This window comes from Neocloeon triangulifer, unplaced genomic scaffold (assembly GCF_031216515.1).
Source record: "Neocloeon triangulifer isolate White Clay Creek 2 clone unplaced genomic scaffold, ASM3121651v1 ptg000009l, whole genome shotgun sequence".
Lineage (NCBI taxonomy): Eukaryota > Metazoa > Arthropoda > Insecta > Ephemeroptera > Baetidae > Neocloeon > Neocloeon triangulifer.
In genome coordinates, this window is record NW_026775551.1 from 5836319 (window position 1) to 5973726 (window position 137408).

The following is a 137408-nucleotide window of genomic DNA, read 5'->3' on the forward strand; positions in this document are numbered from 1 at the left end:
TACGGTTTGATTGACGGGTGCATTAGCGCGCGCCTTGGTGGTCCATATGACACGGATCATGCCTTTTACTATGAAGTTACTGTGTAAAGGGGGCTGCTAGATGCTAATTATACACAAATCCATCTGTGCCGCCAAAGTTCTCAACTTTCACAATCGCACTTTGCAAAATTATGCACAAGAGGCGAGGCTTGAGGTGTGGATTTTATTCTTATCGAATAATAATCGTCTTGAGTCTGAAATTTCCCACACTCTCAATTTGGGGGCACGTTTTTGATATCATATCAATGAGATATTATTTGAATTTGAACTTTCCTAAGCACCACTCTCATAGTCAATCAAGTTTCAAGTGCGATTTTTGAGATTATTTATTGGATTTTAAGTGTTTCATCGTCTTGTAATTTAAAGAATGAAGGAGGAAAAATAATTAACAACAAATAATAATAATTTAAACCAAATAGGTTGACCAAGGAAATTTTTTAGGGCAATTAATCAAAAATAATTAAAAAAAAAAATACAAAGTGAAATGAAATATATTTTTTATTTTATTTTTTCAAGTCAATATCAGTCAATCTAATATACATTTCTACAGCTTTTCCATTGTACTATTGGAGGCTCGTGTCGGTCAAACTAATCAGAAAAGCTAAAGATTGATTGCATTGATTATTGTTTTTTTTTTTTAAAAAAGAAGTTGCCACCTGTACCTGTTCCAATCTATCAGAGTGACCAATCATGAGTGAAGTCATCTATTGAGTTGATAATCCTTTGGAGATAATGAAATCTTTGATTAAAAATTAGGTATAAAAGAAGAGTGCTAAATCATAGAACGATAATCACGTACTCAAAATGATTCAGGTATAATACTTTTCAAATTAAATTTGGAAGCTTCAATAACTAATTAAACCATTATTAGAAAATACTGCTTTTGCTTTTTGTGACGAGCTCCGCATTTGGGAGCTTGAATGGGCCATTTAGCCCGAAAAGTAGACTTTTGCCCGCTGCAGGTACAACCGATGCAGAGCAATTGTGGCATACTCAAATTGTGGATCACTCCAGACCACTGGACACTAGAACATTTAGCCAGGTACTGTTCCAGCGCCACAATATTGGTGTCCTAATAATTAATCAAACAATTTTTTTTAACGATAGAGATACTTCATGACGAAAGATCATTACGTCCAAGGCGGTCCTATTTTTCTCTTTCTCGACGGAGAATGGGATGCAACTGGAAATTACATTTCAAACACATCCTTTGTCGGTCAGATGGCGGCAAGATTAAATGGCGCATTGTTTGAACTTGAGCACCGCTATTACGGCCTAAGCCAGCCAATTGGGCAAGTGCTTAAAAAAAGAAAACAAATTATATATATTATTTTTATACTTTCAATATTTAGCGATTTGGAAACTGAAAGCTTGCTTTATCTGAGTATTGACCAGGCACTGGCTGATGCTGCCGATTTCGCTTTAAAAATGAACGAAATCCACAATTTCACCGGTCCGTGGATCGTTTGCGGAACCTCTTATTCCGGAATGATCGCAGGATTTGCAAGGCAGAAATACTCGCACGTTTTCCACGCAGCGTATTCATCAAGTGGCCAACAGGAGGCTAAAGTTGACTTTTTTGGTAAAATTAAAATAAAAGTTAAAACAATTCAAAAAACATTTAAAAAAAATTCAGAATATCATGAGATGACTGGAGTTGGATTGGCCAAGGTAAATCCTCTGTGCCCAGGTTATTTGTCAGCGGCTATGGATGAAATGGTGGCGTTGATTTCTAGCCAACAACCTGCAAGCCTTCAATACGTTTCAACTGCTTTCAAGTATAATTAATCAACTTATTTGAATTATTAATCCACGCAGTAAATTTCGATATAAAGTTTGTGTCCGGAATCGGACCTCACTCTTCTGACAGATGCAAGATACCTTTATGCGCTCGTCGCCAATCTCTACGGGGCAGTTGTTCAATTCGCTTTCCCAGGAATGATTTCCGCCGAATGTGATAAGCTGATGGATGGGACCGGAACACCTTTGCTTAATTTGGCCGAAGTTGTCAAGCAAGCTTATCCTAATATCTGCCTCAACGTCCACTACGACGATCTTATGGAATTTTATCGAAATTCTACCGCAGTTGCTCCCGGAAATAATTGTGTGTATTTTTTTTACTTAATTTTTTTAACTAATTTTTTAATAATGCAGATCGCCAGTACATTTATCAGACTTGCACTGAGCTTGGCTGGTTCTTTACATTGTCTGGAAATTCGCCTTTTGGAAATGTGGTGCCAGTTGAATATTTTATCGACTCTTGCGCCGACGTACTTGGCGAGCAGTAAGAAAATAGTTAATTGTTTAAAATGATTAAAAATTTAATTTAAACCTGCAAAGATTTTCTCAAGCCATTTTGGAAGCTGGAGTGGCAAGAACAAATTTAGAATACGGAGGTAAAATTCCCGACGTCACCAGGGCCATTTTCACCCACGGAAGTTTTGATGGCTGGACGAAGGTGGCTGCTGAAGCAGATATTAATGCCGACGCTCCTGTTATCGTGATTCAAGGTTTGAAATTTTATTAATTATGTCTGCTGAAATTATGTTAAAACACGAATGTGAATTTTAAGACGTTGGACACGCTGCCGAACAGTTTTTCTTCGAGAACGATCCTCCTCAACTCATCGCGGCCAGGGAACGCGTAGAATTAACGATTGCGCAATGGATTTCACAGTTCAATCAATCTTTTTAAAGTGATATGATATGACTTAATTGTGCATCGGAAATGATGAGAAGGAAATTAATTATAATGTAAAACATAAAAAAACAGTATTTTATTGATTAAACGATTAAATAGTGAAAGGATAAATGCAACAAAATTAAACTCTAATTTTTTTCAGTTTCAAATAAAGAATATTATTTCGTAAAATTGCGTAAAAGCTAGAACCAAGCTTTTTTCATTAATTTAAAATTTTGCGTCACTGCATTCTAGAAGCAAACTTCAAAATAGTGATTTTTATTAGCATTTTACTAATTGTTGTTTATTAGTCTATTGTACAATCTAATTTGTTTTAAAGAAAATGTATATTTAAAGGAAACGACAAGAATTTTGATTCTGAGGTCAAAAAGACCGCAGTGAGTCCGATACGACTTTGGAACGTCTTTTGACAAGAAGAATGTGCCAGAATTCACATGATCGACAGGTGTGCTTAAAAGGTCGAAAATGGATAATCAATCACTTGTTATATTCTGGGTATTTTGATAAGATTATGGCCGGTAGTGATATTAAAAACTGTACGATTAAGTGCGGAAGATAAATTTTCACTTATAAAACTTGCGAAATGTACCATAGTTCGAAAATAGTAGGTAATTTTCATACAATAGACTTCTCAAAAACCACTGTAATTATATCATACTCCCATCCCACTATGTACACGGTTATATCTCACGAAAATTAGTTTAAAAAAAAATCAAAATTTTTTGATCGTAGAGCAGGATATTGTTTTTTCTGAAACAATAAACAACTCACAAAAACCCATCGAGTGAAAGCCGATTTTAAATTCAAATCACCATGAATCAACCCCCGATTGTGAAATTCTACCACAAAAAAGGTTTTTTTATACCTCATTTTAACTAATTATTTTTTAAAACGCTCAATAATTTTTGATTCACTGTAAAAAATTCTAACATGATTGCTCTGCACAAATAATTTTGTTACAATATTTTAATATTCATTTGTTTTCCGCATCCGCAACTTCCTTCTGAAACTTAAAACTAGTAATAATTATAGTCTTATTACTGGTAATGGCACATGGCACGTGACCCTGATACGTCGCGCCATTATTTCGCGCCACCACAAGCGAGTCGCCCTGCTTGTTGGTGGCAACGTCGGTGGCAGCACTGAGCTCTGAGCTGATTTCTTCCCCCTTCCCCCTTTGCCCCTTTCCGTTCGCGGCATGTTTATTGTTGATGAATAGCGAAAGCCGGCAAATTGTCAATTTTCGGAGGAAATTCTTCTAAAGAGGCTGCAATCATGGTGATTGTGGACCCAAAAAGTCGCGGTTCGGGCCCGACGGAAGACCTGTGGACGCCTTACAAGGAACTGCACAGCACGATCTCCAGTTTTCTTGCTGCACCGTCCGAGTACCCCTCTATGATCCTTGAAGAAAATCTCAAAAACTTCAAACAGACGTTTTTAAATTTGCTTAGAAATACAGTGAGTCCAAAATACGAGGAAAATAATTTTTAATTACCCTTCATTAATCTAATTTCCAGGGCCCAGACCCTAAAAGTCGCCAAGAACTTCAGCGATGTGTTCAGGAAAACACTGGCTTGCCTCTTCGGCAACCTCTGCACATCTCCAGAGAGCTCTTGGAGGAGGCGATCATCATCTCTGACATGTTTTCCATAAATGAATATGTAGCATTGGACCTTCTTTGCGTCGGTAAATGAAACCTTAGACTTAAGAAATAACTCTTGAAGCTTTGAACTTTTAAATAAAAATGATCCTAATTTTTGTAATCCTTATTCCATCAGCTGAGCAACAAATGCAGCACTACCCAGAATTGACCCGAGGCTTGGTGGCCGTGATGCTCTTTTACGACGGTCGTAAAGCCATCTGCGACACTCTGTGCCTTTTGGCTCAAGCCAGGCGAGGTGTCAGTTGGGAATTTGCGGGCGCCTGCGACAACAGATTGATCGCTGCCTATATGGACCAACTGGTGTCCAACAACCTTGTCAGCAACATTCTAGACCTCTTGAGTGAAATTGACGTGAACAAGGAGATGGAAAAGCTTCAACGGAATCGAGGCCTCGGAGGGCCGAAGCACCAGCGACTTATCTACGATTTGATCACAGGCACAAGGCAAACTCTAGCCGACATTGTGTTCTGCCTTTCTGCTCAAGCTGGACTGCCCCAGACGGCACTGCTCCCTCTCATCAAATATATTTCAGAAATAAAGTAATTATTCATTAAAATTTTTACTGAAACTGTTTACTAATTAATTAAAATTATTTATTCAATAGAATGGACCAAGATACGGCTGGATCTGCTATTGACGGTGTCAATTTGGCACTTGTTATGGCATTGCTCTATGCACTTGATGTCAGTATTTTGCAAAGGAAAGAGGAGCAAGATGGTTAAAATTTAATTCCCCTTAAATCAACATATTTTTTATAACAAATATTTGAACTTGTAGAGTTGGTTCAACGGCTTCCATTGGTTTCCGAGCACAGCCTCATTCCAAGTTTGATGAGGGACTTGTCTCCAATGACAACAAACAATTGGGGCTGCAAAGGTCTGCAAGGATTGGCCCAAATGGCTTGGGGACTTGCGCTGTGCTCCCTTCGGATGGCTCCAGCAAGCATCAGGAACAAACTCAATTTGAGAGATGATGACGAACTTCTGATCGGAGCTGCTTTAGATGATAACCTGGTGTTTGAATTCCTTTACAGCCGCATGCTCTCTCATTCAGCATTTGCTAAAGAAGTAAACTCACTCGACGAGTTTAGAGAACAATCAATTGAACAACTTGTTGTTTCAGGAATTCTACGTTCGACGTATGCACACTCTCTTCACTGACTTGCTGATTCTGATGCCTATGAAAGTGAAAGAAATGAGGAATTTTGCAGACGAGGCGGCAAAAGTAAAATCACTGTTTTTTTAGATTGCGTTTTACAGTTTGATATTTCTAAGGTGATGAGTGCTTATATCCATGAAGGATTGCAGCCTCCAAAGACTTTGCCTCACCATTTTGAGCACTTGATGCTAAGTATGGCCCTCCTTTACGAGAATGACAAACACGGACTGGGACTTGAGTTTTGGGGGCTGCCTCCGATGGACGGTAGCGCTATCTACACAAGGACACCTGTTGCTCAGGTTGGCTTTAATTAAAAATTCATGAATGGTAATTTAAATTCAATATTATTTTTTTAGAATATCTTGAGCAAGTTTGCCAATTTGACCAAAGAGTCTCTTCCATCCTCACTCTATGTGCCGTACCTGAAATTCCTTGCCTCGTTGGCAAAGCAACCCCGAGGTGCTCAGCACATCTTTCAATTGCTGAATGCAAACAATGACAGCAAGTGCACAATTTCCTGGAGCCACTTCTACAGAGCAATGCATAGGTAAATTGATTCAGGTGTGCAATTAAAATAACAAAAATTAAAAAATCATCTAGATATGCAAGCAATTTGAGTCAAGAAACACAAGTCTCGGCAACTGACTCGGTGTACAGACCCAGAGGGATGCCCAGGGGCATCAACCCTCAAGAATTAATGGGCTTGCACGGCGTTCTGGCTTTGATCAGAGCAGTGGCTGGTGATTATTTATATTTTGCAAACTATCACACTGGGAATTAATTTTAACACATCACAGATAATGATCCTATGGGAAGGCAAACTTTGGCTCAGAATCCAAGCTGGTCTCCTGTGCAGACCTTCCTGGCTTTGATTCGCTGCGCAGTTCCCATTCCATTGAAGGCAGAAATTTTGTTGACGGTGGCCTCTTTGGCAAAGTCTTCGGAAGTTGCTAATGAGGTGTGGCAGCAAATGGAATCTACCAACATCATCTGCACAGCGCCTTCCTCTACAAGCTACCAGCCCAAGGGTCTGCAGGTAAATTTTCGCTCATTTTCTAGAAGGGGATGTGTTACCACTTTATTATTATAGACTGAGCTGGAGGAAGTCGAGACCCGTAACGAGGAGTACCCACTGTCTCGAGCCACTCTCAAGCTATTAAATTTGCTAGTGCAGAATGCAGAACTGCCATTGCTGCTTGGAGTTGGCAAACGGCCTCCTGGGCTATCCCCTCACATGTACTATGCCCTCGATTGCGTCTTTCTGCCATTTTTGCACCGCACATACCGAAAGCCAGAAGAAAGGGTATTTATCTTTTCAACATAAGTATTTTTAATTAAAATGTACTTTATTATCAGTGGCAAGTTGCTGAAAATTGTTTGGAGCTTCTCCATTCTCTCCTATCCATATACGAACCAAATGTTCAAGACATAGCAGGGAGAAAAGTTGAAGTAACACCAGGACAAACTCCAACCGATGTTGCTCCTCATCCAGGATTTAGCATCTTGGTTTCCCTAAACTCGCCATCTCCACTGATCAAACTGGTTTGGCTAATTAAATCCTTTTTTTTTTTTCAAATATCCTAAAGCAAAATTTTATAATTTCAGGTGCTCCAAATTTTGGACGAAGCATGCTTGCAGTTGGAAAAGTTTTCAGAATTTCCTGGAAAGAGCAGCCTTGAAAAAAGTGCTCGCTTTTGTTTATCCCTTCTGCATCTGGCATTGTCAAAATTGCCTAAACTAACCAAGGCCATTGCTGCCACAACAGCTGCCAACACCACACAGACGTTGGTTGGCCTCGATAAGTTGATCTTCAATATCAACCCCCGCACTGGACATCAAGACCACCCTATTAATATCATCAAGTAATTATACAAATAGAATTTATTTATTTATCAAATTTTAAATTTTTGTAATGCAGGTTCTTGACGTATGCCCAGTGGTTGCCTGGACACGCATCACTGGCCATTAAGTTCCTCACACTTTTGGCCTCAAATCCTGGAAGCCACCACAAACTTCTTCAAGTGCTGGCATTTGCCACTCAATCTAAACAATCGAAACATGCATTTGTTGATGTTCTGGACTTTGCTAGCTCCATACAAGACCCCTACGAGCCAGAACTAGATGGAGAGACATTAAGCATGCAGCTTAAAGAAGACGTTTTGGACTTTTTGGCCCAGAGCCTGGCATTTCCACCTCCAACAGTGGCACACTTGCTGCTGGGCTATGAAATAAAACGGGAGATGAGGCACACTGTTCTTCAACACGCTGGTGATTATTCTCACAACTATTATTTATTGCTAGATTTTAAAATGCAAATTTTAGGTGTTTTGGGATTCCCGAGAACTTGTCTTCATTCGATCATCCAAAATTTAGACTCGCTAACAAATGCTCCTGTTGGTTATCAAAAGCCAAATTGTCTGCACGAGAGAGGCTTTGCAATTCTTCACGTCTTGTGTTCAAACCCTGAAAGTGCCAGGCCAACTTTGAAGTATCTCAGACTCTGCTCCGACTTCCTATCGAGACACCTAATCAAGATACGAAGTGCAGTCATTGCCAAGACGCGTAATTTTAAAAATCAATCTTTGAAGAATGTGTAAAATGTTGTATTTTGCAGCCAATGGATTGCACTGCGCCTCGTGGCTCCTGCGCTGCATTGCGATTGACTTGAAACTCAGTTCATCCGACAAACAGAAATCTTCAATTCAAGGCCTACTCAGATCACTCTTGTCTTTGCCTGTTGAAGACATAATGAAATCAGTCGATGCAACTCATCTCAGCTACAGTGGCTATCAAGGTATTTTAATAATCTTTGGAAGGCCAATACCTTGTCAACTTAAATAATTTTCTAGAAAAACAGAGGCACGGTGCTGAATTGATTGCCATGATCTTGCAAGATGTAGATTTCACAATTCAGGAAGTGGAAGCAGTTCAGTGGCGATTTTTCGACCATTCTCAAATTGAACTGGTTTGTTTGTGTAATACCTTTTAAATATTATTAAACTTTGTTTTAGGCCTTGAAAAAGTGCGAGTTTCCAAGTGGCAGTCCATCAGAGGGTTTGGTTGATATATCCAAATTGAGTCTTCTTTTCCGCACAGAGCTCAGCAAATCATCTGCATATACAAGCCAGAGAGACCTGGTCAATGCAGAGCTAAAAGTACGCAAATTTAAAATATATTTTTATTTTTAATCAATGTTTATCGCTGTAGGAAGTTCTGAATTTTGCTGCCAAAGTGAACAAGGCACGCGGTATAACTTTGGGAGGAATAAAAGTTGTCGGAGCTTGGCGTCATGTTGTTGGTGTGCTGTTCAATGTCATTCCCATGGAATTCATGCCCGTTGGACAGAGACATCGCATACTCTTGGCCATCATCAAACTCCTCCTCACTAAGGTTAGTTATTTTTAGTAAATATTAGAGCTACTAATAATTAAACTTCTTAGATCCAGCTTGCCGCAGACATTTTGTCTCCAGAGGTTGCGTCTCTCGGCTCGTCAGCTTTGCTTTTGTTGCTGGCCAGCCTTCGTCAATGTCATTTAGTAGTACTCGAGGCAAGAGAGAGGACAGTGGATCCTTCCCAGCCTTTGCTTGACAACTTGGGAAATGTCATTGCAGACCCTTACATGCTAACCATTGACACTCCAACTGTTGGCGCAGTTCTTTCAGGCATTGCTCATTGGCTGAACCAACCAAGTAAATATTTTTACTTTTTGATCAACTTAAATATTAGAATTTTCTATTTAGTAAGCAACGTTCAAATGCTCCGAGCCAATTTATATGGATCTCTGCTGGTTTTCCTACATCTGGCTTGCTTTGACGCCACTGCTGAAGAACTACGAGACCTTGGACAGGGACTAGGAGGCTCCTCTCTCTATTTCAGACGTCTGGCCCAGAATCCAATTGCTAGTGAGTTTCACATAGTTTGCCTTGTTTTTAGGGACTAATTTTAAAACTTTTCAGCCAACTTGAACACCATTACTACTCTAAACCAACGACGCATGGCTGCATTAGAAGCTCTCTCAAAGCTGAATGAAAACTGGATTAATAGCATTTTTGTTGATGCGATTCGTGGCCATGAAGTTTGCAGGATGCTTGCTTTGTCTATGATTGCTGCTTTGGTAATTTTAAATGATCTAAGAAGTAGCCCAAGTTTTAACTTAACTCCTCTAGTTCCGTCTTAGCCCGCAAGCCAGTTGGACTGTCCTGATGATCAACAAGGGCTACTTGCAGTCTCTGATTGAGTCCATCACCAAAAGCGATCCTGAGCTTTTGGAAATGCTGCGCCCTTCTCCAACAAATCTGAAGCCACTCTATGTTTATGAGGCAAAAATGGTATGTTTACTGTTTTCTTCTTCCGTTTTTGCTAAATTGGCTAACAATTCTAGGCACTGCTTTGTCGATTGGTCCAAGAACGTCCCGAGGCAGAGGCTTGTCTACGACTTCGCCTTCTCTCGTCTCTGAGCGAGCTTTCCGCACTGGACTGCAGACCATTCAACAATGAGGAAATGTCACAAGTGGACATAGGGATACCTGGCACTTTGACGAGATACCACCAAATTCTGATGCCAGCCCTCAAGCTATGTTCGTCGGTGCTGAACACAATGGGCAATGATAACATGTCATGTGTTCACGAGGTAAATTGGAAATCATGTTGTGATTTTATTGTTTTAAGCAAATCTAAATAAAATTAGGTGACCCACTTCATGATCAGCCATGGCGACGTCTTCCAACTAATTCTGCGAGGTGGTTCTCCCAACCTACCTATGGAGGCACTGCAAGAGCTGAACCTGGTTGTTAAGCTCTTGTCAATTTGTTCCCATCCCAGCACTTTCGACTCCAACTCGCCACCCCTGGCTACGTCTGTGTGTATGCAGCGGTTGAAGCAGTTTGCAATGGCGCTTTTGCCAAAATTCTACATCAACCAGCATTTGGCTATGCAGCTAAGGTATGACTAGTTCACAGAGATTTTCAAATTTTGCATAACACATTCAAATTTTTAGCACTGATGACCCTCAGAAGGAGGATGATGACAAATGCTATTTGCTTGTGTTGCAAATTGCGCTCAACCTTCTGACATTTGCACGTCGCTCTGCCATTGACCATCACCGAATGACTGTCTTGAGACCTGTTTTCAAGCCTGCCGTCAGTGATTCTGCAAGCCACACTGGTTTGTTGCCTAAATTATTTTGACGCCGATGTAAATAAAAATATTTTTAACCAGGTACTCTACACTTGCAAGCGCCTGATTTAGGATTGCTCTTGAGCCAAGTGAATGACTTGTCCTTGCTAGTTGGCAAAGCAAAGAAGCAGATAGATTTGGAATTGGCCCGTTTGAATTCTATCAATGTTACTCATCACATGCAGGTGTGCAACTAGGCCGACTTGACTTATAAACTTTTTTTTAATTTTCGTAACTTAATTTAATCATATTTGCAGTCAAGCATGTCAACTATTGAGCCAATCACTCAGTCCCGTCAGATTTGTGAAGATCGGATTACCAGAAGAAAAGCGGAAATGAGAACTTTGTGCTTGTTAACAGAGGAGTGCCTTCACCTCCTCTGGGCCCATTTGGACCTCTATCTAAGGCGTAATTTGCCTCGACTTGGACAAGCTCTAAATGGTAGTGTAAAAATGTAATGAAAGAATTTAAATAACATTCCTTAAAATTTGCCAGACTCCCTCTTTGAGCCTGGATTTACACCAACTGTCCAGGATTTGAGCATGTTGAAGCAAGGTGTGTTGGTGGGAATCAGTGACCGTGTTGAGGCCCAAATACTTGAAGCAACAAAGGTATTTTTCCTAATTTTATGCAATGCAACCAAATAATAATTTTGTTTTAAAAGGATCAGCCAGAGGGAAGTAAGAACTTCTTACGAATGCTATTGAGGCGCATCAAGCGACTTGTTCAGTTTGCTCCAGTTTAATTTTGAATGCATGTTAAATAATAAATATAATTTTGGCATCTTAAAATTTTTGTGATTTTTATCTTGCTTCCTTGTGACTACCAAACCTTTTTTATTCTAGTGCTACGTAAAATTCAAGGAAGAAAAACCATAAAAAAAGCCAAAATGAAAGTTCTCCCTTGATCTTTCTCTGTAAATCTAAGAAGTTCCAATTTGAAAATAAATATTTGCGCTTAATCCTACGACAACTTATCTTGTCAGCGCATTACCATTAGAGTATAAATTCTGAATAGATCTCTAATCCCGCCAATTGAAGAAAATGTCAAATACAGTTATTGGATCACTTATGCGCACACAATTTCCGCAGTGAGGCAATGAATGTGAAGTAATGAAAAGAAGCGTGTTCTTGCAAGGCGGCTTTAATATATAATAGACCCTAAAAGTAAGCCAAAATAATATAATTTTTTTTCTTCAACAAATATTCAAATTCTCTTCTGTCTGGTTGCATTTCCTTTCTCATCCAACACAATCCAACAGATATTACAATTATTATATTATCACAAGTTATCATCCAAATTTTAGACTCGGTTTCATTGAAGAGAAAAAAATGTAAGCAACTTTTGGTGAAATAAATGCTTACTTTGCATTCTTCGCAAGGAAAAGCTTTTGAAGCAGCATGTTAATCATACTTTCCAGGAATGTGTGGGTATGTTTTTATAAGTCACAAGTTTGGAATAATTTCATATAATTTAGTGCAATGATATCACAACCCAATTTTTTAAAATAAGGGGGTAGGCGCGGGTGTATCGCATTTCCGCTCTCATATGATACCAAATTCTGCTTAATCGTAAAAACCCTTAATTATGTTTAGTATATAACGGAAGAATAAAAAGAAATTGCAATGCAAAAAACTTTTATATCTTTGTCCTTGTGCACTGAAATGAAGTTGTCTGCTTACTACGTAATATTCGCTCGTTTCATCTGGGTATGTAGGCTTTTTTGCTACCGTATTGCTAACAGCTAAGTTTAGTATTAATTTAATTTCTGCCTAGCAAAACATTACGATTTTCTTCTTCTAAAAATTAAACAAAATTACATAATGTGTTTTCCGCTGGCAGGCCATAAAAGGGTCTGGGACACCTTGGGATCCTGAAACTGTGAAAGAACTCTATGTTACGTTTCCAAAGTTTGACAGAGCAGAATCTCCCTCTGATTATGACACGGTCAGCGAAAATTACAACAGCCTATTACAGCCAGTTGCAGATATAGAAGGAGCAGAAATTATGCAACGTAAAAAATATTAAAAATTAATTATTATTCTTAATTTGATCTCACTGGCGATGTTTTAATCACAGCTATAGGTGCGGGGAAATGGACAAAGAGAATCATAAATGACCAAATAATTGGCGGCAAAGAGGCAACAAAAGGTCAATTTCCGTGGCAAGCGTTCCTCATAATGGACAAATCATTTTTGTGCGGTGGGTCTCTCATTCTCACAGATTGGATCCTGACGGCGGCGCACTGTGCTTTCGGGTAAACATTTAAAAAAAAAAAATTAATTCAAATTATTATTTATATATTATTGCTTTCAAGAAATACTGATTTTGAGGTACATCTTGGATTAATAAGCCGAGAGCAAAACAATGCCTCCCTTTCAACTACACTGACAACTTCTACAAAATTCATCCACGAATACTACAACCCTGAAACACTACAAAACGATATCGCCCTTGTTAAATTACCTATAGTCGTTAAGTTGTCTGGTCTGAAAATTTAATAATTATAATATGAAAAAATTTTTAATTGATTTATTTCTGTGAATAGATTTTATCAAACTTGTGAAGCTGCCAGCAGCTTCAGCGTCTAGCACAACTTTTGAAGGCCTCTTTGCGACAGTAAGCGGATTTGGAAAAACTAATGATGGTATTCTTTTTTAATAATTTGTTATTTTTTTCGTTGTACACTTTTCATTTTTCAAACTGCATTGGCTTTCTCAGTCGGTGGTGCTAGCGTGAAGTTAAATTATGCAACCCTGAAAGTGATATCTAATGCAGAGTGCCTTCAATTTTATGGAAGCAATATTATCTCCTCAAGCAATTTGTGCACCAGCTCTGATGATGGCAAAGCAACATGCCAAGTAACCAAAACTCCAAGACAAAACAAAAAATAAAATATGTTTAAAAGGGTGATAGCGGAGGCCCTTTGGTTTATCAAGCTGGCAGCAACTCTTGGGTGCAAATTGGAATCGTATCATTCGGGTCGGCCGAGGGGTGTTTATTTGGCCCAACTGGATTTGTGAGGGTTTCCTCATACCTTGGTTGGATATTGTCCTACGTTGGACCAGGCTAGTGTTTAATTTTATATAATTTTTTTTTTTAAATTTATTGAATTTGTCATTTTTTCACAGACGTGAGTGGGGACATAACGTCAATTAACACGAATGCGGCGCCTAAAGTCACTTCAGCAAAGCCGCCGAAAAAGTCCGATAAAATGTTGAAAAACTGTAGAAGATCGGACTTCAAGGTTGCAAAATTTAGTTACTCTTATTTAATGTGCGTTAAAAATATTTATTATGCATTGTAGAGAATGCAAAGCTGTTGCGAAAATCCTCCCAAAGAACTGGTTCCATTCAATCGGCAAGAGAAAATTTGCTCTAATAGCAAAGCAAAAATGTCAATATTCAATGAGTACACTTTGAACAAGGGACAACACTCCAAAGTGAATTACAGTGTATTCTTTTATGATGTCGAAACGCAAGACTACATGAGACACCAGGCTGTACTACAATTAGATTTAAATCATAATATATAGCAATGCTAATATTTAATTTTTAGTGTTTCGTGAACTGCTACTTATCAAAGAAGCATGTGGTAAGTTTTAAATTGCATAATTTTTATTTTAATTACACCTATAAAACAGATAGTTGATGAAGAAAGAGGCACTTTAAATTCAACAGCCTTTGTTGAGCTGCTGATGAAAAATCAGGTTGATGAAAATTGGGCTTCGAAAATTGCAACTTCGTTCAATGAGTGTGAAAGCCTCTTGCAGGGTAATGAAAATCGACGAGAATTGAGTTAAGTGATAAAAAAATATATTTGATATTTATCTGCAGAATATCAAATACCTTATGTTGAATCTTTTGGAAAATGGTGCAATGCAACAGCAGCCGCTATAGTTCAATGCACTCAGTTTCAATTACTCCAGGTAACAAAAATATTCAATAGTTAATAAATGCCTTCGTTTTATTTTTCGTTTAGTTACAGTTTTAATATTTTAATTTGATACATGAATTTTCTTGAAACGTTTTGTTGCATTATTAATTTATATTTTCTGTAGGATAAATAAATAAAATTATCAATTAATAAGAATTTTGCTCTTTGCAGCTATGCGACAGCTATAGTAAGTTGTTTTTAAATCAGTTAAATCCTCTCATTAATTGTAAAAAATAACGAAATTTTAGAAACTAACAAGAATTGTGGAGCCAAAAGGAGCGCCTTTAATTCATGTGCAGTGACTGCGTTCAAAGGGCAGTTAATCAAGAATTTCAAATAATTGAATGCTAATTTTCCCCTTGATTGAAATATATTATGCAATGAAAATTGGTAAAATATTTGATACACCAAAGATGATTTTGAACTAGTTTAAAATTATTGTAGCAAAATTACAAAATAAATATACGGTCCTTTTACATGTTGTTTATTTTTTCTGGGAAGTAACGCGGTGCGTTCGTGAGTTACCCTAACCTTGTGTTTTGACGGCTGGTTTGCTGATAGTATAAGGGGGAACTTATAAAAAAAATTATTTATTTTTTGTTTTTATATCATGTAAACGAAAAAAATTAACTTTAGAGTTTTAGAAAAATTTTAGAGCTGCATTTCTTTATAATAATTATTCTATTTCAAATGTTAATGCGTGGAACAACAAGCCTCTCCTCAATAATCATCAAGAAATAATTATGTCAAAAGCAGGAAGTTAATTTGAGTGGACGTGTTTGCGTCAGCACTTTTCGTTTTGAGGTAAGGAAAATTAGTGCAGTGAATTTTAGAAAATGCACGTAGCAGCTTTTCTTCTTCAGTGCGGCGTTTTTGCTCTGGTGAGACTCGGAGAAATCAAAATTTAATAGCATAAATATTTTTTTTCTAATTTTCTGCGTGTATTTTTTTTTTTTAATTGATGATCATTTAATAATTACATTTTTCAATTCGGTTAGGTGGTCGCAAGTGAAGAAAATGATTTCGTTTTAATCCAAAGAAGCCTTCCAAAGACGTCGCAAAATTTTTTTAACAAAACCGAGCTGCATATCATAGCCCAATCTCTGATCCCAAAAGAAGATCCAAATGCAAAACCAATTCACCAGCGTATTATTTAATTCCCTACGTTTTTCCATATTTTTTTTTTTTAATTTTGGCAAATATTTCAGCATCTGGAGCTGGAAAAGTAAGCAATTTAACCATATTCAGCTACATCATTGGAGGAATAAAAGCCGTCGAGGGCCAGTTTCCGTGGCAAGCTTACATTATCATCGACAACAGTTTCTTGTGCGGTGGATCATTAATAATGCCGAGCTGGATAATGACCGCTGCTCACTGTTTACATGGGCATTTATTAAATGACAATAACAAATGAGCATTTATTAAAATTCAAATTAATCACTATAGAACTGCATATGAAGTCACGCTTGGTTCCATAGACAGGTCTAAAAATCCCACGGGCTCGGTTACGTTGCAAACGACACAAAAAATCGTCCATGAAAATTACCACGACTACAACTTGAATAACGATATTGGACTTTTGAAACTGCCATCTAGTATAGAATTATCAGGTAGGCAAATAATTAAACGTGATTTTATGGCTCGCTCATAGTAATAAATTTCGAAAAATATTTTTCAGATGTCATTAATGTGGTGAAGCTACCGTCTCTCTCCGATGGCAGTAAAACATTCGAGGGAGCGACAATAACTGTCAGCGGATTCGGAAAGTTCACTGAAAGTAATGAAGTGCATTTTCTGATATATTGCATGTGGATTGAAAAATCAAAATATTCAACAGCCTCAGCGCCCAGTAAGAGCTTAAACTATGTCGAATTGCCTATCATATCGAGCGAGACATGCGTTGGGTATTACGGAAGCGATATTGTGACCAGTGCGACCATCTGCACTCTAATAACCCCAAAATCGACTTGCTCGGTTCAAAAATTAAAATGTAATTTATCTTTGTTTTTAAATTTGACGTATTTGAAGGGAGATAGCGGAGGACCCATGGTCTACAAGGATGGCTCGAACACATTCAAGCAAATTGGAATTGTTTCTTTTGGTTCTTCGGACGGGTGCCTACAAGGCCCATCTGGTTTTACTCGAGTTACCTCATACTTAGGATGGCTATCTGAAAAAATTGGCCAGGGTATTTTTTTAAAAATTTGGCACGCACAATTGAACACAATTCAATTAAAAAAAAAAAATGAAGATGTTTCAGGCAGTAATGAAACTGAAAGCGCAACAACAGCAGTTCCTCTTGCAGGAACAGCATCGACTACAACCATAACAACCACAAAAACACCTGCAACAAAGCCATCAAATTGCGCAAAAGCGAATTTTTCAGTAAGCCTTGTATTTTGTATTTTTGAAGTTTTCCAAAACAGGATATTAATTTCAGAAATTGAGATTGACGTGCTGCATGACGCAACCAGTAAAAGAGGCGGTGGTTATGACAAAAGGCGAGAAATTTTGCAAAGTAAATGCGAACGCGTTAAAAGCATTCAATGAATTCACGCTCAACAAATATCAAAATATTAAAAATAATAACAACATCGATTTCAACGATCCTAAAGTTCAACGCAGTCTTGCTAAGAGTGCTGTAATGACACACACAAAATTATAAAGAAATCGAAATACTTGATTAAATTTTCCAGTGCTTTGTAAATTGCTACTTGGGAGCTCAGCAAGTGGTGTGTTGCAAAATTGAATTCATTCAAACAAAATTAAAAAAGATTTAAAACGTTTTAAATAATATAATTGACACATTCCAGTTCACCTCGGGTAATATTGAGGCTATGAAACTCAAGAGTTTCCTGACAAAAAACCAAGTTCTTGATTCATGGATAACATTAACTGAGAGTGCTGTTGACTATTGTCTTGAAAAATTTTACAGTGGTATAATTTGAAAGAATTATTATTGGGGTCTCATTTTACCAACTTTATTAATTTTCAGGCGCATCCATAATATTCAAAAGTGGCAACTTTAATTGTGATGGCAGAATGCTAATTGTCGTTCAATGCGTTCAGCAAAAACTGGCTCAGGTAATATGCTTTAAATTTGATAAAGAATTAATTTTTTTTAAATGAGATTCTGTTAACAGGATTGCCCTCAGAGATGTAAGATGTGCATACAAATCAAGCAATGAAAAGCTTACTATAATTTTTCCTGAAAAAAAAATAGATCCTGGAGGAAAGTGTCCTGCAAATTACATGCTATTTGACAGTTGCGGACATATATTTTAGACACGGGCATACTAACTAAACAAAGAGGAATGGAAACTAGGCAAATTAAGTTTTAAGATACTTCGTCATTTAAAGAAAAGAAAAAATTGAAAATGAACATTGATATTAAACATAAAAAATCGGCTAAAAAATTATCGCAGTTCTTTATTTTTCCTGTTATTCTTAAATTTTATACCTCCAGCCTGGCTTTAAAATGCAAAATGGTAATGTATGTAGGAACGAAGGGAAAAGGAAGAAGGGGAACGCTTTCTCTTGTCAAAAGTAAGCTTCGGCGAGTTTTCATATCGTGCGCATGCAAGCCACGCAGAAAAAAATGAGAATAAATTTAAGAGTTCTTAAATTTGCAGCGCATTGTTGGAATGACCATGCAAAAGACTGTTACAACAATGAAGTTTTTGACCATTGCTTTCATCTTTCTTTTCCAGGTATGAAACAAAAAACATCAACCATCATTTGGAACAGAATGCACTCTGATGAATTAAAAAAAAAAAATAGTTACACAAATTTATTATTTTACAAAACAGTCTCTCTAGTTTTTTAATGATAGCATAATATAAACAAATTTTTTCAATTTAAAAAAAGGATAACTCACTTTAATGCAATCGGATGCATGTATTTTCAGATTTTTTGTGTTGCAACGTCAAGCAGTTCGAAATTGAATAGATATAAATCTATGTCAAAAACCTTTCCACGGGGTTATTCTAGCAACAAGAACTACACCAAAGTGCAGTGGAAAAGAGTTGAAAAGAGGATGAAGCTGAAAATAGACGAAGGAGCGAAAAACATCACACAACGTGAATTTAACCCTTACTCGATGGTAGACATCTTTTTTTAAATTGAATAATTTTCTTCAATAAAGCTCACAACGCTGGGAAATTGGGTAGCCATGTATCTGGCCAAATAATCGGCGGCAGTGCAGCGTTTCGTGGCCAGTTCCCCTGGCAAGTGTACATAGTAATTGACAATAATTATTTGTGCGGCGGCTCATTGATTTTGACTGAATGGATTTTAACTGCCGCTCACTGTGTCTACAACAGGTATTCAATTTTTTCTTAATATTTAATTCGTAATTGTATGATTAGACGATAAAAAAGTAAATTAAAATATTTTACTTGTTATTAGGAATAATTTTGTCGTTACTCTCGGCGCAATAGATCGTAAAGTCAACTTGGCAGGCTCAATAACCATGTCCACAAATTCTAAGTTTGTCCACGAAAATTACAAAACTTCCAACTTGAACAATGACATTGCCATGCTCAAGTTGCCCTCGGCAGTTACAACAAATGGTAGGAATATCGCACATTTTTCGGGAAAAGAGGTCAGCCTTAACGACCAATTTATGCAATCAGTTTAAAATAAAGTTATGCTTTGAACAGCAAGGAGCATTCTTAAATTGCATAAGATAAGATACGCGTCCTTCTGTGTCATGGCAACGCGGGCTAAAATTTGGGGAGCATGTTTTTTTTTAAATGTGCTTTCTTTTTTTTATATATATTCAACAAATAATTTTCTTTTTTTTAAATGAAAAAAAAATTCTAGACTTTATCCAAGTGGCAAAATTGCCAGAGACAACCGACGGCATCAAAACCTTTGAAGGAGTAACTGTCACTACCAGTGGCTTTGGCAAAACTGCTGACGGTGAAAGAAAACAAGAAAAAACACATTTATTTTTCAACTGGTTTCCCTCAATCAATTAATAGGTTCTTCAAGTAGTCAATATTTGAACTACGTGGACTTGGAAGTTATTTCCAACGTAGCTTGTTTGCAGTATTACAGATCGGATATTGTAATAAGTTCCACTCTTTGCACAAAGTCGGGAACATCAAAATCTACTTGCAGCGTAATAGTTTTTTTTAATTATAATTTTTTTATAATCGAATTTTCATATCCAGGGTGATAGTGGAGGGCCTCTTGTCTACAAAGAAAATGACGTTTACAAATTAATCGGCATTGTTTCATTCGGTCCGTCTTCTGGTTGTCTATCTGGACCTTCTGGCTTTGTACGAGTGGCCTCTTTTTTACAATGGATGTCTAGTAAAATTGGAAAAGGTGAAATTTTCACATCTAATTTATTTAAAAAAAAAATTAAAATTTACTTTGTCCTGTTTTTTTTTTTTAGATATCAGTGCAGAAGTGACAGTAACCATGCCTATCACTTTTTCTGACACTGTGATGTCCACAACTTTAATGGCAGAGATGAATAGCACAGAGTCTGTCACATTCCCTGATTTAAGCTCCTCGTCAACGCCAATTCTTTCAAGCATATCAACACCTTTCACAACAACACCTTTAACTTCGGCAACGCCAACATCTTCCAGCTCCGAAACACATTTGAGCTCATCAACACCCACACCTTTGGACTCATCAACATCAACATCAACACCCTTAGGATCCGCAACGCCAACATCTTCAAGCACCGAAACACAAAAAACGTTGAGCTCTTCACTACCAACACCTTCAAGCTCTGAAACATCTTCAATTTCATCAACACCATTGCCCCTGAGCACCTCAACGTCAACACCTTTGAGCTCCTCAACAACTAGTGCTATTACTCAAAACACACCTTCAACCAGTTTAGACACATCATTAGCACCTACAGAACTACCCAACTGTGCATCGGAAAATTTTGCTGTAAGAACAACAGTCTCAAATAAATACAGTGATCCAAAGCAATTAATATAATAATAAATTTTACAGGATATGAGATCATCTTGTTGTTTGTTGGAACCGGTTAAAAACTTAGTAAACATCGCAAAAGGTGAAAGGACTTGCAATTGGAACTCGAGCCTTTTAGGTTCCTTCAATAATTACACTTTAAATAAGCTTCAAAACAAGACATTGAACAACTTGGTTATTTTTTCTTCAAATCAAGTCCAGCGCACTTTAGTCGATAATGCAGTGAGTCAGTTTTTTTTAAAAATAAAATTCAATTGCCTTGAACGCATGTAACTAATAACAAATAAATTTTTTTGCAGTGTTTTGTGAATTGCTTCTTGAAATCAAAATCTGTGGTTTGTTGGAAGGAAGACGTAGACTCTTTGTAAACAAATTTTTTTTTCTCTAGATGAACAAAAAAGGCACTGTCGCCCTTAATGATTTGAAGCGCTTCTTGAGCAACCAGCAAAGCAGCAATTGGAAAACAATCATAGAACTGGCAACTAACGAATGCTATTCCAAATTTTACACTGTAGGCAAGTGCAATAATTATTACAGAATGAGCGATTCATGAATGGGAAAGAGACGCTTATTTGTTGATAATAATACATTCTTGCTGTATAAATGAGCCTCAGAAAATTTTCAAATGTTCAATACCTAAATAATTGCTGCTTTTACCAGACTCTTCACAAATACCATACTTTAAAGTCGGATCGAATAATTGCGATGGTAGGCTGATGATATTAATGCAATGCGTCCAGAAAAAATTATTAGAGGTAAACTGACGAAGATGCAAGTGCCTGATCAATTTAATGTTTTTTATCACTTAAAAATTAATAGGGCTGCACCGTAAAAGGTACAAAATTTAGTTAAATGCATTTAATGGAGAAAATATCCATATATTTAAAATTATTTTTTAGCTTCCAGCAGTTCATGCACGGAAAAATACACAATGCTTGGCAAGTGTCCGCTTGTGACGGGGTTCAACCAACGATTTTGAATAATTGCGTTTTATTGCACACACATATATTGAATAATTATTTAGTGACCCCCATCGGTAAGAATTATAGGGGCTCCTTTTTTTAAGTCTATTAATTTTTAAAACCAGAAAGAAAAAACAACTGCAAGGAAATCAATTTAATATTCTTTTTTAAAATGGATTTTAATTAAATTTTATCATGATTTTGAAATTTTATGTTCCTGTCAAAACGTGATCATCTTCAAATCATAAAATTAAATCCCCTTGAAATGAATCTGTAACAATACTTGTACTCACCAATTTATCCGTTCACATTTCAGCCCCAAAGCAGCACCTTTTTCTGTCCTCTTTGTCGATGATATGCACATCTGTTCACAAATAAATAATACTTATGATATGTTTCAATAAAAAAATTAAGTTTAACTCACATTTCAATCTGCATTGTTGGTCGGCTCGGCGAAGAAGCCACACAATCTCTTCACGTTCACTGATAAACTGAAAAATATAGGTGATCAATCTCCGATTCGATCACAGATGACTGCGGCAAAACAAACTGGAGTCTGGTCTGGAGACATCCCGGCCTCTTTTTCTGATGCTCCCCCCACCCCTAGTCGTGTTTTCGTTTATCCTCCCTTGCTCTTGCTTGCACCAGCAGCACAAAACATGTTTTAGCAGGTCGAAGATACAAATAATGGTGATTCAATTTGACGCGGTTTGGTGCGTTTTTTTTAATCGAGTGTGTGATGTTTTGCTGAGGTGCGTGTGTGTGTGTTTAGTGTCTGCGTAATTTTTTTCCGGTGTTCGCGTGTATCGTCGAAATCTAGATAAACATTTTAACTTTTCAATCAAGAACTGGTAAAACTGGTTGAGGATTAATTAACTCGGAGATTGACAACGATTCCCTGAAAAGGCGTTTAATGACGGAGGGGTGACGGGACAATAATTGCGGATTACAAGTTTTTTGTTCCTGTGGGCCATGTGGTAAGTACCAAGCATGCCGAATTTTCAGAATCCGTACGTTTTTAATCTGGCGAAACTGCTTTTTGAGTTGTCACTGTTGTCAGTTGATGCTTAATGTGTACTTTACAGCTTTTCACGCTACAGTAATAATTAGGCCACTTTAATTTTTGGATAAATTTATATGCACCAAATTTTGGTGCAAGATTTCTGCCCAAAAGCTTATTTGCTCCAAATTATTTTCACGCCTTGGTTACTACAATTTTAATTATTGTAAGTAATGCATAATTTTTAAAAAAAATTCAATTGTTACTTTTAAATTCTATTTTTCCCTCCAAGGAAATACAAATAGTCAAAATTGGAATCACCCAGATTTGTTTTTGTTCCCAATATTTGCTACAAGCAAGCTGGATTTTTTTAACCATTAAGCGCAAATCAAATTTGTAAACTGACTACGAGAGAATTGCTTATTCCTGTGTTTAAACCAAAATTAAGGAAACTTTCTATACATATTGCATGATTTTAAATCAGTTGTTTTGATAATTGCACTTTATGTAAAAGTATTGCTATTTATTTCCGTGAATTACACAATTACAGCCAGCTTTTTCTTAATAGATTTTTTGTGTGTGCAACATAAATTAAAGCAGTGCAGCAATAAAAAGTTAAATAAAAACTTGACTTTGGAATGGGAAATTGTATTGTACATTTTTTTAATAGGTGCTACTTTATTTATAAATTAATATTATTGTTTATTTTACTCAAGTTGATTAATTTGATAATTTTGAATGGGAAAATTAGCAGAAAGGGTAACTAGCAGAGGTGTGCTAAATTTTGATTTGGTTTAATGAAAGTTTATTTAGCTCGGAAACTAATAAGATTACATACATTTCATAGAAGATTCAAATCACTTATAAATCACTTAAAAAAAATATGCATTTTTAATATTTTTCACTACAGTTCCACATATTTGTTTTCTCTTTGGAGTTATTATTAGCAAGATATATTTTTCGTATCTTCTTAAAAGAACATTTTACAATTTTTTTCAGTTCATCAGGCACAATCGTGATGCAGCTGAAAGCCGCTTTGCGATTGATTTTTTTTGCATTTTTTTTTTTTAATTTTATATTCACATTTTAACTGTTATAATGTTTAATGTTCTTGACATTTCACATACGGAATTTCATTTGAAAAATAATGGAGCAACTCAATATTAATAATTTTAATAATAATCACCAAAATATTTGACTCCAGCTTTTGTTTCATGTTCAGCAAATCAAGTTTTTTAAGTTTTAAATTTTATTGGAGCCTCATTATATAAACTGGACGCAATTTAACTAACTAATTATCAAGTTACAATTATTTTGTAATGTGAAAAAACATTGTACGTCACTACTGTCGCGGCCTCGCCGAATTCCGTTTGTCGTCAAAGGATGCCGGAAAACTTCGACACAGGAAAAGCGGACGTGATGCATCGTCCTCTCGTTTCCCAGCTGAAATCCGGTGAAAACAGGGCTTTGGTAAAACCACGTATCATTAGCGAATCACGATGCGAACTGCAACTTTTGCATCAGCGAGCATAATTATCCAAGTAAGTCCGACACAAAACAGCCAAAATAGGCGATGACACATTTTAAATTAGTCTTCTTCTTTATCCTTTGTGTTTGATCACAAATCCACATCATTAGTTGGCTGCCCTCGTTATTGCCGGCGATGCTTTGACCTTCAAATATCGCTCCTTTCCCAAAACCCAGATCCAGAAATCATCATGGCCGGCCAGTATGCCAAAAATTCCCGCTGGCACCAAAACCAAAACTGTGCCCCAGCGTAAGTCGTAAAAAAGATAAAACAATCAATTTTATTTTGGAATAATTAGCTGCTGGCTCGGGGCTGCTTTCAAAACGCTTTATTGAAAAGCAAATTGTGGGAGGCAGTAGCGCGTCCTTGGGTCAATTTCCTTGGCAAGCCTTCTTGGGCATTGAGAGCAGTTATCTTTGCGGCGCGTCTCTCATCACAACTATGTGGGTCCTCAGCGCTGCTCATTGCCACGGGTAAAATTAAAAAAACTATATAACCTGGATTTAAAATTTGATTTAAAGTTCGTACTATGTGGTGACCCTTGGCTCAATTTCACGGTCGACGCCATCATCCGGAGCCGTCAGTTTGAACACCGCCATCAGTTATGTTCACGAGGGATACGACGATAACAATTTAAACAATGACATTATGCTCATCAGACTCCCTTCAAATGTTACCTTGACAGGTTTTTTTATTATTAATTTAAATACGCAAGTAAATGAAATATTATCAAAGACACGATCAGGACGGTGTCTTTACCACCAAATACTGCTGGGTCGTTTGCCGGAGAATTGGCCACAATTAGCGGTTTTGGAAAAACGAGTGATGCAGGTGACCAAAGCTGCTCATAAATATAAATCGCTTTTTATCACCTAAAAAACGCAGCGGGCCCAAGCGCAACGTTGAATTTTGTGGACATGACGATTTTAAATAACACACAAAGTGCAGTTTATTATGGGGACTACATCATTGGTACAACTATTTGCGCCCAACAACCCACTAAATCCACTTGCCAGGTATATTGTAAAAGTTATTTTCCCCACGTTTAGCATGGAATTTAAAAAAACTAAACAAAAGATCATTTAAAAAAAATCACATTTCCTTCACATTACATAATTAATTTTTGAGATATTGTAATATAAATTATATTTTTTTCCAACTTCTCGAGTCCAAGTTTTGCTACATATTTACCTAAACCGCGGCTGGCTTACGAGCTTAGTACTGACGTGGCTACGATCCATGCCATGACCTAATTTACTAAACTGACATAAACGACCTAAATAATGGTTTTATTGTTAGAAAATTTTGAAAGATTTAAAAACCACATATTTTTATAATTTTTCAAAGCAGAGATACTCAATTTCTCATAATAAATTTTTATTTGTATCTCTAATAGTTAAAAAGCTTTTGCGACCATTATTTAGGGAGATAGCGGTGGGCCTCTGGTTTTGAAAAATAGCGACGGCGTTTGGATGCAAATCGGAATTGTTTCGTTCGGATCGTCCTCTGGATGTTTAGCGGCCCCATCATGTTTTTCAAGGGTTTCTTCATATATTGACTGGATATCACAAAAAATCAGCAGCGACAGCGACGGTAGTCGTTCTATTTACTAATTCTGAAATTTAAATTGAAATATTACAAAATTTAGGCTCCTCTACTAGTACAACTAGTGCGGTTGGCACAGATTCAACGTCAAGCAGCACAATAACCACCAAAACCACCAAAACTTCAACAAAGAAAACCACCACCACGCAAGCGCCTAAACTGCTTAATTGCGCCGACAAAGATTTCTCTGTGCGTTTAACTTTAACTTGTGCCAAAAATTTTAATTATTAAAACTTTTTACAAAATATATTAAATAATTAAATTATTTTTGGTTTAAATCTAGGATATGGGCAAGTGTTGCAATCCACGCACTAAAGAATTTGCGCAAGTGAAGGGAGACTCGGCTTTGAAGGCCTGTAAAGGAAACGCTGCATCACTGAACATAATAAACAAATATGTTTTGAACAAGTTCCAACGCCCAAAGTTCAGCAACGCTATTAATTTCAGCGACCCGAAACTGCAACAGGCATTCGGGCAGGAAGCTGTAATTGATTGAAAAATTAATCATATTGAATTCATTTACAAAGACCAATGGTTATAGTGCTTTTTGAATTGCTATCTGGGAAATAAGAGCATAGTATGACGCATCAGAAAATCTCGCGACAAAACGTTTTCTTGTGATATTATGAAAATTCAACAGATTCAAAATAACGTGCTTGATCGTAATGCCTTCCTGCAAGATTTAATACTAAAAGGTCAAGATAATCAGGATTGGATTTCAATTTTAAACGCAACTAGTTCTAACTGCTTTGATATTGTTGACGGTATATTTGTCATTTTACTTTAAACGAAACTTTGAAGAAAAAAAAATCTTAGGACTTGGAGCGCTCACTTTCAAGCAGGGCAAAAAAACTTGCGATGGAACCGCCGTGGTAGCTTTGCAGTGCATCCAATATTTCATAATTGACGTACTGATTTTTAATAAAATTAAATTTGTTCTCATTAATTTTTAATCTTAATTCTTCACAGCTGTGTCCTGATTTTGGTATTTTAAATTTCTCCTTTATGAATTTTATGACTGTCTCTAATTTAGGTAATGCTTGTTCCAAGAAGTACACATTCTTCGATACTTGTGCGCAAAACAATATTTTCGGCACGTCCGCTTCCACGCAAAAAATGAGGCAAAATATCATAGCGGCAGCTTCTTCACTACACAACTCCCATTTTGGGAATTCCAGAACATCGGGCCGATAGGAACCAAAATGCTTTCATAATTTTGCTTTATTCCAACTATGATTGGCTCAGAAAGGAGTTTAAACTTTTAATATTATATAAATTTAAACTAATTGGCACTCAAACGAACAACAAAAATATTATTAATTGAACCTCAAAAAATAAAAAATTCTCTTCCATTAGAAATGATTTTATGAGTTTTTCAGCAATATTTCAAGTAGGACTTTATTTAATTATTGATTTTTAATTAATTAAATTGTTTTATTTTCTTCATTGACCAAAATGTGAACAACTACAAATTTAATTTACCTGTACTATTGAAACTTAGAGTTCTTGAAACTGTGGGGGGATTCAAATAATGTATCAATATTTTATATTTATTATGTACGTCCTTTTGCAGTTTCACACTTTTTAAAAAAGGTTGCCTGAACAATAATGTTTAGACAACCTGGGCGACAGTCGTGTTATGCGAGTTGCATATCACCAACTCTAAACAACGCAGCCCGTACACATTTAATGAAAGCAGCATTAAAAATTGTTGAAACTTCAATTCATATTTAAGAAAATTAACAGATACTTTAATTTAGGCATAGGTAATTCATATAAATTATCAAATTTTTTAGCTTTCAGTGAAATAGAAGAACCGGTTCAATTTTCTCAAATAATTTAATTGCAACTTTAATTGACTTTACCGACCACATTTAAATAATTTGAATTTCACTTTGCATCTCTGCAAAAGTATTCTAGTTTAATTGTTTTTTTCTATTTTTTTTTTTTTTTTTGCTATTAAAGTTCAAGCTCAATTAAAAAATACTTAAATTAAATGAGCCAAGGCTATTGCGCATTTTTTTTGTTTTCTTAAAACTGAATTGCCTTCCAATTTTCTCGACAATTAACTCCTCGCTCGTAAATTATGTCGGCAAGTTAATTACCCTCAGAAAGTTTTCTTTCCTCATTTAAATGATAAAAGGTAGTGTTTCCTCTTAAAAATGATAAGAAACACCTCTTTTTTTTAAATGTTTTCTGTAAATAATGACATGGTTTGCTGGAAAGGTTCGTTGTACTCTTGAAAAGTAGACACGTGTATCCTTATTTTTCCTTCAAAGTTCTCCTCAGAAGCGTTTTGTTATTTTTTATGTTTTAAATTTTAATCACAGCGAGTTTTGGAATTGAATTTTTCTCAAATTAGATACTGATTTTTATTAAACATTGCAAATAGTGTGCTATTGTTTTTTTTACGTGAAATGAAATTAAATTTACAAAATAAAATAGAAAATGATTATACAATATAAATTAGTTATCTCCAATCATCCCATCATCACGGCTGGCAACTTCTTCTCCGGTTCAAGTTCCCACGAGCCTCCTCTCTGGCCAATAAAACCAAACCTCCGCCGCTTCTGGCCTGGCCTAGCATTTGAAAGGCCCATCATATTCCCAATGTGTTGACGTATGAAATCGGGAAACTTTCCTTCAATCGCCTCGGTGGTGAGTGTAAATGGGTCGCATTTTGCCAAGAATTCTCTATTCTTTTCACACGTTCCATCTACAAGAAAACCTGTTGTTTTTTTTTTTTATTTAAATCAGCATTTAATTTCCGCACCTTTGTTGCTCCCCTTTGCTGACTCTGGACATTCCTATAAAAACAGAAAATTATATTTAAAGATTTAAGCAAAAAAAAATGTACCAAAATAAAGTATCTTCTCAAACACGACATAGTGACGGTTGCATCAGCTTTGCAGACGTTTTCTTTGTTTCCAGAGGCTGCAGTCGAATATATTCTTTTTCCTTTTATTTCTCCCATATTTTATTTTTTTTTTTTAATTATAAAGAGTCATAACACCTTGAAGTTCTGATGAACAATTCTCGACTGCTGTCTCAACAATTTTCTTCCAGTCGTCACTTGAATTTTTAAGTAGTTTCTCTTTGATTGCTTCAAAATCCAAATCTCCGTTCAAGTTAATCTTTGAAAAATTAGATTGTAAAAAATGATTGTGATAATTAAAGTAATAAATTTACATAGCCTTGACTTCTCAAAATGCATTCAGAGGCGCACTGGAAATGAGAAAAAAAATCTTTTTGCTTGCCAGTATTCTAAAAAAACTAAACATTTTCACACCAGTGGGCCTTTTTCCATTGCTAATTTCACTGCTTCTCCGCCAACGTTTTCCCTAACAGACGTTTGCAGCTTTCCAAAGCTTTGCAGAGCCTTTGGTGCTATTTATGCAGTAGAAATTTTATTTATTGTCAAAAGTTATTTTTCTTTTTTAAATATTTGTTTGTATAAAATGGAGTCATAAAAAGACAGTAGCTTACATAATCCTCCTCCCATGCCAGCCCCAAATCCTCCAACACAACTTCGCAGCGTTTCTTTTTCAATCAGCCTGGGTACTTTGCAGCAGCTATCTGGATCCTTTTTTTCAAAAGTAAATTTAATAAATTCATCTCGCAACCATGAGAACAAACTGTCAACATTTGAGGACCGCACGGTTTCGCCTTGCTTTGGGAAGTAATTTCCTTTTTACTCTCGGCATCTCGGTCTCTTTCGCTGGAATCCTGTTTTACCAAATAAATTAGCATTTTCGTAACAATTTCCTTAATCCTACCTCGGATTTGGTTTTGGTGGTTTCTAGGGAAAGAACTAAAATAAATAGCAATATTTTCAAAAACTGTATAAATCGCGACATGGCGCCTAAACAGCTGTTTCAAAACACTAAAAGCGAATATTATGGCGAGCAACAATAAATCAGAGTCGTTGGATGTGAAAACGAAAACGCTTTTTCCTGATTGAGGTTTTTAGGTCAGACTATATTGTGCTGCCATTTAATTAATTTCCAAGCAACTGACAATACACTTTAAATTTGAAACTACCATTAACCATAATTATATTTTTATGTATAAGCAAAATAAAGCTTAGAGAATCATTTGAAATAAAATATTGATTGTAATAATAATAAAATCAATGTTTCCAAAAAAAAAAACACATTATTTTTTAGCAAACTCTAAATAAAGATGCAAAAAATTATTCTACGACATCATTTTTTATTTCCTATAAAGACAAAAAAATTAAAAAAAAAACTGGGAATCAAATTATCATGAAGGATAAATGGTCATCAAAAGTAACAAAATTTGTTGAATTAAAACTAATCGAGCAGATTTCAATAAGAAAATATCATTTATATAGTTTTGCAAATTTATTTTGTATTTATTTGCATATTTTATAATTATTATAGCGTAAATATTTCACAACTACAAAGTTTTAGTTATATCGCCCGCGGCGGCGTTTTCCTTTAGAAAAAGAGGCCACGTTTTTTGGTGCCACGTTTAATTGCGCCGATTCTGGTGCCTTCTCTTCGTCAACCTCGGCTGCGCCCCAATATTTCCCAGCACGTCCAGCGCTGCCTCGCACTTTAAAGGGGTCACAAGTTTTGAGCAAATCGATCTTTTCTTTGCAAGTATTATCTAGATAAAAATGCGAAATGAAGTGCATTTTTTATTGAAATAAGTGAGCTGCGAACCTATCGATAATATTGAGGATTGGGGGCAGTTCTGAAAATTAAATTATAATTTATTGTCTTTAGAATGATTGCTTATAATTTAATTTACAATATGATTTCACATTGGGAAAATTCAAATTGAAACACGTACCAAAGTAAAATAACGTCTGAGGCAAGACATGTACAAAGCAGGTCCAAAGCGACACGTTCTGCCAGAAGAGGAAGTTTTTGGCGCAGGCAAAGAAGACTGCTTCACTTCTAATGCTCTTTGTCAATGGATTTTCACAAATTTTTTCAAGAATTTTGCCTACTTCTGTATAATCCAGAGCACTCACTGAAAGCATCTTTGATTATTTGCTTCCATTCCGACGGCGCGGAATCAGTGAAACTCTTTTCCATTTTGGTGGTGTCGATTTCACCATCACTTTGAATCTTCATTTGTAAGCTCACTTTTAATTATAAGTTTTCATAACCGACTATATTTACCAAGGACTGATTTCGAAGAACGCAATCGTAAATGCACTTTGATGAAAATATAAAGTTAGTATTTTTTTGCCATAAGTAATTATTTCATATCTTATACCATGGCTTGCCCTTGGCTCTTTCTGCCGCCCCTGTAGGTTCCCAATGACCTTCCACCACCCCAACCGACTTTGTCTACAAATTATTTATTTTAAGGTAATCCAAGGATATTATATTAAATTGCAAATAATTACATGTAGCGTCTCGCGTACCGCGCTTCTTTGCAGATGCAGAGTATTTTTTAAGGCGTTTTCCTGATTGCTCAGTAGAAATTTCCAGTCCTCCTTGTTGAGGTTGCTCATTGATTTTTAACTCCTCATGGCAGGAGACGAACACGTCATTGGCAATGAGTTCAGGAAAAGCGCAGCAGTTTTCTAGTCTCTTTAAGTTGAATTTTACATTCATTATTTAAAAGATGGAATAAAAAAGGGCAAATCCACATTATTTTAAAAATAATATAATATTTATCATTATCTTTTGCATAAATTTTCAAGTTTTTTTCTTAATATGGAATAATACCTTAATTATGCGGTATCCACACGGTGATGTGTCGGTTTTCCTTTTCGCCCCAGAAGACTAATAAAGAATGTTATGAAATCTGCTAAAATCTAGGAAATCATCATACTTCTTGTAAGGATAATATGATTATCATCAGGGTTAACTTAAAAAGCTTAAAAATGTTCAACATCGTGATAAGTCTTTTGAATTCAACATAGCATGCATGTGGCTAAATAATTTGTATGGAAGCGAATCTGCGCGTTCCAGCCAATTGAATATCGGCCAAAAGGTCGTCATCACATGCGCGGCCATTATTGTGGCCCTGAAACGGCGAAGCGCGATCTACTTTTGAATACACAGGACGTTGTGTGCGTCATCGTCCGTGACTTTAATTCGGTCACTCACTCGTTGTGTGGACAAAAACGCAGGCTTCGGAACCAAAATGATTTATTTTATTAATTTGAGACACTGAATAAAGATTGCGCAGAGACTCGCAGAATCATTTCAAATTTAAGCAGTTGTTGGTTTTGAAGCTTGATTATTTTTTGACCCCTTGTTGGAATTCTTCTTGCTTTGACCGTTTTGGCGTTTCGAGTTTCTTCTAGCGTTTGGTTTTACTTCCACTTTCGATTTTTTCTTTGTCCAACCACTCAGGATGCTGAAAGGGCTGCATTTTTTTAGATTTGCCATTTTACCAGGACATTCGTCTGTGGACAAAATAATGTTTTTTCTCCTTTTTTGCTAAAAAATAGGCAAATTAATAACCTTTTTCATCTACGAGACTCACACCTCGCGATTGGGAAGGGCAATCCTATTAGATAAAAGTAAAATTTATTGCAAATAATTTTGTTTTTCTGATATTACGGAAGCAAGAAAACCGTTGATGCAAGACAAATAGAGAAATGGCCCAGGGTTGCACATTTTTCCATCTTGGTCTAGTTGGTGAGCAACGCCACTCAAATCAAGATCTATAAGTTGATAAATAAACCGAGTCATTCAGTTCTCTTTTCTTTTTTTAATAATTAAAAAATATACTATTAAACTCTGCACTGCAGTTTTCAACGGCGTCTATTATATAAGAGTTCCAGTGACTTAGAGAAACTTTCAGTAGCCTCTTATAAACCGAGTCAGCGTTGACATTGTTGCCACTGTCCAGCTTATGAAAAATTTGTTCCTAAACATTTTTTGAAGTTTCTATTTAAATTACCAAATTCAAGTCATTCATTGCGCATTGGACCAAACACTGGAAAATTTAGTTTTCAATTATGCATCGCAGTGTGAATAAATATTTTTTTAATACCATTTGATCACCTTCCAGCGCTTTATTTGATTTTTTAAGATTCTTGCCATTTTTCTGTGAAGCATCTAAAGGAATTTAAATTTATAAAAATATACATAAACTAATTGTTAATTCTGGATTCGACCTTCCTGCTTTGCTGTGTTTACTGGTGGAAAGCATTTGTTGAAGGACTCAAAAGGGATCAATTTGGGCAATAAACAGCATTTGTCCATCCCCTGGAAAAAAATTGCCTGACATGAGTTTGTAAATAATTAGTTCCCAGCACCTACTGCAAACATAGCAGGGCCGCATGTTCCACCACTCTCAGCAGAGAGAACCTTTAAGCATTTTTCTTGTTTAAAATATATTTGATTTTTTCATCAATCTGATTGCTCACGTAAGGAACGGAGAAGAAAAGTATTGAAAGCAAAACTTGAATCATTTCAAAGCTGCTGTGGAAACTTCATCAGGTAACACAACTAATAAACATACTGCAGCACGCAGAGCATCCGTTGCTGTTTCAAAAATGTTCCGGGTGACGTCAAATTTCCTGTCAAAAATGCTGCGCTTGTAAATGAAGCAAATTTTGCAAATAATGATAATAATTATTATTACAAGGACCGTTTTATGAATCCAAAAGTGAATTAAAAAAAAAGACAATATATTAAAAGAGCAAAATCTTATAATTCAATAAAGATGGGAGCACAAATCTCTAGCTAAAAAGTGGCGTAGCCAAATATTCATCAAAATAAAGACGGAGAAAACAAATGGAATAAGGTCCTGGACCTCTTGATTGCCGCGCGGGTCAATTGTGTTTAATTGAAAAGACACCAGAGAGAGATTTTCATTTGGTCAGATGGATTAGTCATGGAGGAAGCGTTCACGTCGCACTGGTGGCTCTTGGGAGCGATCATTTGCACCATTTTATTTGCATTCGGAGTGATAGGAAATGCGCTTACAATTATTATTTTGGCTAAAAACAAAAGTCTGCGATGTTCATCAGCTTACTTCATTTCAAGGCAAGATATTTTTTTTTACAAGTAGAGAAAATTGATTTTTTAATTATTTTAATGTTCAATATTTCAGCCTTTCCGCTAGCAACTTGCTTGTGTGCTTGATTTTGGTGCCGGTAATGATATTTGACTTTTTAAATCAGTCAAACTGGGCACTGAGTGAGGAATTGTGCGCAGTTAGTTCACTAATTGGATACGGAAATGGGCCCACATCGATCATAATGATTGCACTGCTTTCTTTTGCAAGGTTGTCAAGTAAATTTTTGAAATAAATTTCATTTTAACAGCTTGAATTGTTTTCAGCTACGTAAAAATAACTTGTTCAAAAGCTACAGCGTCTTCGATCTTCCGACCGTTGTGGATTTCCATAATGATCACACTAGGCTGGATCTGTGGTTATGGTTTTACAGCGTTGGCCCTTTTCGGGATTTGGGGTAAAATCATAAAAAAATTTAAGCACAGAAAAATATAATTTGTGTCAAAACTGTGGAGATCATTACAATAAAATTATTTTTGTAGGAGATATCCACGTTGATTCGACAACTGGCTACTGCATCAACAATGGCACTATTGCTGGACAGAACAGTGAAGTGTTTGTTGCTATTGTCATATTCATGATTGCGCTCCTGGTAATTTCCTTCACAAGGTATGCTCCCGAGATGACACACCCCGATTTCAATGAAAATTGGTGCACAACTTCTAATACCCATTGGTACCCCAGAACGGTCATTAATTTTTGCCCAATTTTCCTTGTTTAATTTTTGCCATTTAAACTCCATGTAATTTGAATTACATTGGAGAAATCAGATGTAGGCAACTTATATACACAGAGGACGCTTTTGTTGCCTACATTTGATCGTTTTTAACATGCGTTTTAATGGAAACTACCCTCCCTTGTGAAATTGGGCAAGTTTTAATAGCCATTCCAGAACACCCAAGGGTAGTGCAAGTTGCATACCAACTTTCAACAAAATCGGCGTGTGTCATCTCGGGAGCATACCTTGTCAGCTTCATTCGAATCAAAAACGCCACTTGCATGTAAGTGTCTCTCATTGGCAGTTACATTTCCGAAAAACTAAATTTATGATTTTTTAATTTATGCATACAGAGCTAAATTTGGAAGAGGAGGCGATGAATTGGACTATGCAAAAATGATTTTTACCATTTTTTCTGTGTACGTTCTTTGTTATCTCATCCCGTCCATTTTATTGTGGGCTAAAAAAGATTACAGAGCGACTGGAGGTATTTTCGATTAATATTATTTTAGCGCGGGTTTATTATTTTTTTATCGCAGGTCTCTACGTCACCTACCGCATACCACCCTTATTATCAACCATAATCAACCCACTGATTTACTATAAAATGAACTCCAAGTACAGAGCAGCGTACAAAAGCTTAAGAGGTTGCAAAGCCATGGAAGAAGTGGATTTTGATAGAGATGAGGGAAACTTGCCGATTTAATCATTGTTTGGTGCAAATTTTGAAATCTGACATAATTTTGTGGTTTATTAGCAAAACATTTAAAAAGTTGTGTTTGTAAATAAACGAAGAAGTACCAGACAAATCTATAGAAATGTGCATATGAAAAAATTCGACTAAATCTTAAAAATAATTTTTATACTTGCTTTTCCAGCCCTGCTAGTTTAGAAATTCTTGTAAGATACAGAAACTCTTCTTACTTTTAATAAGTTCTGACTAAAGAAAGTTAATTTGTGTTGTTATCTTGGCCTGCATATTAATGGGAAATTTACTTCTTCTCAGACATAAATCAAGTGCATATGCTGGGTGTCTTTTGTGACATTTGTCATTTTTTGACGTGTCGTTGCTTAATTATGGTGCTGGTACCTACTTACGATAATTTTAATTTTTGTAATTAACTACTGGACAAGACTGTCTATATAACAGAGGGACGTTTCAAAACCGTTGGTGTGTGAAGTCCACGCTTACTTGATAGAAATGAAGTGCGCACTCTCTCTTTTTGTTGTAGCAATTTTTGTCGTAAGTATATAGAAAAGGTCTTATTGGAATTTTTTAAATCAATTATTAAGTAAGCGCTATTTATTATTATTTAAAACGATTTAATTCAGAATTTAGTATACAATATTTTCTTAATCAATGTGTAGCTACTAAGCCCTTGCATGTCGGCAAGGAACAATAACCGGCCATGGCTGCAAGTTGTTGGATTGCCTAATAAAAATAAGCGAACAACGGCGCCACCAGACGCTCCAGACTCGTGTAAGTTTTTACCTTCTTTTGGAAAATAGGATTTTCTGACTCAAAAATAAATAATTCTAGTCGTTGGTGGCACGGCCACAACGGTTTTCACTGCCAAAAGGTATCAGTTCCCAGAGATGGTAGTTGTGCAAACCGCATCAGCAAATTGTCACGGTGCCTTGATCTCGACAAAGGCTATTCTAACGGCAGCTTCTTGCTTTTGGACGTGGGTTTATTACAAATGCTTGGATATTTAAATGAAATAAAACCAAAGTAAAATTTAGTCTAGAAACAGGCCTGTCAACGGACGAAGTGATGATCGGCGTAGGCGCTCTGTCGGGAACTTCAGTTAACGCTTCCATTACCGTTTTCAACGTCACGATCCATCCCCAATATCGTTACTACCCCTTGTCTGGCGTTCACGAAAATAACATTGCCATCATCCTTCTCCAGAGAAATCTTGTTGTTGATGGTAATTTTTATTTTATATAAAGAATAATGCTTCGTAAATTGATTTTTTATTTTTGATGAAATAATTTGTAAAAATTTTTTATTTTTGATGAAATAATTTGTAAAAATTTTTTATTAATTCTTAGGTAGATTAGTTGCTCCGATTAACCTGACAGCATCTTCAACCGCCAAGCCCGACTCGTATCTTAAAATTCCCGATCTGAGGTTGGCGGGCTGGGGCCAAACTCGTAAATTTTAGACTTAAAAATCTAAGTTATCTTAAAAATGTAATAATCATTTATCAGAGAACAATGCAAACGTCAGTGACCCATTGAACATCGATTCACTCCTATTTGCGACCGTCTACATGGCGCCTCAAAAGTCTTGTGCAGCCGCGTATGCTAGTCTCAATTCCAGTAAAGTCTACTTGCTGTCTGACACCATGATATGCACTAATGTAACTACCAGTCTTGCTTCCACTTGCAAGGTATACGCATTTTAATTTTTATAATAACTAACGCAATGATAGAAATAAAAGCTGAAAATTTACAAATATGACATTTCTTAAGTACTTGATTTTTTTTAATAAAATATGAAGCTTCTTCAAATAATGCTCAAATAATTTCCAGGGGGACACCGGAGCTCCTTTGCGATACATTAATAGTGCCGGTGCATTTCCTTACACAGTTATGGTTGGAATCGCTACAGAGCCGATCGAAACTCGGTGCCCAACCAGTTTGCCAAGCTTGTACACCAACATTGCTCCGTTTATTAAATGGATTGCCTCAGTGACTGGCCTGTCACTTAAATAAAATGGTGCTTTTTTTTATCTTAGTTTGTGGTTGATTTTAATAAAAAAAAGTATCTTTTTAAATTACTTATCCCCCAAAATTGTACTTTTTTTTATTCCATTTTACAAATTATATTCCCAAAATGGATATAATTTATGGCAATCTATGAACCTAACATTTAAATCAAACCTTAGTGTGTGCGACTTTACTGTTATTTGAACTATAAAATTACAATCATGACCAACTGAAGCAAAAATAAAAAATTCATGCATAAAATTTCTTATTTTTTGTCGTGTATGTTTTTCAATAACTTGCTTAAATTACAGATTATAGGATTGAATATTCTTAAATAATTTTAAGTTATTTATCAGGACTTAAGTACTAACAATTCATTAAATATTAATTTTAAGTTAACATTAAATGAATTGTTTGTACTACTTAAGTTCTAATCTTTAAATTAATAATTAACAGCCTAACATATATTTTTCCTTTTGATAAAATATTATTTACTATCAAAATTTCTTATCGTTTGTTTGTTTGTTATATTGTTACTCTTGTAAACTAGGAATGTGTAAAAGTAGCGTTGCTTTTATTTATTAAGGATTTTCAACTCTATTAAAACAAATTGGATGCAGATATGCTGCAATTTTACTGTCATAATTATGCATTCTCAATTATGGTCACGTAAAAATAGTTTAATGCTCCTTCCATTAAATAACTTATGAATATCAAGTTTACTAGTGACCTATGAGAATTTTTAATTTTCGCAGCGAAGTGTATCAATTGATTTAAAAAATTACAGTATATCTTTTAAATTATATTGTCATTGTTTTACTCACGTTAAAATGGCAATTAAAAGGAATCTGTACGACCCTTTGCCTCAATTGTGCTTTGCGTTTAAATTTATATCATCCATGCAGTTTTTAAAGCTCGATTTCTTTACATCGTAAACAATAATTATTATTAAAGAATGACATTATGAAAATGTATGCAACTGGTGCAACGTACATGTTATGCAGGTTGCATTATGAGAATATTTGAACGTATCATGGAATTATATGAAAACATAAGTGTTGAAATGTAATATTTAATGAGGTATTTGTGCTGCTTTGAGATTTTTCAGTAACAAATTAAATCCTCAGGTGTCATTTTTGATTGAAATTTAATATCCCCGGAGCACCTTCAGTCAAATTAAAACAATATTTGGCCAAAGTGATCTTTGTGGAATGGGCCGTCAAATGCTTATGCTTTTTGCCACATAAGATGGAAACTAAACAGTTCAAAATTAGAAATAAAATTATCCATCATCATTCCAAATCAATAGTTTAGGCCAAATTGACAGCTGTAATTTTAAAGCAACATTATATTGGAATATGAAATAAAATTTACTTTATATGATTTCATTTAATTAATTGCTTATAAATATTTTAAAGTAAACATTACACACAAATTTAATGTATTACCTATTTGGTGTAAATATGCCCCTATTAACCTCATGAAACTACTGCAAATAATTTTTCCTACAAAATATGAACACTCTGGAAAAAATTATATGTTTCTACGAGCTCTTCATGCTATCAAAAAGTAAAAAGACGTCATTTCTTCACCTTGCTTGACCTCTTTTACTGGGCATTTTAAAAGCGCTATCAAGAAAAGTAATGGCGTGGTAAACTTCACGCTCTGTGTTGATAAATAAAAGTCGTTTGGGAAGACGTTTCTACTTGGGGAGAGGAAGTACGCTGCTGTTATATTTTACATTTTTCGTCCAAGTAAAATAAAAATATTAACCACTGGCTGTTTTGTCGAGTTATAAATTTATTGTTTAAAAGTAATCCTTTTAAATGAGACGAAAATAAATTTTTATATCATCCTAGTTTGTATTTTTTATAATACATAAATATGTTATTCCAAATTATTCATTTCCTTCTTTAGAAAATAGCCCATAATTTTAGTGACTAAGGACAAAATTTATAATTTTTTTTAGTTCAAAATTAGTCTCTCTAGGAGCTTGACTTCTATAATGAAATGCGGCCTCTTTTTCTCACTGAAATATTTCCCAGAATAAATAAATAGTTAAAATAATTCTCGGTTCCGCCTTATTTTTCAAACAATAGCAAATAACTATTTTATTATTTAAAAAAATTACAAGTTTATAATAAATTTAACGCTCTTTATCATGAAGTAGAATTTTTATATTTTGTATGTTTTGTAAGCATTGAAGTGATATTTAATTAAACCAGGGTTCACATTTTCATTTTCGCTTTTCTTTTCCTTTAAGTATGTCACTTGCGCTCACCTGTATTTTTATTTTATTTAATGTAGAACGAGTTTATCAAGAGAGTGGGCTTTTTCTTTGAGCGGAAAAAGGTATTCAAGCCTTCAAAGTTTGGTTTGATAGCATTCCATTGGCCCTTGTAAGGTACGTGTCCTTAAGGCGCCTCCCACGCAAGTCCTGCGATGTCATATAAAAAGGCGCGGAAGTGGGAAAGCAGTGTCATTTTCGTTAACGTCAGACTTCGTTGAGAAACTAACATGTTAAGATTACTTTGGGTCTTGATGATGCTGAGCACTTTTGCTCTAGCAAAAGACGCAATGGAGGAAATGATAGACGCATCCATTGACGGTAGGGAAAATTATTCATTGGCTGAAATTTGAGTCTGACATGTACCATCGAAAAAAGGTCGTTTCACCGGTGGCGCCGATGCCACTGCGGTCAAGCCTTATGTGGCCACGATCGTGCCCCTGGGCTTGTATCAAGAGGCCAGCGTGTTTTGTGGTGGAGCCATGATCAACGCCACTTTGATTCTTACAACGGCCTCTTGCATGTTTGGGTAAGATGAAACTTCTTAATTGTGTTCAGCGAAAAATACTGACCCTCGGTTAACAGCGGAAACGCTGCAATCGTTACTGCTGGAGCCTTGTCTGCAAATTTGACAGCAGAGCTTGAGGCCCAAGTAACCTACATGCAGGAGATCTGGTATCATCCGTTGTGGGCCAGAAACACTCATATTTATGATATGGCAATCATTCGTGTCTACCCACCTTTCAACATGACCAGTAATTCTGATAGCTTGATTCTAAGCAATATTTATAATGAATCACGAACTTTCAGATTATGTCTACCCGATCAAACTGGCGAAGAGTTCTTTGATCAAGGGCGATGCTCTAGTTAAAGCAACATCGCTGATGTGGTACAGTTTTGGAAACTACAACGACTCGCACTCGCCTGATATGATGAAGGAAACTGCCGTGAAACAATTACCAACAAAGACCTGCGCTACTTATTACATTAAGCCCCCATTCTGGTACAAATTGCAGCCGACATCTTTCTGCGTCGTGCCTTCGGCCACTGTTGGAATCTGCCCTGTGAGTATTTTCATGATATTTATATTTCCCCGTGACACATTTTTCGCACAAATAGGGTGATCCTGGCAGCCCCCTCATTGTTCAGGATCCCAAGAGCAAGCAGTTCTATCTGGCTGGCCTTGCCGCCATGGATACAGATCAACTTTGTCCACTCAATGCCACCCTGACGAATCTCCACACACCTGATTTGTTCACCAGAATCGATCCGTTCTACAAGTGGATCCTTGCAATGGGTGGCCCGAAAGCATCGTAATTCAAATGCATTAATTTGAAAGCAGATTTTTGCTCCTTTAATAAAACAAGGATTTTGAGGAAAAAAATTATGACGCATTATTTAAAAATCTATTTTCCCTGCAAAATTTGAAATAATTCGTGTTCAAAAAATAAAGTATTTCCAGACTTTATTTTTTTTCATAAAAAAAAACAGATTAGATTGGATTGAAAAAATATGTGAAACTAGAAATTATAAAGTGAATAAAAAAAATATTGAATATTTAACCACCACTAAATAGGCTCCACAAGTTATGCATATTTATACAAGATATAAATCCCAGTTTGATGTACGATAAAAAAATTCTCGTTCTTATCTAGCACTTCTTTCTATTTAACCCTTGTATAGCACCTCACACAGCACCTGTATTTTAATTAAAAATATTTTTCTGTTGAGACTTTTGAGCGAAAATTTTAAATCCCATGTATAAAAAAAAAAAATAAATCTATAAATTTGAAGTGAGGGTAGTAACTATTAACTTACTTGTTAGTATAATTAAATTTTAATCCCGCATTTCTCATGAGTCATGACCCATTTTTCATTTATTTAATTTTAAAGTTAAGTGGCATACTAGTTATTTCACAGCGCAACTTAAAACTTCTGCAGATACAGTGCGCAGTTGGCTCTGGAGCTAAAATAATTTTTAATTTGAAATATTTTGCATTTGAAACCAATTATTCCTTAAAAGCTAAAAAGGATTATTTTTTTTGTCACAATTTTTTATGCATGAATTTGGAGATTGTTAATTAATTGCACAAATTTTCGCTCAAATTTTGGATAATTTATTATTAAAACTTTAATATTTTGTTTTCTCAATGCATTAATAATCAGCAAATAATGAATCTGAAAACTAGCATCATAATATTAATTAATTTTCGTTTTTATTAAAAATGTACAAGAAAATTAAAAAAATACAAAATCAAAATATTGGCTCCTGACAATGAGTCAAATATAAGAATGCGGCTCCAATGCCCTTAAAAAAACTTGAATTTTATTACATACCTACTTTTTATATTGTTTAAGGTTTATCTCATCAACCCTGATTTATAATTTCAGAATTTAAGTCCATGAACAGCTAATTTGTTAAATATTTTTTTAGTAAACCTTATATTATTAAGAAAATTATTTGAAAAAAAATGAGAAGAAACGTGGGCATAAAAAAATCCAGGAGTCTATGAAAACGCCCACCATCAATAGAGATACAACGTCCTGCCGTTTTGGTGTACAACTATTAAAATTCACAATTAGTATTAATTTTTTGAAAGAAATTAAAATAATTGAATAAAAATATGCTAAAGCAGAAAAAAACCAGATCTCATGAACAAGAGAAAAATAAAAAATAAAATATAGCAAATTAAAAAAGTCAATCGCAGTTTTGGTTGGCTCATTATAGTTTTTATTCCTTATGAACCCAGTTAGCTATTAAAGCTATTGAGTAGGTCTCTTGATCAGTATTGTAAGTCGCAGTGAAGTGCAAAGCTCATGGCAAGTTTAATTTTTCTCGGTTCCGAGGTTTTTCTCTTTTGTTTAAATCGTACTAAACAAACCATGTGGTTTTCCAAAGATTTCTGATTTTTTTCGTTACACTTTTGTTCAAGTGAGATACTCGTCTCAAACCTTGGCCAAAACTAGTAAAGCTATTTGTTAAAAAAAATCATAATATAAATAATATAATACAGGATTTTTTTTAACGAGAACGTTGAAGTCATGCCCTTTTTTCACTTCATAAGAACATTTCCTTTTTTCTCAACTATCTTTGTTAGAGACATGCAATTTAAAAATATTTATCCTCGTGGATAAAACACTTAAAAAATTTAATATAACGTATTTTCATTTTGAAGGCAGTCAGTGGAAGGTTTTGAAAAAAAAAAGATTTGCTAAAAAACACGTAGTTCCAATTTTTAATTCCGTTACGTGGAAAAGTCTGCTGTATTTTTTATATTAAATTTTTAATGACTAGAATTAAAATGGAAAATTTCCTGCTTTTTTCGTAAAACGGCACGCAGGGGAAAATTAAAATTTTCGTCTGAATATTATCGATGACATTACATAGATAAACTTTCAAATATTTTAAAAATTAAAATACAGAGCTGAAAACCACAAAATTTGGCATTTCGGTTTTTATACTTATCAATCATTTTCTCAACTAAATGAATTTTTTATTTTGGTATCAAAAATTGATGCCATTATTTAAACTCTAATTCAATATTATGTGCCCTAGCTAGCCCGATTTATGATCAAATATTAACAATTTGTTTAAAAAAATTCTTTCAAAACATTTAGTGTATGCAAAGAAATTTAATAAAGAATTGACAATGAGCGTACGTGTTTTAATATAAGAAAAAAATTGCCGCTTGCATGCACGCGCGCTCCTTAAGTTTCAAAATTTTTTGTTGAAACGTGGAATATATTAATTAGGGTACAATTAGTCGTTTTCTTTTCCAACGTCATTTAAGTGCATCCGGGTGTTGATAAAAAAGCAATTTACCTGAGGAGTTGATAAAAAATAAAAGGAAAAGTGGGGAGATGTCCTCATTTTAGGGGTGAACACGCACGAAACACGTCAAGTGTTCCGATTCGCCGGGAAAAATAAAGTGGTGGGTCGGGCTTGATATTTAAGAGCCGCGTTCCACCGTGCACTGAATCATTTTTATTTTGACGGTCAAGACGAAAATGATTCTCGACAAGAAAATTTGGGTGATATTAACACTCTCAGTCGCCACTCTAGTGGTAATGCAACCGATAAATGAGGTTCTCTTGAACGCGCTCTATTTATTTTAATATTCTCAGGTGGCTGAGATGTCCCCCGACGATGAGTTTCTCACACCATTTGAAATGCGTAAGATTTATTTCACTGAATCGATCGAATGCAGAACTTTCTTGTTATCAAACAGACAAGAAGCGGGCCTACAAAGTTTCAAAGGTCGACATCAACCAGCCCGAATTCATGGGCAGGAAAGGAGGGCCCACAGAACAAGTCTATGGCGGGTCCGAAGGAAACGAGACGTTGCCCTTCATGGTCTACCTTGAGAGCTTGAACGCCCAAAACGTTACCGTCCACCAGTGCAGTGGCACCATCGTGAACGAGTCCTGGATCATCACAGCCGCTCAGTGTTTCGAAAGGTAGGCAACCTGCTTGGCATTTGCGAGTTTCATTTGCATAATCTAACGTTTCCCAGGGCCAACTGGACAATATTGACTTTGGGTAGCATTGATCGAACCTCTGCTGATGCTATCAACATAATAACCTATCCAAGCCAATGGGTCATCCATGAAAAGTTCATTTACAACGGCCGCGAATACGACATCGCCCTAGTCAATCTCACCGACACTCCCCTCACCCTGAGCGCCACTATTGCAGTCATGCCCTTGTGCTGCCCCTCCTTGTACAAGCAGAAGCTTTTCCTCTACAACGAGACGGTCACAGTCTTTGGCTTTGGATCAACACGTAGCTATACACAATTTTATTCCCAAACCAATTAAATATCAAACACACCAAAAACTTTTGCAGTTGAACCCTCCGACCCAGACTGCCCCGTTGAATTCCCTGCCTCCGTCTTCCATGCCGCTGAAGTTAAGATGGCCAACAACACGGCGTTTTGCTCTGCTCAACTTTGGGAGCACTACATTGATATGGCATCCACCCAATTTTGTTCCTCCTCGTGGTATAACAGGACAGCTGGAGCTTGTGACGTAAATTTTTTCTATTTTTTTTTTTGTTCATTTAGTACAAACTGAAATTTCGATTTAATAAACAGGTTGATAGCGGCGGCCCAGTTGCTTATACTCAGTCTGGAGGCTTGGGCTATTGCATCGCCGGCGTGAACAGCATGCATGGCTACGAAAATTGCCCGAATTCCTATCCCTTCACCGTTACTGACATGCAGTTGCAATATAAGTGGGTGTTGTCAAAGATGAAAGCCAAGCCGGCTAAGTGTTAAGCTGTCTTGTCTGCTTGCAGTGAAATTTTTTCAATAAAGATTTTATTGAGCTTATGAAACGCCTTTCTTATTAAATAAAAAATCTCATTAATTACAAAAAATTGCAGCTTAATTTAAATTCTAAGTAAATATGAACATTTATGAGAGAATATTAAATTTTGAAACTCGATATATAAAAAAATTGAAAAAAAAATGTAAGAATAAAATACATCTGTGTATATGAGAAAATTTATTTTAAGAGCGTGCTGTCTTCGTACAGTGTATATATTATCTTTGGCAATCCTTTGTGCGCCCCGAGGAATACCCAGGCGCAGCGCAGACGCATTGAGGCAAAATGCGCCTTAATCAATTCGAGTGGTACAGCAGCAGCTGAATTCTGTGTTTTCAAAACAAGATGAACTCTTGAAACACGCAGATTTTTCACGCAAGCTGCTTTACTCTTCAAAAAATGAAAATATTTTGCCTGATGTTCCCTGTAGGTGGGCTATTTCTCCTCGCTCTGATCTCTGGTAAATACTTGTCAGGTGTTTTTTGCACGTGAGACACTGATCGTGGGTTATCTTTGCAGTATTCGGACTGACTGTTGTGGCCAGCGCACTTGAGGCAAACAGCGCCAGAAGTGCTTTTATGGTAATTTTTCAAACGACAAGCTTTGCAAAATAATATGTCGAATCTTTTCTGTTATGCAGCGGTCACACTCATCAACCGGAGGCCAAAAATGGGCTAAATTTAGTGAGTATATAATTCAAAAAAAGGATGATCGTTAGTTAAAAAAAAAATCAGTTTATTTTTCATTTATTGCTCAGACCAAAACTGGTAGATATTTGAAATAATCTTCGTTGCAGCTAGCGTTAGCCTGCGGTGCACAAGGGAAGACGGCAACATCTACAAGTGGTGCACCACCGTCTTTTATGGCCGATTACCCACGCATTGTGAGCTCGTGAGATTAGGCTGCAACTAGTAGAATTTTTGCACCGTCACAAAATAACATGGCATTTGTATTTTTAATCACTCAAATATCACAAATTCATGGCTGAAAATCGCATTTTAAATCAATGTTGGAAAATATGTACTGAGAATATAGTTTTAAATTAAAATTAATAATAATTATCACTCAAAGTTAATTAAATTAGTATTTAAATGAACTTAATATAGCTGTTCTATCACTAATATAGTCATTTTTAATGGAATTATTATAAAAATGTTGAAGAATGAAAAATTGCGACACCCCTTATAAACTGATTGTGTTATAAAAAAAGGTTCTCAATATAGCGCCACACTGGTGAATTAAATAAATTGAAAACTGCATTTTGATCATGTCATTATGGTTGATTTTTTTTAACTTCTTTTGCTTATGTAATTTTCTACATTAATTTTTACATAACTAATTTTAAATAAAATTTTGTCTTCTCACAATGGTTTTTAATTCTAATTCCTGTTAAAATATAGTTTTTTTTTATTTAATAAAATATTAAATTTAAATCTTCACTATCGCTGCAGATTACACAACTCGAAAATAAAGCAAACAAATTGTACAACACCTTAAAATAATTTTTTATTCTATTAAACTACACCAAATAACAGCAAACACGAATCACGCAACAATATGTGGAGCAAAATTAATGAACACAATTCTCTGGAAAAACAAAACAGAGCAATAGTGCATAATGACTTTGTTAATTTATAAAAAGAAATGACTAGATGAAAAATTAATCCAAAAGCCACTTTCACAATATCGGCCAATCACGCGATTTCAAAGCTTTATAATATATTGGTCATGGAGTGAATAAATATAGTTGTATACATTTTTAAATAATTTCGTTCAAGAGAATTCAATGACACTTCACGTAATTACGTCCCTAATTTAAAGAGGGAAGGGCGTTTTTAACCGAGAGTTACTCCTTGAGGAGATATGCCTTTGCGGAAGCACTCGACAGCTCCGAAATGAGGTCAGCGACCGCTTTTGTTGTGCCTAAAGCGGCCACCTTGAGCGAGGAGGCCACGTCGTACGCTGTCTGAAGAAGAGACGATTGGGGTCCGTGGCTCTCTACCGGGAAGTCGTGGTAATTGTATGGTGTGCCGTGCTGCAAGAATTTCCATATTAAGAATAATTTATATTTAATAATAGGTCAAGAAGAATATTAAATAAAATAAAAGAAGATTTAAAATGTCCCATTCCATAAATTTGACCTGTATTTTTACTTACATAAGATGGGGAGTAGTTTGGAGAAGCTACCGCTTTGGCAGCAACTGTCCGTCCAAAGTCGGACACCACTGGCCCCGCGCTCGCGATCAACTTGCCCTTAGCTTCCAGCAGAGCACCCCCTCCTTTTGCAATGTGGCCTCCAATAGTCAGGGCACCGCCTGTGATGGCCTGGAAGGCTCTCCACAGGGCGTCAAGCACCGATCTTTTCGTGGCTTGGTCCTCCTGTCGCACAAAATTTCGCATGTTAATCTACATTTTTACTTCAAAATTTGACAAAATTTCAAGGATTCTTGTAAATAAAATGCCCTCTTCCTTTTTTTTTAAATTATATAAAAAAATGTAAAGCAAATTTTGTTCATTATTTCACATTGCTTCTTAAAATACAATATTTCATAAACATTAAACGTTTTATACATTGAAACATAAAATACTTTTATCCACTTATTTAATTAAAAATTGTACTTATAAAAGATGGCGTTTAATAACTGGTCAAGAAAAATAATTTTGAATTAAATAATTTTGAATTACTTTTTGAATTAATAAATATAAAAATATTACGTAAATCATTTTTGTTTTGTTTTTCCCTATTCCTATTGACTCATTAAATTTTGCATAATAGACTTACAGTTTCTATTTGGTGAGCGGGGTAAAAGTCAGGATAAGCTTCGGGGGCAGGCTCAGACTCGTATTTGGGTGGATGTTCGGGCGTGTATTTTTGAGGTGGGTATTCAGAGAACGATTGCGACCCAGAAGAGGTGAAAGACCCTGAGGATGAGGAGTAATGACCTCTCTTGTGCTTCTTTTGCCCTGTAGGTGCCCCGTTGGGCAATTTTTCCTTAGCGAAGAACTTTTTGAAGTCCTCAGGCGTCAGAGTTTTTATTTTGCCGGGCTTGCCTTTGCCACTTTTCAAGAGCTCCTGTTGACGGGCGTCTTGTGCTTGCAAGACATAATCCTGGAACTCTTCAGGACTCAAGTGACGCTGATCCTGTAGCAATTTAAAATATAAAAAATGTTTTTAATTTATTTTAAAGTTAAAAATAAATATACCTTATGCTTTTTTCCTTGGTCAGCGGCAAGTTTCAAATACTTTTGAAATTCGCCCTGCGTCAAATATTCTTCCTCGGTGTTGCCCTTTGAAGCTGTGGCCGCCTTAAGATACTGCTGGAATTCTTTTTGGGTCAAGTGCTGCCCAGAAGGAGGCGAACCGACTTGAGGGGCCGCTTGAGGCAAGGCGGGTATTTGCTGGGGCAAGAATGGATAACCAGGTCCAGGGGGTGCTATTTGCGGCGCCAAAGGGTTTCCAGGGTAGTTGCGGAAGCCCACCTGGGCACCAGGTGGCAACAGATGACCTCCAGGTGGTGTGAGGTAGTTGGGGATGTCCAATCTTTTCGAGAACATCCCTTGAACCAATTTGTTCGAGGCCGAGCTTATGAGGCTTTGCAGATAAAGAGGATTTTTCAGGGGTGACATTTGGAAGGGCGCTGCGTTGGGGGCCATGTCAAGACGGGACCTGGGGACACTCTTCAAGAATGCTGCAGGCGGGCTGAAATAAAATTAAAATATTTCAATGTCATTTTTTTAAATTTATAAACTATTTCAACAAAAAATGCTCCAATATGATGATTTTAAATGTGAATTTTTTTATTAAACGATAAATTTGCCGCGTGTAAAATCTTTTTCTAACAGTTTCATGTGCTGTGCTTTATTTTTGTTGTTTATTTTTATATGTGAACATGTAGAAGTCACAAATACGTGCCGTGCAAATTTGTGACGGGCGTTAATTTTTTGTGTCTTACTGAAAGCTGAGCACAACGTCATCATAGTATGGAAGACGTCTCGACATCGGCAAATAATACCTGAAGTGGTGCTCCACATTTCCTCCTTGAGGCGCCGCGTTGCTCGAGAATAATATCCAGAAAAGGCTGCAGATAACACCAATTGTTCGGGACAACTGTAGGGAATAAAAGTAAACAATAATTAATTCCAACCATTTCTTTTGCTATTCCTGATTATTAAAAAGGAAATGTAATAAGCCTCCAATAATTTCATCGTTCTTATAACAAAAATATAGAATATTAGAGTATTTTAGTTTAAAATTGATCACTGATCAAATGATGCGTATTAAAAAAAATCAAACTTTGAAAAGGTAAAGTTATATGTGTCGTAAATACAGTTTTTCTCTGATTAATTATTTTTATAAAATATTCCTTTTCTTATACTTTTTAATGACTTTCGTTTTTCTGTCGCAGCTTGCATGCGCCGTTGCCTGTGGCTGCTCAAGCCACTTAAGATCTCATAATTTGAGGGAACATTCAACCAATTGGGAAAATGTGTGCCACCAAATTTCTAACCAGTTTTCGCTGATTCAATATTGATAAACGAACTATTCAACCTTTTAGGGACTCATGCACTACCTTAATAAATATAGTTTCATAAAAACAGATTCCCCAAAGGAATTTGTTGGTTTAATTTTTTATTTTTTATTATGAATAATATTTGTTTTTTAAGCAGCTGACAGATGCATTTTTGTTGTAATAAAATTTACGCATTATTATTTTCATTGACAAAAGTATTAATTTATTTATTGGGCAATAGATTGACAAATATTTTAATTCATTTTTTATTTATAAAATTTTTAAACTTGAAGATTTAGTCCAATTTGATATTCAAAAACTATTTTTTGTTAATATCTTTACTCCTTTTTAATGAATTACTAATCTAAAGAGTCTCAATTGGTTTTGAAGAAAACAGCTTTGCTTTCTAACACTTAATGTGCATCTCCGTCTGGCTAATCTACACACTTTCGCGTCTGCTCACGACTCGTCCCATTTGAAATTATCCACAGTCATTTTCATGCTTTGTTATAAATTTGACTATCTAGCCGACCTCGCATTAATATTCAAATTATTCACATCTAAAAGTAATGCCCGAAGTGCGTGAAGTGAAACACGCGTAAAATCCAGAATCGTGGACCCACTGAACCATTTTAATAGTCTGGCTAAAAGCGACTCCAAATGATTCTCGCAAATAAAACAAGAGAAAACCTCAAATTTTTGTGCTCATTTCATTAAGTAAATTGATTTAAAAAAACATTCATAATTTTTTTTTATTGTCAAAATTAGGGGAACACAAAAGGGAAGAGAGAGGATGCGACAAACGAGCTTTGTGCTCTCAATCTGTGAATCCCGTCGTTTCCTTCGCTTTGTGTTTGCACTTTCTTTGCGGCGTGTGTAATTAGCAAGACGCGCGCGCGAGGCGGATTGAGAGCGGCAAACAGCTGAAGCGTGATCAATAAATTACTTTCGCCGTTTTGCACCGCCGCAAAAGTTTAGTTGTATTACTTTTAAACCGAATGCATAATAGCGCGTGTTATTTCATATTACGCCGCGATTTAAGTGGAATAAACGTTTATTTGCTTCGCACGCAACAACAACTGGTCACTTTTACTTCGGAACTTGCACTAATTTTATAGTATTAACATCGAGTCATCGCAGCTTATTATTTCCTGTAGTATACGATTATTTTTTGCTTATTACAAGATTTGTATCAAACGAAAGCTCCGCATTTGATTTCACGCCTCTCTCATTGAAAATCTGCGTCCAGCTGTAATTTATTTAACGACACACACTCGACTTTCTCAGAGAGCACAATAATGCCGGAAGATCAGCTGAAATCTCTGCGTTACAATCGTATTGAATGGGGTAGTGAAAGGGTCGAGATCATTGGCTTTTTCACTCTCTTCACTTAAACAGGTTTTACTTCTTGTTGTGCAGCGAGTGCAGCAAGTAAAAGTGCAAGCTGTATGTAATATTGAAATTGAATTTCGAAGCTCTAAAAAAGTCATGAAATGAAAGTGTTTCTTTCGTTCTACGTTTAAAAGCAGAGGAATGTTTTTTCCTCTATATTAATTTCACGGTAGTTGTCACCATAGCTGCTCTCTTTAGTGATAAGAATTATATGCCGGCAATTATTTTAAGCGTTTTTTCAAGAAAAAGGAAAAAAACGTGCTCTGCTTTGGTTGGTCAAGAAAAGTGTGCGTTGGTCACGCCTGATTGGACTGACGAGCAGTTAATTGTAACTTTGATAATAAAGTTCACCCAAACCACAGGCAATCCACGGTGGCATTCAGTAAAAAAAATGAAATGTATCAATAAATAGAAAAATATAAATATATGTACTGTTGCCATCATACCAAAACTAAGCTTATTTTTATGACTAATTGTAAGGAAGAAATTTTTTACATGATAAATTTAAATTTATTTTAATTACTCAGCTTTAAAATAAAATTGACCCACTCTGCATGAAATAAGAATTTTTTTTGTTACATGTGATGGAGTAAAATGAGATGCTGAGAGCAGCAGAGAATAGCGCCTTTTAGCACCAATATTTAATATTTTCAAACATTTATTTTCTTTCTAAAACTTTCGAATTTTAATGACAATATTTACAATGTATAAACAACAACATGCGTAAATCAACAATTGGAAGTAATAAGCTGGTATCTTTTTTCCATTGGTTCAAATTTTACTCCAAAAATTGGATCTTTTTTAATTTCAACTTTTTAAAGACTCTTTCGACTCCAAGTGCATAAAAGTTAAATAATGTTGGGAATTTTCAAGTTAAAAGTATGATTAAAAGGTGGATTGAAATTTTATAACATTCCTATTGTTGAGGAATGAATACTTAAAAATAAAATGTTTCTGTCATTTCAATTTAGAGTACTATTTTTTCATTTCTATTCTTTAAATCATGCAATTTCAAGATAATTGGACAACTGTCATCATAAATCACGTCAGTGATAAGACTTTTTAAATGCCGGCAATTATTTTAAGTGCTTTCTCAAGAAAATGGAAAAAAAACGTGCTCTTCTTTGGTTGGTTGAGGAAAGCGTGCGTTGGTCACGCCGGATTGGACTGACGAGCAGTTAATTGTAACTTTGATAATAAAGTTCACCCAGAAAACCAAACACAGGCAAGCCACGTTGGCATTTAATAATAATAATAACAATTAAAAAAAAAACGAAATATCAATTGATGGAAAAGTACTTTTTTAACTGAATGTCAGTAAATTTGTTTTTAAGGGGGAATTAGTGTGGTAGATTAGTTCATAAGTCTCGCCGCGCGTGGCGCTGTAGCTCGTGTTTTAAAATCAGGCGCGAAAACGGCACGCGATCGAGTCCATCAATTTGCTTTTTCTGAGCTCTGGGAATGCACTAATCACGTAAAACATACTGCAGAATCGGCTGGTGACATTTATTTTGCGTTTTAGTGCGCCGCCGACACGTACGCGGCCGAAACGACACTTGCCGCTGGCCCGTTTCATTTGGTGGCAACCAGCGACGCCCCCGTCGGGCGAGAGCCGCTCGTTTTGATAGACTTTTGAGCACATGCAATATTTTTTCAGAACGCGTTAAATTTAAGTATTCAAAATTTCAGCGTTGAGAGATAATTGAATCATGTATTTTTTGATATGCTTGTTTTAAATTAATTTTGACTAGGAGCGGAGTTATTAACGTTTCCGCGAGACTTTTGTTTTTTTAATTTAAAAATTAGAAAAAAAATTTTAAACATAAAAACCCTTAATAAAAAATGTTGCCAATTAAATTTCCTACAATTTCTTTCACAGGCTTGATGACGTCAGAATTTTTATTACATATGTACGGAAGGCTCAAAGTCAAAATATAATTTTTTAACATAGAAAAAAAATTTTTAGAATTTTTTTGAGATAGCCAATCGATTGGAAATTTAATTTTAACTCTGGTATTCAAATTTCATGAAAAAATATTGAGCCGTTTTTAAGCTGCAGCTTGCTTTCTCATGAGCGCTTTGATGCCGCCTTCGTCTTCAAAAGCAGTTTGAGGTGCCATCAAATATAACTTTCTCATTTTGAAACGGCTGAATATTTTTTGATGAAATTTGAATTCCAGGGTTAAAATTAAATTTCCAATCGATTGGCTATCTCAAAAAAATTCTAAAAAATTTTTTTCTATGTTAAAAAATTATATTTTGACTTTGAGCCTTCCGTACATATGTAATAAAAATTCTGACGTCATCAAGCCTGTGAAAGAAATTGTAGGAAATTTAATTGGCAACATTTTTCATCAAGGGTTTTTATGTTTAAAATTTTTTTTCTAATTTTTAAATTAAAAAAACAAAAATCTCGCGGAAACGTTAATAACTCCGCTCCTAGTCAAAATTAATTTAAAACAAGCATATCAAAATATACATGATTCAATTTTCTTTCAACGCTGAAATTTTGAATACTTAAATATAACGCGTTATAAAAGAATATTGCATTCGCGCAAAAGTCTATCAAAACGAGCGGCTCTTGCCCGACGGCAGGCCTCCCCTCCACAAAATGAAACGGGGCGGCCGGCAAGAAGAGCAAGCGAGAAAACGAATGCGGTGTTGCCAAGTGGATGTTTATTCCGATTTTTCACCGCACTTTCACTAAAAGAAAACCGATTATTTCCTACTTAGGACACGCAAAAGGAATATTTCTGGGTACGAAAAATCAGTTGAGAGTATAGGCTACCGGTTAAAACATTAAAATATAACCGCTTTCAATTTATTCACTGAGAAAACTCAATATTGTTCGATCACACGGCAAAATAAATATAGTTTTTGAACTCCTGGCTAATTACTATCGACGAATATGTGCTACTATGAACATTTTCTGTTACCAAAATCATTAATCTTTCGATTGATGCCACTAAAAACGGATTGAAGGGCGTATAGAAAGATTTATTAGCCAAAACTCCAGATCGCAGAGTTGCATGCTCAGAGCAGCGCGCCGCGCAGTTCGCGAGGCCAGAGGAGATGATTCATTTGAAAAAAAGTTCACAAATTTTTTAATATTTGGGAAAGCAGATATGAAAAGAAGGGTTTCCAATAACTCTAACCACACTAATTCCCCCTTAAAAATGAACAATTGAAAGATATATGTATATTTAAAAAATTAGTACATATTTTAAAGTTTAATCTAAAAGAAATGTGTCAAAATCATGTTCCACTTTTATATGGAAAATAAGTAAGTTACTAAAGCCTGCATCTGAAAAGCTGAGATCAGCTCTTATTTGCGCTAAAATTGATGGCCACCGCATAATAAAAAAAAAAAATTGAAAGTGCAGCACTTTGTTAAAAACTTCACAATATTGAAACGAAAAAATTAACAATTGCAAAAAGGTTTGATCATAGTTTACTAGTTTTTCACTATTTACAATTTTACTTTTAAACTTAACACTTTTTACAATTTAAATAATGCTCTCTTGAAAAGAAGTGCAAAAATTTAAAACTTTTGTGCAATATGACGAAAACAAATGAATTGAAATCCATATTTTATTGTTGAAAACAATTATTTGAATGTTTCGGTTCATACTAAATTTTGCACTTAAATAATTTAATGACAATTTTCACCATAAATCACATCCTTAATAAGGCTTAAATTGTGGCACTTATAAGTGTTTTGAAAAAAAAAACAGTGTTCTGCTTCAGTTGGTTGAGGAGAGCGTGCGTTGGTCACGCCTGATTGGACTGACGAGCAGTTATAATTGTTATTTTGATAATGAAAAGTTCACCCAAACCACTAGCAAGCCACTCATTTATAAAAAAAGTAGCAATATTTTAATATTAGTACTAATAATAATATAATAAACAATTTTATTTGATTGTTACTAGAACAAAAATTTGCTGAAATAGTTTTGCTAAAAAATTATTATGCATGTAATAATAAAAATCAGTGGTTGGAATTTATAACCTGTGTTTAAAGTTTTTAGGAAAAATAATTTAATGTGTTCACAGATAACAAAAATTATTTTTTGTGTAGTTTAAGTAGCAGAACTTTATATGAATTGTATAATATAATTTTTGTCTCTTTCTGCAAAATAGATTGAATTTCATATTGCTGGTGAGTGCAAAAGAATGATTCTCTCAGAGGATAGAAAGCATAATTATTATAAGCTCACCACGGTGAATCTCTCTTTTCCTTTGCGAATGCATTTCTTTTTCCGCGTCACATGAGACGCGCATATTATATTGTCGTTCCAATGACCCGTCTTAATTTTAACAAACAAGTCATGCTCGCCGTTTCAGATTCCCACGAATTAACAAAGAGAGAAAAGTCGAGTCCAACAATTTTAAAGCTGCCTGCGTTTTTTTTTTTTTTATAAAACGCTGTAGCAAAAACCTGATGAAGCAGCGGCATTCGCGGCGCCCTTGACATTGCTCCATGAGAGAAAGTGAGCAGCGCCGGATACTTTCTTGACCGCCTCGGGTCGGATCATCGGGCAAATCACTCTCGTAAATGCGCCGGAGTTATCGTGCATTTACAAACAAGATCTCTCGCTAGCGAAGCTGCAAAACCTGTCTTTCCATTTCACGTGCATTCCGCCGCAAAGTGTGTTTGTGCACCATGCGAGGCAATTTTTCCTATTGATTAATTATATACGGACGAGCCTAGAAACCGGCTTCCTCTTTTTCCTAGCCAAGAGAGGATTTTGCTCCGAATCGCTAAATAAAGATGCTAGGACTGGATCTCGTTTTTCTGCTTGGGCTAGTGACACACATTTTGAACTCCCCTTTTTCTGACTTAATTGCAATTAACAATTCCTAATCTCCATGTTTTTTATTCATCAATGTCAACTGTAATGGAAATATCTGCTCTGCACCGGCACTTTCTCGCTGACGTTGAAATGTTTGCGGAATGAAATTGAAGAAAGTAAAAACCCCAATTATCTGAAAACCGCTCTTTGATGAACTCCACTTTCGCCTATTTGTCAAAAAGTGTCCAGGACCTGCGTTTTTCTTTATCTATGAAAGTGTTTAATTTCACTCTATGACGGTACAATAATTTAATGTATTGCTGTAATCAATTTCATCATAAAATCAAAATGAGTAAAGTATAAAAAAAATTAAAATAGTAGAGTTACAATCAAGCTGGGCTGAAGTGACTTAAAATTATAGTGTATTTCACGCAGAAATTCTGTGAAAAAAGAATAAATTCACTTCATTTTTTTCCTGTTAATTAAACATATTTGATAATTAATTATAAACTAACTAAATTTACATTATTTTACAGCTACTTTTATCTTGTAAAAATTGAGCTTGTTTTCCTCTAAGAAATAAAATTTTAATTTAAAAACAAAACTGCTCTATCAGTTATAGTCCTAGTGTGCAACCAAATTTAATGAACAAGAAAAAAAAATACTTATTGTTATATTTAGATGTAATATTTAATGAGGCAGTCAATAAGATCAATTCAAAAACAAGCGCTGCTCTAAAAATATTTCCTTTTTATTTCGGTAATTTTAATGAAAAAATTTGAGACTTTCCGTTATTATTTTGATTTATAATATTTCATTATGCCTTTTCTTTTTAAGTATTAGCATTTAATCCATTTTTTTTCCTGAATACACCAAAAAATTAAGAAAGTGTTTCTATTTGGATAGTAAATAAAATACCCTGGCTCGTATTCAAGACGCTATTGAAAATCACATTCTTATTCAGCTCGGGGGCCGACACACTTTTTCTCCTGCGAGCTTATGTACTCAGCGGCAGTCCCTTTCTTTTGAAGATATCTTAACTCTTAACTTTTTTCCCACAAGTGCAACAATATATTACAAGCTTTAAAGTTCTTGTACAAGAAAAATATTTTATATAATTTTATTTGCAACTAACGTCAAGTGATCTCCTTTTTTCCTGAAACAGCTTAGCTATGAAATAATTTAGTTTTGAGTAATTTACGCCGCTTTTTAAACAGAATATAATTAATTTTTTTAACCACGTAAGCGTCCTCGGTTTGCTAGTTAATTGCTTTTTTATCGCAACAAAATTTCCGGCCGCTCTCATTTTCCAGAGCGGAAAACGCCACACAAAAATTATCACCTAATTGCGTTGAAATTTCCGAGGAGAACGAAAAACGATAAGAAATTGTCCTTGGAAAATAAAAAGCGAGGTCAATTACCTGGTGCATGTTGGAAAGGAAGAAAGACGTGTACGGTCGGGTGATTGTTTCAGGGCGCAGGTGAGGTGTCGACTGCAGAGGCCTCAATCCTCGGACCACATCTTTCCTTTTTTGCGCTTCTTGCTCTCTTCTCTCTCTCTCAAGGGCCCCTCCACGCAGAGAAAGCTACTGGCACGCGGTTCTCTGCACAGAGCACGGCAAAGGTGCATGCGCGAGTGCGAAACTTCGCTAAATAGTGTATCGAATTGCCGCCGCGAGAACCTTGTGTGATTTAATCTCTCATTGCAAATTACAATTTTAAAGCGTCTTGAAGATTTTTTTTTTTTTAATTTATTTTTCACGGTGCAAAATAATTTCAAAATATGTTTATGCGCAGTTTTTTTTTTAAATTAGTTTTGAAATTCCTTGTCAGTCGTCATTATAGTATAGATCCTGACCGCCATCACGACCCCGGTACCAACAAGGAAAAGTTCCAGGATGCATTCTTCCTGTTGATGCGTATAATAAAAAGAAAAATCAGCTGAATCATGATGAATTCAAATAAAATTAGTCGTTCATTAACACGTCATAATAAAAGCATCGGTGTATTTGACACATATTTTTCGGTTTATTACAAAGGATACATTCTTTAATTCCTTTGTGACTGCGAGGCGCGGCCTAGATAAAAATCTTTGCATGCGTACTTTGCAATAGCCTATTTAACACATGCACTTTGTATGGAGTCGTTTGAACTGTTATGTGTGCAGTGAGCAGCATAAAAACATATAAAAAGCAAATGAAAGAAATACTCTCATAATAATAATGAAAACTATAAGTTACTTCGATAATAGTCTTCTTTGATTTAAACAAAAAATCTGCAAAAAATGATATATGATTTATTGTATTTTTCGTTTCTGAAACATAATTATTTATTTAATATAATTAATTTTTGAATCGAATGGTAACTCTCGATGTGGATTTCATGAAATAGATTTCATTTCAATTGAATATATTTTTTTTATTATTTGTTTTAATCCAAATCAGAACTCACTCATTGACAAAAGCGGGATAAACGATGCAATAGCAAAATCATTACTTTTGAGAAATTGCTGAAGTGCAATGAGTTATTAAAAATAAATATTCATTTACTACGCTTAATGCGCTGGGTTATTGGAAAGGGCATTGACATATTATTCTTTGTTTTGACGTTGCTGTACAATTGCACGCACTTCCCGAGACGTTCGATACAAAATTTTAGAAGCATGAATGTGTGGTCTATTTGTGCGTCTTATCGGCCTTTTGTGTAGGATGATTGAATTAACTACTAGAACGCATTCTCCGTGTAAAGCCCGCCGCGCGTCGTTGACGATCCGCTCCAATCATGAAAGAAAAATTGCTGTTTTTAATTTTTGTGGTAATTCTCAACTTTGGTCTTTTTGCAAACTCCTCGGTCTTGGTGAGTTTAAATGGCAATTCTAAAATTAAAAATAATAACACGAAATTATTAAAAGATTTCCTATTTATACAGGAAATCGGATTTCTACCTTTCAATATTAATATATTATTATATTTAAGCACCACATTGTACGTAATAAGTGAATGTCTGAACGCGTATCCTTAATTCCTTAATAATTATTAACAAGTCTTACACTGCGAACGTATACATATTACTTTACTTTTTAGAGAGCTGAAGCTGAAAGTGCAGTTGCCGACGATGAGCTCAGCATCAGCACTACTTCCGAGTTTCCCCCTGACGAAACAAGTAATAATGCACAATAAATTATAAATCCTTCTCGTCATATTTAATCTGCACCCAGCATGCAATCAGAATTTAATTCCTTTTTTAGCAGATAATGCTGTTCAGATATCAAGAAAAAGTTTCGCAAAACAGGGTCAATTTCCTGAGGCAGCAGCCGTGTTTCTTGACGGCCAGTTTATGTGCTCTGCCTCAATTATTGCCGAGGATGCAGTAATTACTGCGGCAATCTGTTTGGGAGCGTAATTAATTTAAAAATTTAACCAAATAAATAATTCCCTATGACAATGAAAATAAAGGATACCTGAATTAAAACCCGAGGAAGTGAGCGTTGTGGCTGGAAACATTGACAGGATGCAGGGTGCATCCGTGAAAGCGAAGACCATTAAGATTCACCCATTGTTCAGATATTACCCACTGCAAACCGTCTTGGAGCACGATATTGCTATAATTTTACTGTCGGAGCCTTTTAAAGTAGATGGTAATTCAAAAAATATTATTAAGAAATTCCAAATTTAAATTTTATATTATAGGACAAAATATTTCAAAAATCAAGCTGATTGAAAAGAGTAAAGCAAAAACTGACTTGACCAACAAGGAAGGAGTGGTAGCTGGATGGGGCGCAGTAGGTAAAGGTTGATCTCGTTATTCTAGATATAGTCATATTTACATTTTATGTTGATTTTTCAGCGATGCAAAACAAACTGCTTCAATACGTGAATGTGACCATTTCTAATCAAACCGCGTGCAAAAATTATTATAAACAGCTTTTGCCTGTGCCGTACAATTTGGATCACTACCAAATGTGTTCTGAAGCAACTGAAGATTTATGCATTGTAGGTCTTGAGCCTTCCATTTGAAAACTCTTAATTCCTTTTACAGCCTCGTTAATTATAAGTAATGTTGCAGGGGGAAAGTGGAGCTGGTTTGAGAGTCATCTTAGACGCAGATGACGCGCCGACACTGGTCGGAGTGGCGGAGCCATCGGCCGACTGTCCTCATCCCAAGAGGCCAGAAATTTACACAAGAATTTCCGAATATCTGGACTGGATAAATCAGTCTCTGGCAAATCCTTAGTTGTGGCAGATTTTAATAGTAAAACAAAATGCAGAGGATTTAATTTCAAAAATTAATATTTTTATAATCGACAAACAAATAAATAATATTGTAATTCGACATAACTCTAGGAACAATGTTTTAGTTCACCTCATCATTAATAATGCCAGAGTAAGCTTGGTGATTACAAGAAACAAATGCAGTTCTCCAAAAGATCAACAAAATATGTCAAGTTGCCATATTGATAGTAGATATATTGTATATTTATAATATTATGAACAAAGGGGGAACAAAGATAAATTTTGACAGATTTACTGCATGGTTGGGAAGTGGAAAATCAAAACTTGTCTTTGTCCTCCAGCCAGCATGATTGTGTTTTTTGGCAGGTTGTCCTGCAGGTTAATGGCATCGATATCCGTGAATCTGAGATGCTTCTCCAGCACTTTCGGCAAATTCATGTGCTTGATTCTCATCGGCAAGTGAATTCCAACGATTCGCTGGATCGCAATCCTCGCAGTCTCCTTCAAAGACAACGGCTGCTTTCGTACTTGTTCGACGTCTTCCAAAATATCGAACATATTCAAGGCTCTCAAGTCTGTCAGTAAACTCTCGGTTTCCTCTGACCAGAAGTTGAAACCCAAAACTCTGAACATTTTTAGAAAAGTGTTTACGTTGTGTCTTGTGAAAGTGGCAGGCGCGTTCTCGTGGGCTTTGATCATTTGCTGAAAAACTTTTTCGGGGCCACCTTTGTCATCGTGGGTGAAGTGCTTGTGCAGATTGAGGAAGGCGTCGTGTTTGACCAGACACTTGAACGTGTCCATGTCCCTTCGTTTAATTGCTGAGACCATGTAGTTGTATGGCTTTGTAACGCGGGCTCCGTGCTCCACTAGCATTTTGAAAATACTTCTGCGGCCCGTCTGCAGCGCCAGCTCAACAAATGAGCATCCGTATTGGCTCTCGGGATGTCTGAAAAATTTTTAATTACTCTTTAAATTGAAAATAAAGTACACGTTTAATTTTACACACAATTTTTAACATTTTTCAATATTTTAATTTGAACTTAAAATCATTAAAATAAATATTGTAAATAATTGTTACAAATTAGCATACAAATTAATTAAAATGTTTAAAAAAAATTCATTATTCATTGATATAATTTAATTTTAAAAATTTAGAAGACCCTTTAAAGATAATCCAAAAATTTAGAGCAATCATGATTATGGAAAACCAAAAAGTGAGAAATTTGACCTACTTATTTGGATCGGCGCCAAGTTCGAGGAGAAGAGCCACCATTTCTGTGTTGTCCCTGTTCAGAGCGTGGAAAAGAGGGTATCTGAACAATGAGTCTTCGATGTCGTCCTTCTGCAAAGGGTTAACCAGGGCCCCTCGAGAGACCAACAGTTTGACTATGTTGAGTCGTCCCTTGTGGATCGCTGTGATCAATGACGTTTTCGGAAAGCTGAACTGGTGAGGGTGGTGAGATGAATTCCTCTCAGAACAACAGTACTCGTCGTTGACGTCGATTCCAGCGTCGAGTAACGATTCGATGCAGTTGAAATGTCCTGCTTTCACAGCTGCTGGCAGGAGTTGGCAACTCCCTAAAAAATTAAGATATTATTTTTTGACCAACCAATAATTTTCAGGGCAAACCTAAACTGGCTTTGTTTTCATTAGGACTCTCTAAATAATTCTTCGCCAGAGCATCTGCCTCTTCTATTGTCCCTCGGCATTCTGGTGTGTGCGCCACAAAGACAGAGCTAGAAGAAGACGATCCTGAAGATTCTGCAGACGATTCCTCGCCGGACTCCAAGCACGGCCTTTTTGCTGGAGTGGCCATTGTCTAAAATATTTAAATGATAATGATATATAATTTAATTTTAAGACTAAAAATTAAAAAATAATTATTTACACAACTTAATAATGTTGAAGGCAATTTTCTTTTGTGTTTTGTAATTTACCGGAAGGTTAAAATTCACGCCGTGGAAGATCTCCGAACTTGTGGCAGTTTTTCCTATTTAAAAAAAAGTTATGTAGAAATTTAAATCCTCAGATATTTTGAGGACATAAAGTTTAAGTTTGTGTTCAACGAATAAATAGATCGATTGTCGAGCCGAACTTTGTCTTCACACACAAAACATAGCAATTTTAGAGAAGCGACAGCACGAGCGAGAGAATGCAACGCCTAGTTTTAATGGAGGGGATGAGAAATACGTCTCTTTCCCCTCTCTTATTACAAACACCACGAGTTTCGCCTTTCGCGCGATTCCCCTCCACCCCCCACCCTTACAGTAAACAAACAGCTACATCAAGTGAACGTCGCTGTAACAAGTTTTGCGTTTGCGTAAAAAAAATACGCAAACAGCTGTTTTAGCCCTGCTAGTAACAAGAGAGAGAGGAGATAATGCAGAAATTATTATGGGCCTGAAATCAACGCTCGATTTTCCAAATTTCCCCTCGGTGAGTTCAAAAGTAAACCCTCTTTAGATTCAATGATAAGCCAAAGAAAATGTTTCCCTCGTCAGAGTGAATTTAAAGTTTTTGCAAAATCGATTTCGCACCTGCAGAAACACTTGCAAAACCTTGGCACTCCTTTTACTGTGCGTTGTGTTCTGTGATGAAATATCGTGCAAGGTGAAAACAAATATTGCTGAGCGTGCCATTAGAGTATGTGCGATATTAACTGCACATGCAGCTGCGTATTAAACTTTTGAAACGAAGAAAATAATGCGCGATAAGGCAAAAAAACTCTTTGGTCGAACAAGCAACAGAAAAGAAGGTTTTGCGTCGTAGTCTCACAGTCGTGTATTTTTTGCAGAGCTGCCCATCATCAGATCGCAAGTGGATGATGGCTGACTCGACCGGAGTCGACCCCAGCAACTATATCTGGTGAAAAGTCGCACAAATAAGCCGCCAAAATGTTGTACGTGTTTCACGTCGACACGGGCACTATGATGACCTTCGACATGAATCTAGCCCTGGAGAGGTATGATTTAAAAAATGAATTAAAAAGAAAATTCTCATGATTGGTAACATTTTAGTGTCGGGCAGTTGAAGGAGGTCATCGCCCGAATGTGCAAAATTCCAGCTGACAAACAAGTCCTTCTTGTCAGTGGCGGCGAGAGCCTGGAGGGCAACGTCAGGGTGTGTCAATATTCAGCAGCAGGCACTGACACGAATCCAATTTTCCTGTTCAGCAAAACAACCATCGAGAGCCAAACACCACCTTCCCCCAGTGTTAACTACGGCTCAGGTCCGATCTTTTTCCAATTAATTTCAAAACTTCACTGATTTAAAATTTTTCTCCAAATTCAGATGTTGATATGAATGACGAAGTGAAGTTTTCCTTGGCGATGCCAGCCACTTACGACACAGTGGTCAAGCGTACAAAGTTGGCTCAAAGGTTTTTTGACCTTGCTGTCGACCAGACCAAAATCTGTGAGCAACTGGTGCACGATCAGCATCTCCAGCAGCAAGGTGGTTTTTGCAACAAGCGGTATAATTTATTTACTCATGCTCTTTGCTAACAGGCTGGGCGGCAGTCGTTGCAAATCTCGAAGACATCACCTCTGCGTTCCGCACCAAAGCAGACATATTCGAGCAAAGCTTTAACCAGTACCTAGTGAACCGAGAGAGTTTCTTCAACCTTATTAAAAAGTGAATATTTATTTTACGAATTTTATCAATAGTCTGATCACGTTTTGTGCAGCTTCAAAAGTGACCTTGACATCCTGAGCAAAATCCCAGTCATACCTGCTCTTTTGCTGGGCGATGAAAATGAGGAGAATTCGGACAGTGAGGGGACCTCGCTTTTGCAGTGGATTGCCTCTAAAGATAATCAGTATAACTTAGAGCGAGTTGCTGAGCAGTGCTCCTGTAGACTAGATCAAGTAATTTTAATTTAGAAGTTTTTTAATGAACAAGAATTTTATTTCTTTTTTATCCTGCAGTTTGACGTTGCTGCCTTGGACACTTTGAAAGCTGATATTGAAGCAGCTGTACAGGCGGCCACGAACACCGACATGAAGGAAATAAGGGGCCTCGAGGAACGACTTTCTGGCCTGGAAAGTTTAATGTTTTCAAACAAAAAGTTTGTCCAGGAACAAGAAGAGCTTTCGATTGTAAATTGAATCTTCATTTTTTATGAATCGTGATTCTTATTGAAATTTTCCTCCTAGGCTTTTTTCCAAAATCAGCAGAGAGTGAGCAAACTGGGGGATGAAACAATCTTGCCTGATTTGTGCAACTCACACGGCCGCCAGCTCTGCGTGATGCTAAAAAACCATCAGCATCTGAGAGACATCAGGAGAAGGTGCTCTCGGGCAAAGGAAGAACTCTCCGTTAACCTCTATCAACGGCTTAAGTAAGCTTAGTCCTGAATTTACAGAATCAGTTCATTAAAATTATTTTACAGGTGGGTTGTTTACATTCAAAACAATATGAACGAAGTTTCACACAAGCTGCTCATCTACCACGAAGGGCTCAAGGCCCTGAGAATGAGGCTCGATATCATCAACCAAATTCACCTTGCTCCTGAAATATACATGTCTGCGGTAGGAGAAGTTGTGAGGAGGAAATCCTTTTCCAAGGCCTTTCTGAAGGTGATTTGACTACCAACAAAAATGATCAATTTTTCAATTCATTTATTTCTCTAGTGGGCTCAAGATTTGTCTGCAAACCTGAAGGAAATCCACAAGGAAGAAACAGCGAGACGAGCTGCTTTCCAGGCACAATTCGAAAATCACTTTCTCCGTTCTTTGTTTCCTGGCTTGGATGATGAACCTCCACCTTTTGCTACGGAGCCTCCAAAAATATTTGACAGTGCATTACCAGAAGTAAGAAAATTAAACCGGTTTTTTTTATTATTATTCTCATAAAATTATTTAATTTTAGCTCACTTGGGAGGATATAGGCCTATTAAAACAACAACTGCCTGAGCTGGCCTCGGCAGTTCCAGATTACTCAGATTCTTCTTTCCACCTTCTGTTCTCAGCAAATCTGCTCAGGAGCAACATAACTGAGCAGGTATAATTTATATTAGAAAATAATTTCCACAATTTTATTTTTTTAATTTTTATTAGAACGCCCTAACCCCATCACAAGACGCAGCAGATTCCTCCATTGGGGCACTCCTCCAACCTACCAGCTCTGCAGGTCACGATCTCAGCCCTCAACCAAGTATTGACGTCCCATCCCTTCCTAAAGAAGACAGAGGCTTCGAGTCTGAAACGGACACGGAGGAGTTTGAAAAGGTTGGCCAAAGCCCTGTCGACCCAAATCAGCCATCGGAGAACCCACCTTGTCTCATACAAACGTCAGACAAGTCATCATCTCAGCAGAGCTCAACGCCAAGTATTCAGCAGGATAAAGAGGTTGGTGAAAATTTACACTCTGCAAATTTTCTCGAGTTGCACTCCCCTAACTCCACTCTACACAAATTCATCTCAACCGACTTTTACATTGACGAATCACTACCGTCGAGTTGTGCCAGAAGTTTAGACACCTCCCAGACTGCCTCTGTGGAGAGCAGCATCCTTGAATCAGTGGGCATAAGTCAGCTCAGAGCTGAAATTAAGGAGAAAGAAACTTTGATTAAATTGTTACAGGTATTTTGGTCAGCAAGCCGACAGAACGTTTAATTTATTTTTGTTAGTGGCTATTTTGCAATCGGCAACCTGCGCTGCCTGGCTTATTTTACTTTTGAATGCCTATTGATTCAAAGATTACAAAGTTGCTTCAAAATTGAAATTCTAATTGCTACACTTTCGATAAAGATGCAAACAGTTTTGAATTTTTTATCCCTTTATCCAGGAGAACCTTGGAAGTGTTAGCTCGGAAGAGGTTAACATGAGAAGCACCCTGAAGATCATGGCCAACACAGCCCTGTCAGAGGCTAGAGAGCTTAAGGGGCAGTTGAACAGTCTCAAAGATTTCCTTAGCGTCCATTCCAAAGACATGAGTGACAGTTTCGAGGAGTTTAAGAAAGAGTCTCTAGAAAAGCTAACCACTCAGCAACAGCAACACGAAGAGACCATTAACACATTGAAAAAGGTACTTCCAAACTGTGAAATTTTATTCTCTGAGGCAGCTTTTAATTTTTAGCACCTGCATGAGAGGGATCAAAATCTGACAATAGCAAAGGAAGAACTTGCAAGAGCCGAAACCAAAGAGGGAGTTTTGCGTGCAGATTTACAAGCCAAGCACACACAGGTTTGTTTCGAAAATGACTTTTTCATTTCTTTATTTATTTTGTTTGGTTTCCATCAGGCCCTTGAATCGCTAGGCTCTAAACTGAGGTGTGAAGCCGAGCTGGAGTTGCAGCGATATGTGACGGAATTGCAGGGTGAAGCTCAAACCAGGCTAGAGCAAACCTTGACAAACGCAGAGGAGGAGAAGAAAGCAGCTGTCAAGGAAGTAACTGACCGTCTAAATAGGGAGCACCGCATGGAGTTGGAAGGGTTGAGATCAAGGTTTAGAATGGTCCATGCGTCTCAGATGGAAAGGAGTCCTTCGGACACAAGTCTGGAAAAAATAGAGGTATTTACGAGCTATTTTTAAATAAAATTTCTTAATTTAATTTACTATTTTAAACCTTCATACAATTGTTTTTTATTTTCAGAGAGGGGATCTTATCGATGTTGCACAACACGAAGCCGCACTTGCTAAACTGCGCCAAGAAATGGCCGACGAGCAAGAGGCCGCTGTGGCAGAAGGTGCTGTCAGGGAGAGGAAGCGTCTCGAGGCAGAACTGGACAGGGAGAGGGCCAGGCAGATGAGGCAAGAGGCGGCCAAGCAAGTGGCCTTTAACGAAGCTTTGCGCCGAGTTGCCTCCGACAAAGACAGACAACTCGACGCGCTGCGAAAAGAGAGTGAGCAGTTGAAAAACTCTGTTCAGAAGATGAAGGAGGACCAGGAGAAAATGGAAAGGGATCTGGCCGAGCACAAGGATACCATTCGGAGGCTGCAGCTGCAGCAGCATCGCAGGACCAGCAGAGCTCATAGGCATGTTAGCTCAGACAGTATGTCTGCCTCTGTGGCTGTTGTAACGTGAGTGCCTGACACCTGCTTATCGCATGACCCCCCTCACATAGCTTAACACTGAATTATAGTTATTTAATGAATGATTTTTAATTTTTGGTGAATTAATTTAATATCATTATTTATGAGCATCTTAATTAATCCTTGCACCAGCAATGTAATATGTGGATATATCTTCACCCCTTTAAATATTCATCATTAAAATTTACTTTATTTTCTTTTCAATTGAATTAATCTCCATTTTTTTGTACGAATGTTCAGAGAGGCTGGATTACACTCTCGTGGAGACATTGGTCAAACCACAAGTCCAGAATCTTCGAGGAGAAGACTTCAAGACGATACCAGGATAAGAGATCGATTGGTAATCAATCACGAATAATCATTTCAACACCTTTATTAATGCAAATTTGTTGAACAGAGCCGAAGTACAAATGCCATGATCCAAGAAGGACTTCTCAGATTTGGATCGTAAGCATTTTTCTTTTTCTCGGCGCACCCTTACTAAAAGTAAATAATTATATTTTAAGCTGCAACACTGGAGACATTGTGCTGGTTTTGTGGGACGAAGAGCTGAATAATTATGTCATTCTGCAAGACAGCTCTACTTTGTATTTCTTGCACTCGGACTGCATCGAAGTGCTTAGTCTTAGTACTTCGGCACTGACTGATGAAACCCCTCGAAAGATGTACTGTATTGCCCAAGTTGTGAAGAAGGAATACTGCTTTGCTCGAAAAGTAACTATTGGAAATCATCTATTTTTATTTAACGAACGTTTATATTGTCATAATTTTTCAGGCCGAGAATAGATTTGGTGTTCCCAAGGACACTAAATTTTACCGAGTGACTGTGCAACCGCTGCAAAGAAGTGAGTTTTCTGGTGTGCATCAGAGGGGCAGCAGTCCCCGACATGGAGGTGCACCCAGCAGTATGAGCTCGAGTCAACAGTTTAGTCGTGCTGAACTGGAAAGTTCCCGCTTCGGTCCAGGCAATTCAAGCACACTGTGATTTATTGATGCAAAGGAAAGGTATCATGGAATGAATGGAAAGAAATTTACTGGAAGTTGTATAGCTTCTGGTTTCCCATAATTTGTAATGAAAATTTTGAAATATACAATCAACTCAAAGCTTTCACCTTCTCTAAATTTACTATCTGATCTCTTAAAACACAAATGCTTAACACTTTGTTAGAAACTTTTTTATTCTATCTAATAAAAAAAAAAAAAATTGTTTCTGCAACTTAGATTGGTTTCAACTGATTTATTTGGGAAATGAAATACAAACATTATAAACTTCAAAATTTATTAATATTTTTTTTCTAGCAATGCGTTTAAAAAAATCACACTTATAAATTAAGAAAAACAGTCAGAGAGGTGGCTTAAAATTTTTATTTTCATAAAAATTAAGAGAAATTTTCAAAAAATTTCTTTTTTTAGTAATTCTTCTTCTAATTTGGATAAAAAGTGCTATTTCTCCCATTTTTTTTCATGCCATTCTGAATATCAGGTGATAAAGTTCCAGTTTTACATTGGACTATTGCTGTAAATGTAAACATGAAGAAGTTACATTTTTTAATTTCCGAGTGATATTATTTTATTTTACGGTGTAAAGTTTGGCAGTTGTAAATTATTCTATTTTAAACCTTTTATTTTGGTAGAGACTGTAAATAATTATTGATTCAGAAACTTTCTTCATGCTTTTTGTGGTAAGAGTAAGACTAAGTCTATATTGACATAAATGTCTAAAAATTTAAACCGCACTTATTGAAAGAGAGAAAAATTGATTCGATGCGGCCAAAGTTTGGTTCTTTTTGAAAAATGAACAATTATGATGCTGAAAGTGCTTTAAATTTTCCAACACTGTATATTACACTTTTGCTAGATAGATTCATTGTTAGTGAGATTGATTTTGTTTCTGTCAGTGAAAATAAAATAATTTGTTTTTTTAACATGTATCAGATTTTAATTCCATCATTGTCCTTATTTCTGGAGCTTAAATGTAGATTAAATGAAAAGCATTCCATTTGTTCTTACTATTAGTCATGTCTCATACGGATTTATTGCATTTTTACAAAAATCAAAATAATCGTACCATGGCATGATATTCACATTTTTTTTTACACACAAAACATTTTAATGGAGCGCCAACACATACATCGACCGACAATAATAGTGTTTAACTTGTAGTCTGAGATTCTACTCTGCGCAATGTGCATATATTTTCATAACAATATTGTGCGGAATGTAAATTTCAACTCGCAATTCATACATTTTTAACATGCATAAAAGAACTGTATTTCAAAGTTAATCTCTGAGCTTTCAATGACGAGATATACACTACCTAACCTAAAATCTGGATGGACACATTCTCTCGAGATTCGTAAACTAAATCATAACATATTTGAAAAAAGCCAAATATTATATAATCTCATTTAAACAAAAAAAAAATACGCAAAACAGCAACCACGATAGTTATAAAAAGAGCATTTTCATTGCAATATAAGTATTTTGCTTTTATTGGAACATTGAATGTACACATTTAAAGAGATTCACAGGGTTCCCATCAGATACTTGTACACATTTCCCATCAATAAAACTTCCTCTGACAACGCGCTTATACATATTAATAACTTGAGATTTTGGAACTCTTTGAGTTCAGGAATGGTAAAAGTTTGGAATAAACTGCGATCAGTGGTGCAGATGTCTGTTGATGGATTCGTGGAAGCTGAAGTGGTCACCCACAAGAGATTCGTAGTTGATGCAGCCCACCATGGCCACCGCCGCGTCGGCAGACGCGGGCAGGTGGTGCCTGAGGGGCTCCTGGTGGATCACATACTGGGGCATCATGCGCGCCTCCTCGCACGGCACCGTCGCCAGCGAGTCGTCCTCCTCGGACATCATCATCGGCTCCTCGGGCCGCTGCTCGTAGAAACCACCACCTCTGTAGTGTCTCTCGTAAGGATTGCTCCAACCCTGCTGGAACTCAGACTTGACCTCCCCGAGTTCAGTGAAGGTGGGGGGAGTGTTTGCAGGGCCCGACTGCTGCTCGTACATCTCGTTGGGCGCCGGCAAAAGACTGCCGCAATCAGGCCGGATCGGCGTTTCCGTCTGGAAGATTTGCCCGAACGCGTCGTTTTCCACGACCGGGGGGTACTCGTAGGGGTGCTGCAGGACGTTGCTGTTGCCGTCGTAGGCGCAGGGGTAGTCCATGGGCGCGGCAGGGTAGAAGCCGGTGTTGGGCACGTCCATCGGTGGCGGGTGGTGACTAGGGGGTTGCTGGGGTTGTTCGGGCGACCAGAAGTCGCCGGCCGAATGGTTCTGCTGGTGTTGCTGGAGGTGGTGGTGGTAGGAGAGATGGGGTTGCGGCGCGTGGACCGGCGTGCAGATGCACTCAAAGGGTGGACACGAGCAGGTCGAATTGCTGAAGGCAGACCCTGGAATCGGAGCGAAACGGATTTAATATTTTATTATATCATTGGGGACAGGTTGAAAAATCTCTGCGGAGGACTTGACAGAGGAGAAATATTTTTTTTCAAACCAGCAAGTCAAATGAAGCGCGGCGCTGCTATCTTATGAATATTTAAGCAATCTCGCTCTAATTTGGCGCAGCGAGGGGAAATTAATCCAAAAGTCCATTTCACGCTGCGAATGCAAGCGAAGCGACTGACCATTTGGCTAATTGATGGTTTCAGGTGCCAAAACATGCACGATAATGATCTGTGTGTGCGTACGCAATTAATTAATTATGCATTCCGTGGCTAGAGCGATGAAGCAGCCAGTTTTAAATTACAGCAGATCGGCGTCGCAGAAGGAGAGAAGGGATAATATTGGACCCATTAGAATATTTAATTAAGGATGCGCGACACGGTAAATATAAAAATGTAATAAATTTTCAAGCGGCTCTCCAAGGTGCCCATCTTTTGAAAGAGATTCCGGTTTAATTTTTATGTTTATTTATGCTCCTGTTTACTGCGTATGTTCAACGGAGAGGCAGAAATTATTTTAAACGGTAGTTAAATTATCTGATGTACTCCTTATACTGTGCGGCTGTACTAATTGTGAAGAGTTCGCTTGAATAAAAAAGATTTATTTGAATGTTTGTGGAGACTCGCGCAGCCTTCAAATGTCCACTCTAGAGTCTTCTTTGAGAAAAAAGACACGGTCCCGAACATGTTTTTCTGCGTCAGTATAATTTTGACTGTATATATAATACGTAAGCGCCTACTGCATGAAATGAGGACCGTTTCAATTAAAAAAATGCGCACATCTTAATGCTCCATAAAAAAAAAGTTATTTGTTGCAAAAGTTATTTCAATTTTTTTTTTAAATGTTAGTAACTTATTGGTTCGTCGGTGATTTATTTTCAATGGCTTAACAGAACTCAAAAATATTATAGACCAGGAGTGACAGGACTAATTGACATTCATAAATCATTTATATTATAAACTTTTATTCTAAATTCATAATATAACGATTAAAAACCAACTTTCATAAAATACCAGGGGCTCTCTAAAAAATCGTCGCTAATATAAAACGTTCGTTTACCTTTATCGGAGTCGGGAATCAGCGGAGGAGGCTGTTCAGGACACATGTAGGAGGGCGTCAAATCCAAATCGCGGCTTACATTTTCTCTCTTCACCAGCTGAAACAAGAGACGAAAATCGCATTGAGCATTTTAATATGAGGCTTTCGTGTGTCGGCAAAGTAGGGGAGAATTTGTTTTACAACGTTTTATTCTTCTTTAATCTGACATGGGATGATTCAAGGGAAAGGAAAAATTTTTCAAAGAAAACAGCTGCCTTTATTTTTTTTTCTTCAATAAAAATATATAATTTTTCCGTTATTTAATAAAGTTACATAAAAGCTAGATTCGTTATTAAATATTTAATTCTCTGTGACACAATCCAATTTAAAATAATATGAGATCGCCTGAATGGCCCCAATATAGCCAGAGCACAAATCTCGTTCTAGAGATTGGCCCTTCAATTTAAATAAATCCAGTTAAGTTGTTCCGATTATATAATTTATCAGCCCCAATCAAAGTGGCGATTGCTTGTCAATGCGAAATGATGGAGCGCCGTCCTAATTATTACTTTTGCGCTAACTCTTGCACATGCTCTGCCCAGCCCGGGCAATTCAGGAGCTCAGGGAATCGAATTAAAAATGAATGATGCGCTTCGCATCGTTTAATTGCTGTGCGCGGACGATTGTGGATGGCTTATAATTATAAAGTTTTTTCTTTATCAAACGTACTTTCCATATCGGAGAAGAGAGAGAGGTAGAAAAAGCAAACACATGTTATAATTTAAATAAATTTTAGCGGCTAAGGAGGTTGAAAAGTAAATAACTCGACCGCGGGTAAGGAGATGATATCTCTATCTGCGCAACCGAAGCAACAAAAACATCACCTATAAAGTAAATTTATTATTAAATCTCCTCACGGCGGAATGCTGTAAATTATGACGCTGATATTTTAATTGCCGGATTAAAGATGCTCGGCGCGAGTGAATGAGGAGAACTCCTTTGCAGCAACTCCTTTTCGTTATGCATTTAAAAATAAAAAAACTTTTTCCAAGCGCACTTCTCTCTTCAACTCCATAAACCTTTCCACGCTGCATAAATAACGAAATTATGTACGCGCCGGCAGCCGCGGAGTCGTCGCTTCTTTTCTGCCTTCTTCGGTTTGATAATACTCGCAAGTATTATACAGAAGTTTATTTATGTTTAAGCCCGTGAGTAGGACTAATAACATTATTAGCCTTCATGAAAGGGAAAGTTGAGCAGTGCGTTCAGTGCCACCAGTCTTACAGAAGTTATAAAAAATGACACTGCGAAGATGGAAATAAAAGCTTTTTTAGAATTAATTAAATTGAATTGATAGAAAATTTATTTGGTGCATTATTTTTAAAAGTTATATTTAAAAACTAATCGCTTCTTCCATCGATACCATGCAATATGTTACGAAAATTTCCTATTTTAAATAAAATGGTATAATATGTGAATTGTTGTTTATTTCTGCTCATATCAGAGTAATATTAATATTACTAGTAATAACTTTTGTATAAAAATTAATAAAAAAAAATAGCACGTCTGTTGAGAATAATGTATCATTAATTATCGTTATTTGTAGATTAAAGCAGAAAATATGTTTGGACAAAATGAAAAAAAAAAACGAAAATTTAGTTTAAATAATTTCCATAATTTAAAAAGACATTTTTTTTTTATCAAAAGCGAAGCCAACTTTCGCTTCAAAATTACCTAAACAGGAAAGTCCAAGAAATAATTAAAAAATGTTGATGACCTACTTCAAGTATTTCTAAATACGGTATTTCGTTATCAAAGTAATTAGACAGTGCGATAAGAGAAAATTAATAATTTTGATATTCGGAATGACATCTCTAGAGCCGCAATTACCATTAAGAAACTAATAATAGAGTTCTCTGGTTTTAATCCGTAATCAACCGGTTAATTTATAACTGCCCGGCCACCAAAGCCGCCCGAGCTGAAAAAAACGCACCACCTAAATATTTACCCTTTGATTTTGTAGCGCTGACAGATCATGGGCAATAAATTCACAGCGGGGAAAGGGTTGCAGTTAATTGGGGGGATGTTGATTTTTTTCTCTCTCTCCAACTCACCTTTGAGTCTCTGCCGGCGAGCAGCATCGCAATGCCACGCACCCGTTTGCCGTTAACCTGGCTACGTCGCGCCTCCGAGGTTGACTTCGCTTCAGGTCGCGGGTGGTCGTGTCGTCCCTTCGCCTGCGGGCACAAGAGACTCGCTCAAATTAATTGCCCAACTCGGCTGATTTGGTCTAACAGCCAGATAAATTTGGAGGAAAACGACCGACGCGCATGCATTTGAAGTTGACATACACGTTTTGAAAAAATTCGAGGGTAGAAAGAGAGCCGCGGTTTTTCTGCTGAAAACCTATTATGCTGCAGAGTATGAATGAATGAGGGAGAAAAGCTGTAAAATCTAGATATGCGGGTTGACGGGGTTAAATAGTGTTCATAATCCCATAATTGATAAGATTTATTAATTAACAGGCAGGTGTATTGTCATCGAGATAAATTTACCCAAAAATAGCACCTTTGGTATTTTTATAGGTTTTGAACCAATAAAATAAAAATGATTTTTCAGGCCTTATTTTAATTGGATCTTGGATAAAAAAATGATTCCAATTAGTAAATTGGCCAATACTTAATTAAGTATATTGGACAAATTAAGAAAATTAGTGCTCACCTGGAAGTATATGGCGTACTCGGTGTGTCTCCAGAAGTGAGTGACCGGATATCCGCAGTGGCCGTGGCAGGGCTGAATGACTAACCGGCCGTTGCAGTTGCGGTTCGGGCAGGGCTTACCTGTAGGAAACAAAGGCGATGATAACGTTGGCACCCAACGAAATTTCAGTTCTCAAAAAAGCACACGTGTAAGTGCGAGACACAAACGCACGTGCACCAATTAAAAGAGCGGCGGCAATCATATAATATGTTTCCTCTCCAATGCTTAATATGCTTCTATGGCGAGTTTTTCTTATCAACTTTCACACGGCTACTCTTTTAACAATTTTCTTACTTCTAATTATTTCAGACGCATTTAACTACTGCCTCGGCCGAAAGATAACAAAAACAAATGCACGTTTTGAAAGAAAAATACATAGAACCCTATATGATAAAACTGACAACTGATATAAAAGCGGGTTTTTTTCTGTCAAATATATGGAAAAACTTTCAGAATAAAAAAATGATTTGTTCGTAAAAAATGAAATATATTAGCTCCGTCTACAGCAGCTATAATAAATGAAGATGCTGAATAAAAAAATAATTCAAGAAAAAAAGTTTTGAAACACAGAAAATAATTTGTTTAGCCCGGTTATCTCTTTAAAAAGTACAAATAGCTTTTTTATAAAAAAAAAGTACCCCGCCGTCGTCCATAAAATGCAAGGTGTTGATGATAAGTTGTGAGGAAAATTCCAGAATAAATTCCAAAAGTTTTAAGGCCTTTCGTATTTTCTTGTTACATACCTTGCTGCTTTTTCCGAGCCTTGTCGCAAATCGCCGGTCGAAGGTGCACCGTGTCGCCGTTGGCCAGCACGCACTGCTCACCCCTCGAGCAGACGAGCACCCCTAGGCATGACTTCTTCAAGATGTTGACGTTGTGGTTGTTGGTGTTGCGCATCGCCCAGCCAGACGCGTGTCTCTTTGCCTCCTCGCTGTCTGGCGAGTAAACAAATTGACAATGGTCGTTGGCCCACTCGCAAAATTCGTCAAACCGACTAACCTGTTGGTAATCGGAACAAAAATCTCCAATCAAAAAAAGTTTCAAACTTTTAAAATAATTAATTTCAATAAATTTAGTGTTGTTACTGACACAATTGTAAAAGTTCCATCAAAAATGAACAATTTTTAATTTTATTCAAGTTTGTCTGGAACATTTAAAAATGATCCGGGAAAACCTCGAATATATAGAAACTTATAGTGTTTAATTGGACAGGAATTAATCAGATAAATTTGGTTCTCCAAAGGTTTGAAGCAATTTGTGTCAAAGTTAGTTTGGCGGCGAAATTCACGGGAATTCGTGGCGCTTATAACACTTAATTAATGGATCGCCGCATGAATTCTTGTTTGCCGCGCGTGCACGGATTCACAATTAAAAAGCAGTCGAGATACCTACCCTGGGCACGCTGGTGTCGTTAATATCCCAGTCAAACTGTCTGGCCGGTGTCAATGGACCTGTTTGCCGACCACATGGTGGAGCTGCACTCATGGCCGGGGAGCCCGCGTCGCGCCTGCAATTAAACCGCGCGCGTCTTGTTAGCAAAATTACACAACTTATACAATTTGCGGCTTATTTATTAATTACTTTTTCGGCAAGAAAATAAAAAAAGCATATGTGAATGCAAAAGTTTGCGGACTCGTTTAACATCAGATCTCGTAAAAATTTTATTGCTCGTAAAAAGAGGTGAATGAAAATTTTTAATTTGAAACGCCGAATATGCGTATTAATTTTATTGCGCACGCCGCTGAGTCTGAAATGATATTTTCGTCCATTTGATTTTGACAGTTATGGATTTTTTAAAGTTTCCGTTTCGCTATGCGAAAAATTTGAGATTTTATGATTTTCATATTATATAAAAACTGCTCTCAAGATTTATTTGCCTAAAAACGTAAAATAGGATTACATCCTCAGGCGAATCACGCCATAAATTTTTGACACCTGTAAATTGAGATTCCGATCTCTTCTTCGACGAGTCTATCAGCTGTGCAATTTTCTAATAATTCTTAAAAATACATATAATCATCCGTACCTTTAATTTTTACACCGGAGCTTTTTTTTATTTTTGTGTGTCAACGCAGGCGGCTCGCCAAAGAAGCGATATAATTTTTCAGAGTTTCTAACGCATTCCCCATGCAAATGAGCGGTGGGAAATACCTCGGAGAAGTAATTAATCGGAGACACGGAGATTTATGAATTAATTAAGCCATAAATTTGTGGAGAATCTCCTACAGTGGAGCACGTAGAAAGTCCACGTGTATAAAACGTAGTATTTAAAGTGGGCAAGCACCGTTCTGCCGCGGTGGCTGCTGATGTTTATCATAATTTTAGCTTTATACCCGAGAAAGGCACCGCCGAATCTGTCGTAATATATTTTAATCTCGTCGTTTAGCGGCAGACTAGGAACTAGGAGCAGAGATTCTTTCCACTGATTGTGAGCTCCATTGAAGGCAACATTAATACTCCTTCACTCCACGCGTTCACGTCTCTCAGCTTCATTACTTTTAATATTGCAATATAACTCAAATAACTTTATTATATTGATATTTAATTCAACTAATAAAAATTTAAAACAAGATTTTATAAAGCATCAAGCAAGAAATTTTAAAAATTAGACATATATAATTATTATAAATTGGTTGAAGCTAAAATCAATATTTTTTTATTACCAATCAATTAAAAAAGATTTTTGTTATATAGTCAGAATTTGCTTTCTTTAATCATATTTCTTTGTAACGTTTTGATTATTGTTTTTATATTTAAAATTAATTTTATTTCTTTTAGTTCGAATTGCTTTACAGACCAAATCGTGACATATTTTAAATACGTGATCAATGAACCAGGAAAGTGTGTCATAAATAAACTGCGTCAAAACTTTTCAGGGATATATTTTTTGAAACACATTTTCATCAAAGTGCCATCCATAAATTAACATGAGCGGCGCCAAACCCTTGAGAAATTGGACGTGTTAGCTGATAAATGTGTCTCATTTATTTTGTTGAATTTACGGTCAGGGCGAGATTCGCGTTGATTCGAAAGAGAGCAAACAGATCGCTGTGTTTACTGCGTACAAATTCGAAATAATTAGCCGGCCAGTTGTAAATAATAATTCAGCGCGGAGAGTGTTGGGCTTTTTATTAAAGAAGATCTTCTCTGCGGATCGGTAGCAATTCAATCACTGGGCAGCAGCGCTCGTCTTTTATTGCCGCATAAAAGAGCGCCCCGCGTCGTAAATTACGCTTTGGAATCAGGTTGGAGCTAAGAAATATGAGCCGTTCGAGGTGCAATAATTTAGCCGATGTAAATATCCCGGACACTGATTGCTTGGAAAACATCGCGCTTTTCCTTTTGGTCCCGTTTCGAATCGTATTTATGCTGATTTTTAAACGACCATCGCTAAAACCGCGTAGATCAAAATTTGCTCGCCAAGCAAAATTAGCGCTAGGCAACAGTCACTTTTTTTATGCGACCTGATAATTTTATAGATAAAACTTTTTGTAAATGAATTTTAATTCTCCTTATGGTCGTTCAGTACAAAATTTTAATTGCTTTTATTATTTTTATTAGTTTTAAATTATTTTTATAATATATGAAATTATAAAATCCCCTATTAAAAATTTTGTGATTTGGCTTCCATACTCGGCAAAAAGTACGTTTAGTAAAATAAATATGAATATAAAGAATAATGAATGATTCATTTAAAGTGGTCTACATTTATATACATACTGGATATTTTCCATGAAATCTTAACAAATATGGTCAGAACCAACTAAATAGCTTGTAATTTATAAAAAATTTCTGATCGATCAAAAGACGAGATTTGCAAATGATCAATTCAAAGAAGAAGGATTTATTTGATTCTTACTCAAATCATGATGATTTCATCTTGAATAAAAGTAGCTATAAAAACAAAAAATCATTGACTTTTTATGTGATTTTCAAAAAAAATATAAGCTGTATTATTGGTGCAACAATAAAAAAAGCGCTCTAGGCGGAACGAATAAATCATTTTTCAAAAAATTCTCCTCTTTATTTTATTTGCTATTATGGGATAAAAACTGACGGATTTTATAATCTTCAACCAAATGAGTGTATTTTTATAGGTTATTCTCTCCATCTCTTTTTCACACTTATGGATTAAAATTAATTGAGGTTGATAGGCCAATAAATCCAAATCCGCACACGTCGGCACACTAACAGATTTATCTCTCATTCCACCTGTGTGTTGTGCTGTTTAAAGAAAAGATGTCCTTGTTGCTTTCTCACGCTACCTGCTGCTGTGATCAACGGCCGCGTAAAGAAGTCAGCCGGTTCGAAAGAAAAAGATATTAATAGCACGACTGTGGAAAATCCCTTCGGTTTGAAAAAAAAAATTGTCATTCTTTATGATATTAATTTGTACACAAAAAAAGATTGAAACCCTCCCAGAAGTGCTTTTCATTTGGTCTTGCTTGTCAAAAGGATTATTCAAATTGGATCTGACTTTTTATTTATTGCGGCTTAAAAAAGTAGATCGTCTAAGAAAAATGAATGCAAAGTGAGAATGGCTCTGATTGATTCATTTATTCAAGATAAGATCTTAATTGAACAATTAAATTGTAGATTAAAGTAAAGTGTAACATTTCTGCAATTAATAATTCATATAGCTTTTTATAGGAAGAAATAGACTATATAATAATTTAAATTTTTTTTTCAATAATCCTATAAACAATACATGTTTTGGTATTAAATTCGATAAAAATCTGTCATTTTTTTATATTTAGAATCATTAAAAAAAAATAGCAATGACAACGATTGTTAACACAACTCAATTAAGCCTCAGGTCACTTATTTCGTGCACTTTTGAAGTCAAGATCATATTTTCACCGCAATTTCCTTCCTCATCAAAATTACTGTATGCGTTTCAAAATTATTATTTATCCCATCAATTTGATACATTAACCGGACTAACTTTGCTTACGAGCGTGCGTTCTCAATAAAATTTAAAATAAACCAAGAAAGTCTTTATGAAGAATAAAGCAAGGTAAAAAATTTTGATAAAAAAGGTGATGAAAGTGTAGACCGGAAGTTGTTATCACCGCGGTGCGTTATGAAAGCGACCAAAAAATACATTTCTCTTTCAACAACAAAACGGCTCAGAAAAAAAACACAAGAAAAATAAATATTGGTGGAAGAACAATAAGTTTTGAGAATAAAATATCACACAAAATGAAATTTTTTCACTGAAATTCAAATTAGAATTTTTTCTAAGCGGATGAAAATGGTAATACTTACAGGATGACCATGTCTTGAGTTAGTCCCTGCAGGGTGTTCCTGGTGTCGTGGGTTCAGCGCCGGGTCGAGGGATGCTGCGGAGAGCTGCGCCGCACCCTGTTGCTGCTCGGTGGACGCTGAGCGTTTGACTACCGCAAGATCGGCCGCCGCCGCCGGGGCTGCTGCCTCCGCTCCACGCCCCCGAGAGGCGCGCGACCAATGCCGCTTCAAAGCTCCGCCTCTGTTTGTTTTTCTCTATTAGCGGCTTACGCTGTTTACACCTTCGCTTACCTTTTGGCTTCTTTCAATTAGGAAAGCGCGGCGAACACGCATGCACCGCGCGCGCAATTCAGCCTCTCGCTTTGCGCACGTACGGCCCACAATTGAACCGATAATAACACGTTTAGGTGCGCACTTTTTTCATGGTGTGTAATCAAAAATGTATTATTATTATAGGGTTGGTAGAAATTGAATAAATTAAATTGTAAATTAAATTATTTAACGTCGAAACTGGAACCTGATCTAGAAAAAAATTAATATGCTAATTCTTTTTGTGTTTGATGAATTAATTTAAGGCATAAAAAAATGGAGAAAATTCAAAGTAATTTTTTTAAATTTTACATTGACCTCTTTATAATCTTACCCAACAGTTTTCTGTAAAGCTGCTGTTAAGTTTGGTTAAAATAACCAAATTTCCCTTAAAGTTGATTAAATAAATAATTTTATTTTTTATTCAGGTTGAAATCATGTGAAATTTTCAACAGTTTTTATTGATTCTGTTTATAATTTACATAAAAGTGGATGTTTTGTTTAAACGCATCCACGTTCGCTGTTGTGTAATTATATAATTAATGATAATTAATATGATTATTTCATAAAGTAAATCTTGTATAGTGGCAAAACGTTTTTAATTTTAATTTTTGTGTGTTGATTGATCTCTTTCTCTTTTAATGGTCAAAATAATGATGATATTTGTTCAGAACACGCTCTGTTCCGGTTTTAAGTACGCATTTTGATCCATAAAAGTTGCTGGAGAGGGGCGAGGGTATGCAATCTTTTCCACCAACGTGTCCAACGTGTTGCATAACTTAAGATTTTTAAGCAGAATCGGCTAAAGCTTAGAATTAGTATTCATTTTACAGGGGAAATAAAAAGTAGAGTAAATTCACATGCCAAACATATTAATTGAATAAGTGAGTTATAATTATTGGCTGCCGGCTAAGTGGCATAAAACCAGCTTAATAAGATTTTGAGCAGATACTCATTGGGCTCTGCAAAATATTGGAATGGAAAACTTTAGTGTACTAAAAGGACCGGTTTCTCAGTAAGAGCAGCCGTATGTTATTTTTTTTTTTTACCAGAGAGTAAGTATAGAACTAATGTTGTGTGAAAAAGCTATCAAACGTGCGCGCATGCTTCTCTATATAGACGTCCAAATAGATACTGGACGCGCTATAAACACATGGATTAAAATTATAGTAGAGATATTTTTTTTTAAAAGAAAAAATAATCAAAACTTCTTAATTAATTGTGGAATATAAGTGTTAAAAGAAGATCTTCTCTTGCAAACCACAAAGGCACACTTTATTTAACACATCACTTGTCTAAATTTATCGCTACGCGCAGTCTGCGCGCAATTGAGTAAGCATGGGGAGTGATGGTGGCACATTGTGCGGCTCTCAATCAATTAATTAATTTATGCCACATTAAACTACGTATAGAAGGAAAAGTCTTTTTCAGAGCAATTCTCATGCCGCCAAGAGAGAAAGCTGCACAGGGGGTTCGCCCTGTCGGATTTCAGGCGCGCAGGGTGAGTTTTGTGTGTGCGCGCCAAAAGAGCTCGACGATGACACACGGCGCACAACTCATGCGGGCCTGGTCTCGTGAATTAAGTACCCCGAAAGAAAAACTTTTTATATACTTTTTTAGATTCGGGCTCGGTGATAAGGATAGAAAAGCTTTTTCGGCGCGATGCATTGCGAAGGAAAAATGACTTTTTATTCACACAAAAAGAAGGGAATCTTGATTAATTTCATTTAACTAATAGCTTGTCAAATATTATTGTGGCTTACAAATATTTTACTTTAAATTTCCTTGCAACTTTTTGAGATAGCTAGATAATTTTTTCAAGGCTCTTGCGTTGAAGAATAGAAAATAAGTTTTTTACAAATATTTATGGCATTTAACTGTTTTCTGCCCTGAAATTATTAAAATTAGCGCATAAAAGATGATGAAATGTGCTAGTTACTTATAAGTTGCATGTACTTCAATAAAACACAAAAAATATTTCACTGTGATTCTTCCTAATCAATAAATCAAGAGATGTAGTAAAACATTTCTTGTAATACACTTGATATTTTAAAAGCAACCAAAGATGCATATTAAATTCATCGCATACTTTGATGGTATGACAGTATTTTAAGTCAAAGTTTGCTTTTCCCACAACTTTAATCGCTTTTATTCCAGACTGAAATATGATACACAACTTCTGATCTAATTTTAGAAGGGGGACCTGCTTATTTCCAGCAGGTATTGACTTAAAAATTATGTGGTTAATTAATCTCTCATCCCCCAACACAAAACTTTATAAAAACAATATTGACTTAATGCGGCGACCAGCATAGAACAAAGGCAGCGTCACATCAACCCTTTTTTTATGCTCCTTCGATTTCCCGCGCTCGCGCGGCTTGCGACAAATTAAAGCGTCCCGTGCTCTTCAGCAGGCACGGGTCAACAGGTTTTCAAAGTACTGCCGACTCCGAGACTATTCAAATTATTATAAACTAGATTTTTGAAATCCTGCGGGCTCATTAATGTGCAGGTGAAACATATATTCTTCGCCGTTCGTCCAGACGCGTGGACTGTGAAATAAGAATGTATTCGTTTTTGTCTCAACTCGGAGAACAGAGCGCGCGGAATTAATTTGGCGTTCAATGTAATTAGGCGGCTTGGTACATTTTTCTCCCCCCGCCTGTCTCCCGCGGAACGCATCTAATCCACAATGTTACCTTGAATTTAATTCAGATCTACTAAAGTCATGGTCACACGTGGCATTTTTACGAGTCAACATTTGATATGGTTTGGGGGGTAGCTGTTGATTTTTCGTCAGACTTTCCTGGTTGCTATTTCCAGATTCGGACTATGAAGAAGAAGAAAAAAAACAGCCAAACCACGGCGGCGCGCGTGACGCTCATAAACAACATAACGATACCAACGCCCATTTGCCGTTTTTCATCTTTCGCTTTGTGAGTTTGATAATATTTTTTTCTGAAAATAAATTGATACAATTAATTAAATTCACTTTGACAGGATTTTGTTAATTTGTTACAGTGTGTTTAATTTTTTTCGTATATTGTTTTGTATTCCAGTTTCCGTTCGTTTTCCAAGCATTGGTTTTCTTGCTAAGTTTTTTAATTCATACGTTAAAATAAATTTGTTTTGCAAAAGTTTTTTATTCATAAAAAAGTATATATAATTCCTGTTTATTCAGTAGAAACTATTCAAGTACTGCATAATATTATAATATGCTTATAATATAATAATAATATGTTATAATTTGTCTTTAGCTAATGAAGATTTCTTTAAATAAAAATAAATTTTTACCTAATTATTAACACACAAATACAAGATATTTAAAACAAATTGCTTAACTTTTTAAAAAAACCCATACAACCGGCCTAAGCATTTACTTTGTTTTGACTAGATAATTTTTAGTAACAACATAAATATTTAAACAAAAACTGATTCGGAAGTAGATGTTGATAATTTTTGGTTACTCAATTATCAATTTCAAATGTTATCTCCTATAATTTTCCCAAAACTAACGATTGATACAAAAAGCCATCGCCGTTTGATCTTTCACACGCCGAGTCGATGGGAGTGAATTAAAGTAGAAGCGAGGAAAACGCCAGTGCTTTTCTCTCTCACGTGTGTATATGGACTGCGTGCGCGCGTTATTGTTTTATCTGGAGGTGCGATCGCGAGGGTCGCGGCCGCCGTGCCGCGCGCGTCCCCTGCAGCTGCCCGCGTCGCCTCGATGCACCAATTCATTTATTCGACGACTCTTATTATTTGTATGCGAAAGAAATGCGCATCTTCCTGTCTTGCTGGACACGAAATTTGCTGCAGATGCGAGATGGCGCCCTGGATAATGCACGTGCCGCGGATGCCTGAGCGTAATCGCTCGGCCACCTGAGCAGAGTATACTGTGTTTCCGTGACCACCTTAATTGTTCGCAACGCTCTTACTTTTTCGTAAATAGCCTTTTTTGAGCTTGTATATTAGTGTTATTCTGTGAATTACATTCAGGTTATTAATTTCTCTAACAATTATCTCGCACATGTTTTAGTAGGTTCTTTTTGTACCTCAAGCTCTAGACAAATTTTTGACAAATATTTCAGGGAATCCTGCAAATATATTTAAATGTTTTATGTAGGAATGCTAATAGTTTTTGCTATTTTGGTATGAACATTTTTTATTTTTTAAATATTCAAATTCATAAAAAAGAACAAGGTAAAAATGTTAAAAGCTGATCTATTTTGTGTTCAAAGAAAATAATTAATATTATATTACAGAAAAAGCTCTTGTAAAAGGATTGTATTGAACTTTAAATTAAATTTAATAATAATGTTGAACTTATTATAATATATATTGTAATTTTTAAGTGAGTTATTGTTTATTTTAAAGTCTATAAGCCATTAAATATTAAAGATAAATTATTGTTTAAATATTCAAGAATTAATCATCCTTTTAAATAAATTTTGTTAAATTTCGTCTATTATAGTTTAAGATCTTTTAACTCTTACCTATATTATAGTTTAAAAAATACGTGTGTCTCTTCAATGAATATACAGTGGTAACGTCAACTAATGTAATTCACTTGTGTAACAAATGAGATGCTATTCAATGGCATGATTAAAATGAAAAAGTTAAAAATTAATCTGGTGAAAGATGACTCTATAATCATATTTTGAAATAGGCGAATTTTTAGACTTAAGTTCTAATTGTATATTGAAGAAATCTACGTAATTAAAAATTATTTTCCACGCAAAAACAGCTATTTATCTAGTAATTACTTAAATTGTGTCAAAACGTTACATTTCAAAAGTTAAAATTCTGCAAAAAGCTACAGGATGCAAAAGGTATGTAAAAAGTCTCAAATATAGTCCAGGAATTAATACAAGTCCTAAGATAATTTATATGCAAATATCGTTTGCAGTTATACAATGTTAATTCTGCCTGTTTCTGGGGTACACGAGTATAATTATACTTGCTTGATCATTTTCATCAAATCGGCACAAATCGGGTTGTCACGTTTTAATAATAAAAAAATCATTTGTTATCGTTCTTTTGAGTTTTTAAGAATGGTTTTGCAAAATGAGAATTTTTCTCTAAACAATAAATGTTCATCATCAATGACCATAAAAAGTTATGAAAATGTGTAGTATAATTTTATGTACTATTCTCGGCGGCTGGTTGCTGAGTTAACCACCCGCAGAATGGCAAGTCGCGCTTATTGTCTGGCCACGAGCGAGGCACGCGTCCGGCACCAAAGGGACACCGACTGGGCACCAATGGCATGAGGCAGCCAACACGGTTCTCCGCTGCGGCCGCCCACGCGCGACCACACCTGCGGAATGAGCCGTTTAATTCTTTTCATCCTCAGACACAAAATGAACGCACCGTTGCGTAGCCTTTTTGTTCAATTAGTGGCTGCCGCCGCGCCGCGCGCACCGTCAGGAAAATGAAGTTTTAAAAGCTACCAGCATAATTTCTGCAAAAAAACGACGCACGGCTTGTGCCTCATTTTAATATTCTACACACTGTAATATACGACTTTGCAAATAGACACGAAGAGCGTCAAATTTATTCTGATAATTGTACAAATAAAATGTATAGGTTGTTCTGAAGCACCTCGAAAGTTTTTCTTTTTTATCCGAATCGTAAATCAATTGGGCGTCTGCGCTAAAAAGTTTATCCAGATCGGCAAGTAAAGATTAAAATTAAAACCACTTTTGTTTTAAATTAATTGGTCGAAGAGTTTTATTTCTTATTGTTTAATAATCTACTCAAGTCCATACGAAAATTGAAAAAATGGGCAGAAAGGGTGTCACAAGTAGCAAAGGTTTGCTAAAACGTCGACATAAAAAGTAAAAAGAGACGCTGCCGCCTCGATGAACCGATGCATATAAAATATTGAGAGAAAAAATATCCTTGTTTAAAACTGCTACCTGCAGAAGGAGGGCATATTTATTGTTGGGCAGTCTTTGGGGGCAGGTGTCAGGTCGTTCCAAAGGCTTGACCACCATAAAGCAATAATTTACCATAAAAAAGCTAAAAATAACACCGTGTTATCGGCGCTTGAAATTCAGCAGGCCTCACCGCTGATGGAATTCCCAGGAGGGATTACAAAAATTAATGTTATAATTCATTTTTCATTCTATATGAGACACCATGAAATTTATGAAAATAAATTTTTATCTATACGAGCTTTGCAAATTGTAAAATCAAATAACAAATTAATTAAATGGATAAAAGAGATTTAAAAATCTTGATTTTGACGCTCAATGTAAAAATTCTTTGATTTTTCAGTTCTGAAAAACTAATCGGTGTCAATATTGGCCACTTTGATAGTGCAAAATCCAAAGAACAAATATATAATGTTTCTCTCATCCGTGCAAATGCTGAATTGGACTCTGTGTGTGCGTTTACAAATTGATTGCACACAAAGAGATTCTCGCTCTATTCTGTGTGTGTGTGTGTTTTAGAAACGTGTGTGATGAGGTGCTTTTGGCGATGCGTTATTCCACTTGGTTTGCGATTGTTTGAGAAGAACAGGTCTATGTGTGCCGCCTGCTCTCGCTTTGATCGGCGCTGGGAACGCAACCAACTGCGGATGTGCAACACACGTAATGATGTCGCCCCAAAACTCTGCCCTTTTTATATTCCCTTCTTCAAACAGAAGCTCGGCTCTCGCACTGATTCCGCTCTCTCGTCTCTTTCGCTCCAGCAGATTCTAGTTGGAGATCGTTGGAGATTTTCATATTATTATTCAATCTCATCACGCTGACCTTGCAGGCCTAATCCAGTTTGAAACTCATCTGGTGTCACTTCCAAATAACCGATTTTAACAAACTGGCAAAAACTTAATTAGGCTGGAAAGGGTGTGACAGCTTTTTGAAGGTTGAAAAAGAGCCTACGTGCGCGCATAATTTGCCGGCTATAAATTAAATCCGCGTTTTTCGCGCGCTTAGACTAAGTAATAAGGCTCCCCGTGATTAAAAGTGGTGCCGCGAGATGATATATTGAGTATTTTTAGAAGCAATTTATTCGTATATTATCATTTAAAAATATTAAGCTCTCGTTAAATCCTTCGCCCAATAATGTACTTTTAAAATTAATTTCTTCAATTGCAAATCTCCTCTGTATCCATGCTGATTAAAATTGCTTACCGAGTCCGTAAAGAAGATTGAACAAGCAGCTCATTAAAGCGACTTAATGTATTCAGTTCCATTGGTCCGCTTACAACCAGTTTAGCCTTGCTTAACTATTCTTGCCGCGCTTAATTTGCCAAATCATTGCAATGCGTAAAAAAAAGAAACACTGGACGCCTCTGTTGTTCAACACAACTCTTTGAAGTCGCTCTTTTGCTTTTAGAATTAATTATTCTTTATGAGAAATTTGCTTATTCGCGTAAAAACGATGTACGAGTAAGTTCAGAATACATTAAACATGAAATTGACAATTGACTTTAAAAATTTATTATGGTTTCTGTTTATAAAATCTATGAAAACGTTTCAGATTTCCTTCATACAAGATTTACAAAAATAATTTACTATTTGTTTATTAATTTTTTTACTCATAATTATAGATCAAATTTTTATAATTAATTTTAGCAATAAATCAAAAGAATATTAATTAATATTAATATGATTTTGTTTATTTGATCAAATTTTTACGCAATTATATGCTTTTTATAATTTATTATTAATTTTATTTAAAGCTTTTTTTAGTTTTAATTGATCTCTTACAGTTCCAAAGTAAGATCAAAAAATTTGATTACAAATGTCTTCTTGTGAAGTAAATTTCATACAAACTCAGCAAAGTATGGTCAAATTAAGCAAGTCATTTTTAAGCCGTTTACCCGTTTTAATTTAACGCAACAACTTTTCTGCGAAATAAATACTTTATTAAAATTTTATTCATGAGATCACTTGTCTCATGAGATACCTCAAGCTCATTCATGAAAATCGTTTGAATTTTCACGAATTAACATATGAATATGAATTGGCGCGTTAAGCGGCTTTGCCTTTCTTACCGGGCAATCAGAGTTTGCCTCTCTAAATTCTAAAACTCCGGCAGAACACGAGTGATGATTTACGATTATTGCACGCAATGAGGAGCTCCGCGAATTCTAAATTTGCGGTGCCTAAACACAGAGACTAATATCGTGCTGGAAACGTGTCTGGAAAAAATATTCAATGAGATGCTGCTCTGGACACACCAGACCTATAAACTCACCAAAGAATGAGAAATAATGTTGATAATGGGTGTTTATTGTGGCTAGGCTGAAAGTTATCTCATTCATGAATTAGTTTTTTCTTCTTGATAATGTTGGATTTTTTGCTTGAGTCACTTGAGTGACAACTTGGCTGGCTTCTCGGAAAAGGGAATCGTTTGCATTGCTTGGAGAGAATAAGACACGTTTTTCGACAATGCTTTCTTTTTATTTCCATACTAATGCGATGCACCGCTAAACAGCTTGATGACGCAAAAGGAAAAAAAACGACCGCCACTTATTTAAAATATTAAAATTTTATGCGCACTTTTTATTGCATTTCTCCTTTTTATTGGGCATAAAATTTTCGCTCCTTTCTATAAAACTCGGTGGACGGCGCTACAATTTATTAATTTTATTGTCTTGCCCCTCTCGGACTGGTGATTGGAAGCCGTGGCTATAATTTATGAAGCACCTTTTTGAAAAAAAATGCTCCTGGAAAAGTAATTCAACGCGTAATAATCGGAATCCGCACACAATGAATGGTCCCGCGACCGTGATAAAATAATAAATGCTCCAGAAGCCGAGGCATATCAGACGCGGTAACTAATCGATGGGCATTTGCAGAAGCAGCTCTCTGATCGCGCGTGCTGTCAACAAGAGATGCTGGTACACGCTCGTTCGAAAAGCCACTATTTCTCGGCGCTCAAACTAATTTATTGTCCACGCACCCAGAAGAAGTTGCCCAGGCTCGTGGATACTAACGCACGTGCCACTGCGACTTGGTTATTTTTATCAACGCCTGCAAAACAAGGTCGGAACCAACAGAAAGACACTGAATAATTAAATCGATAATATCAAAATCTTGTTCATCTAAAAGCATCATTAATACAAATCCGAAAAATATTTTTTAATTCAACGCCAGTTCCTGAGAGTCAAATGAAATCGTAAGCCGCTTAATCTAAAAGCTATAGATAGTATAGATTTTATTTTAAAATAAGAAGCTACTTTGTTTTTTAATAATTATTAATTCCTTTTGAGGTCTGATTGGCTGAATTCACGTAATTATATTTTTTATCAAAACAATTACCAAGTTAATTTATTTTATCCTAAATAGTTAGGTTTAAAATCGAGCCGTTTTTTTAGTCTGAAAAATTATTTCTTACAATTAGATTAGATTAGATTAGATAATTGTTTTATTCATTTGAGCACAAATTTACAGTCATCAACAAGCACAAAAATACCTCCAAAACATGTTAATGTTGCCCGTGGAACACGTCAAGTCATTACATGCTAATTAAAATTATGTCCGAAAAACTCGAACCGATCGTAAAATAAGTTATCATACAACACCTTTATAACAATTTTCATAAAATCTCTGCATGGAAGAAGTTCTTTTATTAAAATTGGAAAATGATTAAATATTTTTGCAACCATTATAAGAGGGTTTTGACATGTTATGGTTAATGAGGTGCTTTCAACAAAGAGGTCATAGTCATTGTTGTTGGTCACTGCACTTCTCGTATTATACGACTTTGCATCCGGAACATCTTTTTTTAATCGAAATTTCTCAGGGTATTTTTGAAAGAAAATGTAAATTTGTGTATTTTCTAGTATAGATTTTCTGAAATTAGAGTACTTTCTCAAATAAATAAATTTTTATGTAACAGGTCCACTGTGTTCGCCAATTATATCTTAAATTGAGTGTTTTTACATCTGAACAAATAATTTGTATTAAGATTTAGATATCAGATTCCACAAAAAAGGTCGCCTATTAAGCTGCCTATAATCTGATGTCGTTGAACAGAATGAGCGGGAGAGATGCGAAGGTACGATAAAATGCCTTGCCATGAGATCCCCCTGGACGCCACGTCTCCTTGGGTGACAGAGCGTTAAAATCTGCACACAAAAAATGGCTTAATCCGCCGCTTAATAGGAGCCTAATTTTCAGAAGCGAGTGGCGGCACGAAAATTTATTTCGGCAAGCTCATATGTCAGATTGACTTTGAAGATAAACAATGAGCCAAACAGGAGTATAATCAATGCAAACAAGCGCGGCGTTTAATGAGGAGCGTTTGCTAAAAAGAGAGATGTGACATAAAGATTAATTTTCGTGCAGAGAGTGAATTTTTATTGCGACGGTAGGTTTTATGATTTTTTAACAGAACAAACCAAATTAAATTTAAATTGTGTAAATATTCATGAGCATGATTGAGGTAAAGATTCTATAGAAATTTGCATTTATCCAAATCAAGTTTAATTTTTTTTATATCATTTTCTAATTTTTTTTTTGCTGATTCCAAGGGAGTAAAAGAGCAGCTCGTGTGATATTAAATTCATAATCGGCTTATATGCAGCGGACAAAAACCGTAAAAAACAGTTGGCAGCAGCAGCACGTGCCTTCAAATCACACTTAAGTAATTTAGAACAAAACGAGGGGCGGCGGATAAACGAATCTTTTGGCACTTTGTGGAGCCGACTAAAGTATTTAATGAGCTGACACACAATATATATAAACTGCTGCCGCCACCCTCCCTATATATTTTAATGAACCGCCCCCCGGCGGGAGTGATTATTTATGTCAATTACCCCTTCAGCAGCGTGCAATATGCAAAACATATTTCATGGCGCGTCCCTTTGTTTTGCGAAGGGCCTCTCGAGTTGCGCGCCAACTTTCTCATGCTGAAACAACCGGCAAAACAAAACACTCGAGTGCTTTATGACTGAATCAAAAGCAGAGAGGACGCCGGATTTGAATACGGTAATGACGCTGGTAATACTGCCAACTAAACCGGCACTTATGCAGATCGCGAGGGCATAAATTACTCTACGATGACTCGTGGGAACAATAATTACGAGAACTACGCATTTAATTCGGTTTATAAAAAAAAATGATCGTCACAAGTTGAGATTTCAAAATTTTAGAAAATTTATTTCTTGATCAGCCAGCAATTTGTAGACGTGACAGAATAAAGCTAAGCTACTGTAGAAAGTATTTCTAAAGTAAAAATACACATTCAACACGTTTCAAGTACAAAGATGGGCAAATATATGAAATTCAACTTAATTGGTGCCTCAATTATATTCAGACGAATATAACATTCGGAACGCAATTGTTGATATAAATCCGATAATATAAGCTTGAATTGTCGCAATCAGTGAGACTGATCTAGGGAATCACAAAGGGCGCTTCGGGTTAAATATTTTTTGACAAAAATAAATTTTTTACCCATTTTCAGGGTAAGAATATTTTCAGATTTCAAAATTTTAGAAAATTTATTTCTTGATCAGCCAGCAATTTGGAGACTTGGCAGAATAAAGCTAAGCTACTGTAGAAAGTATTTCTAAAGTAAAAATTCACATTCAACACGTTGCAAGTACAAAGATGGGCAAATATATGAAATTCAACTTAATTGGTGCTTCACTTATATTCAGACGAACATAAAATTCGGAACGCATTTGTTGATATAAATCCGATAATATAAGCTTGAATTATCGCAATCAGTGAGATTATCTAGGGAATCACAAAGGGCGCTTCGGGTTAAATATTTTTTGTCAAAAATAAATTTTTTACCCATTTTCAGGGTAAGAATATTTTCAGATTTCAAAATTTTAGAAAATTTTTTCTTGATCAGCCAGCAATTTGTAGACTTGGCAGAATGAAGCTAAGCTACTGTAGAAAGTATTTCTAAAGTAAAAATTCACATTCAACACGTTGCAAGTACAAAGATGGGCAAATATATGAAATTCAACTTAATTGGTGCTTCACTTATATTCAGACGAATATAACATTCGGAACGCATTTGTTGATATAAATCCGATAATATAAGCTTGAATTGTCGCAATCAGTGACACTGATCTAGGGAATCACAAAGGGCGCTTCGGATTAAAAATTTTTTGTCAAAAATAAATTTTTTACCCATTTTCAGGGTAAGAATATTTTCAGATTTCAAAATTTTAGAAAATTTTTTCTTGATCAGCCAGCAATTTGTAGACTTGGCAGAATAAAGCTAAGCTACTGTAGAAAGTATTTCTAAAGTAAAAATTCACATTCAACACGTTGCAAGTACATAGATAGACAAATATATGAAATTCAACTTAATTGGTGCTTCACTTATATTCAGACGAATATAACATTCGGAACGCAATTGTTGATATAAATCCGATAATATAAGCTTGAATTGTCGCAATCAGTGACACTGATCTAGGGAATCACAAAGGGCGCTTCGGATTAAATATTTTTTGTCAAAAATAAATTTTTTACCCATTTTCAGGGTAAGAATATTTTCAGATTTCAAAATTTTAGAAAAATTATTTCTTGATCAGCCAGCATTTTGTAGACTTGGCAGAATAAAGCTAAGCTACTGTAGAAAGTATTTCTAAAGAAAAAATTCACATTCAACACGTTGCAAGTACAAAGATGGGCAAATATATGAAATTCAACTTAATTGGTGCTTCACTTATATTCAGACGAATATAACATTCGGAACGCAATTGTTGATATAAATCCGATAATATAAGCTTGAATTGTCGCAATCAGTGACACTGATCTAGGGAATCACAAAGGGCGCTTCGGATTAAATATTTTTTGTCAAAAATAAATTTTTTACCCATTTTCAGGGTAAGAATATTTTCAGATTTCAAAATTTTAGAAAAATTATTTCTTGATCAGCCAGCAATTTGTAGACTTGGCAGAATAAAGCTAAGCTACTGTAGAAAGTATTTCTAAAGTAAAAATTCACATTCAACACGTTGCAAGTACAAAGATGGGCAAATATATGAAATTCAACTTAATTGGTGCTTCACTTATATTCAGACGAATATAACATTCGGAACGCATTTGTTGATATAAATCCGATAATATAAGCTTGAATTATCGCAATCAGTGAGACTGATCTAGAGAATTGCCAAGGGCGCTTCTGGTTAAATATTTTTTGAAAAAAATAAATTTTTTACCAATTTTCAGGGTAAGAATATTTTCAGATTTCAAAATTTTAGAAAAATTATTTCTTGATCAGCCAGCAATTTGTAGACGTGGCAGAATAAAGCTAAGCTACTGTAGAAAGTATTTCTAAAGTAAAAATTCACATTCAACACGTTGCAAGTACAAAGATGGGCAAATATATGAAATTCAACTTAATTGGTGCTTCACTTATATTCAGACGAATATTACATTCGGAACGCATTTGTTGATATAAATCCGATAATATAAGCTTGAATTATCGCAATCAGTGAGATTGATCTAGGGAATCACAAAGGGCGCTTCGAGTTAAATATTTTTTGTCAAAAATAAATTTTTTACCCATTTTCAGGGTAAGAATATTTTCAGATTTCAAAATTTTAGAAAATTTTTTCTTGATCAGCCAGCAATTTGTAGACTTGGCAGAATAAAGCTAAGCTACTGTAGAAAGTATTTCTAAAATAAAAATTCACATTCAACACGTTGCAAGTACATAGATAGACAAATATATGAAATTCAACTTAATTGGTGCCTCACTTATATTCAGACGAATATAACATTCGGAACGCAATTGTTGATATAAATCCGATAATATAAGCTTGAATTGTCGCAATCAGTGACACTGATCTAGGGAATCACAATGGGCGCTTTGGGTTAAATATTTTTTGACAAAAATAAATTTTTTATAGATTTTCAGGGTAAGAATATTTTCAGATTTCAAAATTTTAGAATATTTTTTCTTGATCAGCCAGCAATTTGTAGACTTGGCAGAATAAAGCTAAGCTACTGTAGAAAGTATTTCTAAAGTAAAAATTCACATTCAACACGTTGCAAGTACATAGATAGACAAATATATGAAATTCAACTAAATTGGTGCCTCACTTATATTCAGACGAATATAACATTCGGAACGCAATTGTTGATATAAATCCGATAATATAATCTTGAATTGTCGCAATCAGTGAGACTGATCTAGGGAATCACAAAGGGCGCTTCGGGTTAAACATTTTTTGTCAAAAATAAATTTTTTACCCATTTTCAGGGTAAGAATATTTTCAGATTTCAAAATTTTAGAAAATTTTTTCTTGATCAGCCAGCAATTTGTAGACTTGGCAGAATAAAGCTAAGCTACTGTAGAAAGTATTTCTAAAGTAAAAATTCACATTCAACACGTTGCAAGTACAAAGATGGGCAAATATATGAAATTCAACCTAATTGGTGCTTCACTTATATTCAGACGAACATAACATTCGGAACGCATTTGTTGATATAAATCCGATAATATAAGCTTGAATTATCGCAATCAGTGAGACCGATCTAGGGAATCACAAAGGGCGCTTCGGGTTAAATATTTTTTGACAAAAAATAATTTTTTACCAATTTTCAGGGTAAGAATATTTTCAGATTTCAAAATTTTAGAAAATTTATTTCTTGATCAGCCAGCAATTTGTAGACGTGACAGAATAAAGCTAAGCTACTGTAGAAAGTATTTCTAAAGTAAAAATACACATTCAACACGTTTCAAGTACAAAGATGGGCAAATATATGAAATTCAACTTAATTGGTGCTTCACTTATATTCAGACGAATATAACATTCGGAACGCATTTGTTGATATAAATCCGATAATATAAGCTTGAATTATCGCAATCAGTGAGACTGATCTAAGGAATCACAAAAGGCGCTTCGGGTTAAATATTTTTTGACAAAAATAAATTTTTTACCCATTTTCAGGGTAAGAATATTTTCAGATTTCAAAATTTTAGAAAATTTTTTCTTGATCAGCCAGCAATTTGTAGACTTGGCAGAATAAAGCTAAGCTACTGTAGAAAGTATTTCTAAAGTAAAAATTCACATTCAACACGTTGCAAGTACATAGATAGACAAATATATGAAATTCAACTTAATTGGTGCCTCACTTATATTCAGACGAATATAACATTCGGAACGCAATTGTTGATATAAATCCGATAATATATGCTTGAATTGTCGCAATCAGTGAGACTGATCTAGGGAATCACAAAGGGCGCTTCGGGTTAAATATTTTTTGACAAAAATAAATTTTTTACCCATTTTCAGGGTAAGAATATTTTCAGATTTCAAAATTTTAGAAAATTTATTTCTTGATCAGCCAGCAATTTGTAGGCTTGGCAGAATAAAGCTAAGCTACTGTAGAAAGTATTTCTAAAGTAATAATTCACATTCAACACGTTGCAAGTACAAAGATGGGCAAATATATGAAATTCAACTTAATTGGTGCTTCACTTATATTCAGACGAATATAACATTCGGAACGCATTTGTTGATATAAATCCGATAATATAAGCTTGAATTGTCGCAATCGGTGAGACTGATCTAGGGAATCACAAAGGGCGCTTCGGGTTAAATATTTTTTGACAAAAATAAATTTTTTACCGATTTTCAGGGTAAGAATATTTTCAGATTTCAAAATTTTAGAAAATTTATTTCTTGATCAGCCAGCAATTTGTAGGCTTGGCAGAATAAAGCTAAGCTACTGTAGAAAGTATTTCTAAAATAAAAATTCACATTCAACACGTTGCAAGTACATAGATAGACAAATATATGAAATTCAACTTAATTGGTGCCTCACTTATATTCAGACGAATATAACATTCGGAACGCAATTGTTGATATAAATCCGATAATATAAGCTTGAATTGTCGCAATCAGTGACACTGATCTAGGGAATCACAATGGGCGCTTCGGATTAAATATTTTTTGACAAAAATAAATTTTTTACCCATTTTCAGGGTAAGAATATTTTCAGATTTCAAAATTTTAGAAAATTTATTTCTTGATCAGCCAGCAATTTGTAGACTTGGCAGAATAAAGCTAAGCTACTGTAGAAAGTATTTCTAAAGTTAAAATACACATTCAACACGTTTCAAGTACAAAGATGGGCAAATATATGAAATTCAACTTAATTGGTGCCTCAATTATATTCAGACGAATATAACATTCGGAACGCAATTGTTTATATAAAACCGTAAATATAAGCTTGAATTATCGCAATCAGTGAGACTGATCTAAGGAATCACAAAGGGCGCTTCGGGTTAAATATTTATTGACAAAAATACATTTTTTACCAATTTTCAGGGTAAGAATATTTTCAGATTTCAAAATTTTAGAAAATTTTTTCTTGATCAGCCAGCAATTTGTAGACTTGGCAGAATAAAGCTAAGCTACTGTAGAAAGTATTTCTAAAGTAAAAATTCACATTCAACACGTTGCAAGTACATAGATAGACAAATATATGAAATTCAACTAAATTGGTGCCTCACTTATATTCAGACGAATATAACATTCGGAACGTAATTGTTGATATAAATCCGATAATATAAGCTTGAATTGTCGTAATCAGTGAGACTGATCTAGGAAATCACAAAGGGCGCTTCGGGTTAAATATTTATTGACAAAAATACATTTTTTACCAATTTTCAGGGTAAGAATATTTTCAGATTTCAAAATTTTAGAAAGTTTTTTCTTGATCAGCCAGCAATTTGTAGACTTGGCAGAATAAAGCTAAGCTACTGTAGAAAGTATTTCTAAAGTAAAAATACACATTCACCACGTTTCAAGTACAAAGATGGGCAAATATATGAAATTCAACTTAATTGGTGCCTCAATTATATTCAGACGAATATAACATTCGGAACGCAATTGTTGATATAAATCCGATAATATAAGCTTGAATTGTCGCAATCAGTGAGACTGATCTAGGGAATCACAAAGGGCGCTTCGGGTTAAATATTTTTTGACAAAAATTAATTTTTTACCCTTTTTCAGGGTAAGAATATTTTCAGATTTCAAAATTTTAGAAAATTTATTTCTTGATCAGCCAGCAATTTGTAGACTTGGCAGAATAAAGCTAAGCTACTGTAGAAAGTATTTCTAAAGTAAAAATTCACATTCAACACGTTGCAAGTACATAGATAGACAAATATATGAAATTCAACTTAATTGGTGCCTCACTTATATTCAGACGAATATAACATTCGGAACGCAATTGTTGATATAAATCCGATAATATAAGCTTGAATTGTCGCAATCAGTGACACTGATCTAGGGAATCACAATGGGCGCTTCGGATTAAATATTTTTTGACAAAAATAAATTTTTTACCCATTTTCAGGGTAAGAATATTTTCAGATTTCAAAATTTTAGAAAATTTATTTCTTGATCAGCCAGCAATTTGTAGACTTGGCAGAATAAAGCTAAGCTACTGTAGAAAGTATTTCTAAAGTTAAAATACACATTCAACACGTTTCAAGTACAAAGATGGGCAAATATATGAAATTCAACTTAATTGGTGCCTCAATTATATTCAGACGAATATAACATTCGGAACGCAATTGTTTATATAAAACCGTAAATATAAGCTTGAATTATCGCAATCAGTGAGACTGATCTAAGGAATCACAAAGGGCGCTTCGGGTTAAATATTTATTGACAAAAATACATTTTTTACCAATTTTCAGGGTAAGAATATTTTCAGATTTCAAAATTTTAGAAAATTTTTTCTTGATCAGCCAGCAATTTGTAGACTTGGCAGAATAAAGCTAAGCTACTGTAGAAAGTATTTCTAAAGTAAAAATTCACATTCAACACGTTGCAAGTACATAGATAGACAAATATATGAAATTCAACTAAATTGGTGCCTCACTTATATTCAGACGAATATAACATTCGGAACGTAATTGTTGATATAAATCCGATAATATAAGCTTGAATTGTCGTAATCAGTGAGACTGATCTATGAAATCACAAAGGGCGCTTCGGGTTAAATATTTATTGACAAAAATACATTTTTTACCAATTTTCAGGGTAAGAATATTTTCAGATTTCAAAATTTTAGAAAGTTTTTTCTTGATCAGCCAGCAATTTGTAGACTTGGCAGAATAAAGCTAAGCTACTGTAGAAAGTATTTCTAAAGTAAAAATACACATTCACCACGTTTCAAGTACAAAGATGGGCAAATATATGAAATTCAACTTAATTGGTGCCTCAATTATATTCAGACGAATATAACATTCGGAACGCAATTGTTGATATAAATCCGATAATATAAGCTTGAATTGTCGCAATCAGTGAGACTGATCTAGGGAATCACAAAGGGCGCTTCGGGTTAAATATTTTTTGACAAAAATTAATTTTTTACCCTTTTTCAGGGTAAGAATATTTTCAGATTTCAAAATTTTAGAAAATTTATTTCTTGATCAGCCAGCAATTTGTAGACTTGGCAGAATAAAGCTAAGCTACTGTAGAAAGTATTTCTAAAGTAAAAATTCACATTCAACACGTTGCAAGTACAAAGATGGGCAAATATATGAAATTCTACTTAATTGGTGCTTCACTTATATTCAGACGAATATAACATTCGGAACGCATTTGTTGATATAAATCAGATCATATAAGCTTGAATTATCGCAATCAGTGAGACTGATCTAAGGAATCACAAAAGGCGCTTCGGGTTAAATATTTTTTGACAAAAATAAATTTTTTACCCATATTCAGGGTAAGAATATTTTCAGATTTCAAAATTTTAGAAAATTTTTTCTTGATCAGCCAGCAATTTGTAGGCTTGGCAGAATAAAGCTAAGCTACTGTAGAAAGTATTTCTAAAGTAAAAATTCACATTCAACACGTTGCAAGTACATAGATAGACAAATATATGAAATTCAACTTAATTGGTGCCTCACTTATATTCAGATGAATATAACATTCGGAACGCATTTGTTGATATAAATCCGATAATATAAGCTTGAATTATCGCAATCAGTGAGACTGATCTAGGGAATCACAAAGGGCGCTTCGGGTTAAATATTTTTTGACAAAAATTAATTTTTTACAAATTTTCAGGGTAAGAATATTTTCAGATTTCAAAATTTTAGAAAATTTATTTCTTGATCAGCCAGCAATTTGTAGACGTGACAGAATAGAGCTAAGCTACTGTAGAAAGTATTTCTAAAGTAAAAATACACATTCAACACGTTTCAAGTACAAAGATGGGCAAATATATGAAATTCAACTTAATTGGTGCTTCACTTATATTCAGACGAATATAACATTCGGAACGCATTTGTTGATATAAATCCGATAATATAAGCTTGAATTATCGCAATCAGTGAGACTGATCTAAGGAATCACAAAAGGCGCTTCGGGTTAAATATTTTTTGACAAAAATAAATTTTTTACCCATTTTCAGGGTAAGAATATTTTCAGATTTCAAAATTTTAGAAAATTTATTTCTTGATCAGCCAGCAATTTGTAGACTTGGCAGAATAAAGCTAAGCTACTGTAGAAAGTATTTCTAAAGTAAAAATTCACATTCAACACGTTGCAAGTACAAAGATGGGCAAATATATGAAATTCAACTTAATTGGTGCTTCACTTATATTCAGACGAATATTACATTCGGAACGCATTTGTTGATATAAATCCGATAATATAAGCTTGAATTATCGCAATCAGTGAGACTGATCTAGGGAATCACAAAGGGCGCTTCGGGTTAAATATTTTTTGACAAAAATTAATTTTTTACCAATTTTCAGGGTAAGAATATTTTCAGATTTCAAAATTTTAGAAAATTTATTTCTTGATCAGCCAGCAATTTGTAGACGTGACAGAATAGAGCTAAGCTACTGTAGAAAGTATTTCTAAAGTAAAAATACACATTCAACACGTTTCAAGTACAAAGATGGGCAAATATATGAAATTCAACTTAATTGGTGCCTCACTTATATTCAGACGAATATAACATTCGGAACGCATTTGTTGATATAAATCCGATAATATAAGCTTGAATTATCGCAATCAGTGAGACTGATCTAAGGAATCACAAAAGGCGCTTCGGGTTAAATATTTTTTGACAAAAATAAATTTTTTACCCATTTTCAGGGTAAGAATATTTTCAGATTTCAAAATTTTAGAAAATTTTTTCTTGATCAGCTAGCAATTTGTAGACTTGGCAGAATAAAGCTAAGCTACTGTAGAAAGTATTTCTAAAGTAAAAATTCACATTCAACACGTTGCAAGTACATAGATAGTCAAATATATGAAATTCAACTTAATTGGTGCCTCACTTATATTCAGACGAATATAACATTCGGAACGCAATTGTTGATATAAATCCGATAATATAAGCTTGAATTGTCGCAATCAGTGAGACTGATCTAAGGAATCACAAAAGGCGCTTCGGGTTAAATATTTTTTGACAAAAATAAATTTTTTACCCATTTTCAGGGTAAGAATATTTTCAGATTTCAAAATTTTAGAAAATTTATTTCTTGATCAGCCAGCAATTTGTAGGCTTGGCAGAATAAAGCTAAGCTACTGTAGAAAGTATTTCTAAAGTAAAAATTCACATTCAACACGTTGCAAGTACAAAGATGGGCAAATATATGAAATTCAACTTAATTGGTGCTTCACTTATATTCAGACGAATATAACATTCGGAACGCATTTGTTGATATAAATCCGATAATATAAGCTTGAATTATCGCAATCAGTGAGACTGATCTAAGGAATCACAAAAGGCGCTTCGGGTTAAATATTTTTTGACAAAAATAAATTTTTTACCCATTTTCAGGGTAAGAATATTTTCAGATTTCAAAATTTTAGAAAATTTATTTCTTGATCAGCCAGCAATTTGTAGACTTGGCAGAATAAAGCTAAGCTACTGTAGAAAGTATTTCTAAAGTAAAAATTCACATTCAACACGTTGCAAGTACAAAGATGGGCAAATATATGAAATTCAACTTAATTGGTGCTTCACTTATATTCAGACGAATATAACATTCGGAACGCATTTGTTGATATAAATCCGATAATATAAGCTTGAATTATCGCAATCAGTGAGACTGATCTAGGGAATCACAAAGGGCGCTTCGGGTTAAATATTTTTTGACAAAAATAAATTTTTTACCCATTTTCAGGGTAAGAATATTTTCAGATTTCAAAATTTAGAAAATTTATTTCTTGATCAGCCAGCAATTTGTAGACTTGGCAGAATAAAGCTAAGCTACTGTAGAATCTATTTCTAAAGTAAAAATTCACATTCAACACGTTGCAAGTACAAAGATGGGCAAATATATGAAATTCAACTTAATTGGTGCTTCACTTATATTCAGACGAATATAACATTCGGAACGCAATTGTTGATATAAATCCGATAATATAAGCTTGAATTGTCGCAATCAGTGAGACTGATCTAGGGAATCACAAAGGGCGCTTCGGGTTAAATATTTTTTGACAAAAATAAATTTTTTACCCATTTTCAGGGTAAGAATATTTTCAGATTTCAAAATTTTAGAAAATTTATTTCTTGATCAGCCAGCAATTTGTAGGCTTGGCAGAATAAAGCTAAGCTACTGTAGAAAGTATTTCTAAAGTAAAAATTCACATTCAACACGTTGCAAGTACATAGATAGTCAAATATATGAAATTCAACTTAATTGGTGCCTCACTTATATTCAGACGAATATAACATTCGGAACGCAATTGTTGATATAAATCCGATAATATTAGCTTGAATTGTCGCAATCAGTGAGACTGATCTAAGGAATCACAAAAGGCGCTTCGGGTTAAATATTTTTTGACAAAAATAAATTTTTTACCCATTTTCAGGGTAAGAATATTTTCAGATTTCAAAATTTTAGAAAATTTTTTCTTGATCAGCCAGCAATTTGTAGACTTGGCAGAATAAAGCTAAGCTACTGTAGAAAGTATTTCTAAAGTAAAAATTCACATTCAACACGTTGCAAGTACATAGATAGACAAATATATGAAATTCAACTTAATTGGTGCCTCAATTATATTCAGACGAATATAACATTCGGAACGCAATTGTTGATATAAATCCGATAATATAAGCTTGAATTGTCGCAATCAGTGAGACTGATCTAGGGAATCACAAAGGGCGCTTCGGGTTAAATATTTTTTGACAAAAATAAATTTTTTACCCATTTTCAGGGTAAGAATATTTTCAGATTTCAAAATTTTAGAAAATTTATTTCTTGATCAGCCAGCAATTTGTAGGCTTGGCAGAATAAAGCTAAGCTACTGTAGAAAGTATTTCTAAAGTAAAAATTCACATTCAACACGTTGCAAGTACAAAGATGGGCAAATATATGAAATTCAACTTAATTGGTGCTTCACTTATATTCAGACGAATATAACATTCGGAACGTATTGTTGATATAAATCCGATAATATCAGCTTGAATTGTCGCAATCAGTGAGACTGATCTAGGGAATCACAAAGGGCGCTTCGGGTTAAATATTTTTTGACAAAAATAAATTTTTTACCCATTTTCAGGGTAAGAATATTTTCGGATTTCAAAATTTTAGAAAATTTATTTCTTGATCAGCCAGCAATTTATAGACTTGGCAGAATAAAGCTAAGCTACTGTAGAAAGTATTTCTAAAGTAAAAATTCACATTCAACACGTTGCAAGTACAAAGATGGGCAAATATATGAAATTCAACTTAATTGGTGCTTCACTTATATTCAGACGAATATTACATTCGGAACGCATTTGTTGATATAAATCCGATAATATAAGCTTGAATTATCGCAATCAGTGAGACTGATCTAGGGAATCACAAAGGGCGCTTCGGGTTAAATATTTTTTGACAAAAATTAATTTTTTACCATTTTTTCAGGGTAAGAATATTTTCAGATTTCAAACTTTTAGAAAATTTATTTCTTGATCAGCCAGCAATTTGTAGACGTGACAGAATAGAGCTAAGCTACTGTAGAAAGTATTTCTAAAGTAAAAATACACATTCAACACGTTTCAAGTACAAAGATGGGCAAATATATGAAATTCAACTTAATTGGTGCTTCACTTATATTCAGACGAATATAACATTCGGAACGCATTTGTTGATATAAATCCGATAATATAAGCTTGAATTATCGCAATCAGTGAGACTGATCTAAGGAATCACAAAAGGCGCTTCGGGTTAAATATTTTTTGACAAAAATAAATTTTTTACCCATTTTCAGGGTAAGAATATTTTCAGATTTCAAAATTTTAGAAAATTTATTTCTTGATCAGCCAGCAATTTGTAGACTTGGCAGAATAAAGCTAAGCTACTGTAGAAAGTATTTCTAAAGTAAAAATTCACATTCAACACGTTGCAAGTACAAAGATGGGCAAATATATGAAATTCAACTTAATTGGTGCTTCACTTATATTCAGACGAATATTACATTCGGAACGCATTTGTTGATATAAATCCGATAATATAAGCTTGAATTATCGCAATCAGTGAGACTGATCTAGGGAATCACAAAGGGCGCTTCGGGTTAAATATTTTTTGACAAAAATTAATTTTTTACCAATTTTCAGGGTAAGAATATTTTCAGATTTCAAAATTTTAGAAAATTTATTTCTTGATCAGCCAGCAATTTGTAGACGTGACAGAATAGAGCTAAGCTACTGTAGAAAGTATTTCTAAAGTAAAAATACACATTCAACACGTTTCAAGTACAAAGATGGGCAAATATATGAAATTCAACTTAATTGGTGCTTCACTTATATTCAGACGAATATAACATTCGGAACGCATTTGTTGATATAAATCCGATAATATAAGCTTGAATTATCGCAATCAGTGAGACTGATCTAAGGAATCACAAAAGGCGCTTCGGGTTAAATATTTTTTGACAAAAATAAATTTTTTACCCATTTTCAGGGTAAGAATATTTTCAGATTTCAAAATTTTAGAAAATTTTTTCTTGATCAGCTAGCAATTTGTAGACTTGGCAGAATAAAGCTAAGCTACTGTAGAAAGTATTTCTAAAGTAAAAATTCACATTCAACACGTTGCAAGTACATAGATAGTCAAATATATGAAATTCAACTTAATTGGTGCCTCACTTATATTCAGACGAATATAACATTCGGAACGCAATTGTTGATATAAATCCGATAATATAAGCTTGAATTGTCGCAATCAGTGAGACTGATCTAAGGAATCACAAAAGGCGCTTCGAGTTAAATATTTTTTGACAAAAATAAATTTTTTACCCATTTTCAGGGTAAGAATATTTTCAGATTTCAAAATTTTAGAAAATTTTTTCTTGATCAGCCAGCAATTTGTAGACTTGGCAGAATAAAGCTAAGCTACTGTAGAAAGTATTTCTAAAGTAAAAATTCACATTCAACACGTTGCAAGTACATAGATAGACAAATATATGAAATTCAACTTAATTGGTGCCTCACTTATATTCAGACGAATATAACATTCGGAACGCAATTGTTGATATAAATCCGATAATATAAGCTTGAATTGTCGCAATCAGTGAGACTGATCTAGGGAATCACAAAGGGCGCTTCGGGTTAAATATTTTTTGACAAAAATAAATTTTTTACCCATTTTCAGGGTAAGAATATTTTCAGATTTCAAAATTTTAGAAAATTTATTTCTTGATCAGCCAGCAATTTGTAGGCTTGGCAGAATAAAGCTAAGCTACTGTAGAAAGTATTTCTAAAGTAAAAATTCACATTCAACACGTTGCAAGTACAAAGATGGGCAAATATATGAAATTCAACTTAATTGGTGCTTCACTTATATTCAGACGAATATAACATTCGGAACGCATTTGTTGATATAAATCCGATAATATCAGCTTGAATTGTCGCAATCAGTGAGACTGATCTAGGGAATCACAAAGGGCGCTTCGGGTTAAATATTTTTTGACAAAAATAAATTTTTTACCCATTTTCAGGGTAAGAATATTTTCAGATTTCAAAATTTTAGAAAATTTATTTCTTGATCAGCCAGCAATTTGTAGACGTGACAGAATAGAGCTAAGCTACTGTAGAAAGTATTTCTAAAGTAAAAATACACATTCAACACGTTTCAAGTACAAAGATGGGCAAATATATGAAATTCAACTTAATTGGTGCTTCACTTATATTCAGACGAATATAACATTCGGAACGCATTTGTTGATATAAATCCGATAATATAAGCTTGAATTATCGCAATCAGTGAGACTGATCTAAGGAATCACAAAAGGCGCTTCGGGTTAAATATTTTTTGACAAAAATAAATTTTTTACCCATTTTCAGGGTAAGAATATTTTCAGATTTCAAAATTTTAGAAAATTTATTTCTTGATCAGCCAGCAATTTGTAGGCTTGGCAGAATAAAGCTAAGCTACTGTAGAAAGTATTTCTAAAGTAAAAATTCACATTCAACACGTTGCAAGTACAAAGATGGGCAAATATATGAAATTCAACTTAATTGGTGCTTCACTTATATTCAGACGAATATTACATTCGGAACGCATTTGTTGATATAAATCCGATAATATAAGCTTGAATTATCGCAATCAGTGAGACTGATCTAGGGAATCACAAAGGGCGCTTCGGGTTAAATATTTTTTGACAAAAATTAATTTTTTACAAATTTTCAGGGTAAGAATATTTTCAGATTTCAAAATTTTAGAAAATTTATTTCTTGATCAGCCAGCAATTTGTAGACGTGACAGAATAGAGCTAAGCTACTGTAGAAAGTATTTCTAAAGTAAAAATACACATTCAACACGTTTCAAGTACAAAGATGGGCAAATATATGAAATTCAACTTAATTGGTGCTTCACTTATATTCAGACGAATATAACATTCGGAACGCATTTGTTGATATAAATCCGATAATATAAGCTTGAATTATCGCAATCAGTGAGACTGATCTAAGGAATCACAAAAGGCGCTTCGGGTTAAATATTTTTTGACAAAAATAAATTTTTTACCCATTTTCAGGGTAAGAATATTTTCAGATTTCAAAATTTTAGAAAATTTATTTCTTGATCAGCCAGCAATTTGTAGACTTGGCAGAATAAAGCTAAGCTACTGTAGAAAGTATTTCTAAAGTAAAAATTCACATTCAACACGTTGCAAGTACAAAGATGGGCAAATATATGAAATTCAACTTAATTGGTGCTTCACTTATATTCAGACGAATATTACATTCGGAACGCATTTGTTGATATAAATCCGATAATATAAGCTTGAATTATCGCAATCAGTGAGACTGATCTAGGGAATCACAAAGGGCGCTTCGGGTTAAATATTTTTTGACAAAAATTAATTTTTTACCAATTTTCAGGGTAAGAATATTTTCAAATTTCAAAATTTTAGAAAATTTATTTCTTGATCAGCCAGCAATTTGTAGACGTGACAGAATAGAGCTAAGCTACTGTAGAAAGTATTTCTAAAGTAAAAATACACATTCAACACGTTTCAAGTACAAAGATGGGCAAATATATGAAATTCAACTTAATTGGTGCCTCACTTATATTCAGACGAATATAACATTCGGAACGCATTTGTTGATATAAATCCGATAATATAAGCTTGAATTATCGCAATCAGTGAGACTGATCTAAGGAATCACAAAAGGCGCTTCGGGTTAAATATTTTTTGACAAAAATAAATTTTTTACCCATTTTCAGGGTAAGAATATTTTCAGATTTCAAAATTTTAGAAAATTTTTTCTTGATCAGCTAGCAATTTGTAGACTTGGCAGAATAAAGCTAAGCTACTGTAGAAAGTATTTCTAAAGTAAAAATTCACATTCAACACGTTGCAAGTACATAGATAGTCAAATATATGAAATTCAACTTAATTGGTGCCTCACTTATATTCAGACGAATATAACATTCGGAACGCAATTGTTGATATAAATCCGATAATATAAGCTTGAATTGTCGCAATCAGTGAGACTGATCTAAGGAATCACAAAAGGCGCTTCGGGTTAAATATTTTTTGACAAAAATAAATTTTTTACCCATTTTCAGGGTAAGAATATTTTCAGATTTCAAAATTTTAGAAAATTTATTTCTTGATCAGCCAGCAATTTGTAGGCTTGGCAGAATAAAGCTAAGCTACTGTAGAAAGTATTTCTAAAGTAAAAATTCACATTCAACACGTTGCAAGTACAAAGATGGGCAAATATATGAAATTCAACTTAATTGGTGCTTCACTTATATTCAGACGAATATAACATTCGGAACGCATTTGTTGATATAAATCCGATAATATAAGCTTGAATTATCGCAATCAGTGAGACTGATCTAAGGAATCACAAAAGGCACTTCGGGTTAAATATTTTTTGACAAAAATAAATTTTTTACCCATTTTCAGGGTAAGAATATTTTCAGATTTCAAAATTTTAGAAAATTTATTTCTTGATCAGCCAGCAATTTGTAGACTTGGCAGAATAAAGCTAAGCTACTGTAGAAAGTATTTCTAAAGTAAAAATTCACATTCAACACGTTGCAAGTACAAAGATGGGCAAATATATGAAATTCAACTTAATTGGTGCTTCACTTATATTCAGACGAATATAACATTCGGAACGCATTTGTTGATATAAATCCGATAATATAAGCTTGAATTATCGCAATCAGTGAGACTGATCTAGGGAATCACAAAGGGCGCTTCGGGTTAAATATTTTTTGACAAAAATAAATTTTTTACCCATTTTCAGGGTAAGAATATTTTCAGATTTCAAAATTTAGAAAATTTATTTCTTGATCAGCCAGCAATTTGTAGACTTGGCAGAATAAAGCTAAGCTACTGTAGAATCTATTTCTAAAGTAAAAATTCACATTCAACACGTTGCAAGTACAAAGATGGGCAAATATATGAAATTCAACTTAATTGGTGCTTCACTTATATTCAGACGAATATTACATTCGGAACGCATTTGTTGATATAAATCCGATAATATAAGCTTGAATTATCGCAATCAGTGAGACTGATCTAGGGAATCACAAAGGGCGCTTCGGGTTAAATATTTTTTGACAAAAATTAATTTTTTACCAATTTTCAGGGTAAGAATATTTTCAGATTTCAAAATTTTAGAAAATTTATTTCTTGATCAGCCAGCAATTTGTAGACGTGACAGAATAGAGCTAAGCTACTGTAGAAAGTATTTCTAAAGTAAAAATACACATTCAACACGTTTCAAGTACAAAGATGGGCAAATATATGAAATTCAACTTAATTGGTGCCTCACTTATATTCAGACGAATATAACATTCGGAACGCATTTGTTGATATAAATCCGATAATATAAGCTTGAATTATCGCAATCAGTGAGACTGATCTAAGGAATCACAAAAGGCGCTTCGGGTTAAATATTTTTTGACAAAAATAAATTTTTTACCCATTTTCAGGGTAAGAATATTTTCAGATTTCAAAATTTTAGAAAATTTTTTCTTGATCAGCTAGCAATTTGTAGACTTGGCAGAATAAAGCTAAGCTACTGTAGAAAGTATTTCTAAAGTAAAAATTCACATTCAACACGTTGCAAGTACATAGATAGTCAAATATATGAAATTCAACTTAATTGGTGCCTCACTTATATTCAGACGAATATAACATTCGGAACGCAATTGTTGATATAAATCCGATAATATTAGCTTGAATTGTCGCAATCAGTGAGACTGATCTAAGGAATCACAAAAGGCGCTTCGGGTTAAATATTTTTTGACAAAAATAAATTTTTTACCCATTTTCAGGGTAAGAATATTTTCAGATTTCAAAATTTTAGAAAATTTTTTCTTGATCAGCCAGCAATTTGTAGACTTGGCAGAATAAAGCTAAGCTACTGTAGAAAGTATTTCTAAAGTAAAAATTCACATTCAACACGTTGCAAGTACATAGATAGACAAATATATGAAATTCAACTTAATTGGTGCCTCAATTATATTCAGACGAATATAACATTCGGAACGCAATTGTTGATATAAATCCGATAATATAAGCTTGAATTGTCGCAATCAGTGAGACTGATCTAGGGAATCACAAAGGGCGCTTCGGGTTAAATATTTTTTGACAAAAATAAATTTTTTACCCATTTTCAGGGTAAGAATATTTTCAGATTTCAAAATTTTAGAAAATTTATTTCTTGATCAGCCAGCAATTTGTAGGCTTGGCAGAATAAAGCTAAGCTACTGTAGAAAGTATTTCTAAAGTAAAAATTCACATTCAACACGTTGCAAGTACAAAGATGGGCAAATATATGAAATTCAACTTAATTGGTGCTTCACTTATATTCAGACGAATATAACATTCGGAACGTATTGTTGATATAAATCCGATAATATCAGCTTGAATTGTCGCAATCAGTGAGACTGATCTAGGGAATCACAAAGGGCGCTTCGGGTTAAATATTTTTTGACAAAAATAAATTTTTTACCCATTTTCAGGGTAAGAATATTTTCGGATTTCAAAATTTTAGAAAATTTATTTCTTGATCAGCCAGCAATTTATAGACTTGGCAGAATAAAGCTAAGCTACTGTAGAAAGTATTTCTAAAGTAAAAATTCACATTCAACACGTTGCAAGTACAAAGATGGGCAAATATATGAAATTCAACTTAATTGGTGCTTCACTTATATTCAGACGAATATTACATTCGGAACGCATTTGTTGATATAAATCCGATAATATAAGCTTGAATTATCGCAATCAGTGAGACTGATCTAGGGAATCACAAAGGGCGCTTCGGGTTAAATATTTTTTGACAAAAATTAATTTTTTACCAATTTTCAGGGTAAGAATATTTTCAGATTTCAAACTTTTAGAAAATTTATTTCTTGATCAGCCAGCAATTTGTAGACGTGACAGAATAGAGCTAAGCTACTGTAGAAAGTATTTCTAAAGTAAAAATACACATTCAACACGTTTCAAGTACAAAGATGGGCAAATATATGAAATTCAACTTAATTGGTGCTTCACTTATATTCAGACGAATATAACATTCGGAACGCATTTGTTGATATAAATCCGATAATATAAGCTTGAATTATCGCAATCAGTGAGACTGATCTAAGGAATCACAAAAGGCGCTTCGGGTTAAATATTTTTTGACAAAAATAAATTTTTTACCCATTTTCAGGGTAAGAATATTTTCAGATTTCAAAATTTTAGAAAATTTATTTCTTGATCAGCCAGCAATTTGTAGACTTGGCAGAATAAAGCTAAGCTACTGTAGAAAGTATTTCTAAAGTAAAAATTCACATTCAACACGTTGCAAGTACAAAGATGGGCAAATATATGAAATTCAACTTAATTGGTGCTTCACTTATATTCAGACGAATATTACATTCGGAACGCATTTGTTGATATAAATCCGATAATATAAGCTTGAATTATCGCAATCAGTGAGACTGATCTAGGGAATCACAAAGGGCGCTTCGGGTTAAATATTTTTTGACAAAAATTAATTTTTTACCAATTTTCAGGGTAAGAATATTTTCAGATTTCAAAATTTTAGAAAATTTATTTCTTGATCAGCCAGCAATTTGTAGACGTGACAGAATAGAGCTAAGCTACTGTAGAAAGTATTTCTAAAGTAAAAATACACATTCAACACGTTTCAAGTACAAAGATGGGCAAATATATGAAATTCAACTTAATTGGTGCTTCACTTATATTCAGACGAATATAACATTCGGAACGCATTTGTTGATATAAATCCGATAATATAAGCTTGAATTATCGCAATCAGTGAGACTGATCTAAGGAATCACAAAAGGCGCTTCGGGTTAAATATTTTTTGACAAAAATAAATTTTTTACCCATTTTCAGGGTAAGAATATTTTCAGATTTCAAAATTTTAGAAAATTTTTTCTTGATCAGCTAGCAATTTGTAGACTTGGCAGAATAAAGCTAAGCTACTGTAGAAAGTATTTCTAAAGTAAAAATTCACATTCAACACGTTGCAAGTACATAGATAGTCAAATATATGAAATTCAACTTAATTGGTGCCTCACTTATATTCAGACGAATATAACATTCGGAACGCAATTGTTGATATAAATCCGATAATATAAGCTTGAATTGTCGCAATCAGTGAGACTGATCTAAGGAATCACAAAAGGCGCTTCGGGTTAAATATTTTTTGACAAAAATAAATTTTTTACCCATTTTCAGGGTAAGAATATTTTCAGATTTCAAAATTTTAGAAAATTTTTTCTTGATCAGCCAGCAATTTGTAGACTTGGCAGAATAAAGCTAAGCTACTGTAGAAAGTATTTCTAAAGTAAAAATTCACATTCAACACGTTGCAAGTACATAGATAGACAAATATATGAAATTCAACTTAATTGGTGCCTCACTTATATTCAGACGAATATAACATTCGGAACGCAATTGTTGATATAAATCCGATAATATAAGCTTGAATTGTCGCAATCAGTGAGACTGATCTAGGGAATCACAAAGGGCGCTTCGGGTTAAATATTTTTTGACAAAAATAAATTTTTTACCCATTTTCAGGGTAAGAATATTTTCAGATTTCAAAATTTTAGAAAATTTATTTCTTGATCAGCCAGCAATTTGTAGGCTTGGCAGAATAAAGCTAAGCTACTGTAGAAAGTATTTCTAAAGTAAAAATTCACATTCAACACGTTGCAAGTACAAAGATGGGCAAATATATGAAATTCAACTTAATTGGTGCTTCACTTATATTCAGACGAATATAACATTCGGAACGCATTTGTTGATATAAATCCGATAATATCAGCTTGAATTGTCGCAATCAGTGAGACTGATCTAGGGAATCACAAAGGGCGCTTCGGGTTAAATATTTTTTGACAAAAATAAATTTTTTACCCATTTTCAGGGTAAGAATATTTTCAGATTTCAAAATTTTAGAAAATTTATTTCTTGATCAGCCAGCAATTTGTAGACGTGACAGAATAGAGCTAAGCTACTGTAGAAAGTATTTCTAAAGTAAAAATACACATTCAACACGTTTCAAGTACAAAGATGGGCAAATATATGAAATTCAACTTAATTGGTGCTTCACTTATATTCAGACGAATATAACATTCGGAACGCATTTGTTGATATAAATCCGATAATATAAGCTTGAATTATCGCAATCAGTGAGACTGATCTAAGGAATCACAAAAGGCGCTTCGGGTTAAATATTTTTTGACAAAAATAAATTTTTTACCCATTTTCAGGGTAAGAATATTTTCAGATTTCAAAATTTTAGAAAATTTTTTCTTGATCAGCTAGCAATTTGTAGACTTGGCAGAATAAAGCTAAGCTACTGTAGAAAGTATTTCTAAAGTAAAAATTCACATTCAACACGTTGCAAGTACAAAGATGGGCAAATATATGAAATTCAACTTAATTGGTGCCTCACTTATATTCAGACGAATATAACACTCGGAACGCAATTGTTGATATAAATCCGATAATATAAGCTTGAATTGTCGCAATCAGTGAGACTGATCTAAGGAATCACAAAAGGCGCTTCGGGTTAAATATTTTTTGAAAAAAATAAATTTTTTACCCATTTTCAGGGTAAGAATATTTTCAGATTTCAAAATTTTAGAAAATTTTTTCTTGATCAGCCGGCAATTTGTAGACTTGGCAGAATAAAGCTAAGCTACTGTAGAAAGTATTTCTAAAGTAAAAATTCACATTCAACACGTTGCAAGTACAAAGATGGGCAAATATATGAAATTCAACTTAATTGGTGCTTCACTTATATTCAGACGAATATAACATTCGGAACGCATTTGTTGATATAAATCCGATAATATCAGCTTGAATTGTCGCAATCAGTGAGACTGATCTAGGGAATCACAAAGGGCGCTTCGGGTTAAATATTTTTTGACAAAAATAAATTTTTTACCCATTTTCAGGGTAAGAATATTTTCAGATTTCAAAATTTTAGAAAATTTTTTCTTGATCAGCTAGCAATTTGTAGACTTGGCAGAATAAAGCTAAGCTACTGTAGAAAGTATTTCTAAAGTAAAAATTCACATTCAACACGTTGCAAGTACATAGATAGACAAATATATGAAATTCAACTTAATTGGTGCCTCACTTATATTCAGACGAATATAACATTCGGAACGCATTTGTTGATATAAATCCGATAATATAAGCTTGAATTGTCGCAATCAGTGAGACTGATCTAAGGAATCACAAAAGGCGCTTCGGGTTAAATATTTTTTGACAAAAATAAATTTTTTACCCATTTTCAGGGTAAGAATATTTTCAGATTTCAAAATTTTAGAAAATTTTTTCTTGATCAGCTAGCAATTTGTAGACTTGGCAGAATAAAGCTAAGCTACTGTAGAAAGTATTTCTAAAGTAAAAATTCACATTCAACACGTTGCAAGTACAAAGATGGGCAAATATATGAAATTCAACTTAATTGGTGCCTCACTTATATTCAGACGAATATAACATTCGGAACGCAATTGTTGATATAAATCCGATAATATAAGCTTGAATTGTCGCAATCAGTGAGACTGATCTAAGGAATCACAAAAGGCGCTTCGGGTTAAATATTTTTTGACAAAAATAAATTTTTTACCCATTTTCAGGGTAAGAATATTTTCAGATTTCAAAATTTTAGAAAATTTTTTCTTGATCAGCCGGCAATTTGTAGACTTGGCAGAATAAAGCTAAGCTACTGTAGAAAGTATTTCTAAAGTAAAAATTCACATTCAACACGTTGCAAGTACATAGATAGACAAATATATGAAATTCAACTTAATTGGTGCCTCACTTATATTCAGACGAATATAACATTCGGAACGCATTTGTTGATATAAATCCGATAATATAAGCTTGAATTGTCGCAATCAGTGAGACTGATCTAAGGAATCACAAAAGGCGCTTCGGGTTAAATATTTTTTGACAAAAATAAATTTTTTACCCATTTTCAGGGTAAGAATATTTTCAGATTTCAAAATTTTAGAAAATTTTTTCTTGATCAGCCAGCAATTTGTAGACTTGGCAGAATAAAGCTAAGCTACTGTAGAAAGTATTTCTAAAGTAAAAATTCACATTCAACACGTTGCAAGTACAAAGATGGGCAAATATATGAAATTCAACTTAATTGGTGCTTCACTTATATTCAGACGAATATAACATTCGGAACGCATTTGTTGATATAAATCCGATAATATCAGCTTGAATTGTCGCAATCAGTGAGACTGATCTAGGGAATCACAAAGGGCGCTTCGGGTTAAATATTTTTTGACAAAAATAAATTTTTTACCCATTTTCAGGGTAAGAATATTTTCAGATTTCAAAATTTTAGAAAATTTATTTCTTGATCAGCCAGCAATTTGTAGACTTGGCAGAATAAAGCTAAGCTACTGTAGAAAGTATTTCTAAAGTAAAAATTCTTATTCAACACGTTGCAAGTACAAAGATGGGCAAATATATGAAATTCAACTTAATTGGTGCTTCACTTATATTCAGACGAATATTACATTCGGAACGCATTTGTTGATATAAATCCGATAATATAAGCTTGAATTATCGCAATCAGTGAGACTGATCTAGGGAATCACAAAGGGCGCTTCGGGTTAAATATTTTTTGACAAAAATTAATTTTTTACCAATTTTCAGGGTAAGAATATTTTCAGATTTCAAAATTTTAGAAAATTTATTTCTTGATCAGCCAGCAATTTGTAGACGTGACAGAATAGAGCTAAGCTACTGTAGAAAGTATTTCTAAAGTAAAAATACACATTCAACACGTTTCAAGTACAAAGATGGGCAAATATATGAAATTCAACTTAATTGGTGCTTCACTTATATTCAGACGAATATAACATTCGGAACGCATTTGTTGATATAAATCCGATAATATAAGCTTGAATTATCGCAATCAGTGAGACTGATCTAGGGAATCACAAAGGGCGCTTCGGGTTAAATATTTTTTGACAAAAATAAATTTTTTACCCATTTTCAGGGTAAGAATATTTTCAGATTTCAAAATTTTAGAAAATTTTTTCTTGATCAGCTAGCAATTTGTAGACTTGGCAGAATAAAGCTAAGCTACTGTAGAAAGTATTTCTAAAGTAAAAATTCACATTCAACACGTTGCAAGTACATAGATAGACAAATATATGAAATTCAACTTAATTGGTGCCTCACTTATATTCAGACGAATATAACATTCGGAACGCATTTGTTGATATAAATCCGATAATATAAGCTTGAATTGTCGCAATCAGTGAGACTGATCTAAGGAATCACAAAAGGCGCTTCGGGTTAAATATTTTTTGACAAAAATAAATTTTTTACCCATTTTCAGGGTAAGAATATTTTCAGATTTCAAAATTTTAGAAAATTTTTTCTTGATCAGCCAGCAATTTGTAGACTTGGCAGAATAAAGCTAAGCTACTGTAGAAAGTATTTCTAAAGTAAAAATTCACATTCAACACGTTGCAAGTACATAGATAGACAAATATATGAAATTCAACTTAATTGGTGCCTCACTTATATTCAGACGAATATAACATTCGGAACGCAATTGTTGATATAAATCCGATAATATAAGCTTGAATTGTCGCAATCAGTGAGACTGATCTAGGGAATCACAAAAGGCGCTTCGGGTTAAATATTTTTTGACAAAAATAAATTTTTTACCCATTTTCAGGGTAAGAATATTTTCAGATTTCAAAATTTTAGAAAATTTATTTCTTGATCAGCCAGCAATTTGTAGACTTGGCAGAATAAAGCTAAGCTACTGTAGAAAGTATTTTTAAAGTAAAAATTCACATTCAACACGTTGCAAGTACAAAGATGGGCAAATATATGAAATTCAACTTAATTGGTGCTTCACTTATATTCAGACGAATATTACATTTGGAACGCATTTGTTGATATAAATCCGATAATATAAGCTTGAATTATCGCAATCAGTGAGATTGATCTAGGGAATCACAAAGGGCGCTTCGGGTTAAATATTTTTTGACAAAAATTAATTTTTTACCAATTTTCAGGGTAAGAATATTTTCAGATTTCAAAATTTTAGAAAATTTATTTCTTGATCAGCCAGCAATTTGTAGACGTGACAGAATAGAGCTAAGCTACTGTAGAAAGTATTTCTAAAGTAAAAATACACATTCAACACGTTTCAAGTACAAAGATGGGCAAATATATGAAATTCAACTTAATTGGTGCTTCACTTATATTATGACGAATATAACATTCGGAACGCATTTGTTGATATAAATCCGATAATATAAACTTGAATTATCGCAATCAGTGAGACTGATCTAAGGAATCACAAAAGGCGCTTCGGGTTAAATATTTTTTGACAAAAATAAATTTTTTACCCATTTTCAGGGTAAGAATATTTTCAGATTTCAAAATTTTAGAAAATTTTTTCTTGATCAGCTAGCAATTTGTAGACTTGGCAGAATAAAGCTAAGCTACTGTAGAAAGTATTTCTAAAGTAAAAATTCACATTCAACACGTTGCAAGTACAAAGATGGGCAAATATATGAAATTCAACTTAATTGGTGCCTCACTTATATTCAGACGAATATAACATTCGGAACGCAATTGTTGATATAAATCCGATAATATAAGCTTGAATTGTCGCAATCAGTGAGACTGATCTAAGGAATCACAAAAGGCGCTTCGGGTTAAATATTTTTTGACAAAAATAAATTTTCTACCCATTTTCAGGGTAAGAATATTTTCAGATTTCAAAATTTTAGAAAATTTTTTCTTGATCAGCCAGCAATTTGTAGACTTGGCAGAATAAAGCTAAGCTACTGTAGAAAGTATTTCTAAAGTAAAAATTCACATTCAACACGTTGCAAGTACAAAGATGGGCAAATATATGAAATTCAACTTAATTGGTGCTTCACTTATATTCAGACGAATATAACATTCGGAACGCATTTGTTGATATAAATCCGATAATATAAGCTTGAATTATCGCAATCAGTGAGACTGATCTAGGGAATCACAAAGGGCGCTTCGGGTTATATATTTTTTGACAAAAATAAATTTTTTACCCATTTTCAGGGTAAGAATATTTTCAGATTTCAAAATTTTAGAAAATTTATTTCTTGATCAGCCAGCAATTTGTAGACTTGGCAGAATAAAGCTAAGCTACTGTAGAAAGTATTTCTAAAGTAAAAATTCACATTCAACACGTTGCAAGTACAGAGATGGGCAAATATATGAAATTCAACTTAATTGGTGCTTCACTTATATTCAGACGAATATTACATTCGGAACGCATTTGTTGATATAAATCCGATAATATAAGCTTGAATTATCGCAATCAGTGAGACTGATCTAGGGAATCACAAAGGGCGCTTCGGGTTAAATATTTTTTGACAAAAATTAATTTTTTACCAATTTTCAGGGTAAGAATATTTTCAGATTTCAAAATTTTAGAAAATTTATTTCTTGATCAGCCAGCAATTTGTAGACGTGACAGAATAGAGCTAAGCTACTGTAGAAAGTATTTCTAAAGTAAAAATACACATTCAACACGTTTCAAGTACAAAAATGGGCAAATATATGAAATTCAACTTAATTGGTGCTTCACTTATATTCAGACGAATATAACATTCGGAACGCAATTGTTGATATAAATCCGATAATATAAGCTTGAATTGTCGCAATCAGTGAGACTGATCTAAGGAATCACAAAAGGCGCTTCGGGTTAAATATTTTTTGACAAAAATAAATTTTTTACCCATTTTCAGGGTAAGAATATTTTCAGATTTCAAAATTTTAGAAAATTTTTTCTTGATCAGCTAGCAATTTGTAGACTTGGCAGAATAAAGCTAAGCTACTGTAGAAAGTATTTCTAAAGTAAAAATTCACATTCAACACGTTGCAAGTACAAAGATGGGCAAATATATGAAATTCAACTTAATTGGTGCCTCACTTATATTCAGACGAATATAACATTCGGAACGCAATTGTTGATATAAATCCGATAATATAAGCTTGAATTGTCGCAATCAGTGAGACTGATCTAAGGAATCACAAAAGGCGCTTCGGGTTAAATATTTTTTGACAAAAATAAATTTTTTACCCATTTTCAGGGTAAGAATATTTTCAGATTTCAAAATTTTAGAAAATTTTTTCTTGATCAGCCAGCAATTTGTAGACTTGGCAGAATAAAGCTAAGCTACTGTAGAAAGTATTTCTAAAGTAAAAATTCACATTCAACACGTTGCAAGTACAAAGATGGGCAAATATATGAAATTCAACTTAATTGGTGCTTCACTTATATTCAGACGAATATAACATTCGGAACGCATTTGTTGATATAAATCCGATAATATAAGCTTGAATTATCGCAATCAGTGAGACTGATCTAGGGAATCACAAAGGGCGCTTCGGGTTATATATTTTTTGACAAAAATAAATTTTTTACCCATTTTCAGGGTAAGAATATTTTCAGATTTCAAAATTTTAGAAAATTTATTTCTTGATCAGCCAGCAATTTGTAGACTTGGCAGAATAAAGCTAAGCTACTGTAGAAAGTATTTCTAAAGTAAAAATTCACATTCAACACGTTGCAAGTACAAAGATGGGCAAATATATGAAATTCAACTTAATTGGTGCTTCACTTATATTCAGACGAATATTACATTCGGAACGCATTTGTTGATATAAATCCGATAATATAAGCTTGAATTATCGCAATCAGTGAGACTGATCTAGGGAATCACAAAGGGCGCTTCGGGTTAAATATTTTTTGACAAAAATTAATTTTTTACCAATTTTCAGGGTAAGAATATTTTCAGATTTCAAAATTTTAGAAAATTTATTTCTTGATCAGCCAGCAATTTGTAGACGTGACAGAATAGAGCTAAGCTACTGTAGAAAGTATTTCTAAAGTAAAAAGTAAAAATACACATTCAACACGTTTCAAGTACAAAGATGGGCAAATATATGAAATTCAACTTAATTGGTGCTTCACTTATATTATGACGAATATAACATTCGGAACGCATTTGTTGATATAAATCCGATAATATAAGCTTGAATTGTCGCAATCAGTGAGACTGATCTAGGGAATCACAAAGGGCGCTTCGGGTTAAATATTTTTTGACAAAAATAAATTTTTTACCCATTTTCAGGGTAAGAATATTTTCAGATTTCAAAATTTTAGAAAATTTTTTCTTGATCAGCTAGCAATTTGTAGACTTGGCAGAATAAAGCTAAGCTACTGTAGAAAGTATTTCTAAAGTAAAAATTCACATTCAACACGTTGCAAGTACAAAGATGGGCAAATATATGAAATTCAACTTAATTGGTGCCTCACTTATATTCAGACGAATATAACATTCGGAACGCAATTGTTGATATAAATCCGATAATATAAGCTTGAATTGTCGCAATCAGTGAGACTGATCTAAGGAATCACAAAAGGCGCTTCGGGTTAAATATTTTTTGACAAAAATAAATTTTCTACCCATTTTCAGGGTAAGAATATTTTCAGATTTCAAAATTTTAGAAAATTTTTTCTTGATCAGCCAGCAATTTGTAGACTTGGCAGAATAAAGCTAAGCTACTGTAGAAAGTATTTCTAAAGTAAAAATTCACATTCAACACGTTGCAAGTACAAAGATGGGCAAATATATGAAATTCAACTTAATTGGTGCTTCACTTATATTCAGACGAATATAACATTCGGAACGCATTTGTTGATATAAATCCGATAATATAAGCTTGAATTATCGCAATCAGTGAGACTGATCTAGGGAATCACAAAGGGCGCTTCGGGTTATATATTTTTTGACAAAAATAAATTTTTTACCCATTTTCAGGGTAAGAATATTTTCAGATTTCAAAATTTTAGAAAATTTATTTCTTGATCAGCCAGCAATTTGTAGACTTGGCAGAATAAAGCTAAGCTACTGTAGAAAGTATTTCTAAAGTAAAAATTCACATTCAACACGTTGCAAGTACAAAGATGGGCAAATATATGAAATTCAACTTAATTGGTGCTTCACTTATATTCAGACGAATATTACATTCGGAACGCATTTGTTGATATAAATCCGATAATATAAGCTTGAATTATCGCAATCAGTGAGACTGATCTAGGGAATCACAAAGGGCGCTTCGGGTTAAATATTTTTTGACAAAAATTAATTTTTTACCAATTTTCAGGGTAAGAATATTTTCAGATTTCAAAATTTTAGAAAATTTATTTCTTGATCAGCCAGCAATTTGTAGACGTGACAGAATAGAGCTAAGCTACTGTAGAAAGTATTTCTAAAGTAAAAATACACATTCAACACGTTTCAAGTACAAAAATGGGCAAATATATGAAATTCAACTTAATTGGTGCTTCACTTATATTCAGACGAATATAACATTCGGAACGCAATTGTTGATATAAATCCGATAATATAAGCTTGAATTGTCGCAATCAGTGAGACTGATCTAAGGAATCACAAAAGGCGCTTCGGGTTAAATATTTTTTGACAAAAATAAATTTTTTACCCATTTTCAGGGTAAGAATATTTTCAGATTTCAAAATTTTAGAAAATTTTTTCTTGATCAGCTAGCAATTTGTAGACTTGGCAGAATAAAGCTAAGCTACTGTAGAAAGTATTTCTTAAGTAAAAATTCACATTCAACACGTTGCAAGTACAAAGATGGGCAAATATATGAAATTCAACTTAATTGGTGCCTCACTTATATTCAGACGAATATAACATTCGGAACGCAATTGTTGATATAAATCCGATAATATAAGCTTGAATTGTCGCAATCAGTGAGACTGATCTAAGGAATCACAAAAGGCGCTTCGGGTTAAATATTTTTTGACAAAAATAAATTTTTTACCCATTTTCAGGGTAAGAATATTTTCAGATTTCAAAATTTTAGAAAATTTTTTCTTGATCAGCCAGCAATTTGTAGACTTGGCAGAATAAAGCTAAGCTACTGTAGAAAGTATTTCTAAAGTAAAAATTCACATTCAACACGTTGCAAGTACAAAGATGGGCAAATATATGAAATTCAACTTAATTGGTGCTTCACTTATATTCAGACGAATATAACATTCGGAACGCAATTGTTGATATAAATCCGATCATATAAGCTTGAATTATCGCAATCAGTGAGACTGATCTAAGGAATCACAAAGGGCGCTTCGGGTTAAATATTTTTTGAAAAAAATAAATTTTTTACCAATTTTCAGGGTAAGAATATTTTCAGATTTCAAAATTTTAGAAAAATTATTTCTTGATCAGCCAGCAATTTGTAGACTTGGCAGAATAAAGCTAAGCTACTGTAGAAAGTATTTCTAAAGTAAAAATTCACATTCAACACGTTGCAAGTACATAGATAGACAAATATATGAAATTAAACTTAATTGGTGCCTCACTTATATTCAGACGAATATAACATTCGGAACGCATTTGTTGATATAAATCCGATAATATAAGCTTGAATTATCGCAATCAGTGAGACTGATCTAGGGAATCACAAAGTGCGCTTCGGGTTAAATATTTTTTGACGAAAATAAATTTTTTACCCATTTTCAGGGTAAGAATATTTTCAGATTTCAAAATTTTAGAAAATTTATTTCTTGATCAGCCAGCAATTTGTAGGCTTGGCAGAATAAAGCTAAGCTACTGTAGAAAGTATTTCTAAAGTAAAAATTCACATTCAACACGTTGCAAGTACAAAGATGGGCAAATATATGAAATTCATCTTAATTGGTTCTTCACTTATATTCAGACGAATATAACATTCGGAACGCATTTGTTGATACAAATCCGATAATATAAGCTTGAATTATCGCAATCAGTGAGACTGATCTAGGGAATCACAAAGGGCGCTTCGGGTTAAATATTTTTTGACAAAAATAAATTTTTTACCCATTTTCAGGGTAAGAATATTTTCAGATTTCAAAATTTTAGAAAATTTATTTCTTGATCAGCCAGCAATTTGTAGACTTGGCAGAATAAAGCTAAGCTACTGTAGAAAGTATTTCTAAAGTAAAAATTCACATTCAACACGTTGCAAGTACAAAGATGGGCAAATATATGAAATTCAACTTAATTGGTGCTTCACTTATATTCAGACGAATATAACATTCGGAACGCAATTGTTGATATAAATCCGATCATATAAGCTTGAATTATCGCAATCAGTGAGACTGATCTAAGGAATCACAAAGGGCGCTTCGGGTTAAATATTTATTGACAAAAATACATTTTTTACCAATTTTCAGGGTAAGAATATTTTCAGATTTCAAAATTTTAGAAAATTTTTTCTTGATCAGCCAGCAATTTGTAGGCTTGGCAGAATAAAGCTAAGCTACTGTAGAAAGTATTTCTAAAGTAAAAATTCACATTCAACACGTTGCAAGTACATAGATAGACAAATATATGAAATTCAACTTAATTGGTGCCTCACTTATATTCAGACGTATATAACATTCGGAACGCAATTGTTGATATAAATCCGATAATATAAGCTTGAATTGTCGCAATCAGTGAGACTGATCTAAGGAATCACAAAAGGCGCTTCGGGTTAAATATTTTTTGACAAAAATAAATTTTTTACCCATTTTCAGGGTAAGAATATTTTCAGATTTCAAAATTTTAGAAAATTTATTTCTTGATCAGCCAGCAATTAGTAGACTTGGCAGTATAAAGCTAAGCTACTGTAGAAAGTATTTCTAAAGTAAAAATTCACATTCAACACGTTGCAAGTACAAAGATGGGCAAATATATGAAATTCATCTTAATTGGTTCTTCACTTATATTCAGACGAATATAACATTCGGAACGCATTTGTTGATACAAATCCGATAATATAAGCTTGAATTATCGCAATCAGTGAGACTGATCTAGGGAATCACAAAGGGCGCTTCGGGTTAAATATTTTTTGACAAAAATAAATTTTTTACCCATTTTCAGGGTAAGAATATTTTCAGATTTCAAAATTTTAGAAAATTTATTTCTTGATCAGCCAGCAATTTGTAGACTTGGCAGAATAAAGCTAAGCTACTGTAGAAAGTATTTCTAAAGTAAAAATTCACATTCAACACGTTGCAAGTACAAAGATGGGCAAATATATGAAATTCAACTTAATTGGTGCTTCACTTATATTCAGACGAATATTACATTCGGAACGCATTTGTTGATATAAATCCGATAATATAAGCTTGAATTATCGCAATCAGTGAGACTGATCTAGGGAATCACAAAGGGCGCTTCGGGTTAAATATTTTTTGACAAAAATTAATTTTTTACCAATTTTCAGGGAAAGAATATTTTCAGATTTCAAAATTTTAGAAAATTTATTTCTTGATCAGCCAGCAATTTGTAGACGTGACAGAATAGAGCTAAGCTACTGTAGAAAGTATTTCTAAAGTAAAAATACACATTCAACACGTTTCAAGTACAAAGATGGGCAAATATATGAAATTCAACTTAATTGGTGCTTCACTTATATTCAGACGAATATAACATTCGGAACGCAATTGTTGATATAAATCCGATCATATAAGCTTGAATTATCGCAATCAGTGAGACTGATCTAAGGAATCACAAAAGGCGCTTCGGGTTAAATATTTTTTGACAAAAATAAATTTTTTACCCATATTCAGGGTAAGAATTTTTTAGAATTTCTAAAAAAAAATGAATAGGAAAATATGCAAAATTTTAAAAATAATTTCAGATTTGATTTTTTTTTCTCCATTTGATAAGTTTATAATTTATTCATAATTGAATATTTTGAACAAATTTTTGTAAATAAAGCCAGATGAATTAAAATCATTAATATTTTTTATTATCTTTTTTAACCTATTTGAAATTTAAGTAATGAAAATAGATTCATTCGTCTCTTTTAATTCAAAACAATATAATATGAAAATTGGCTTTGTGGTTTGGGCTTGAGCACTGCCCAAAGCGTATATATATGTGTCAAATTATTTGTAATACGCGTCTGCGATGATAAAAAGTGGTCATAAAAGGGAAGCATGGCACGGTTCGTAAATTTCGGGCAATTCTGCTCTCACAGCACGCGTGTGAATAAGCTGCCGCTTTTTGTCTGCGCACTCGTGCTCACAATTTACGAGCTCCTTAAATGAAGATCAATTATTGCAACAATTTATTCGGTAATATGCGGGTATGCGTGTCACAATGTGCGATCTCTCTCGCTTGCTTCGGGGGTTGCTTTGGGGTTAACTGCCCGCCGCACCGCCGAGGTCCTCCCCCTCCCCATGGGAACAGTTGGGTGACACTCGGAGACAATCACGTGTGTTTGATGCTAATCCAAATATTGAAACATTACACCTTGGAAAAAATTAAAAGTATTACCAGCATCTGCGTTTAACTCTTGTACTCTGAACTCTTTCCAATTATAGCTTGAAAGTGTAAAAAATATAACGCTGTAATGATGAACGGCTTATTTTTTAATTTTATTGATTCAAAATTTAATTGTAAGAATAAAAAAGGAAGAGAATAAATGCATTACTAAGAATTTCTAGATAGTTCACTAATTTATTAAATATTTATATTTTGGAAAAAAAGGATTTTTTAAATTCATTATTATTATTTATCATAAATTTTGAATGATTTCAGTAATTTTAATTTATAAAGTTTGCAGCTTTCATTCAACATATAATTTTTTTGCATGTGGCGAGTATAAAAGTGAAAAGGGAGAAAGGGAAACAATCAAAAGAAATAAACGGAAATAAAACTCATCCATCAATTTAAATCTGAGTCGGATTGAATTAAAACAGCGTGATGCATGCACGAGTCTGCTGTATAGATTTGAAGGACTGTCATACAGATGAATTGATGCTGCGCGCAATGTATTTCAATTTACGGCCAAGTACATAATGGTACCGAGAGAACAATAATTGTCGCGCCGGGGGTGTGATCCATGAGAAAATCTTTCGTCCGCAATTGCAACATTCAAAATGATGGAAAAGAAAGATAAACGAGCGGGTTTCAGCTGCTAAACCGCAAGATCATTTCAATTTTATTTTCTGTTTGCTAATTAGCATGACATGATAATTTATGGATCAAATTTGAGATTTAAATTAGGGTTGAAATTTATTTTTGTAGCACTTCATTGTGCTTATAAATTTAACCAAATTCAGAAAAAAATTATAAATCATTTCCGAGATTTTTAGGTGGTTGCCAATGACAATTTTTTTTAGGGCTCGAATTTATGAAAAAATCGAGACTTTTCGGATGTTTTTGGTTGAAATAGTCGATTTTTGTCAATTTAGTCGGTTTTAGTCAATTTTTGACCTTAGCTTAATCGACTCGAAATTGCATGATTCGTGCTCATTTAATAACCCCAACATCCTGCGAAAATCAGAATAAAATAATAGTTGATCGACTAAAACGATCAGCCCTAGACATCTGCATCCCCCTGCAGGATATTCAAATTACATCATCGCGCCCATCAGATAATGACAATTTTATTAAAAATAGGCGGATTATTAACGACACACGGATGATCACTGGAGTGTGTGCGCATTCACGGAGCATTATATATGAAAAAGGAATTATAAACGTCGCGCTCATTCAATTCTGCGCGCATATTATTGATGAAAAGCTGGTGACAGAGGTTAATAATGGGCTCTCTCGAACGCCCGCCAGCCTCGCTTTAATCCAATCACATTACGGACACGCTTGATAATTCCAATAATCAATCAATCAAAGCAGAAAAACGAATGACAAAAGCAAAAAACACCTCTGCACGCGTTCGCCCCCAGCGATGCGCGCTGCGGCCTTTTTTCGGCGCTCAAAAAAGCTGTGTGTGCTTTTGTAGAATCAAATCACTCCCTCAACCCTTGATTCCAACCCTTGCGTGTGACAATGTGAAAGAGCAACGATGTTTTGGGGTGGTTTTGCTTTGTGTTCAGCGTCTGGTACAGAGGGGAGAGGCAAAAATGAAAAGGTGTGCTGATTGCGCTGATTATTGTAAAAAGTTTTTTTTTTGCATCACTCGGAAACGGAAAATTATATTATTAAATTAAAATGTTTATATTTTTCCTTCATAATGAAATAACTAAGAAAATTTTTTAAATTTGTTATATTTTTTGGAGATTTCCATGCAATAAGTGATTAAAAAAATTAAGCAGTTTTTCCAAATTAACAACAAAATTATCACTATTAATTGTCAATTTCCTACAAACCCAATCTTACGACTTGCCACAGGATTTCACGTTGATTTAATTTGCATGGATAATTTTGTGAGAATCTCAGCTGTTGGCGGCATGAATGCGCCGAGCAGGAGAGATATTTGGTTTCTGATTCCGTGCGCCCTAAAACGGGAGCATCAGCTAATAAAATATTTACCCATAGTTATTCATTTGCCGGCGTGTCTGTCTATTATGTTGTGCAACTAAAAAGACCAAGTGAAGCATGTATGAATTGTAATAAGAGCCACCCCACTTGCGCAAGGGGGTGGCTAGAGAGGGGTGACGCCGAGCAGATTGTGGAGAAGAGAGTTTAATGGGGGGACGTGTTGGTGGATAATTTGAGGCCTGATGAGCTGCTTACGCAGCGGGGCAGTGCGTTAAAACGTTAAAGGCGAAATTATTTAAAAACTGAAACGTTTATTAAACTTTTATTTAAGAATTAAAAAGTTTAAGTACTTTTTCTGAAATTAACCATAAAATAATGATATCAACATGGCATGTTTTAATGCTATAAATCAGTTTTTAAGCAGAACTTTGCTGTTGAAAATTTTATTCTCCGCATTAAACACAATAAATTAAATTTTAATTACCACTATTGAAATTAAGTAAAAACATTTCAAAAAAATTTTTTACTTTAGAATAAAAATTTATTCCAGTCTGTGCAATATAAATAAGAAATTTTATTTAAAAATAAAAAAAAACTTAATTATGTTTTTAATCTAACACTTCCCCACGTCGACGAATTGTCCACAGAACTCCCAGTTTTGGCTGCATTGTCATCCAATTTGCAGAGCATCTATCTCGATCAAGCCAATTTTATTTTCCTCCCCTGACTGCGTCTGATGGATGCTGCATCCACACACAAAATAACTGCCTGCGATAACAATGGTTATCGGCAACACACGCGACCTCTGCGGTTTGTCTCGTTTTGCGATGTTTGTGGGGAAATGGGCAGCCAGAGTGCCACACACGCCCTTGCTCACACAGGAAATAGCCCACGAGTTTATTTTCCAATTTATAACAATAATTTATCCATTTGCAATCCCAAATTAGAGATGCTAGGATTTATAATCATTGAAATGTGACGTAAAAAATAGCCGTTCTTTTTTTTTAAATATATATAATTTCTTCAAATCTATTGAAATTAAAATTCTTCCCTTTAATATTACATCTGCTATTAGATACTGTTTCAATAATTTGTATTCTGCAGACTTTTTTGTGTTAACTGATCGATCCAAAACTTGAACATAATTTATAAAAAAAAATGCAAATCAACCTTCTCTGATTTGAATAACATCATCCGACGATTATTAAATTTAAGGCGGTTAAATACATTCTCACGGGCTGTAATAACACTCGCTGCTAGTCAATCAAACAAAATTTCTGCCCCGTCGGCCACGCACAATGCGGCGCTCTTCAAACGCTTTTGCGCTGCAGAGTTGCGCGCCCACGCGGCCTCCTCTCATCACAGCGCGTCTGATAATAAAACTTGATACTGCATTTGATGCTAAATAATGACCCCAAGTGAAATTAATGGATTCATGCAGCAGCAACTTTGTCAGATACCAGAACCAACGGGGCAGAATCAAGGAGCGTAGCTAAACTGCGACGTGTGACGCACGAGAAGTGAGACGAAAAAATTTAAGTCCTGCAATTGAATGATCAAGCGAGGGATGATGTGCGTAAACCCACCTTGACTAATCCATTCCAACATGCTCAATAAAATATGCACCGACGGATACCAGCATGAGCACAATTGACTTGTCAAAAAAACGTCCATATGGCAAAAGTAAATCAGTTTATTGTCTTTTGAGAAAAAATAAATAAAAATGCAAATGTTATACTAATAAGAAATATTATAATTTGAAAGAGAATTAAATTTCCTGTTTTTTTTTAACCTTTTTAATCAAAAGAGAAAAAAATTGTTAAGATTATGAAAAAGCAGAAAAAGGAATTAAGTATCGACGCATCATAATTATCAATATATAATTTTTAAAACAAAGTAAAAAAATTTAAAAATTCTAAATTTGTAACAATAAATCCTAATAAAAAATTTTGGCGTGCACACTCAAAGTTGTGATGTAAACTAGAGCTCTTTCCTCTAATGGGAAATCGCTTTTTATATAAAAAAAAAATGAAAGTTTATAAAATTTATAATATAAATCATAATATATTTTGCAAAATATTTCTCCGAGGAAATAAAACTGACAATGAGGTTTTGTGTTCTTATTAGTTATTACAATATTAACAAGATATAAACTTAATGCATGAAGATACTTTTAACAAAATCTGATTGTGCAGATGGAAAAAAATTAAAATTAAACGTTTTGTTAATGGAATAAAATGTACAAATTAGCACTTCCCATATTCAATAATTTATTCTCTCGCAACTGAATAATATAATATAATTTAATTTTTATTGAACATTTTTCTGCTTGAAACTGATGTTTTTAACAGAAATTAAATCTAATGTAGTGTGACTTTTTATAATTTATTTTTTAATTTTATATTTTAAATTGATATTTATATTATTTTTTAATTTTGATAACATTTCAATTTGAATTTCAATTTGAATTTTCTAGCTTTAAATCTCTGGAACTTTATATGTTTGGTATTTTGTATTTTTAGACATTATGTTTTTCAAGATGCCACAATTTGCTAGAAAATGTGGAATTATGAATATAGTGTGGCGTCCAGAATGGATTAACTCATTAATTTATTATATAACAAACAATTGAAACAACAAGATGGGAACGGTGCGATAAGCGTGCTTCTCTCTTTGTTTGCAAATTTATCTGCGGCGAGATCTGTGTCGCTTTTCATCATCTGTGCGCTGGCATGCGTGTGTTTTGTTATCAGCACGAGTAGTTTTGCCCTGCGATAAAGAGCCAGCTTTGTGCGCGACACATCGTGTGTGTTTTGCGGTCAGATGGGGTTGCTTTATGACTGCAATTATTACGGACGAGACCGCGCGCGCGATGATTAATTCGGCCATATGCCGACCGACCACGCGCATTACTATGCAGAGGGTGTCAAGTGGCGTGTCCAGCCTGCACCTATATTTACGGCGAAATTAACCACCCCTTTCCCGACGCGTGCGAGGGTACGAAATTTTTTAATTCTATGACGCGACAATAATTTTTTATGAAAAAAAATGCCAGATGCGCGCCAGATCTGAAATTTAAAGTGCTCGTCAGCACACTCACGCCGGAAAGCTGATTAATTGTCTGATTATGAAATTAAAATGCCTGATGTTGTAGATATTGGAAAACTTCTGGTGCTCAATTTTTTAAACAAAATTTTATGACATTTAAAAATTCAAAATATTCACGCTCCAGGCTCCAGCAAGGGAGTTTAATAATTTTTTTAAATAATTATAATAAACCAATGATATCTATTGAATATAATATTATTTATTTATATTATTTTATAGGTTGGTAATAACATTTTTAATGTAGGGGATGTGTAGGGGCAAGACAAAAAGTAAAAAAATGATGACATAAATCACCAAAAATAAAAATTTAAAAATAATATTAAATAATATAAAATATTTTTTAATAAAAAAATTTGATAAATCACTCAGCTTTTTTAAATAATTTTTGAATATAATTAAAAGAGTTTAAATAACAAAGTTTTAAACATAAAAATAGACGCATTCAAAAAATAATCTAAAAATAGTTTACAAACCACTTTAGTTGCAATTGAATTTTATTGGCAATCTTTGCCCAAATCGAGATATACACCATGCAAATAGTCAAAGTTATAATGAAAAGAAGACTACAACAATGGGAGAGAAAAAATATCACATAACATTTTTTGAAAACGGTTTTCTAGGAAAAAATATAGAAATAATAAATTCAAATTTTTAATTTGCAGCACAAATAAAAATAAAAATAGACATAATTATTGAAACTAAAAATTATGCAGAAAATCTTTACCAACAAAAAATATAAAAATCTGACCTTCCCCTAACCCAACCTAATCCACATCCTTTCTTAATCTTTTTTCTCTCTTTTAGTTTTCAGCTTTGTTTGCCATCATCGTGTGGACCAAAATTAAGGATATGCCAGCAAAAACTGATGATTTTTTAAATAAAGTTGAACCCAAAAATAAAAAATAAAAAAATTATAATTGGGTGGTGCCTTCTGCACCACCAATAAAGGGCACAGGCCGACAAGACATTGTCTTGGCCTGACCCTAAAAAAAAAAACATTATTTTCTTTGTAAAGCATAAATTTTAAAAATTGAAATATTACTTCCCAGAAAAAAATCTTTTTTTCAACACTGACACTAACAATTAAGCACTAAATTCACTTCTTTTGTTCCTCGAGACTTCTTGTTGACACTTAATTACCGAAAAGTAGCACATCTGGCTTGAAATTTAATTCAAATTTTCAACGCTTTTCAACTATATTGATTTTTTTTTCAGAAATTCTCTGCTGAAAAATTTATAATTTTTTAGTTAATTTCTCAATTATTGCACGATTAAAGCTGTGAATATTTAACAAGAAATAAATGAAATGTATATATAAATTTTTAAATAAAGAAAATCAAATAAAAAGCGCTTAACTAATAATTAAATTAAAATTCGCATGTTTTTTTAGCCCCTTTTAGTTGTGAATAATTTCAGGAGATTCAAATACTGTGCCTGCTTTGAGCATTAAATGGCTTATCTTTACAAGTGTTGAGCTCAGGCAAACGATATCATCAAAAGAGACTGCGAAAATGCGCGGCGTGCATTGTGAATTAATTGTGAAGCGGACGGAAAAACGGTTCATGCCAAACCAAACAGCATGCAGAGTTCCCTCTTTTCACTCGGCGGCGAGAGAAGCACCCTTGCGTCTGATGTCTAAAGCACACACGTCACACAAATTAGTGTACAGCACACATTTAAATAATGCTCTGTGTGTGTATCTCTCTCTCTGCTGCTCCCTTTCTCTTAATTTCCCGGCAGAAAGGACTAATTAAAAACAATTAAACAAAACTCACCCTTTTATTTTATCTCTCCTCTGCTCTCGGCGACGAAACGACGCTGGGCTCTCATGCGTGATTTTCATCCCTCTTGCATGTCTGAAAAGAGTTGGTAACTCTGCGCGCTTTCATCTGCCTTTTTTCCCCGTATACACGATTTTTGTTGTTGTTTCTTTTCCGATTTTTTTTTTTTAAAGTACCAAAATTAAAAAAAAAATGTCTTCTTGTAAAAGAAAAAAAAAACATCAAGGGATGTGGTGAGAGTGGTAATTTTATACGGTAATTTTTTTTCCCTTCGGCGCCATTGAACAAAATATACTCTCAATTTGTAGATGCCCGACTGAGATACCGGCATGCATATAATATGAAACTCTCTATTGCAACTATTAATGATGGCGACAACTGATATCAACCGAAAATTCTTTTTGTCCCTGCGTTTGCATTTTTACAAAATATAATTTCCACCTCCTGCGCTTTTCAGCAGCGCACAAAAGAAAAATCACAGAGAGAGCTTTCGAGCAGCCTCGTCTTTTGTGGTGATAATCAGATCATCTGGCGTGTCTATCGCTATTATTATTACATTAACCCGATCCTTTGAGCCTGTTTGCGCAAAGGGAGGTGAAATTCTGGTGCAGCGGGGAGGTCTGAACCCTTTAAGTCGTCGTCTGACAGCCACTGTGTAATGCAAAGCTTGCAAAGACCTCCTAAAAATCCTCTATCCGGCCCCTATTATAAATTGTGATATGTCACACGAAATGTTTTTTAATTTCTCATAAGATTTAAGAATAACAACAAATCATAGACCAAAACACCAAAAACTTTGAAAATTTTCTCCAAGATTGCAAAAACTGTGTTTTTAATAAAAGCTGAAAATTCGCAGCAACTTATTTTTGAAAATGTTTTGGCGCACGGAAGAATTGAAATTAGATATAGAAATAAATGTGAAACTTTGGCTCACAGTTGGTCTTTCTAGAAAAACGATGATTCATTTGAATAAACAGTAATTCAGCTGTGGAAAAAAATTAGCAGCGTTATCAATGCGTCTACCCGTATAATTTGGTGCAAAGTGGGAAGCGCCATAGGTAATAAAGCACCAGCTCGATTTGATAAAAGGTTAATTATTATTCTCTCCCTTTCTCGCCCGACGCACACAATTATAAACATCACTCGCTTTGACTCCAACACTCATTTAAGCCAAATCAAAAGTGTGTTGCATGCGATTCCCGCTATGAGCACCGCTTTTTGTCTCTCCGTCAATTGTTGTGCACGCAAATGAGCGACAGGTGAAAATATGAGGGCTTTTACGTGCACATGAGGGCAATGATCCATAATGTGCGTTCAAGCTCATAATTTGCGTTATACTTTTAGGCTGTTGTGCCTGCTAATTGTTTATTTGTTTCATTCTCCATAGTCATGATAACCCTGATAAAAAAAAATATATAAAGTTATGACAAAATCAGTTTTTTTTTCAATTTGAAGCACTAAATCAAAATTATTCATATTTTTAAACATCAATTAAATTTGTTTGCTTTTCATAAGGCATATTAGGGGAAAATTCAGTGCCCTAATTTAAATAATTAATTCAATAAGCAAAAGTTAACTGATGCTTACAGCAGTGTTTTCTTATAAAATTGTCTTTCTGTCAATTTATGTGCCTCAAAATGATGCAACAAAATGATTAAAAGAAGGTGACACGACCACGGAAACACAATAAATATAAAAGAACAAAAATTATGGCAGTTAGGAATGTTCCTTATAAGCTGTTATGAGAGACACTGTAGGACGCGATCTCGTAAAGTTTCAGCCTAAACGTTTTTCAATGAATTATCCCATAACAAAAATAAAAATACCACGGCTTTTTTCCTCCCTGCTCCAGCGATCAACCCTCGCGATTTGTAAAAAGAGAGGAGGGATGGTCGGCTGCGATAATGACACGCGGCCTTTTGGATACAAAAATTATGCGCTCACCTTTTGTCCCATTCGTTGTATTTTATGAGGCGTGTTTTTTTTTCATGTAAAAGTAGAAAATCATTCGCGCAGAATTACAATGGTGGCGTTTTTTACTCAGCAAATTAGACGCCGATTGTGCAAACATGATGCGCGTGCCAAAAATCCATAATGCTAATGACTCTTAATAGATTACATTGTTGTCAACAATAGGCTATGAATCTCAGTCCTCTCGGCGAGATAAATAAAAACTATAAATTTATGTATTATACGCGCATCTATTACAAAAAAGCGTTTATAGCAATCTGAAATTTGAATAACTAATAAAAAGATCACAATTTGGAAAAATTAATCTTTTTGTTTTGATTAATTTCTTAATAAATGTGTGACTTCCTTTTATTTCAACAATTCCTCCTAACGATAAGAAGTTCCTCCATATTTTATCAAAATTTTATACTAAATTTAACTTTAAATAAAATACTGAATAAATTATCACGGAATATCTGATAAACCTTTTTTTAAAATTTTGATTTTTCAACAAAAACCTGTGAACCACGATATATAATTTTACGTTTAACAGACTGCGGAGATCAAATTTTTAAACGTTGTGGGTTTAAAATTCACGGAAGGGGAGAGTAATTAATAAAGAACGCGTTGGAAGCGCCATCAAAGGCCATTGTTTGAGGAGAGATAATCGCGAGCAGAAGATGCGAGATCAAGATGAGCACTACTTGTGGCTCAAGTTTCGCGCTGCAGGGGTCGGCGACGCGTCGCTCGCACAACGTGATAATGATGCGCCTAAGAATGTTCTTGTTCTGCCAAGCAAGTGGAAGCGTGTAGAGGACAAAAGACGGAATCTTGCATGGGTAACTGGAGAAACGAGCGCGTCTAGACTCACAAAAAATTCACCAAAAGGGTTGAAGTCTTCAACCCTATCAACAAAAGATTTCCTCGTACCGCGCTGGCCACAGGTGTGCGTCTTGTGTGGTCATTAACGGCCTCATAGGCGCTTATTCTGCATACTTAATTTGCGAAATCCGCATTCGATCAAACTGGAAGAACGGCCCGAGCTATTCATTTAATATCTATATAGTGGTCACGCGGTGGGACTTAGATTAATTATATTACAAAATTGCTCACAACTTTAGAGGGGGATTTGATGCAAGAGAAGTTGGATCTGGTTTCGAGTGGCGTGAACTGGCAAAAGCAAAAATTTCCGAGACCAAGATTTTTTTACCACACTTTTGAATAATTTGCAGTCTCTTGATTATGTAAATAAAGCTCATTTTTCAGGCAGGCTATAAATATAATGTTGGAGCACTTTCGCTTCCTTCTTGTTCAACACACTGTCGAGTGCGATTTTTTTACTATCAGAAGTAACGCCTTGAGAGCTTTTTAGCAAATAGCACCGCTCGATAAGTTGGAAGGAGCGTTAGATTTATACAAAATTATTTACTTTAGAAGCGAAAATTTACCATTCGGGCTTTCCTTTTCAGCGGGTTAATTAATCTCATTCATTCTTCAATTATTTAAACGATTCTCGTAAAACTTTCAAATGACCACTAAAAAAAGAGACATTTTATTTCTCTTTTGAGATCTAAAATATACCGACATGGAAACTTGGCTTTTATGCAAAACATTTACTGGGAAGCTTGTTAAAGTTAGCATTTTATATATTTATACAAATACTAAGTCCTTATATTGTTCATTAAAAACAATTTTGGTTCTTTATTGCCTGGCGCTTCGTTGATTACAAGTTTTATGTTTAAAACAAGCAACTTGGCACAATAAATGATAATGCAATCCTGTCAACTTACATAATTTAAATATTTTGGTGCGCGTCGAAAGCTTTTTGGCCTTGGAATTTTTGAGGATGGTTGTTTCTTCTGAAAAATATTAAAATTTGAAAAGAAAAAGGTACAAACAACATGACGAAAATCAATTTGGAAAATGAGGAATTTGCGATTTTTATGCAGATATCCTATTTAGTCAATGAAATGGGACATTAATATTTATATTACTATAAATTTAAATTCTCATCGCTCAAAATTTCCATAAATATTTTAATCTTGAATCGCTTTCTCCTAAAATAACTATATTATTCTGCAGGTAAATTAATTAAAGAAACTTAATAATTAATATCTTTCCCATGCTTCTGCTGTTAAATTAAATTTTTCGTCATTTCTTTGACGCTTTTTTTATATGGAAAATTCTTCTTTTTTTTTAAAGATCCAATTTATTACAACCCCTTTGCGATGCAAGGTCGGGCGCAGAATTTTAAATAATAATTATGGTGGTTAGTGTGCGCCCCTAATTAAAAAGTAATAAAATCAGAAAGGTTTCAAAAGTCTGAATGCTATTTGATAAATTTCAGAGGAGCCGCGCCGCGTCTTTTTGCTTCCAATTAAAATTCCCAGTGTTCGTTGAGCCGCGCGCGGCCAATAATTTAATAAAATTGAATAATTAAGGCGCGCGCGAGTGACAAAGTCTGGCGAACACCTTTAACCTGCTGGTAGCGAGCCAAATAAAGCCCTGAGGCACCCTTATTGTCTGTCTCGAAACAAATCTTCAGGTATAAAAAGGAAAAAAAGTGTGTGGTCCAGCCGTCGACACGCGCGCTCGCCTTCGATTTTCTGCGGGCAGTCGGCCCAAATGAAACGAGAGAGAATAAAGAAGAAAAATAAAAAGAAGTGGCGCGTATACAAATGAGCAACGCGTGTCAGGCTCCCTTAAGACTGTTCAGAGCAGGCAGAAAATGATCTGCGTAGACAGCAGCGCCGGGAAAAGTGATATGGGGACAATTTCCAGCTCACGGGGGCAAAGCAGCTGCTCTCGTCTCGCGGCATTATTATAATTCAGACTCGTGCTTTACTTATGCGGGTATGCGAGCGAGCGACCCAACTTTTTAGACTCGTCGTCGTATCTCTCTATATAGTTTTTATTTTATTTATTCGATAGCACACCTTTGTTGTATTGAGCTGTTTCCAGTCCACGAATGCACCTCCCGAGATGCTCCTCGCGCGCGCGCGTGTCTTTCCCGTTTACACCTGCGTGCTCGGTGATTAATGGACAGATAATGCGTGACTGATAATTGCCGCGACGCGCTCTTTTTCTCAACAATGCGCAAAACGGTTAAATATGTGTTGCTCTGAAAATAATTGAGTTTATTTTTATTTTTTGTTCAGATACAATGAAATATGAAATACACAACATATTACATCAAGTCAATTCACAAAAAGTAACAAAAGATTAGACTGATCGCAAAGCTTAAATTTCATAAATAAAGTAAATTTATAATACTTTTTAATAAAAATTGTAAATTCTTAAAATGTAAAAATTTTTGTCCTAAATTTTAAACTTTATTTTGTTCATTTTATTTTTTAATATTATTTAATTTAAAATTAAAAATGTATTTTTACTTTTATTTTTCAGAAAGTTATATATTGCATTCATCTTATTTATTATAAGGTTTTTTTTATTAAACACAGTGTTTAAATTTGTTGTCCTTTTCAATTGATTAATATTACTATTTAAACAGAATATCATTGACGATCACTTCTTCTATGGAATACTTTTATAAAATGCATTTAATGAAAGAACAAATCATACTGACCAATTAAGCAATAGAGGAATGAAAAGGAAATGACAAATACAATCAGAACTATATATTATAGAATTTGTAAATATCGCAGATTGAAGTGCTCAGATTTTTAACAAAATTATTTCTAAAAAATATTTAATTTTGTCAACCTGGATTTAAAAAAATCAATGAAAGTAGGTTTATAAAAATTATGTTCCGGCTGAACAATAAATCTACCTAAAAAGAGCTAGGCAGCGAGCGCGCCACGCGATCACACTTTCGATAGAGGTGTGAAATTTTCGACCCTTTGCATGGAGATTTTATCAAACGGACATATTTCTCACGCCAATGAATGCAGCAATCAATCTGATTGTCACAAAAATCAGTAAATATGGTGGAGCCCCGCAGTGACAAATATTGCCAGAGAGTTGTGCATGGGGTCTGAGAAGTGATCGCAATCGTCAAGTACCGGACGCGAACGTCAATTCAGAGAGGGTTTTTTTCTCCTGAAGTCCATTTACATTTTTCATTCCAAAGGAAAATAATTATTTATAAAATTAATTTAATGAACCAAATTGCCACACAATTTTTTTTCTTAATGAGAAGTAATTTATTTTAAATCACAAAATTTATTTCACCCTAATAATGCGATTTGTTCAGTAAATTAATGAAGACAGTTAATTTTGGTCTCAGATTGCACGGCGGAGGCGCGCAAAGGACATTAGCTCTCAATCCCTTCTTAACTTTTCGCTCCGACGAACTTTTTGGCTCTTTCTCTGCAGATAACAGCGGGGTGGAATCGCATGAAAGCAGTGCATTAATTCTCCTTGAAGTGTTATCTTCAAGACAAGCGTAATGCTGCATGGTTGATGGTCGCACAATCGGAATGAGGAGCTCTAACTGAGACCTTCTTATCTACCCTTTACTCTAAATTGGTCCTCTTGACGATTTTAAGGAGGCGTTAATTTTCTCTTAATAATTCTAATAAAAAATATAAATCGTTATAAAAATTTTATTCTTGCCAAAGTTTTGCGATTGGCTGTTTAGTTTGCGTTATCGACTGAATCATCACCCTTCCCTTTTCACGCCACAATTTTTGCCGCTCCTTGATTGCAGACAGATTGGGGTGGGTGTCAGTTGGGGGCCAAGTGGTGGCGGCCGCTTATTAACGCTGGTACAGGGTTAGTTCATTTAGCCGACCGCAGTTCGGGGGCAGA

General features: G+C 34.6%; 18 protein-coding genes and 1 long non-coding RNA gene across 24 annotated transcripts; 13 read left to right on the forward strand and 6 right to left on the reverse strand.

The window, feature by feature from the left end:
* Positions 1-774: 774 nt before the first annotated feature.
* LOC132195207 (thymus-specific serine protease-like) lies at positions 775-3492 on the forward strand. Its single transcript, XM_059617045.1, has 9 exons — positions 775-852; positions 911-1081; positions 1147-1331; positions 1392-1621; positions 1676-1817; positions 1875-2143; positions 2194-2323; positions 2380-2549; positions 2612-3492. The coding sequence occupies exons 1-9, from the start codon at positions 844-846 to the stop codon at positions 2731-2733; spliced, it is 1428 nt and encodes a 475-aa protein (XP_059473028.1). The 5' UTR covers positions 775-843; the 3' UTR covers positions 2734-3492.
* Positions 3493-3922: 430 nt separating this feature from the next.
* LOC132195362 (nuclear pore complex protein Nup205) lies at positions 3923-11527 on the forward strand. The gene is made up of 30 exons (XM_059617304.1): positions 3923-4197; positions 4257-4425; positions 4518-4941; positions 5007-5119; positions 5180-5469; positions 5525-5626; positions 5677-5859; positions 5917-6107; positions 6161-6300; positions 6358-6596; positions 6651-6863; positions 6917-7102; positions 7166-7422; positions 7479-7828; positions 7883-8122; positions 8175-8354; positions 8410-8525; positions 8572-8715; positions 8768-8950; positions 9001-9250; positions 9302-9463; positions 9518-9675; positions 9728-9889; positions 9943-10191; positions 10249-10502; positions 10558-10724; positions 10779-10921; positions 10994-11177; positions 11232-11347; positions 11401-11527. Exons 1-30 carry the CDS (start codon positions 4015-4017, stop codon positions 11479-11481), a joined length of 5829 nt encoding a protein of 1942 aa, XP_059473287.1. The 5' UTR covers positions 3923-4014; the 3' UTR covers positions 11482-11527.
* Positions 11528-12372: 845 nt separating this feature from the next.
* On the forward strand, positions 12373-15099 carry LOC132195166 (coagulation factor X-like). Of its 2 annotated transcripts, none has more exons than XM_059616982.1 (14): positions 12373-12445; positions 12579-12750; positions 12816-12993; positions 13054-13223; positions 13285-13383; positions 13515-13597; positions 13645-13804; positions 13868-13983; positions 14044-14238; positions 14295-14330; positions 14380-14509; positions 14573-14664; positions 14844-14859; positions 14921-15099. In XM_059616982.1, the coding sequence occupies exons 1-14, from the start codon at positions 12401-12403 to the stop codon at positions 15010-15012; spliced, it is 1584 nt and encodes a 527-aa protein (XP_059472965.1). In that variant the 5' UTR covers positions 12373-12400; the 3' UTR covers positions 15013-15099. The 2 variants fall into 2 exon arrangements, with proteins under 2 accessions (XP_059472965.1, XP_059472964.1); XM_059616981.1 differs by having other exon boundaries at positions 13458-13597; positions 14921-15097.
* Positions 15100-15480: 381 nt separating this feature from the next.
* On the forward strand, positions 15481-18073 carry LOC132195167 (proclotting enzyme-like). 2 transcript variants are annotated; one of them, XM_059616983.1, is made up of 14 exons: positions 15481-15553; positions 15671-15818; positions 15881-16058; positions 16119-16282; positions 16351-16449; positions 16510-16646; positions 16701-16860; positions 16924-17057; positions 17113-17313; positions 17369-17404; positions 17486-17609; positions 17668-17756; positions 17816-17831; positions 17896-18073. In XM_059616983.1, the coding sequence occupies exons 1-14, from the start codon at positions 15509-15511 to the stop codon at positions 17955-17957; spliced, it is 1593 nt and encodes a 530-aa protein (XP_059472966.1). In that variant the 5' UTR covers positions 15481-15508; the 3' UTR covers positions 17958-18073. The 2 variants fall into 2 exon arrangements, with proteins under 2 accessions (XP_059472966.1, XP_059472967.1); XM_059616984.1 differs by lacking the exon at positions 17369-17404 and having other exon boundaries at positions 17113-17190.
* A 635-nt stretch (positions 18074-18708) lies between these two features.
* LOC132195496 (brachyurin-like) lies at positions 18709-20425 on the forward strand. The gene is made up of 8 exons (XM_059617516.1): positions 18709-18751; positions 18817-18994; positions 19080-19243; positions 19497-19595; positions 19658-19797; positions 19850-20006; positions 20077-20171; positions 20219-20425. Exons 1-8 carry the CDS (start codon positions 18709-18711, stop codon positions 20423-20425), a joined length of 1083 nt encoding a protein of 360 aa, XP_059473499.1.
* Positions 20426-20457: 32 nt separating this feature from the next.
* LOC132195510 (uncharacterized) lies at positions 20458-21074 on the forward strand. Its single transcript, XR_009441649.1, has 4 exons — positions 20458-20588; positions 20655-20855; positions 20933-20968; positions 21022-21074. It is a non-coding gene; the product is annotated as an uncharacterized LOC132195510 (long non-coding RNA).
* Positions 21075-24035: 2961 nt separating this feature from the next.
* LOC132195165 (transmembrane protease serine 9-like) lies at positions 24036-27072 on the forward strand. Its single transcript, XM_059616980.1, has 14 exons — positions 24036-24136; positions 24234-24372; positions 24422-24596; positions 24645-24808; positions 24859-24954; positions 25009-25139; positions 25548-25716; positions 25772-25917; positions 26012-26212; positions 26270-26305; positions 26369-26492; positions 26545-26636; positions 26698-26713; positions 26762-27072. Exons 1-14 carry the CDS (start codon positions 24095-24097, stop codon positions 26920-26922), a joined length of 1692 nt encoding a protein of 563 aa, XP_059472963.1. The 5' UTR covers positions 24036-24094; the 3' UTR covers positions 26923-27072.
* Positions 27073-28128: 1056 nt separating this feature from the next.
* On the reverse strand, positions 28129-29641 carry LOC132195386 (uncharacterized). Its single transcript, XM_059617338.1, has 9 exons — positions 29505-29641; positions 29365-29454; positions 29215-29311; positions 29018-29115; positions 28918-28953; positions 28742-28862; positions 28586-28686; positions 28502-28535; positions 28129-28444 (listed from the first exon to the last, which is right to left on the reverse strand). The coding sequence occupies exons 1-9, from the start codon at positions 29583-29585 to the stop codon at positions 28209-28211; spliced, it is 894 nt and encodes a 297-aa protein (XP_059473321.1). The 5' UTR covers positions 29586-29641; the 3' UTR covers positions 28129-28208.
* Positions 29642-30093: 452 nt separating this feature from the next.
* On the reverse strand, positions 30094-31684 carry LOC132195353 (uncharacterized). Its single transcript, XM_059617293.1, has 9 exons — positions 31543-31684; positions 31437-31493; positions 31112-31298; positions 30979-31052; positions 30882-30917; positions 30707-30827; positions 30547-30653; positions 30417-30447; positions 30094-30360 (listed from the first exon to the last, which is right to left on the reverse strand). Exons 1-9 carry the CDS (start codon positions 31603-31605, stop codon positions 30158-30160), a joined length of 879 nt encoding a protein of 292 aa, XP_059473276.1. The 5' UTR covers positions 31606-31684; the 3' UTR covers positions 30094-30157.
* Positions 31685-31852: 168 nt separating this feature from the next.
* On the reverse strand, positions 31853-33198 carry LOC132195354 (uncharacterized). Its single transcript, XM_059617294.1, has 9 exons — positions 33092-33198; positions 32985-33032; positions 32840-32930; positions 32716-32780; positions 32623-32658; positions 32451-32571; positions 32280-32383; positions 32181-32226; positions 31853-32122 (listed from the first exon to the last, which is right to left on the reverse strand). Exons 1-9 carry the CDS (start codon positions 33134-33136, stop codon positions 31926-31928), a joined length of 753 nt encoding a protein of 250 aa, XP_059473277.1. The 5' UTR covers positions 33137-33198; the 3' UTR covers positions 31853-31925.
* A 366-nt stretch (positions 33199-33564) lies between these two features.
* LOC132195316 (G-protein coupled receptor moody-like) lies at positions 33565-35387 on the forward strand. The gene is made up of 6 exons (XM_059617235.1): positions 33565-33713; positions 33781-33954; positions 34011-34141; positions 34227-34353; positions 34816-34949; positions 35002-35387. Exons 2-6 carry the CDS (start codon positions 33827-33829, stop codon positions 35166-35168), a joined length of 687 nt encoding a protein of 228 aa, XP_059473218.1. The 5' UTR covers positions 33565-33713; positions 33781-33826; the 3' UTR covers positions 35169-35387.
* Positions 35388-35845: 458 nt separating this feature from the next.
* Positions 35846-37183, forward strand: LOC132195497 (fibrinolytic enzyme, isozyme C-like). The gene is made up of 6 exons (XM_059617517.1): positions 35846-35942; positions 36003-36147; positions 36206-36393; positions 36518-36619; positions 36677-36858; positions 37001-37183. The coding sequence occupies exons 1-6, from the start codon at positions 35846-35848 to the stop codon at positions 37181-37183; spliced, it is 897 nt and encodes a 298-aa protein (XP_059473500.1).
* A 2486-nt stretch (positions 37184-39669) lies between these two features.
* On the forward strand, positions 39670-40819 carry LOC132195435 (chymotrypsin-2-like). Its single transcript, XM_059617422.1, has 5 exons — positions 39670-39785; positions 39843-39993; positions 40050-40219; positions 40275-40528; positions 40584-40819. Exons 1-5 carry the CDS (start codon positions 39695-39697, stop codon positions 40779-40781), a joined length of 864 nt encoding a protein of 287 aa, XP_059473405.1. The 5' UTR covers positions 39670-39694; the 3' UTR covers positions 40782-40819.
* Positions 40820-43466: 2647 nt separating this feature from the next.
* On the forward strand, positions 43467-44740 carry LOC132195498 (brachyurin-like). Its single transcript, XM_059617518.1, has 6 exons — positions 43467-43529; positions 43590-43638; positions 43694-43922; positions 43979-44247; positions 44311-44492; positions 44558-44740. The coding sequence occupies exons 1-6, from the start codon at positions 43473-43475 to the stop codon at positions 44738-44740; spliced, it is 969 nt and encodes a 322-aa protein (XP_059473501.1). The 5' UTR covers positions 43467-43472.
* A 1536-nt stretch (positions 44741-46276) lies between these two features.
* On the reverse strand, positions 46277-57060 carry LOC132195452 (uncharacterized). Its single transcript, XM_059617460.1, has 6 exons — positions 56907-57060; positions 48803-48897; positions 47994-48489; positions 47572-47931; positions 46947-47168; positions 46277-46824 (listed from the first exon to the last, which is right to left on the reverse strand). The coding sequence occupies exons 1-6, from the start codon at positions 56913-56915 to the stop codon at positions 46636-46638; spliced, it is 1371 nt and encodes a 456-aa protein (XP_059473443.1). The 5' UTR covers positions 56916-57060; the 3' UTR covers positions 46277-46635.
* A 1521-nt stretch (positions 57061-58581) lies between these two features.
* LOC132195499 (trypsin Tyr p 3.0101-like) lies at positions 58582-59718 on the forward strand. Its single transcript, XM_059617519.1, has 6 exons — positions 58582-58647; positions 58733-58883; positions 58941-59122; positions 59175-59270; positions 59332-59477; positions 59551-59718. The coding sequence occupies exons 2-6, from the start codon at positions 58822-58824 to the stop codon at positions 59716-59718; spliced, it is 654 nt and encodes a 217-aa protein (XP_059473502.1). The 5' UTR covers positions 58582-58647; positions 58733-58821.
* Positions 59719-59756: 38 nt separating this feature from the next.
* On the reverse strand, positions 59757-62399 carry LOC132195237 (uncharacterized). Of its 3 annotated transcripts, none has more exons than XM_059617094.1 (4): positions 62256-62399; positions 61348-61537; positions 60950-61295; positions 59757-60663 (listed from the first exon to the last, which is right to left on the reverse strand). In XM_059617094.1, the coding sequence occupies exons 1-4, from the start codon at positions 62355-62357 to the stop codon at positions 60009-60011; spliced, it is 1293 nt and encodes a 430-aa protein (XP_059473077.1). In that variant the 5' UTR covers positions 62358-62399; the 3' UTR covers positions 59757-60008. The 3 variants fall into 3 exon arrangements, with proteins under 3 accessions (XP_059473077.1, XP_059473078.1, XP_059473079.1); XM_059617095.1 differs by lacking the exon at positions 62256-62399 and adding an exon at positions 61656-61838; XM_059617096.1 differs by lacking the exon at positions 62256-62399 and adding an exon at positions 61607-61838.
* LOC132195236 (RB1-inducible coiled-coil protein 1) lies at positions 62041-68682 on the forward strand. Of its 2 annotated transcripts, none has more exons than XM_059617093.1 (20): positions 62041-62154; positions 62513-62680; positions 62736-62947; positions 63010-63171; positions 63225-63351; positions 63404-63584; positions 63645-63815; positions 63873-64057; positions 64109-64295; positions 64350-64529; positions 64588-64719; positions 64776-65066; positions 65506-65745; positions 65797-65904; positions 65962-66231; positions 66314-66741; positions 66994-67093; positions 67151-67200; positions 67260-67467; positions 67529-68682. In XM_059617093.1, the coding sequence occupies exons 2-20, from the start codon at positions 62613-62615 to the stop codon at positions 67736-67738; spliced, it is 3510 nt and encodes a 1169-aa protein (XP_059473076.1). In that variant the 5' UTR covers positions 62041-62154; positions 62513-62612; the 3' UTR covers positions 67739-68682. The 2 variants fall into 2 exon arrangements, with proteins under 2 accessions (XP_059473076.1, XP_059473075.1); XM_059617092.1 differs by lacking the exon at positions 62041-62154 and adding an exon at positions 62198-62328.
* Positions 68683-68760: 78 nt separating this feature from the next.
* LOC132195220 (chorion-specific transcription factor GCMa-like) lies at positions 68761-79818 on the reverse strand. Its single transcript, XM_059617065.1, has 7 exons — positions 79282-79818; positions 75406-75520; positions 74757-75012; positions 73975-74093; positions 73368-73490; positions 71275-71371; positions 68761-70163 (listed from the first exon to the last, which is right to left on the reverse strand). The coding sequence occupies exons 1-7, from the start codon at positions 79290-79292 to the stop codon at positions 69418-69420; spliced, it is 1467 nt and encodes a 488-aa protein (XP_059473048.1). The 5' UTR covers positions 79293-79818; the 3' UTR covers positions 68761-69417.
* Between the last annotated feature and the right edge of the window lie 57590 nt (positions 79819-137408).

Coding starts and splice junctions, on each gene's coding strand:
- LOC132195207 (XM_059617045.1), top strand. Junction 1,332..1,391: donor GGCCTAAGCCAGCCAATTGG/GCAAGTGCTTAA, acceptor TTCAATATTTAG/CGATTTGGAAACTGAAAGCT. Junction 2,550..2,611: donor TCCTGTTATCGTGATTCAAG/GTTTGAAATTTT, acceptor GTGAATTTTAAG/ACGTTGGACACGCTGCCGAA.
- LOC132195362 (XM_059617304.1), top strand. CDS start 4,015: ATGGTGATTGTGGACCCAAAAAGTCGCGGTTCGGGCCCGACGGAAGAC. Junction 7,103..7,165: donor CATCTCCACTGATCAAACTG/GTTTGGCTAATT, acceptor TTATAATTTCAG/GTGCTCCAAATTTTGGACGA. Junction 9,464..9,517: donor GGCCCAGAATCCAATTGCTA/GTGAGTTTCACA, acceptor AAAACTTTTCAG/CCAACTTGAACACCATTACT.
- LOC132195166 (XM_059616981.1), top strand. CDS start 12,401: ATGAAGTTGTCTGCTTACTACGTAATATTCGCTCGTTTCATCTGG. Junction 12,446..12,578: donor TATTCGCTCGTTTCATCTGG/GTATGTAGGCTT, acceptor TTCCGCTGGCAG/GCCATAAAAGGGTCTGGGAC. Junction 13,224..13,284: donor TATAGTCGTTAAGTTGTCTG/GTCTGAAAATTT, acceptor TTCTGTGAATAG/ATTTTATCAAACTTGTGAAG.
- LOC132195167 (XM_059616983.1), top strand. CDS start 15,509: ATGCACGTAGCAGCTTTTCTTCTTCAGTGCGGCGTTTTTGCTCTG. Junction 16,059..16,118: donor GCTGCTCACTGTTTACATGG/GCATTTATTAAA, acceptor TAATCACTATAG/AACTGCATATGAAGTCACGC. Junction 16,450..16,509: donor ATTCGGAAAGTTCACTGAAA/GTAATGAAGTGC, acceptor AATATTCAACAG/CCTCAGCGCCCAGTAAGAGC.
- LOC132195496 (XM_059617516.1), top strand. CDS start 18,709: ATGAAGCTGAAAATAGACGAAGGAGCGAAAAACATCACACAAC. Junction 20,007..20,076: donor GTCTAGTAAAATTGGAAAAG/GTGAAATTTTCA, acceptor TTTTTTTTTTAG/ATATCAGTGCAGAAGTGACA. Junction 20,172..20,218: donor AGATGAATAGCACAGAGTCT/GTCACATTCCCT, acceptor AATTCTTTCAAG/CATATCAACACCTTTCACAA.
- LOC132195165 (XM_059616980.1), top strand. CDS start 24,095: ATGCGAACTGCAACTTTTGCATCAGCGAGCATAATTATCCAA. Junction 24,955..25,008: donor TGGAAAAACGAGTGATGCAG/GTGACCAAAGCT, acceptor TAAAAAACGCAG/CGGGCCCAAGCGCAACGTTG. Junction 26,493..26,544: donor CTGCTTTGATATTGTTGACG/GTATATTTGTCA, acceptor AAAAAATCTTAG/GACTTGGAGCGCTCACTTTC.
- LOC132195386 (XM_059617338.1), bottom strand. CDS start 29,585: ATGTCGCGATTTATACAGTTTTTGAAAATATTGCTATTTATTTTAGTT. Junction 29,455..29,504: donor CCACCAAAACCAAATCCGAG/GTAGGATTAAGG, acceptor TTGGTAAAACAG/GATTCCAGCGAAAGAGACCG. Junction 28,536..28,585: donor TGAGAAGATACTTTATTTTG/GTACATTTTTTT, acceptor CTGTTTTTATAG/GAATGTCCAGAGTCAGCAAA.
- LOC132195353 (XM_059617293.1), bottom strand. CDS start 31,605: ATGTTGAACATTTTTAAGCTTTTTAAGTTAACCCTGATGATAATCATA. Junction 30,654..30,706: donor GTGCTCTGGATTATACAGAA/GTAGGCAAAATT, acceptor AAAGAGCATTAG/AAGTGAAGCAGTCTTCTTTG. Junction 30,361..30,416: donor ATCCTCAATATTATCGATAG/GTTCGCAGCTCA, acceptor ATTTTTATCTAG/ATAATACTTGCAAAGAAAAG.
- LOC132195354 (XM_059617294.1), bottom strand. CDS start 33,136: ATGATTCAAGTTTTGCTTTCAATACTTTTCTTCTCCGTTCCTTAC. Junction 32,572..32,622: donor CAATGAATGACTTGAATTTG/GTAATTTAAATA, acceptor ATTTTTCATAAG/CTGGACAGTGGCAACAATGT. Junction 32,384..32,450: donor CTGCAGTGCAGAGTTTAATA/GTATATTTTTTA, acceptor ATCAACTTATAG/ATCTTGATTTGAGTGGCGTT.
- LOC132195316 (XM_059617235.1), top strand. CDS start 33,827: ATGATATTTGACTTTTTAAATCAGTCAAACTGGGCACTGAGTGAGGAA. Junction 34,142..34,226: donor GGCCCTTTTCGGGATTTGGG/GTAAAATCATAA, acceptor TTATTTTTGTAG/GAGATATCCACGTTGATTCG. Junction 34,950..35,001: donor AGATTACAGAGCGACTGGAG/GTATTTTCGATT, acceptor TTTTTATCGCAG/GTCTCTACGTCACCTACCGC.
- LOC132195497 (XM_059617517.1), top strand. CDS start 35,846: ATGTCGGCAAGGAACAATAACCGGCCATGGCTGCAAGTTGTTGGATTG. Junction 36,148..36,205: donor GCAGCTTCTTGCTTTTGGAC/GTGGGTTTATTA, acceptor AGTAAAATTTAG/TCTAGAAACAGGCCTGTCAA. Junction 36,859..37,000: donor GTCTTGCTTCCACTTGCAAG/GTATACGCATTT, acceptor AATAATTTCCAG/GGGGACACCGGAGCTCCTTT.
- LOC132195435 (XM_059617422.1), top strand. CDS start 39,695: ATGTTAAGATTACTTTGGGTCTTGATGATGCTGAGCACTTTTGCTCTA. Junction 39,786..39,842: donor GATAGACGCATCCATTGACG/GTAGGGAAAATT, acceptor CATCGAAAAAAG/GTCGTTTCACCGGTGGCGCC. Junction 40,220..40,274: donor CCCACCTTTCAACATGACCA/GTAATTCTGATA, acceptor ACGAACTTTCAG/ATTATGTCTACCCGATCAAA.
- LOC132195498 (XM_059617518.1), top strand. CDS start 43,473: ATGATTCTCGACAAGAAAATTTGGGTGATATTAACACTCTCAGTCGCC. Junction 43,639..43,693: donor TCTCACACCATTTGAAATGC/GTAAGATTTATT, acceptor GTTATCAAACAG/ACAAGAAGCGGGCCTACAAA. Junction 44,248..44,310: donor CTTTGGCTTTGGATCAACAC/GTAGCTATACAC, acceptor AAACTTTTGCAG/TTGAACCCTCCGACCCAGAC.
- LOC132195452 (XM_059617460.1), bottom strand. Junction 47,169..47,571: donor CCGCTCACCAAATAGAAACT/GTAAGTCTATTA, acceptor TTTGTGCGACAG/GAGGACCAAGCCACGAAAAG. Junction 46,825..46,946: donor CAAACTACTCCCCATCTTAT/GTAAGTAAAAAT, acceptor AAATTCTTGCAG/CACGGCACACCATACAATTA.
- LOC132195499 (XM_059617519.1), top strand. CDS start 58,822: ATGTGCTCTGCCTCAATTATTGCCGAGGATGCAGTAATTACTGCGGCA. Junction 58,884..58,940: donor GCGGCAATCTGTTTGGGAGC/GTAATTAATTTA, acceptor ATGAAAATAAAG/GATACCTGAATTAAAACCCG. Junction 59,271..59,331: donor AGCTGGATGGGGCGCAGTAG/GTAAAGGTTGAT, acceptor TTGATTTTTCAG/CGATGCAAAACAAACTGCTT.
- LOC132195237 (XM_059617094.1), bottom strand. CDS start 62,357: ATGGCACGCTCAGCAATATTTGTTTTCACCTTGCACGATATTTCATCA. Junction 61,538..62,255: donor TTTTGCAAGTGTTTCTGCAG/GTGCGAAATCGA, acceptor TAAATATTTTAG/ACAATGGCCACTCCAGCAAA. Junction 61,296..61,347: donor TGAAAACAAAGCCAGTTTAG/GTTTGCCCTGAA, acceptor TTAATTTTTTAG/GGAGTTGCCAACTCCTGCCA.
- LOC132195236 (XM_059617093.1), top strand. CDS start 62,613: ATGTTGTACGTGTTTCACGTCGACACGGGCACTATGATGACCTTCGAC. Junction 63,585..63,644: donor GCTCCTGTAGACTAGATCAA/GTAATTTTAATT, acceptor TTTATCCTGCAG/TTTGACGTTGCTGCCTTGGA. Junction 66,232..66,313: donor CAAGTCTGGAAAAAATAGAG/GTATTTACGAGC, acceptor TTTTATTTTCAG/AGAGGGGATCTTATCGATGT.
- LOC132195220 (XM_059617065.1), bottom strand. Junction 73,491..73,974: donor AGTACGCCATATACTTCCAG/GTGAGCACTAAT, acceptor TTGTGCCCGCAG/GCGAAGGGACGACACGACCA. Junction 70,164..71,274: donor GATTCCCGACTCCGATAAAG/GTAAACGAACGT, acceptor CTCCGATTCCAG/GGTCTGCCTTCAGCAATTCG.